Genomic DNA, 144,179 nt, shown 5'->3' with positions numbered 1-144,179 from the left:
CTGAGTTTAAGCCTTCGGAGTCTCCCTCAGCTCCTGTATGGTCTGGTAGCTATCCAGAAGTGCCTGAATGTCCTGTGGAATGAACCAGAAGGATATGGCTGAAAGTAGTCGAAGGACATGCCTGGCAACTTTGCCAAAGGGAGCTGCTTAAGGGGGATGAAGCCACCTGCTGTAGACCAAGGTCCAACTGGGAGTCACAGTTGTGTGTCAGGGAATACATGTTGTTAGTGAAAGTGGAGATGGGGGCCCAATCAGTAAAGGGAAATGGTGCCCCAGAGCAATGTTAGAGTTGAGTGAATAAAACATAAATGATAATTGCTAAAGGCACTTTCTTGGCGGTGGAGGCATCAGAATGCCCAAGGTATGGACAAGGCGCTCCTGAGATGTTACCAGTTCTGGGAGTAGGCCAAACCAGAAGAGCTTAGAGGACACCTCATGCACTCCAGAACTCCCCCTCCACCCCCAACATGGCACATAACACATTCATCCCACACATATCCAGATGTAGAGGACAGAACTCTGACAGGTATTCCCTGACTCATCTAAAGCAGAAACTGGGTTACATAAAGAGATGAATTGAATTACCAAATAAGACTGAATCAACAATTTAACTAAAATAAAACTTTTCTAAACTACTTGGTGGGTGTGAGTTTATGAAGAAAGTCTGATCAGTTAAACAGAAATAAAGAAACCCCATTTCTTTGCACATCTGAGCATAGTGTAAATATATTTATGATGCTTCTAATTTATCATTATTATTGTGTCATCGTATCTATGGGAATTAAATTTTTCTAAGTCTTTATTTGTGCCAGTCTTTGTATCATGGAGTATTTTGAATAATAACTCCTTTGATACAAATTAATAACTATCTAATTTAGATGCCTCTATCCAAAACCCCAACTGTATAACCAACCCCAAATAAGTATTAAGCAAAGCAAAAAGGGGGAAGCCAGCCTCTGGGTTTCCAAATAACATGCTGTCAAGCCTCCCTGTAACCCACAGTGCTGGGCAGGAAAATATGGTAAAATTTTGAAGCTTACAGAGGACTTTTCTGCTTTGATAGTCAGTTGAAATTCAACTGTAATTTTTGTACCTTAACCTTAGAGTTTTCCCCCTTCCTCACAATTGTAGGGGAAGGTGGTGGTGGTGGTAAAAGAGATATAAATTGTTAAAACGAAACAGGAAAAGATAGAGTAAAAGGACCTCCTATTTTCAGGGTGCTGATCTTTCCAGAGCTAGTATTCCCCCCCCCCCCCCCCGCAAACACTGTCAGGAGAAAGAGCTGATGCAGGCATGTTGACAGAAGGCAGAGCAGAGGGCTCACTGATAGCCAAGGCCGACAGACCATCATGTGGTGACGGTCAGGGCCAGGCCGGTGTGTGTCCTTGCGGCTCTTGCTTTCCAGGCCACAGGAGGCAAGATGCATCGTGGAAAGCACTGGAGTTTATTGATAATATGGGGGTTAAGACTCTCACTCTAGTTGATAAAACGGGCTCTAGCCCAGAATCACCATTTTCTAGCTGTGCGAACTTAGACAAATATCTTAATCTTCCTAAGTTTAGACTCCTGTTCTGTAAAATGGGATAAGAATTGAAGCTTCTCATAAGGCTGTTGGGATTTAAATGAGATAATTCCTGTAAAGCATGCATCTCCCCTTCTGCACTTAGAATGGGCTCATTAGAAGTTAGCCAGTCGTATTCTTTTATCCTCTTAGGCAGCTTTAGGCTTGAACTTCCCCATCTACATGAAATTCAGGAAAACATTTATGTTTTTTGAAGTTCCCTCACTTATAATGTGGAGCTAACTCACAATATATGAGAGCATTTAGAGATTATGATAAGAAATATACGTCAAGCTTGTCTCTTTCTCCCCTTCCTCCCTTTGACCCCTTTCTTCTGGTCAGTGTGTGCAAAAAGGCCAGAAAGACTTCAGAGGAGATGGAATGGCCATGTCTTCAAGCCAGTGTCTTTGTTGCATATCCAGACTGTCTTGGAGAACTAGCAGGTCTGAGATGTGAGTAGGTGGCCAAAGAGAAAGCAGAAGAGAAACTGATGGAAAGAAGGGAAATCAAAAGTTAGTGCAGAATTAGAAATGAGAATCATGCTGACCTCCAGGCCATTTGATACAACATGGTCAGAGGTATCTTTCTAAAAATTCTGATCTTGCTTAAACCAATGCGGTGGCTCACTATTGCTTCCCACAGAAAGTCTAATTGCATTGAAGGCCATCTATAATATGGTTCTGGCCTCCTCTCCAGGATTATTGCCAGCTATCCCCCTCCATGTGCCCTTCCTAGTGAGGAAGGAGGAAGGGAAATTAATGAGGAAGTTATTATTGAAATAGAGTTGGCAGGGCTTGGCAACTTGGCAAAAAATTAATTTCAGAGGAGGAAGGGGAGTGATGAAATTAGAGAAAGAAAAGTCACGAATGACATTAAGCTCTTTCTTTCTTACTAGATATTAAATTAAAATCTGGCAGCAGTGAGTTCGGAAAAATACAGCATCCCCTGATTTGTGTTTCCTAAATTCTAAGACATAACTGATTGTATCATACATGATAAATTCTACAACAGGAAAAAGGGAAACATATTATCTATATGACACATCTTGATTTTAAAAACATATGGAAAACATTCTTTTTTTTTTCTTGCTTCAGCAAATATTTATTGAGAACCTAATATATGCTAGGCCCTGTTCTAGGAACTGGGGATGCATCAAAGTAAGATAAAAGTAAAGATTCCTGCCTTCCTGAAGCTTGCTTTCTAATGGAAGGAGTCAGAAAATAAACATTATAAATTACTTAATTATGTAGATGATAAATGCAATGGATAAAAGGTAGAGCATGATAAGGGGAATCTGGATTACCAAATGGTAAAGGTAGAGGTTGACATTTTAAACAGGTTAATGAGAGTAGGTCCCACTGAGAAGATGCCATTTGAGCAAATGACTTGAAGAAAGTGAGAGAGTGAGCCCCGTCGCTCTCAAGAGGAGGCCCTTCCAAGCAGACAGAATAACCAGTGTAAATATATACCATTTATAGAAATATATATCCCAGGGTTCTACAGTCACATGAACTGGGGAAATACAGCTTTACATACCATATCCCCTTTCTTGGAGATCGGAATAAGCATTAGCAAATTATTAAGGCATTGTGAAAACAAAATAAAAAGTTTTTAACTTTATTCAACCCAGCACATCTCAAACTTGTTAGATAACATAAACTGTTGTTGATGGACATCTGTCAAGATTTCCAAGGACGTCAGTTTTCTTTGTTGAGTTAGGGGAATATGATTTCTATAGCTGGTATTATTTGCTGAGAAATAGCTACTGTAAAATCTGAGTAATCCATTGCTGAATTATGAATATCCTTTATATGTCTTTTGAGCTTTGGAATATTACTATGTGGTTATTAACTAGGCATTCAATAGCAATAATGCCATTCCATTTATTGAATTGATAATCAAAATAATAAGCCACTATATTCTTGAGTTTTATGCCTCTTACTGGAGTGGAAATATTATACGAGTGTTATTGACCCTACTATTCTGAAAATGTCTTGTAAATTAAGGCCTAAATGTTTAAATTATATCCTTGCCCCTGCACAGGTTTGAAAAGTTGGTTCTAGATGAGAACACCCTTTTACTCACCGCTGAAGCAGTGCATGCTGGCTGTAACCACACCTCGCCTAACAGCAAAAGAATGTTCAGAAGCATGCCCAGCTAATTGAAACTACAGGGGGTATTTAAGTAGGCAAAGTGTTATTACTCAGTTTAAGATGTGGCCAGGATATCAGAATTACCATTCCCTGCACCTGCAAAAGGCACTCTGGAAATGATAATGGCTGCAAGTGTTGGGTCTCCAGTTTCTTTTTATTTTTCTTATTCCAGCTGTTCTTGGCAGACTCAGAGGACCATCCACATTCACATCCACAAGAACTGGGCTTACTGCTATGAATGCAAAAGTCTGGTAGTTTCCAAACCCACGGTGTAGAGTGAAAACCCTATGCCATTGACATGAGACTATCACAAGAACTTCTCCCATGTCACTAATTTTTGAAAATTTGCCTCAAAGACTAATTTAAGTAGCAAAAGTATAGTCCCTTTCATCTAGAACCTTTAAGTCTGAGGCAAGTTACTCTCAGTTTATTCCAAGATATTCCTTTGAAAAGATCTTCCTAATGCAGTGCACTGATTATTTTAAATGAGATTATTGACTGCATTTGATCTTCTTTTCTTATTTGAAATTAAATCAGTTTCTTATAATTTCTAGAAAGTAAACAGCCTCTGTTGGCCATCTGTGAGTTTGTCTCTTATTTAGCCAGAAGCGTTTGCAAAAGTGGATCTGTGAAGAGGCCAGGGTTCAGGATCTCTGTAGGCATGTGTGGATGAGAGCTTGGAATATGCTGGTAAAGTCTAAATTGAGTGTTCTTTTAATCTTCCCGCCACCTGCTGCAATCTGGCATCTGTGCTACGTCCACGACCTGGCCTAAACAAGGAAAAACAGGATATGTGGAAAAGAAGAGATACGTATTTGGACATTGCTCACATTCTGGTTACTGGCCCAGGAAGATCAGGTTATACATATAACAAGCAACAGCAATGGTATAACACCAAAATATCATCTTCAGATTTCTACATATTTCCCCTGTAAACCCAAAGAGATGAGTTTTATAAAGTGTGTGTATGTGGGGTTCTGTGAGATTACCGACACAGTTTTCTAGATGTTAGTTTTTCCCCCTAATAAATGATACATCCTGCTTCTTTATATTCCCATGCTGGATGGGGGTAAGACCTCAAAATGTGATTGTTCGTTGGCTGATTGTATATAGTACTAGGTAGAATTAAACATTTTTTTAATTAATTAATTTATTAATTTATTTTTTCCCCCCAAAGTCCCAGTAGATAGTTGTATGTCATAGCTGCGCATCCCTCTAGTTGCTGTATGTGGGACGTGGCCTCAGCGTGGCCGGAGAAGCGGTGCGTTGGTGCGTGCCCGGGATCCGAACACGGGCCGCCAGCAGCGGAGCACGTGCACTCAACTGCTAAGCCACGGGGCCGGCCCCAGAATTAAACCTTTTGAATTGTGCTTTGTAAAGGTATTTTTTTCTCTCTTATTGCCACTCCTCTGTCTTAACTGCTACCAGTTTTCCCTGGATTACTGGTTTCTCCATTTTTTATTTCCTTCCACTAAAAGCAAAAGTGATGTTAAACTGAAAATTGGTTTACATAATTCCCCTGTTTGAGCCCCTTCAATGTCTTAACCCTTCCCTGACATGAACTGGAATACGTCCACAGAAAATTTCTTACCAGACCTGTCAGTGCCTGTGTGATCGGCCCCTGTTGATTTCTCCTCTCTCTTCTTGGGTCATGGTCCCTCTCCCTCACCCCTCACTGTTCTCCAGCCTCCTAGTCTCGTTCCTTCCACACTTCCCCTCCCCCATCTCATAACCTTTGCACAGGCTGTTCCCTCTGCCTGGAAGACTATCCCCATGATCCGCAGAGCCAGCTCATTCTCTTCTAAAAGTCTCTGTTCGGTCTTTAGTCATTGACCTGTCTAGAGCTAGTCAGCTCGGTTAGTCTCTTGCTTAGACATTGATACATTTCTTTCATAGCACTTGCTATAAACTGAAATTATTTTCTATTTATCTGTGTAAGGGAAGAAGTTGTGCCAATCTTGCTCACCATTATATCTCCAGTGTCTATTCAGTGTCTGGTGTGTGATAAGTGTTCAATACATGTTTGTTTAAAATAATTATGACAAAGACACAAAGTAAAATTTTTTCATTGTATTCTGTGTTCCTAATGTACTTTGTAAAACTGGATTACTTCTGAAAATAAAAATCAATCACCTACAATGAACAGACTGGAAAATTTTTAGGAAAAAAAAAGGTTTAAGATTCAGCCTAGTCATAAGATGTCCTAGGCATTATGGTGTACTCTGGATTTTGGAAATCTGAAATAACCTGTACAACTCCCCTTTTCTCATTTTGCAGATGAGGAATCAAAGAAGAATCAAAGAAGTTAAATGACCTGCCCGGGATCTCAAAGCCAGTTAGCAGCACAGCCATAATTAGAAATTCTAATTTAGGGTTCATTTCACTATGCCACCTGTCTGGTAGAACAATATCTACTAGATGCTTAGAGTTACCAACAATCTGTAGTTTTAGAATCTCAAAAATAAAAATACTAAGTCCTGGAGAGAGAGGTGCAAGCAGAAGTTGTTTGTGTAGCTTTTGGGGTTTGCCTTTAAAGGGAAGGATTATGCTTTTTCTTTTATCTTTTCCTTTTTCACTGTTGGAATACAGATGTAATGGCGAGAGCTAGAGCAGCCATGCTGGAGTCACGAAATGAAAACCATGTTATGTTGAGAATGGCAGAGCAAAAGCAGAGAAGCAAGGGTCCTCAAATTATCAATCTGCTATATCAGTCCTGGAATGCCTGGGGGAAACTTTTACATGAGAAGGAAATAAACATCTCATTCAGTATAGGGTTCCTTTATATAGCAACATAAACTCATAACAAATACATTATTTGGTATGTATAAGTGGCGTGCTGTCCTAAATAAAACCTTGAATGGGCATCATTGGGTGATGAGTGGCAATGATATAGATATTAATGGTGAGAAACCTGATGACTCTTCATTAGACTGTTGCAGAATATTTGGTAAAATTATTATCTGTGATATGTTGGAAGCTAGACCCGGTGCCAACATACATTGTAGCTCCAGAGCTGTCTGTCTCAGCTTTACTGTTCCTGGGGGACATTTCAGAAATATTCGGAGCTGTTTTTGGTGTTTACAATAATTAGAGGAGGGAATTTTGTGGTGGGGGCCAGGGATGGTAAATATCCTGCAAGGTATAGGAAAGTCCCACACAACAAGAACTGATCTACATCCCTCATGACTTTCAAACACTGTGCTAGACATTTCTGAAGGTGAAAAAACATGTTTATAATTATCCAAGCCTAGAGCCCAGTTCTATTCTTCATCCAACGCAAAGTTTTTTATTTTTATTTTGCACTGTTTTAACACACTTATTTATTTATTTTTTTTGCTTGAGGAAGATTTGCCCTGAGCTAACATCTGTGCAAGTCTTTCTCTATTTTGTGTGTGGGTCACCACCTCCGCATGGCTGATGAGTGGTGTAGGTCCACGCCCAGAAACTGAACCCACGAACCTGGGCTGCCAAAGCAGAGTGCACTGAACTCAACCACTAAGCCATGGGGCCAGCCCTCAATACTCTTATTTTTTTAGAAATGTGAAGACTATACAAATTGAGGGAGGCCTTCCTGCCTTCATGTTATCTTATTCCAAACCTTACTGAGTTGTATACCGTTTCAGAAAATCACCCATAATCATGCTGCCTCAGCATAACACAATGTCCTGGTATGAGGTTGCGTACGTGGCTATTATATTCACAGAGATTCTGTGTATAGGTGCAAGCATCTCACTGCTTCATTATGTCTTCTAGTGTGGTTGTGCCTGAACGTCTACAGTAAATCATCTCAGAACTTATATGTGAAAATTTCGGTTTATGCTTTCAAAAGAAAGAAGTAAGCGTTCCTCTGCCTCTTTCTCTTTTCCTGCTGGCTGGAGGTAAACATGATGGGTGGAGCTGGAGCAGCCATATTGGGTCAGGGGAGGGAAGCCATAGTTGAGGATGGCGGAGCAATTAGACAGAGGGAGCCTGTGTCCCTGACACTGTACAGATGCCATACACCGACAGTCCTGCCCGTCTAAACTGTTGTGTGAGAGAGAATAAACTTTTATCTTGGTTGAGCCTCTGTGTTTTGGAGTTTCTTTGTTATTATAGCGTAACTAGATTCATATCTAATACAGATATAAAGAGCAAAATATAAAAAATATCTAGCACAAGCCACTGAATTTCTTGCTAAATATCCAATCCTAAAAACATTTTCAATGCTAAATGAAAAAACAGCCTGAATATAAAACAAACAATTTGAAAAGGACATTTTATTTATTCATTTATTTTAATCTTTCACTGTAACCAAGAACACAGAACTGGCATAAAGAAAACTTGAAAATAGAAAAAAATATCAGGTTCACTCTTAATAAGGGTAAAATAATTTTAGTTTGAAATAGTGTTACTGTGAATTGTAATTCAAAATTGAAAAGCACAGATATATATGTTTCCAGCATAAGCATATACATATGTAAATACACAAATAAGTATACCAAGTTTCCAAATGTAAACAATGGACATATTCCACAAATTTAAAAACAGTAATTTGAAAACAGAATAAAAACAAGTCAAGGGATTTGAAATTTTTTATGTGTTTAATAAGTATTTTTCAAAAATAAAGGAGTTCTTTGTACTTAAAGTGTATAGTGATCTTTTTTTGGATAATTATTCTTAATTCATACAGTATCGGCCTACTGTGAAGTTTATATTTTCACATAATGTCAGTTGCACAATTATCTTGTGATTTAAGGACCGAATATATTGATGTAGTGCCCAGCTCAGTGCCTTGTAGAGAGTAGGTTCTCAGTAAGCATTTGGCTACACGAATGTTGATTGATTCTATTCCTGAATAGTGTATAATTGTATTGGCTCCCATTTTATCACTATATTGTGTTTATAGATCAGACCAAATAAAATATCCCAACAAAAGAGCTCAAAGAATTAGATCTGTAAGTCTGATCATGTTTGTTAAAAAAACAAAACAAGAACCAAAGGAAACAAAGAGAAAAAGGAAAAAACCAGGATCATGGTAATAAAGTGAGTTTCTAAGAGTCAGAGCAGATTTCGAAGGTGGAGATGAGAACAGAAGTCTTGGCTGCTGATTCCCCAGTTCACTGCTTTGTTTTAGCTGACCACACTTCCTCCCTCCTTAGAGAAAATCGATGCTCAATGAAATTATCTGTACTCATTTCTAGTAAATAAATAGCAGAAATCTTTTTGTTTCAAGACATCAATGTGAGACAATTGTTCACATGAAGAATTGGGTTTGTTTTTCTCAACGGCTCTTCAATTTTCCATTTTACCAATTTAAGAAAAAGTAAAACATTTTCATAAAGGGAGCAAACAGCAACTAGGGAGATGAAATGCAAAATTAAAAAATTATTTAGAGGAAATTTCACTCAAATGCATATTTGACACATTATTCAGAAACAACAAATGTTTGCATGTTTATTCAAACTTGTAATTTGGAAGGAATTAAGAATGTAAGGGAGATGAACAATAAAGATAGCAATTTTTAGGTGAATGACTATATTTAGCAGCTAAACGTATCACCCTTATATTGCACATCTGAGACCCATGTGCTTACAACTGTGTGCCTATGAAATCTGTGTAAATATGACTTTATTTATAATGTTTGTATGTGCACTTAAGAAATTTCACAAATTATGTCTGCAAGTACACTTAGAATGCCCACGATGACGTTTTTACATGTGTAGAATGTTAGGCTTTTTCTGGGTGTTTCATACCCTGCCTCTCTCATTTGTATTTAGATTTCAAACCTACTTTGCAGGAACCGTATCTAATTCAGTGTTCTTTGCACCATCGGGCATATTACTTGTTCTAAATAACTGTTTATCATCGTCGAATGCCTTAAAGTAAACACAACACAATTTCATCTGCCCAAATCCTGCTATGCATTTATATGTTGCTTTTAAAAACACACAACCCCAAGTAAATCACTTAAACATGGTCTGCTGTACCATTTTGGTCTGCTGTCTATTTCTTCCCCCTTATTATTTTCCCAGTGTTACTTTTATTTCCACATGCCCTCCATCTTTATTTCTAGATCAAACTATTTTTACTACAAATTCTGTTCTTTGAAAAGATAAGAAATTTTCGGTCTCCGATAAAACTTTACCATTCAGAGAAGAGGCTGAAAGAAAGAAAAAGAAAAGAAAAGAACTCATACACATTCTTATAGACACACAGACACACACACAATAAAGAAGGGTCATACCATTGCAGAGCAACATTCCAAAGATAGAGGCATTTAACTATGGAATGGTTAACAACAGAACTTCAATTTGAAAAAGATTGGAAACCCAAAGAGATATTTAAAATATTTTTAAATCGCTCTCACATCTTCCTTTGTTGCTTCTTTTCAGTTCTTTCAAAGAAACTTGACAGCTCTGGGAAAACAAAACTCTTCAACAATTCTTGAAGCTTAGAGTCTCAAGTCTTCAGAAAAGAACTCTTTCTACGTTGTACACACTTAGAGCAGACTTGGACTCAGTGCTAAACAACAGCTCACTAGCAAGTATTTCAATTCAGTAAGATTCACCCAGAGATGCCAAAAAGCTTAGAACCAGCAAGCCCTGATTGTGGGTTAGAAAACAGGGGCAAAAAGGAAAGAGAAAAGCTTCTTAAAGGTATGCTTTTGTCATCGAAATAAAAAATCCACAATTTTCACCCAGTATCTGAATTAATAAAGAATCTTTAAAAATAACTTGCATTTGATTCTGTAACCTTGGGAAAAAACTTTAAAGAACAGTGGCATTTTACTGCTCTTACCAGACATCAAATATTCTCAGGCGTAAACCGTGTAAAGTATCTCTAAGCTGGGACACGATTCTTAGAGTATTAGCTTTATAGAAGTGGGGTCAGTGGAGTGTAGCCAGAAACTCACCAGTTCAAGAATCAGAAGACCTTGCTAGGCATCTGCCTTAAACACTAATTAAGTCTAACTTGGATAAGCTACTTAATCTCGAGGTCTCAATTCCATTATCTGAAAAATGGGACTACTTTTATTTGTCTTGTCTTGGCTCCAAGCTGTGGTGTAGATCCAATGAGATAACGTATGTGAAAGGGCTGTGGTTCTGGTAAAGCACGCAGCAGGGAAAGGTAGTATCTTCTATTGCAGCTGTCTTCAGCAGATAAGGTAAATGAAGCCCACTGCCGTCAGGTGACACCCACATTTTAGTTGACGGCAGGACCAGAATCAGAACTTGGGTTTATCATAGTCCGTAAAAGGAGATTTTCCTTAGATTTTCATGGTGAGTCTTTGCCTGAAAAGCTCATGATCTGAAAGTGACCCCACGTGTGCCCCTCCTTTACTGAATTCACTTGATAATTTTCTCGGAGGCCAGGAGAGAGTCAAGACTCACAGAATGAGCCAAGACGTTCTGCCTGTTGACTCCGAGGTGCCTAAACCAGTGATGCCCAGTTGGTTTTCCTCAGACTCCCAGAGTGAAGTTAGGGTGGGAGGAGGGATTGAATGTGGAGTTATTTCCAGAAGAGTGTACACCAACCTCTGGGATAGAATATATTATATAGCTTATATATAGCTATATATACACACATTTGTATTGTTATGCTTCCAAAGTGTGTAGCTGCTATTAAAATTTAGATAAAATTTATCTGAAAGCAATATGGAATTCAGAGTAGTTTTTGTTGTTCTGTATTTTTTAAAATTAAAGTATACTTAAAGTATATACAAGCACTAGGAAAAGGACCTCTCAGACTTTAAACAATTGGGAGTTTTGGCCTAATCCATTTCTTCCTCTGTTGGAATGATTGATGAGTAGGTAAGGTGGGAAACAAATTCAGGGGAGTGTATTTAATGACAAAAGTATGTGAGAACACCTCCCCTTCCCCCAAAAAAGTATGTGAGAGTCCACTTTTCTTTAAAAGATGATTATGTAAGTAATAAAATTCTAATCACTCTTTAGTTGGTGATTGCTATGATACAAATTACGCTCTTCTATTTGTTGAATTTCGTGGCTCTTTGGGATTTCCAGATGGTAAGAATGACCACCAGATCATTTCCTGAGTTTGGTTTTTGTTCAGCCTGAAGAATTGCTTGGAATAACGCAGTGAGAGTGTAATCTCTGCAGGCAAACAATTATTTATAGAAGTTTAGACTTATACCCAATGGATGTTGAGATGGCAGGGATTTACAAAAAGAAACTTTTCTTCAGAATTTGGTACATAACTCTTGCAAATCAACATATCCAGAAATTCTCCTAGCGGGATAACTTGAAAAGTAAAGGAAAAGTTATGATAGTCTTATTTAATGGGCTTCTGAGGATCTATAACAAACTGTCAATTATATATAAAATTTTAAATGTAAAATGGGAAAAAGAAGGATAAGAATTGCTAGAGTAATTAGTAATAACAATAGAGCTGCAATTTACTGAACTCTTATGCACATTTAAGCTTTATCATAACCCTGAGGGTAGTTAACTAGTATGCCCATTTTGCAGATGAGGAAATTAGAGATAGTGGACCAAAGCCATGGAGCCTAAAATGGCGTAAGGGGAATTCGAACTCAGTTCTAACTCAACTCAAAGTCTAGGATGTAAACTTCGGATATCTGGGATAATGAAATGACAACAGAGAAATTCAAATAGTGTTTTGCACCAGCTGGACCTAATGTATGGCTAGTGGTTCAGAGGTGGGTCCAGGTTTTGTGGGGTCTGAAGCTTACAAAAATTTAAGAAATTAAAAAAAATTAGACATAGGGGCCCATGCAAGTGAAAGGTTCATTGATCTCCTTGATAAATCCACCTTAGAGATGGTTTCAGGAATCCAGCCAATACCTAAGCCAGGCCCTTCATTCTAAACATCATTTTAGCCCTAACTTTAAATCAAGAATACCACTATTCATTTGTGCTAGGCATTAGGACAGTGATCCTCAAACTTTTTTTCTCCTGCTCTAACTTATTAAAGGATACAACAAAGTCCCTTCCATAACAGTGGTTCATTAAGACATGGATTCCTAGCAGTAAGTGTCATTGCTCTGAGTTGAGACTCACAGATTCAGGATATGAGAGTTTAGTTTTCTTCTTAAAACCAGTAAGTTATTTATTCAACATCCTAATTATTTATTGCCTGTCCACTGTGTATTAAGTATGTTGCTAGTTTCTAGATTACAACAGAGAACCAGAGGGATAATTCCTACCCTAATGAAACTTCTAATTCTTGGAATTTCTGTCAGTTATATCACCTCCTCTCCACTATACAGGTTCAAAAACTTGGTGTAGTCCATGACTTTCTTCTTTCCTTCCCCACATATCCAATCTATTATGTTGATTTTTTCCTGTGAAATGTCTTTTGATTCATTCCTAATTCTCCTTTTCTACTAGCACAAGTCCTTTGCTCCTCAAACTTGGATTATTAGAATACCTTCTTTAAAGTCTCTTTCTTCTTTTGAGAAATATTTATTGCATACCAGGTATGCATCAGATAGAGTGCTAGGTACCTCTCCTTCTAAATTCTGTTTCTTTTTCTCCCAGTCCATCCTGTAGACTAAAAATATTACTCTCCTCACATCCCACAGAGTCTCTAGATGTTCTGTCCCAGCATAATAAGACTGAACATCACGAAGCTGAGTGTGATGAAGATCAGGAAGGTTTTTGAATTTGTGCCATCATGAAAAAGGAGCAGCTTGAATTGATGTGAAATAAAATGCATGTGTGGATGGACTTCATCCTGGGCCCATACTGGTATGAAGACAAAGCTGAAATCTGGAAAATGTAAGAGGAGGGCCCATTCATCCTGAACTTCTGGGCCTGCCACTACTGGAAAGATGATTGGGGATCAGTACGTATTAATTGATTGATTTCTATGTGTATTGAGTCACAACTCTATTCCAGGCATTCAGCCCTGTAGCCATCATCTGGTCTGGATTCACACCTTCAGCCCTCTTCCCTTTACTGCTCACCCTCATGTGACAGTCAAGCTGATCTCCCCAACTTTCTTGGGCACATTATGTTCATTCCTTTCTGTGTAGTTGCTTATGCAACTTTTCTTGTAAACCCCATCTCTCTCCTTCCTACCCTAAAACAAAATTCATGATACCAATGTGTTGTTCCTCAATAATATTTAGTCTGTTGTCATCCATTAGTGACTTCCATCCATGTAAGTCATGTACGGTATAATGGTGAATCTGTGGGCTTTGGGGTCCGACTGCTAGGATTTTATTTCTGAATCTAAAATTTACTGGCTTTGTTACATTGGGCAAGTTAATTAACCACTGTAAGACTCAGTTTCTGTGTAAGTAAATTGAGGATAATATTGTAGTACTTGCCTCATAAAGTTGTTGTGAGGATTAAATAAGACGGTCTGTTTAATGTAGCTGGTACATACTGTGTGCTCAGTGCACACCACTCTCAATATTACGTAATATTCATCTTAATCAATATCTTGAAGGTATCTATGTCATTGAATTACTTCCTCTATATTCCCCGTAGCACCTACTACAGGCTGGACAAAGAGTAAGCATTCAATAAATACTTAATGGTGCCCAATGTATATTGTTAACAAATAAAGCAATTATTCTCAGAAGAATGCCACAGGGCCCATCTGAAACACGCTGTTTGTTCTTCCTACAGTCCATTCTTACCACCAACTTCATCGTATTTTCCTGGCCTCTCGTCCTCATGCTTCATATTAAAAGTCACTAAATGTTCTAGATTCTTACTTGAGTGTTTCTCCTAAATCTGTCCCTCCCTTGTTGTTTCCACCACCCTTCACCTCTACGCCAGCTGTTCTGCTGCATCGACCTCTCCTTGTGGGGCCACAGCTCAAACTCCCTTCTTTGGATTCTATCCCCGCACCACTGCCAGGTTAACTCCCTAAAACAGCATTTTTCATCATGTCTTTCCTCCACTGCTCATTTACTTACCTAATAAAGTCCACACTGCTCTGCTTGGTTTTTAAGGCTCTTCATAAATCTCTTTTCACCTTTCCTATCAACATTTGGATTTAGCTCCATGTGCTCTTACATCTAGTCTGGAAATCTTATTTGTTGTCCTCTTAAAACACTCCTCTCATTTCCTCTCTAGTTTGACTTCTGCTCTTTTCTCCACTTATAGTATCTTTTCCTATTCTCCTCATAAATGCAGATCCTGCCCATCCTTCAAGATGGAGTTAAAATTCTACTTTATCTATAAGGTTTTCCTTCTGCATCAGCCAACAACGAACCACTGATCACTCTAATTCTGCAACCGAGGTTTACTGAGTGCTTGCTATATACTAGGCACTATGCTAGGTGTTTAGACTACCAATATGAATAAGGGTCCCTCTCTATTCTAAAAAATATGGAGCCAGCCCTGATGGCTTAGCGGTTAAAGTTCGGCATGCTCTGCTTTGGCAGTCCAGGTATGGCTCACGAGCGCGGAACCACACCACTCATCTGTCAGTAGCCATGCTGTGGCAGAAGCTCACATAGAAGAACTAGAAGGACTTACAACTAAAATATACAACTAGGTACTGGGGCTTTGGGGAGAAAAAAAAGGAAGATTGATAACAGATGTTAGCTCAGAGTGAATCTTTCCCAGGAAAAAAAATCTCATTTTGCTCCCTTTCTAATTCCTGTAGCACTCATTGGATCACTAATTTTGGCACCAAACACATATTACTTATTTTATCCCACTAACATCACTCTGAGATGAGGAAACTGAGATTTAGGGAGTCTATCTGACTTGCTGAAGTTCATACAGCTGATAAGTTATCTGCGTTGTCTTTGAAGTTCCTAAAGGGCAGATCCATGTTGACTTTTTTTTTCGTGATACTAACAGTATGTAACAGATTAAATGCTCAATTTGAATTTATTGAATAAAAACATTCTGATTTTTATATATTGATTTTATTTTTTGCATTTGCAACTTTTATAGCTAGAGGTGATTTAAAGATCATCAGCTTTTGATTTTTAATACCTCCAAAACATATCCATGAACCTGATAGCCAGAGAAATGCCATAGCCCGAGGTGTCTCAAAATGGTCAATACAACTCTTTCAAATAAAGTAAATATGTACCTTACAGTGGTATAAGGAGGTCTGCTTGTGTTAGCTCTGCCCTTGGGCAAACTTAGGCTAGAATTTTAATAACAAACAGACAAAAATATCTGATTTAATTTCTATTTCCCAAATATGGAGAGTTTGTATATTTGAAATAGACTTCCCTGTGGGTAGTACCGACACAGGTAATGGCAAGGAGGGTGTATTTACATAAGCAGGAGCTGTTTTTGAAGCAGGAAAAATACAAACACTCCAGAAAAACAAAATCTTCTCCTTCTTAAACATATATTCACTTCAGAGAAAAGCCTCAACAGAAGGGAGCCCTAATCGGGGCTCATAGAAGTTTAACACAGAACGATGTTGAACATTACATTTCTTTTTTTTACACACTCAAAGTAATTTTCCTTTGAAGACGCATATGACATTCTGTTTTTTCTTTCATCATAATTATTAAGAAAAAGTTTATTTTGTGGCCATATATCTAAATAGTTTGCTACTCATCAAGCTATAATATCTAGATGAATTTGTTGTACAAATTCCATGGGAAGGGGGGTACTTTTGTAAGGAAAATATCTATAGTACATAGTTAAAGTGCAAAATAGCTGACCAGGGGTTTTATTATCATAATTTGTATCATTTCTGGACCACTGTCACTACACATTAATTCCCATAGGGTCAAAAGTTATTATTCTGCATGCCTATGTGTTGCAAAATTGCTTTCAATTATTAATAAAACAAGCAAATATTAAATGAGATGCACTATATGATACAAGGAGACTAAATAAGCTTGCAAATCTGCTTAATTTAATTTCTTTAGTTCTTATGTAATTGTCTAAAAATGAGACAGAAAATTCTCTGTACATTTAAAATGGGAAGATACCATGAGTGGCATCTCCATGCTCTCATTCTTCTCAATGAGTGGCACTGGTCGTGCATCAAGTTGAGAATATGTTTTTAATTATTAGCACTCCACTTGCATTATGCTTCTCTTCCCTTACTACACATCTCTCATCAGCTTCACTGTCAGGTAAATATCAACCCATGTTTTAGAAAAGAATATCAAATAATTTGAAAGTCTCAGAGAAAGTCATGGTAAGAGCTAGAACATTGGAGCCAGCGCCGTGCTGGGGTATGTGTAACCACTGGCTTTGCCTTCCCCAACTCTAACAAAACCCTGATTTGTCGTGTTTGCTGATTTCCTTAAGGTAAATAATCCCACCAGAGTCGATTTCAAGCTACCAACACAATGTTGCTGAACAGAGAGCTGGGAAGACATTTTAATAATGACGTCAGAAAGTACGCTTAGAATATCCATTTTGACATTTTTCCACGCATGGAATGTCAGGCTCTTTCTGGGTGCCTTTTTTTACCCTGCCTCTCTAACTGGTATTTAGATTTCAAGCCTATTTGTTTGAAGGGACCTGACTCCAACACACCACTGAGCCATTCTCCCTTTAATTAGAAATATGTGCCTGAACCCAGTCACACTTACAGGGTATGATTGTTAGTCACAAGCTAAGGTGTTTAAAATTTGTTACATGTCAATTTATTTCTTGACTATTAAAACACTCAAAAGATTCTAATTCAAAGGATACAAAAGGTGTGAGAAGTCTATCACCCCTGTATCTTAGCCCCCAAGTTTTCTTCCCTGGACATAAACAACATTGTCAGTTTCTTGTGTATCAATACAAAATTATTCTATGCAGATGTGTATATCTCATCCCCTTATTTTTAAAACATAAGTGGTAGCATACTACACATACTGTTTTCCGTCTTGTTTTTGTTGTTGTTGTTGTTAATATGTATTGACAAATGTTTTATATTTGTACATGAAGAGCTTCCTATTCTCTTTTCTATCTGCATAAATATTACATTGTTTGGTTGTTCTGTTATACCTTTGAACTGTCTCTGACTGATGTGTCAGGTTTACACATTTAGATTATTTTCTATCTTTTGCTGTTATACACACAAAGTTCCTATGATGTCACTCTATATATGTGTGGTTTAGCACATGTATATGTATAGTCCTAAATACATTCTCAAATTAATTCCTGGAAGTGTAACTTCAGTTTCAAAGTGTTCTGTATGGTTTTTTTTGGCTTTTGCCAAACTGCCTTCCATAGAGGTGGAAGAAAGTGAGTTTCTTCACACCTTCTCCATTACAGTGTACTATCAAACTTTCAGATCTTTGCCAATCTTATACACGAAAAAAAATTTCTAGATGATTTTGATTTGTATTTCCCAGATTGAGTGAGATTGACCATCTTTTGTTTTATTGAAACATATTTGCTCTTCTATGAGATTTCTGTACATTTCCTTTACTCACATTTTATTAGATAGTTTTTTATCTTGGTATATGGTGTGGAGAGGTTATGGATCCAAATTATTTTTTTCCACATGACTATCCTACTTTTTCAATGTTTTTTATTAACTAATTAATCTTTTCTCTATGGATCTGACATGGCATCTTTACATATTAAATTCTCCTTTGTGTTTATATCTTTCTGGACTTTTTAAATTGTTCTATTTATGTTTCTACATATGTTGTGTGTTTGTGCCTTCGTGTGTGTATGGATGTGTGTGTGCCAATATTATACTGTTTTAATTATTGAAGCTTTATAAGACATTTTAATACCCGGAAGGTCCAGTTTCCTCTCATGACTTTTCCTTTTAAGACTTTTCATGGCTCTATTTGATTGTTCATATTTTCATTTGAACTTGGGCATCAGCCTATCGTGTTCCAAAAGTACTTGGATTGATATTTTATGTTAGAATCACACAATATTTACAGATGAACTTAGGATAATGGACATCTTTTTGAGGCGTGTCTTCTTATCCCAGAACATTGTATGCCTCTCTATCTGTTCAAGTAATTTCTGTTCTTCAATAGCTTTTAAAGTTCGATGAAAATAATGTTTGCTCATTTTTTTGGTTAAACTTATTCTCAGATATTTTGTTTTTTCTGTTGCTATTAAGAAGCCAAACTTTCATTTTACTTCAATTTACAGATTTTGAATGGCATAGTTGGGAAATTGAAAAGTAGGATATCTTCTCTAGAACGTATTCAGAGATGAAATTTCTACTGAAACTTTGAATGTGAATAAATTACTAGAAATGCACCATAGACTTCCTGTTGAATAAGAGTAAGTTTTGTATACTCACTTTAGTGGCCTGGAAAATGGATACAAATCAAACAAGAGTTAGCCTTACCATCCTTATAATTTAGAGGTAAAATATAGATTTTACCTATCTTATCATAAAGTGTTATTTCACTGGTTAAATCATTTTAAATGTTAAGTTTTTTCCCCTTAAAAAGTCAGCAAGCAAGCAAATACAAAAGACAGCAAAAGTACAGTGAAACTACCTACACCTATAATTTTTTAAGATATACGTCACTTACACAGCAAGACAGTCCTGGATTCTATTCCCCCTCGATATGTGCTGCAGGCCACCACTGCCACCACTTAAGAAACCTGTGCACATGCACTTACTGAACGGAGATGGAGATCACTCGAAAGGATATATTATATTTATAATGTTCCTCCAACGGTGTTTCTTCCTACCTCTACTTCAACACAACCCCTAATCATAATAACCAGCAATTCTTTCTTCCTTTTTCTCAAGTTCCTCGGTCCTTTCCATTCCACAGTTCTTAGCATTGATTTTATTAAATCAGTACATAGCTTATAGAAAAAAAACGTGTCTCACTTAGATGCCAATGACAATGTCTTCTCCACACTGCCCACAGCAGACAGAGGGTAATGCACACAGGGGAAGGACTCCTAAATCATGCTGTGTATTTTGTATACTCAACCAAAAGAAAAGAAGAATTTCATTCCTCCACATCATCTTTTCCCATGTCTCAGTAGCCTGACACCTTCCTCAATCACCTAACTAATGTGCGGAAAGAAGGAAAACTCTTTGAGAAATCAGTGACCCAGGAAGTTACAAAGCAAAAATTATGAAGCATCAAATGACATGCTATTTATCATTTTTCTTCTTCATAAAATCCACCACTTATAGACCTGCTTAGTGGCTATATATGAAAAGGCTGTGGGTTATACAATTTTAATATGGTATATATACCTCAGTGTAAGATATTTTTATTATAAAATTATCACTTGCTTATTAAAGAAGCCTTAAAAAAATAGAGAAATGTAGAACAAATCCCTGATTCATTCATGTTCCTAAATTCAAACACAATCTCTCCTTTAAATCTTTTGAAAGCATAATTTTATCCATATATGTTCTATATACAATTTTATCCTGCATAACATATTGAAAGCATTTTTCTTTTTGCAATATATTTAAATTGTGAAATAGCTTAAAGTATAGAAAGTAATATAATGGATTTTCCCCATCATTATATAGTTTAATTAGCTATAGGAGACAGTGGAATATAACAGTAAGCATACAGCTTTGGAGTCAGACAGATGTGGGTTCATCAACAGTATGTGTCTCCCTCTATATGTTCTTCACTTTTTTGGTACTGATTGAATTGCTGATTTTTAGCTGAATGTATGAACTCCCAGAAGGAAGATGACGTTTCCTTGCCTTTCTTGCAGCTAGCAGTTCTATCGAATGTGATGTGAGCAAAATGGCGTATGGAACTTCCTGGCTTTGTATGGAACTTCCAGGGCATATGCTCTTCCTTGCCCCTTCCTCCTTTCTGCTGGCCGGAATGCAGGCATGATGGTTGGAGTTCAAGCAGCCATCTTGATCACAGTGGCAAAAACACATTCTTAGGACGGAGGAACGGAAAGCTGGAAAAGTGTGGGTCTCTGATGACTTTGTGGAATTCAGTATTTGCCCCAGACTGCCTATAAAGGACTTTTATGAGAGAGATTTTTGTATGTGTTTAAATCTCAATCAGGTTGGGGAAGTTTTAAGTCATTCACAGCTTTATCAACCCTAACTAATAATTGTTCTCAGTACCAAATAATCGACGAATGGTGGTTTACGCCAAAAAGATGTGTATTGTTTCTACAAAAAAAAAAAACAACAAACCCTCAAAGGCAGGCAATCCCAGGGTGGCTTGGCAGCTCACTGCAATTGTCAGGGACCTAGATTGTTTTCCTTCTTTACCTCATCATTCTCATTATTTTGCTTCTAATCCCTTCATGCTCATCCCCAATTAGCTACTTCGGCCTCCAGCATCATCAACACACGTAAAAATGTTCAAAGGCAGTAAGAAAGGGAGCAGGAGAAAGGAAAAGAAAGGAAGCTTGGAAGAAGCCATTTTCAAGAAGCCAAGTTTACTCTTAAGCAAGTTTATTCTTAAATCTCATTGACCAGGATCATATCATATGCCCATCCCCAGCTGAACTACTTGCAAAGGAGATTAGGACGGCTCTAATCAGTTTAGACTATTCTTGATGCATCTCCTAGGGCTGTTCACCTTTCTTCTCAAACAAAATCGGCGCTCCATTAGCAGTAAAGATGCAAGACTGGCTGAAGGATGAGTCATTAGCTGTATCTGTCACTCTAGCCATATGACATTGACTTTGTGGAAATATCTAGGTAATGGGATGACAATGATGCCCAACTCTTAGGAAATCAAAAGAGATGCCACTTGAAAGGAGCTAGTAAAATGCATTGCTCACACCGGATGCTCAATGCATGGTAGTTATTATGACTATCATTATTTCATTGAGTTGATATACCTTAGTCCACATAACTGATCCTGTGCCAAGGATATTTAGGTTATTTGTTGCTTTTTTGGCTATTATATATAACTCTAAAATTAATATTATTCTTTATACAACTTTTTTTTCTCTCTGTTTAGGATTCTTTTCTTGGGTATGCTTCTAGACGTATAATTACTGGGTCATTCAATATTAGTGGAATAAATCGTGATCCTTTTGGGATAGTACAGAAATGACATAGAAATCATGAAGTCCTTAGATACTCCTTAGACCTTCCTAGGGAAGAATACCAACCGGGCTACCCATAAAGTAGACTCAGCTTTTGGGAATCATGAATACACTCAAACAGAATCGGTCCTGAGACATGTTCCTTTTGCCATGATTCCAAACAGTTTTCTTCCAAATAGAAATCAGTGTGGCACAACAGAAAGTTCATCGAACTTGTCTTCACATTTCTGGGTTTAAGTCTTTGCCTTGTCACTATCTATGTGACCTTGGGCATGTGCATAATCTCTCTCATTCCATTCACTCATCTCTGAATCGGGGATAATAAAAATGGTCTACCCACCTGAAATGAGTAAATACATAGCGGAACACTTCGGAAATTTTAAGACACATAAGATGATTAATAGTATCTAAGGAAAAGATCTGAGATAGAGCAAAATGAAAGCTTTCAACTTAATAAAGAGAATATTTCTGTGTTCCAGACACAGCTCTTAGCAAAGAAATTATATTACCTCTAATCTTCAAAGTAAAGTTAGGAGAGAAATATCATTATTACAGCCACTTTACAGACGAAGAGACTGAGGCACAGAGAGGTTAAATACCTTTCTCACTGTCATTGTGGATTTGAACCCAGGCAGTCTGGTTCCAGAAAGCCTAGACTGAACCACGATGCTATGCTACTTCTGTTGTGTTAAAAAAAAAATGTTAAGATGAATGCCTCTTTCCTAATACCCTAACATCAAATCAAAAGACTTCCACCCGGGTAGCAGCTGATGCAGTCAACACTCCTCATTCCTCTGGGCAGTGGGTCGTGAGTGTAGCCACATTGGGCTTCATATAATGTGGAGCTTGAAGCAGGATCTAGTGGGGTATCAGACACAGGTTGGGCTAGTTCTCTCTTTTGTGGGTGTGGTGTGTTGAGATGCATATCAAGATAAAGTTCTATGTGTGATCAGACATATTCACAAGTGTAGAGGACTAAAGAGAAAAGAGCAATCAAGCTATTTCGAGGACAAATTGTGAAGAAGATGACATTTGTTTTTGACGTGTTTATCTAATGTTTTCTAGCAGCTTCTACTCCCTCTGTGTCATCACGTTCCCTTCCTGTTCTTCATTTCCTTTCACCTATTTCTGTGCCTGCCTGGCTAGTGCCTGTTGCTCAGAACTGAGATCTCCATTCTCCCTAGCTAAAAACCTAGTTTCAATTAATTTCCTCTTTAAAGGGATCTAATCAATGAACTGATTGATTATCTAAAATGTTAGTAACAGAAATGATGCAACGTGCTAACTTTCTTTTCAGAGAGAAATGCATTTTAACATATAGTGGGTGGTAGCTTAATTTGCTGATGATAAAATTTTAGGCATTAACAGAAACTGGTGGGTGAGGAAGAATTATTGGGTAAGATTTGCAACACCCCTCAAATCATGTGGACTAAGCCTGCTCCGTCTCAGACAGGAAACAAGTAGGAGAAAGAGGTATGGTAAGAGAAGGGAAAAAGCCGTTGTCAGCAGGCAGATGATTACTCTGGTTTTCTTTGGGAAAGCAAGTGCCAGCTCTCCAAACCTCCCTTGCAGTGAGGGGTGGCAGTGACCAATGGGTGGTCACAGTCTGCTCTGGCTTTCTCATGTGAGTGCTTCATCTCCCTCCTGGTCACTTCCTCCTCCTTCTTTCTTGAAATGGGGACATGGGACTAGTGCAGCCACAGCAGCCATATGCTGATGGCTGAGGGAAAGGCTAAGCTAATCCCAAGCAGCTTGGTTCTGACATCCTTGAGCCACTAATCAACACCAACAAGGCCTACCTCTTGGTGTGGAATTATGTGGGAAAAAGCAAGTCCCTTATTCGTTTAAGTTACTCTTTTTCTGTTACTTGTAGCACAACTTCATCAATATGACCTCTGGCTGAAATGGGCTAAAGGCATTTAAAATGGCCTTCAGTGAGTACTTTATACTTTCTGGTCGTAACAGATCTAAAGTATCTATCATTTATTACATACCTACTGCATACAAGGTGTTTTATCAGCTCCACTGAATTCTTACATGATGGCATGAAGATGATATTACTAGCGTCTGACAGAGGACACAGAAGCTCAGACAGCTTGAGCCGTTTGCTTAAAGTCACACAGTGAGTAAATGGAGGGTTGGTGTAAATGCTGGGTCTTTTTCTAAAAGAGTATACATATTTGCCCACTTAGCTCTCCTGTGTGTCTCCTAAGCAGGGATAGAGCGACCGCATTCCTAATCACTCCATTCCTATTCACTCAACACCGACGTCACAGAGGATACTGCCTCCAAATAGAACTTGATCAATGCTGGACTTAGAATAATCTCCATGAACACCGAAAATATTTCTTACAATTAAATATTATTGTATCAAACTATCAGAGTTCACTATAAAAATGTCTGTATTCATCAAAAACACATGGGGCTCGTGAGTAGTCTTAAAATAGACCCTAGAGACCAGGTAATACTTTGGAGGAGTGAGAAGAGTCTTGAGTAAGATGCAGAAAAATAATAAAGCAGGAAGATGCATGAAGGAAATACAGGAATCTAAATATCAAGAAGCAGTCTTGGAACAATACGTGTATTTTGCCACTTTGAACTCTTCAGTCTACTTTTCTTCCAGGGCCGCCCACCCCATGCAACATCCCCAACCTTCTGGCTCTCTTGCAAAGGTGGGCGATTTGTCCTGACGAAGATCGGATGAAGTCATGGAGACAGAGCTGTACATCCATTGTCATTTTGAAAGAAAAAATGTAAAGTGCATGCTGTTTTTGTAAATATGCTTCAAAAGCCTTGACTTTTGGACATTTATCCTAAGGAAATAATTATTGACGTGGGTAAAGATTCAAAGTAAAGGTGATATTTGTAGTATTTTTTATGTAACCAATTTATTGCAACAACCTGAAAATTAAAATTCAGAATCATTAAATTTGAATGATTATATTTGAATGTTTGGATGATTAAATAGTTAATTCCAACAATGGAATACCATACCGCCATTTAAAATACAGCATAATCTTCTATTGCTCTGTATGGCTGGTGAATAAGGTAGTATGTTCTGTATGATCTCATTTTTGTAAAAAATATAATGCATGCATGTTTACATAGACAAAATACAATGGAGGGACATATATATGACAAACGTAAATGGCAGTTATCTTGGGGAAGAGGTTTCAGGAATTTTTTATTATTTTCTGGTTACATACATTTTCTTATTTTGCTACATTGAAGAATTATTTTTCTACACACATATTTTTATTCTAAGAGAAGAAACATTGAAAGTAAAAATAGTGAAAACTATAAAAGAGGCTGCACATACAAATCACACAACAAACAAAGTGAATGGCCCCTCCTTCGCTGTCTGTAGACACTGTCATAAACAAACACCAGAAGACTGTTATTTATTTTGTGCTAACAGAAAACATTTTTTTTGGTTTTGTTTTGTTTTCCTGAGGTGCTTGGCTCCTTAGAAACATTATGCCTCTCTCTGAACACATTCTGGTTGGAAGGCACCATTGTCATGCTCTAAGTAGAGGCAGAAGCACATTATAGCCATGAACAAAGGGAAGTAAGCATCTTAGACCCCCCTAAAATAGCATTAACAACAACAAATGCAGATTCTTTTATACTACTGTCCCTAAGACACAAGTGCTGCAGTTTAAATTATTTATTTTCACTCTTGCCTGTCCTCTTCCAAGTGTCGTCTGTCTGCATGGTGATGGGGAGGGAAACCACTGACCAGAAAATACATCATCGCCTGCACGCTGGAGGAGATGAAGAGCTCAGTGCCAATCAGAGACTGAATGGAGATTGTTGAAAGATAGAAGAAAATTAGATACAGGTTGTCACTGCACATATTTTTTGCATTAAATTATCAACAATATCCTGTTAATATTTAAATCAGGAAGGAGTATCAGAATAAAAAAAAATTTGAGGGGCCGGCCTGGTGGCGCAAGCGGTTAAGTGCGCGCGCTCCGCTGCGGCGGCCCGGGGTTCGCTGGTTCGGATCCCGGGCGCGCACCGACGCACTGCTTGGTAAGCCATGCTGTGGCGGCGTCCCATATAAAGTGGAGGAAGATGGGCACCGATGTTAGCCCAGGATCGTCTTCCTCAGCAAAAAAAAAAAAAAAAAGAGGAGGATTGGCGGATGTTAGCTCAGGGTGATCTCCTCACAAAAAAAAAAAAAAAAAAAAAAATTTGACCCCGTTTCTTTTCCTTGTCCCACTTTCTTCTCACCATGTCAATACCAAAAGTATCCCTATGCACTCCACATCGCTGGGAATGTCCATAGCCGCAATATCCATATCCGCAACTTGTCGAGATGGCAAGACAAATGCTTTATTAAATTTTATGCCTGATGCAGAGTTTTAAGTTTGTTGTCTTCAACCCAAATTTAATATTTTGGGGTTTTGCTACATATAAGCTTGACAAATCAACTTTCTGTTCTTGAGTTAAAGGCAAGTAAAAAGCATTCAGAAAACTCCATGAACATCAAATGTCAATTGCAACACAAGATTTTGATACGACTTTCAGTAGATCTGAAACATATGGAGTGAATTTTCCTTGCAATATTCTAGTGTTTGGAAGAAAATCTGTGCAAAAATGTGTTGTGAGTTTTTCTGAAACCCCCAAAGTTGAAGAAACATTTTGATTTATTTAGATATAGAAATGGGATAACCATTTTGCACCCCGGGAAACTTAATGGAGTACCAGATTCAGTTCAGCACCGCATGGCACTAGTGGACGGGGGCCTGAACGCCGGACTCCCCCTTTTCAGTCATATGGAACTGTTTTAATCCATTTGAGGAATAGAATCTGATCAGCGGAGGAGCCAAGAAGTTTCTTTCTGGGGCTCTAATTGCCTTGTATAATCACCATCAGCTTCCCCTCAAGTCACCTCCAATAAACATATAATAAATAAACAATAAACAAACACAATATGCAAACCCAAACAACCATACCACCTAAGTAAAAACTGGGAAGTTGTTATGCAAACGAAGCCCCAGGCATGTTTCCCGTCCTACAGAAATTCGTGTCTCCACTGAGTTAAGTACACAGAAACACAGACGGACCTCCCTGATTTTGCTTTGTTATTTTGAATTTCATCTGACACCTTTGTACTTTAGATTGATATGACTGGACTACTTCCCAGCCCTCAGTAAAGTTCCGTCAAGGAATCTCGTGTCCCAGTAATTCATATCTGCCTTTTTTTTTTTTTTTGTGAGGAAGATCAGCCCTAAGCTAACATCCATGACAATCCTCCTCTTTTTGCTGAGAAAGACCGGCCCTGAGCTAACATCTATTGCCAATCCTCCTCCTTTTTTTATTTTTTCCCCTTTTCCTCCCCAACGCGCCAGTAGATAGTTGTATGTCATAGTTGCACATCCTTCTAGCTGCTGTATGTGGGACGCGGCCTCAGCATGGCCGGACAAGCGGTGCGTTGGTGTGTGCCAGGGATCCGAACCCGGGGCCGCCAGTAGCAGAGCACGTGCACTTAACCGCTAAGCCACGAGGCCAGCCCCCTATATCTGCCTTTTATTCTGCCAGGTTATGAGGATTCACAAAAGATGACACGAAGGAGAGAAATGGGCTAAACGAACATTTAGAGGACTATCAAATCGCTACATCTCCCTCTACCCTGATCAGATTCCCATCAGTTGTGTCTATTGGGTCGTCCTTCAAAGACACTGATTTGCAGCTGCATTATAGAAACATCTCCTCTTCCAGGTTACAAGTCTTTTCCAAATTAGAGATTCAGTAAATGGAATTGGTTTAGGATTTCCTTTTCTTGCCTTTCTAAAAATGTAAAAGCATTACACATAAACACAAAAACAAAGAAGTATAAGCTTCAGGCAGTCTTTGGATTATGTTTTGGTTACTGGATGTACAAACTGGAGTAAGTACCTTAAATTCTGAAACTCATTTTCCTCCTTTGTAAATATGGAGGTACTAGTGCCGCCTTTACCATGCCATTTTAAGAATTAATGAAATACAATAAACAGTTCACCTGGCAAAGTGTTTTACACGTAGTAGAAACTCAGCTCGTGTTACTTTCTCCTCCTCATTTCTTGTAATATCCTAATAACTATATTGCTTGGTATTTTGTTTCAAATCATCAACAAATCATCAAAAACAAACAAAATAAAAATCCAACAAATCGTCAAAAACAATACCCATAGTCTATTATAAAGTTCTCTAATTTTTGATAACCAGGAATACACAGATATTTCAAAGCATCCACTCCAAAACCATGACCAATTGTCTAGGTTTGTCCTCAATAAATTGAGAAACTGTTGAGGGATAATTAGAAAATGAAAAATCTCTCTTTTTCTCAAACCAATAAGCATTAAAAAGAGAAAAATATATATAAATCCAATTAGAAAATCAGAAAATTTTAAGGAAGATAGGTATCTTAATTTTTCATACAGTATATATAAAAATAAACATTTTTTTCCAAGACTACAAAGGCATTACAAAATTTAAAGTTCATGCTTTTTTCTCTATCAGGTATCAAATGCTGGCTTGAAAGATATTTGCTATTAGCAGGCATTGGGGACTAAGTAAAAAAAAATTAGCCAAGAGAAAGCAATGATTCTGATTAAGTAAATTCCATTGAACTCTTTCTAGTAAGCATTATTCAGGTCATGAATGCTAATTTGTCCTGCAGGGGGCTGTGGGTAATTACCCAGAAAAACTATCAGCTTTATTGAGTTGCTACAAAACAGTATTACTGAATGGTACACTGTAAAGGAAGACAACCTTGGTATGTACTCACAGAAGAGAGTATTTCTTTCCCCTACTGGGAAGATTTTATAGCCTCGATAGAAATGATAATAAATGGCATTTTGCTTAGAATAATAAAGCCACATCAGTGTCACTTCCTGTTTAATAGTTGAATAAAATTCCTGACATGCAAAGACGTGAATCTGAGAAGTGCCACCAAAATACCCGACCAATTTTAGCTTTCTGCATATTTAAAATTGTGTAAAATCAGAACCATCTTAAAAAATGAAGCAAATATGGCACATTGGCTGCATTCCAGCAACTACACAGAACTGCTGACATTACTAAAATCTAGATAATTTAGTCCCATATGGGAATCCATACCACAATTATATTGTCCCTGCTCCGACACAGCCCTGATTTTGCACTTCTTTAAGCCTGGCTTTTTATAATTTTAATTCCCTTCACCAATAAAGCAATTTGCATTCACATAGTCTTCCAGGCTAAGAAAGAAAGAAGAGGAAATCTGTTACATGACCTTGGTCTCTTTACAGTTGATTACAAGGAAACAAACTCTTCAACTAACCCATTCTCTCATCTTTTTTTAATTGATGTGAAACATCACCCTATAAACCGTTGAAGTCTACGCACAGCAGGCTGGAGGCTCACATATTAAAACGTAGACGTGTTCAAAATCATTTCGTTTGCTCATTTAGCGCGATGAGGTAAAACCCATACCAAGTTCATGTAGACACACATCAGGGACAAACACCTACATATTAAAGAGATAGCATTCCTCTATCAAAAAATGGAAAAAGCTATTACAAAATGTTGTGATTTAAAAAGTTATTTTTAACAACTCCCCATCCTTTACCAAAATAATTTGAAAAATGTGCTTGCTTGATTCACTAAGGCCTATCCTGACACTCCATAAGTTTAACAAAAAATAATCATTTCCAGAACATTGTTTTCTCTATAATTTGGTCCAAAGAGTGTCAAAGTCAAATATTCACATGATGTATGTTTTTCTCTTTGACTCACCTTGCCTGCCTTAAAAGACAAAGCAGCACAGAGGAAACATGTGGAAAGTATAATCCTATCAAACAATTAAACTTTGATGGAAAAAGTGAGATTATTAATTAAAAAAATCCTTCAGCCACCTCCTTCCCCCAACACAAAGAAAATAAAGATGCAAGTTACTGATAATTATTAACAACAGTACTTTTAGAGAACTGAAATATTAAAGAAGCCAACCTAAAGCTTCCTAATTACCGTGTATTGAAAAGTCTGTGGTCTTGTTTAGTTGTGGTCTTAGTTAAAAGGGAGACAACATCCCTCAAGACAACATCTCTCAAGGTACTGGTAGCGTTCTGATTGCCTATGATTACTTATTTTAGAAGGATTTTATTCTAGTTCAAAACGGTTGAGTGACAGTATCTGACTGTAGCTAACTGAGATGTTTTCTATTGTTTTAGATACTATATAAATTTTACTTCCAGGGGAAGGGATAGAATTTACTTATTAAACAAAATTTTGTTCAAAATCAAGAAATATCTCCCTGTCGTCTTTGTTCACATTTAGCACTAAGATATAGCTAAAATGTGAAGCTTTGATTGTATTCAGAGCTAATACGATTAAGCTTGCAGGGCATGCTCTTCATTTACTTTCTTGTGAGAACTTGTGTGAACTTGTATATATACTCACATATCAAACCAGGAAAGCTATTTTTTCCTTGTCAAATAGTTTTTTAAAAGGAGCCTGAGAAAGGCACTGACTAAGAAAAAAGACAACCCAATAATGGAGAGTTCAAACTGTTCATGTGTACTAATAATGAAACACACCACTGTATTTTTCATTCTTTCTACACCTTGACAATGACAAAAAGGAGCCAACATAACTTCTCCCCGTCCGGGGATTAAAAACAGCTCTCAATTTTCACTGTAAGTATAAGTAAGTATGTATGTATGTATGTCTAATAATGGCCTTTCAGTAGAATTAAAAAAAAAAAAATCAATATTATCACCAATGCATATCTTCTCTGGTTCTAGCCTTGAGAATATAAAATTGTTTTTTATCATGGCTCATTTTAAGGGAAAATGAGTACCATATGTATTTCATATATAGTATTAAAGAGTTTGAATGAGTGTGTTTGTCAGGTTAACACTTCTGGTTCTAATAAGGAATTTTGTTTTTCAGCCTTCTTTTCATTACTCACCTAGGACCCTAATCTACCACGCTCACTCTGAAAAAATTCCCTCCAGTCTTCAGAACTGGGTCGCTGGGGTACTTGCAAGATCCTATCGACGCTGCTTTCAACTGGAGGATATGTACCTGAGAAATACGATTATGTTCAGCTTTCCCATTATCATTATCACTCCTAACACAGCTAGCCCTGTAAGTAATAATTATTAACATGAATGTTAGTTCAGTCTAATTTAGTTCATTAGCAGGATAAGTTCTTTGATTTCTAAAGAGACATTGTGACACTTTAATCAGTGGGTAGTACCAGCCTGTTTATTACCATCATTCGTTTAACTTGTTCTCCTAACACTGGTGTTTGTTGGGTGAGCAGAAACTGAATATATAACAGAGCTCCACGAACTTTCTTTTCTGGACTTGACTGTATGCAATGAAAGACTTGGAGGCTTCCTTCCTCTGTCATCCCGGAGTTCCCTCTGTTGGGTAGACTTGCAAGGATTAAGAAAGCTGTCCTGAGCGTGTATTTCACTAAATCCTCACATACCATTCAGAGTGGCTGCTGCCTGAACAAGTTCCTCCTGTTTGCACACAAGAAATGGCTGGTGCAAACAATTCAATAGAGAGCCTGCCTGGCACGGCGAGTCAGGGTGTCAGTTCAGCTTCGTGCCAGTTGTTAATCCATTTGCTTTACATAAAAGATGGAAAATAGGGCTTTGTTACTTGAACCAGTTTTCGGGCTCAGTGCAAAGGGGTCTTTTTTCATTCATGTTTTTGAACAGTTTCTAACATAATAACGCTTCTTGTTAGGAATCTGGTAATATGATTTCTACCACAATGCAGGCAGGCACCAGCTTTACAGTAAATTCATATGAACTGTCTGTCAAAATGCTGTATATTCCACATCAGTTACAAAGCATGGATCTGAATAGGGCAGAAGGTCAATAATATGTAGGATGGCAGATAGAGTGGTCAAAGGAATGTGTCAGAAAGCAGCTTTTTGTTGCTGTACTACTATAGGCAGCATCTTTTTTGCCACGTCACTTATGTATTTTTTTCCTAAGTGATTTCCCACAAAAGGAAGGCAATACACCTTGAGCGGAACAAGGGCTATGTTGTCCTCAAGAGAAGAAACAAAGGCCACCAGACCCTAAGATGCAGTTAATGGGGTGTCAGAATTACCAGCAGGCTGGTTGGCTCTGTGTGTTTTTGTGCATTGATCTCCAATTCATTGGGCAGTTGAGGTACTCCACTTCTCCAGATTTTAATCATTCTGAAGGACAGGGATTTGATACCCAAGGAATGTGGCAGTGGTTGAAAGAAAGGAAGAAGCAAAGGGCGACTTCAATCAAAATGTGATTTTAGTGTGAGAAGAGGGAAAGAGGAGCTATGATATTGCATATATTAAGAGATGGATGAACCACTCCGTCAGTGGATCAAAAGTTTCTTGAATTGAGCCTCAAGAAAAAGGGCACATGGGCTGGGAGGGTTTTGAGCTTAGCTGTTCACACTAAGTCCTGAAGCTATTTTCAAACTAATATTTAATATATATTCTGGGTGAATATTTCACTTTCTAAAGGTTATGTCAGAGGTACATCTGGAAAATAAATGAAGGAACAGAGTTTGTAACATTCCTGTGAGATGGCAATACCCTCATTTTGGTCTCCAACTGCCTGTTGTGTGCTCCATATAAAGTTGGCAGGGTCAGCTTTGTGGGGATACAACCCAGGCGCAGGATCACATGCCAGTAGGGCCTGACACTTGCTTTAATGCTATGTTGTCACAGTCTTGAAATTCCTTTTTTTTTTTTTATCATGGGCTGTGCTTTACTACGTACAGCGTAGTCAGATTGATAGAATATGGCATCAGCCAGTGAATGTCTTGTTTTGAAACACGTAGAAATAGATTATTATCTCTCTCTTTAATCCTAATTTGATGCTATTAACCAATTCCATTATTTAAATTGGCTATTAAGATTGAAATCAATTTGATTTATCAGAATGTACTTCCCATTAATAAGGCTTTCTTTTTAACCTCCTTCTGTAGCCTTCATTTTCCCCCCAGCTCTACTGAGATATAATTGACAAAGAACATTGTGTAAGTTTCAGATGTACCATGATGATTTGATACATGTATATATTGCAAAATGATTACCACAATAAGATTAGTTAACACATCCATCACCTCACATAATTATAATATTTTTTTGTGGTGAGACCTTTAAGACCTACTCTCTTAGCAACTTTTGAGTATATACTATAGTTTTGTTAACTATAGTCACCATGCTGAATATTAGATCCCTAGAACTTATTCATCTTATAAGTGGAAGTTTGTACCCTTTGGCTGACATCTCCCCATTTTCTCCACCCCCCAAACCCCTAGCAACAACCATTCTACTCTCTGTTTCTATAAGTTTGGCTTTTTTTCTAGATTCCACATATAAATGAGTTCATACAGTATTTGTCTTTCTCTGCCTGACTTATTTCACTTAGCATAATGCCCTTGAGGTCCATCCATGTTGTCACAAATGACAGGATTTCCTTCTTTTTTATGGCTAAATAATATTCCATTATATATAGACATAGGGATGAAGATATCTCTTTGAAATAGTGATTTCATTCTCTTCAGATTTATGCCCAGAAGTGGAATTGTTGGATCATATTGTAGCTCTATTTTTAACTTTTGGAGGAACCTCCATACTGCTTTCCATAGTGGCTGTACAAATTTAGATTCCCACCAACAGTGCATGATGCTTCCCTTTTCTCCATATCCTCGCCAACACTAATTATCTCTTGTTTTTTGATAACAGCCATTCTAACAGGTGTGAGGTGATGTCTCATTGTGGTTTTGACTTGCATTTCCCTGATGATTAGTGATGTTGAGCACTTTTTCATGTACTTGTTGGCCATTTGTATATCTCCTTTGGAAAAATGTCTAGTCAGGTCCTCTGCCCATTTTTTAATTATTTGTTTTATTGCTATTGAGTTGTATGTGTTCCTTATATATTTTGGATATTAACAACTTATCTGATAGATAGTTTGCAAATACTTTCCCCCATTCTGTATGCTGCCTCTTCATTCCATTAATTGTTTCTTTTGCTGTACAGAAACTTTTTAGTTTGATGTATGAAATCGTTAATACTTTTATCTTTGAACTTGTGTGAGTTAAGTCTGATGGAAGAATGGTACATGTACATAAACAGAGGAGAGACACACATTATACGTGTCTATTGTTCTTTGCTTCGCATTCACATAGAGCATTTGTGATGCCTCGTGAGTACCAAATTCTAGTGAACCCACATTGTGTGGGAGTTCAGTGAATCTCAAAGTGAGTACAAGGTAAGTGGGTTACATCTGTTATTGAGGCTGTGGTGATGATGATGACATAGAGGGGAACTAAAATATAGAGCGAGATAGCTCTTTTTCCTTTCAATGCTTTCTTACTCATGAGTAAGGTAGACAGTGACAGTAGAATGTGCATGTATCAAGAGGTGAAATTAAAACAGTTGAGTTAGTTTTGTGTAGCGTTTCCACCGTTCTGGCAAGAATAAAATGCATATACACGTCCAAGTTATGAAATATGAATTGTGTAATTTCAGTAATTCCACGTGACTGAAATGCTTTTACATCTGCATTTAAAATGGGCATTGCACAATATAAAACTGAATGGTAAAATTCATGTTAATAATTTAAAATTTTACTTTACTTGGAATGACATTAAATAGCAAATAAACCCCAACACAAGTCAAGAGAAAGTGATCATGGAGGAAAGGAAAAGAAAGCCCTATATTTTAGGCCCTTCAGCACTATTTTTTTTTTTCTCCTTTTTGAACAACAGGCTCCACATTTTTATTTTGCCCTGAACCCCACAAGCTCTGTAGCTGGCTCTGAAAGTAGGAAAAATTTCTACCAGGGAAATGGAAAATGTGATGTGTCCCCAAGTAGCATAAGGTAAACTTTCCACTTTTCTAAATTATTTTATCTCTGAAGGAGTATCGTTCAATTTCTATGACAATAATAGTAAATGGAGCCCCTTCTTGTGGTATCGAGAGTCGAATCAGGCAGCAAAAATTTCAGTCCCTTATCATTGTTCTGCTCAACACAGCTCAGCAACTTGATGGCTATCTTTCTGGTTATGACAAATGAGGTATGACCAGTTGCTCCCACATCCTGCCTCCCAAGGAGCAAGATAAATGGCTGCCATATACAGTGAAATAGAGGACTTGAAAGTAATACACTTCCATAACACGCAGTCACCAAGGAGAATGTCACTAATTAGAAGCCAAGGAGCAAACAATTTGTAAATGAATTAGTAAATGAACAATACCCTAGGGTCCCCAAAGAGTTAATTTGCTTTTAGAAGAAGAGCAATTTACCCATCCACACTGGTAAAATCAATCCCTTATTAGAACTGCTTAATGCTAGTGACCCTATGTAGAACTTTCCTATCAATGTTAAGTCTCCTGTCGGGGAGAAAGTGCTAAAGGGCTCCCTCTCTAGGGGAGTGTTATTTCTCATATTCCTCTGGGGCCTCCAGTGGTCCCCCAGCAGTTGATCAAATCAACACATCTCATCTGTGTCTCAGTGTCATCTTATCCCTGACCTTGTTCTCAAAAAAAAACAACCCTTTCCCCTTGCTATTTTTTTGAAAAAACTTTTCCCACTACACTTAACTCTTTTTTTCCCTGCCCCCCCAACACACTTAACTCTTTCTGACATGTTATACTCAGTACTTGATTTGTTTATTGTCTGTCTTTTCCTAATAATATAGTTTGCCAAGGCAAAGTCTTTGTTTTTATCACTGCTGATCCCCAGAGCCTAGAACACTGCTTGGCTGGAGTAGGCTCTCCATGAACATTTGTTACATGGATGAATGTGGGGGGCAGGGGGGAAGAAGGGGTTGAAGGTCAAACAAGTTTGGAAAAGAGTGAATTAAACCAAACTCAACTATCTTCTTTATTGCAGGACTTAACAGGGCTTTTGAGAGCTCAAAGTTCAGCGTCAATCTCCAACAGAGATATAGTGTACAAGTCAATTGGACCACGGGACTCTTTTTTCCCATTTAGAACAAATATGTTCTTTGGAACGCATTTTTGGAAACGTCATCTTAAGTGGTGATTTACTGACATCACAGATTTTAAATGAACCTTTTACCAGAGTAAATCCACCCTTTCCCTTCAAGTCCTTAACATTTTATGAGGCAGCCTTTCTTGGGCTGATTGGAAAGGTGCTAGTCCGGGGCTTACTCTTTCCAGTCTCATCATATTCTTGGATTTCACACTAAAAGAAGTTTACTCTTGACCTGTATTTGATGCAAACGCCACCGTTTTGTTTACTCTGCCCTTTTGTTCTCTGCATTTCCTATAATTCTGCGTGCTCATCAGTCTGTCTGTCTCAGAACAGGAACAGAAATTCCTCCAGGCAGAAGGAAGGGACCTAAGCTACGTGTAATAATCTTGGCGCAATATTTAGGCCCATCTTGTGCATAATGTGGTGCTTTCTAAATATTTTTAATGAAAATAGTGTAATGATATCGATCCCATTTTAAAGAACAAAAACTGAGATAGACGTAAGAAAAGAAAAACAAAAAATAAAAACTCAGGTTTTCTCGACTCTGGCTTTCAGGATCCTGCTCTTGTAATTGGTGTTAATGTCAAAACAAAGTGACCTGCTCTGTAACTTGATGGGTGAAGCGAAATACAAACATTACAAGGCATATACAGTCCACTTTCGAAACAGAGTGTGAGCTATTGCTAAACAGGATTTCAAGTTACAGCAGCACTAAGCAGAAATAACTTGCACTGCACTCTCAACACACACAGGAGCTGACCCAGAGAGCTAGTAAAATCACATAGCAGAAATATTGCAGAACAGTAACCAATAAGTTATGGGGAGGTACTTCTACACAAATCTCCAGATGTCCTTGGTAAAATCTATAAAAATTTACTCATAATTTGAGGGCTAAAATGCTACGTTGTATAGAGAAGTGAACAGAATAAATTTTAAAAATACAAATGCTTTCATACTTCTATTTCCCTAATACGGTCATCAAATCTATCCTTAAACAATGAACATTGCAGCAGCAGTGTACTCTGCCCCCGAAACTGTCATCTTGAGGGGCCTCATAGGCACCTCTGGTCTCTAGGATAAGAGGTATGAATCCAATATATAGGAATTTTTGACCTAGCTTGAACATATTACCATCTATTTGAGATCCACAACTGTGAGATTTTACCCTAATTGGAGTTTATAATTTTATATTAGTTCCCTTTTGATAGAATTAAATTATTAGTTCTGGATATCAATTACTTTTTTGGGGGAGACGCTCTATTTTTCTTTAAGAAACTTGCTTTATTTTTTTTATCATGGTTAAATATATATAATGCAAAATTTACCATTTTAGCCATTTTAAGCATACAGTTTAGTAACATTAAGTACAATCATTGTTTTGCAACCATCACCACTAACCATCTCCAGAACTCTTTCATCATCCTAAACCGAAACTCTGTACCCATTAAATAATAATTTCCCATCTGTCTCTCTCCTCAGTTTCTGGTAACCACTATTATACTTTCTGTTTTTATGAATTTGACTATTCCAGCTACCTTATATAAGTGGAATGATACAATATTTGTCCTTTTGTGTCTGGCTTATTTCACTTAGCATAGTGTCTTCAAGGTACTTCCATGTTGTAGTTTGTATCAGAATTTTATCCTTTTTGAAGGCTGAATAATACTCTATTTTATGTATATACCACATTTTGTTTATCCATTTATCTGTAGATGGACATTTGTGTTGTTTCCACCTTTTGACTATTATAGTTAATGCTACTATGAACATTGTGTACAAATATCTGTTCAAGTCCCTGCTTTCAATTCTTCTGGGTATATACTGAGAAGTAGAATTGCTGGATCATATGGTAATTCTATGTTTAATTTTTTGAGGACCACCATACTGTTTCCACACTGGCTATACCATTTTACATTCCCATCAGCAATGTATAAGGGTTCCAATTTCTCCACATCCTTGCCACCACTTGTTTTCTGTTTTTTGATAACAGCCATCCTAGTGGGAAAACTCGCTTTATCTTTGATGTCTCATAAATATTTTTTCCTCTTCATTTTGTATAAAACTCTGGTGATATGATTTCTAAATGATTGATACTGAATTGAGAATTTTTTCAGTTCAAGAATGTGTTATTCTTTCTTTCTCACCAGATCTACTAGTTTTTTTCAATCTATGTGTTTGTAATAATCTATGTGTTTGTAATTGGGGATTATGTGTATGTATATACATATATATATAATCTGCTATTATCATCCTATTTGTTTTCAGTATATTATCAATACCTACTGCCAAAAGAATAATGAAAGTGAATATAAAACTACTATCAGAATTATAAAAAAGGTAGGCCAAATTCTTTCTTTCGACACCTGATTTTGTCTGGATTTATGGAAGTGGTGGGCTTTTGTTTGGGGGCTTGCTAGTGGTGGAATCCATGTATCTCTTTTTAAAGTTCTACATTCAGGTTCACATCATGCTGCCTTGCATAAGCTTCATAAATACACATGCTTCCTGCCTGTGAGGTTCTCACAAGGGCATAGATTCCAGGATCCAATGATGAAACGTTACCTTTGTTAGAACCAACACCAGCAAGATGCTCCTAGTAAATAAGACAAAGAGGTGGCTCCATGTTTTGTGATAATTTGAACAATAGAGCTCAAGTCCCATTTCCTCTTCTAAATTAACTGCAAGGAGATCCATCACCCCAGCCAATAACTTCCATGGCAGGTTGTGCGGACGTCACCATATAGGCTCCTGTGATCATGTGTGTGAATCACAGCATTTATGCTGCCTAAGGCACCAGGATATGAAAGCGCAGCGTAGACCCAGCTGATTAAGCTGTAGCATAAAACAACACTTCAGTAGTCAGGAGCATGACAGCCCACAATGGTTTATTGGACCAAAGAGTATAACATTGTAATTTACTTCTCTAATACATGTCATGTTCTCTCTTATTGTTTCCCCTTACAGAGTGAAATATGTAGGTAAGAGATTGCTGTACAAGCTTCATGTGTTATGCCCCTCCAAAATTAGAGGGTAACAAACTGTCTTTATTATCCTGTGCCTTTGGTAAGCTGCCACAAATCACAGAAACCACTGCAGGTGAGCATCTAGTGGTTTAAAAAGTCAAGGCAAACTAAAAGACTTCATGTCTCTGCCCGAAGCTATTTTTGAACTATAGTGCAGCTAGACACAATTATACTTCCTGGCCCTTCCTTTCTATTGTACATTCCTAACCATTTTTTTCTTTCTTATTGACAGGAAACCAGGATTTATAAAGTCTGGCTCAATGCAAATATTTAAAGACTTAATTTTTTTCCTCCCCCAAAACATAACAATATAAGTTGAATAGTGCTTTGGTGAGTTTATTTTTCTTTTTAAACTGGAATTCGTGGCTGTTCTCCAGCTGAAAACGGCACTAGTCACAGATAATTTAAAGAGAATAGCTTGCTTGTTTGTCAAGCAAACGTGTAATCTGATGAAATTATTAATGTCATAGTGTTAACTCTCTTCTCATAAATACAGTTAACAGTGCTGACACTGCAATTAGACTCAAATGTTCCAGCTCTTTGCTTATTCGTTCAATCTGTCAGTCCAGTGCGGGGGAGACAAATTGTGGTGGGCACTTGACAATGCACAAAAGAGATATAAACCTCTTCTGATTAAACCTTGATGAAAGATTAAATGGTTCTGAATGCTTGCCAGATTCTTATGATATGACATTTTTAACCAGTGGTAATAAATAGTTCTATTCAGTAGAGGTTTTAAAAAAATAATTATAAAGATGACATACCTATCTATCTATCTATATACAATGTGTCCATATGCATATGTTGGTTAGAGTAAGAGGGCACAGACACCTCTTACCTTGGATTCAAACTTTATAAACAGGGTAATATCAGTCATGATACTGGCCAGATTTTTGTTGTCATTTTTTCTAACTGAGAAGAAACAATACATACTTCTACATTACCAGTATTATTGCCCTCCATCTCCCAGTGGAACAGTTGCTCACAGTATCCCATTCATAACAAGTGGCCCTTACTTTCATTTTGTAAAATTCTTATTCGAATATTGACCGTATCTATCCTGTCAGCAATCCGAAACAAGGAGAGATTCAGCGTATGTGTTAAGCTTTCCATTGTCAAGCTTAGTTCGCATCTTTTCCTTTTTGGCTTTAGATCAAACAAAGACAAACCAGTCCATAATAATGGCTAACAATTATGTAGCACTTAACTACGCCCCAGTAGTGTCTCAGGTACTTTCTATACCTTAAATCATCTTATCCTTGTGTGAAGTAACTACTAGTATTTTCCTCCTTTTGTAGACGAGGAAACTGAGATACAGAAAGGTTAAACAACTTGCTTAGAGTCACACAGCTAATAACAAGTGGAGCTAGGATTTGAATCCAGCTATATTACAATACAAACTTGTACTACACCTGGGGATTAAGAACCTCTAACTACCCTGATCTTCTTAGATTTATAGATTATTATAAAGCTTTTTTGTTCCATAAAATCAGACTTACTCCATCTCCTCAAATTTCCCACCCTGCATAGATAAAGAAATCCTTGAATGAAATTCATAACATAATTATAGCATATATTTTGAAAAATCCGTAGCATCATGGACTGGTAATTATTAGTGATCGTATTAAGAAGTACACTAAATTGAAAAATTTCTTTAAATAAAAAACAGAAAGCTCTTGCATTTCAATATTCTAGTGCCTGGAGCAAAGGCATCCATTAAATGTGAACAGATATGGGGAACCCAGCCGTGGTGAACCTGGCTACCTAGATCTTTTTGCTGACTTACTGGGAGCAGATAAATAGAAATAATAAAGAAAACTGGCAGCTTTCTACATGGTGTTATTGCTAAAATCTTGTTGCAAACTCAGAAGGAACCTAAACAGGTCATTCAGGCTCTTTTGTTCTCTTCATATTTCATTACAGAAATTGTTTAGTTATAATCTTTCTTTTCCACTATGCACAACACACTGCAAAACTTGTGTGAGAAAGATCATTTTAGGAGGATGGAGAGTTTAAATTGTTAAATTTTAACCATTTAAAAATTGTTAACAGAAGAAAAAAAATGTTTCAGGTAGAAAGGCAAGGACAAAACAAATTCACCAAAAAAAAAATCGTTTTCTTTTTTAATTGTGTTAAACAGTTGTTTCCCACTCTGAAATTCATTATATTTATTTGTCATCATGGTAATAGATCTACACTTATTGCTAAGTCTGTTGCTTGCCTTCTGATGAACGGATTCATTAAGTTCATTTCCAATCTCTGTCTTCTAAATTCAATAAGCACTATAAAATTTCTTTCCATGTATGGGAATTCTAAGGTCTTTTTTTTTTTTTTCCCCTCAGCAGCTTGAATTCCTGTATTCTGATTAAGATAGATGAAGTATTTGCATTCTATCCATATTCATAATCCTCTTTCAGAGTCAACCTAAAATACCACATTTGTTGCCCAGGCAGACACAGGCAATGTGTTCGGATTGCTCTGTAGCTTTTTGTTTAGATGGATAAGGACCTAGCCCTTTTCACATTGGACAGAAGAGGCGATCACTAGGTGAACTCAGGCAGTTAGGAACCCAGAACAATCACTGTGTCTTTTGTGTGTGACAGAAACTGTAATTAATGATTTTCCCCCCTTTTTTTGCTAAAGAAAAAAAGAGAGATGTGCAGTTGACAGACATTTTATTAATAGTTTCTGCCAACTTGCCATGCATAAAAGGTTTTATTGGTTGCAATGCCAGTGTAAGAAAAAGTTCTTTTTGATGAAATGTTCAAGATGGTTGTTTTATGGATGAAAAATGAAGGCAATCTGTCTACTGCCACTGAAAGTTTGGGTTTCAATAATAAAATTAAAACTATTGTGACATTTCCTATTGTGTTATTTAACCATCTGCCTCCTACCACTTCAATCAATGATAACATTACCTAGGTCCTCTCTATTTAACAAGAAGACCTGCCAATATTGTGTCTCATGGTTAATTTACGAGGAAGATTTATTATTGATAAGGGCGTTTGCATATTTTGTGACTGCTGTTCTTCCTATAAAGGGGAAATTCTTTAGGCTCTTTTTTGAGGGTTAAATGTTTGTATCCCCTTGATAACTAGAAATTTACAAACTGTATAAAGAAGCAATGAGAAATGACTTTAAGTAGGCATCTATTATTTTCTTGTTTAGCATTTAATTAAATCATGTCTTCCGAAATGTTTTCTCAATATTGGCATGTTAAATCCATAGTTACCTGAATTAGAATTTTCCCTTTTAAAATTGTTTCATGCAAGTTTTTCTTTAGAGTAGATATGTTGTTTCAATGATTTCTGCTTATCAATTAAGAGGGGGAAAAACACATTTTACCTCGTGGATTCACGATGAAGCAATGTAGGTGCTTCATTGTAGCCTGCTTAAGCCTCCATGATAAAGGGGTGAGAAGAAAAGAGATATTCCATATTTTAGTAAGTTTTTGGACTTTGTTGCAGCCCAAATGGAATCTAATTTAAAAAATGTGAAACCTTAGGTACTAAAGTATTCTAATCTTTGACAAACTTCCAAATATACCCGCTTTATTTTGCTTATAATAATCATCATCGTTAATTTAAACAACTCTCAGTATTTGCCCAGATCTTTTACAAGCTTCAATTTTTAAAAGTCTTAAATAACTCACATTTTGGAGAAGGCAGGCAGCTGGAAATGTGCTCTTTGCACATTGATCTTCAAGCAGTCATTCATTTTCTCTGGGAATTTTTGTGTAAGCTCCCTTATTGGGAATATGCTAATGACATCCGCCATGATTACTGATTTTCTTTGAATCGTTATTCCTCTGTGGGCAAAGCAATCAGACAGGGAGAACAGGAGATTTCCTTCTTGCTTGTGCGCCTTCTTCAACCATCTGCTCTATCCTGATTCATTTGAATAAGATCTGCAGATTTTAGCGTCTTTACTCTGACATTCTAAGGCATTTGAGAGCTTAAAAGGAGTTAATAGTTATCCATCTATGTCACCACCATGGTTTTCTGATGCGTTCTAGGTGCAAACTTGCCTACCCAGGGTTTACATGGGCAGATTAATTTTGTTAAGTAAAAAATGGTAATGCGGGTTAGCAGCTTCATTTTGTGGGATGTGTCGGTTCTGAACACTTTTGCTGTTAATGGCCTTGAGCACAGACATTGCAAAAAAAAAAAAAAAGGTAACTGATGTATTAAAACAAAGTATTCCAAGAAAAGAACTGTTGATTCTAAATCTCCTGTGGTGAAGAAAAAGTAAAACTGGAGAACTGGAGAGACAATATTTGTAACAGAGACGTGTTGATGTATACTTTTTAGAGTAACATTTGTAGGTATTCTGGCGAGAATGCTGGACTACAAATCAAGACTTCCGGGTGCCAGCCCATACCTGTCGCTCAAGTGCTGTACAGTCTTAGGAAAGTTACTTAATTTCTCTGAGCTTCTGTTTCTTCTGTGGTGACATGAAATGAATGTCATAGTGATAGTTAAGGTTTTCTCTACCAGTAAAATTGCGTGACTGTATTGTTTATCCTCATGAAACACATTGCAGATGATGGGAAAGTAATTTTATGGTTTGGTTTTAGCATGGGCATTTGATCTTGCCCCGGGGAAAAACCTTTTCAAAATAAACTATCCACCTTCAGAAGAGGGACTCAGAGCCTACACTTTTAAAAATGATGAATATAGATGAAATTTTTAAAATGGAACATCACATCTTGCTTCAGTTTACATGGAATGGATAAATTGCTAAGAATGTTGCTGATTGATAGAAATAAGTCTTCCACTTCAGTAAGTGAAAATCAGCAAGATTCTGACACCCCTAGCAAGACAAAGCTAACTTAACATGCAGAATTAGCATTTAGGAAGTTTTGCAAGAGAGTTTGCAAAACTTAGTGCTATTAGGACAGTGAATATTGTCAAAACGTGACGGAGCCTGAGTTTGGGAATGTTGATGCTCTTGCTATTCAGCTCATTTAAAAGGGAAGAGAGCTATTAATGTCAAATTGTTTCAGAAGGTGCCTAGATCTTGTTCTATCACCCAACTCCTCTTACTTTCTCCACATCAAGAATAAGATCAAGAACAATCCAGCTGCCCCATGTTTTAAACAGTTGTGGGAGCTTTGAACAAGTATATAGCATCTACTGACCCAAACTTCTGATGAGACTGCTGGCTTGTGCTGTGAATGACCACCGACCACTTCCTCCGCCTTATAAAGGTAACTCTGATTCTGTGCGTTTTCTCTGGCAACCACTACTGATTTGTGTCCTGATTTCTGTCTGATAGTTATGGCTTATTACAAACTGAGTGGCAAAGCCAAGACTTAAATAGAAATTACTTCACTGATGTATTTCAGCTGACCAGAGACAAACTCACACCCAAAATAACCTCCGCTCCCTTCCTTCCACATATCCCAACAAAGGGAAGAAACACACAGCCACTCTGTCTTTTTTGATGTATTATACAAATGGAACACTTTTGAGAAATAGGACTAAAAATAGGAGATCACAAGCATACCTTAATATTTCATGAGATAAATTTCAAGGGCCTGAAATTAAAGATAGGCAGGTAGCCAGTGATATATGGAGAGAAATATTTATTGCAACCATTGGCCTATCTTTGATGGACAGCAAATATTCTTTGCCAGGAGTTTGGCTTTTGGCTAATTGTGACATGCAGGGCAACCTAATATTGCATCTGCTCAGCTATCCTGCTATTGCATTTAGTTTTTTAGGATTTTGTGTTTTTGTTTGCTCCTGGAATATATTTCACAGATCTCCTTCAGGTTGAATGACTCTGCTTCTTGTAAAGGTTAGAGCTGTATAAGATTTAGATGGGGGTATTTCTCACCAATACTAGGATTATATATTTTTTTAAAAAAAGGATTTTTATTCATTCTTTGCAGGTTTTGTCTATCACTTATATATACTTTTATAATTATTTCTAGATTAAAAAATATACATTACGTATTTGATGTCAGAAGAGGTCATAATCCAAGTTATTTTATACTACTCACATACTCTTCTATTTCCCAAACAAATGAACATCCTGTTCTGTTTGTGGATGAGGAAGAAATCCAGAAAGGAAGCGTATTCATCAGCAAATTTCCAATCGACGTCAGTAGTCTACTCTGCATCAGTACATCAGAGCAGTATCTGGATGGCAATATTAAATGCCTCGCTTTTTAAAACGTCTTTCTGAATTCAGAATATCGAACATTATATCCACTTTTGAGAATGATTTTATTTACATGAAGTCAGTTTTTCCAAGTTTAGAAATGAAACATTCTTGGTTTAAGTTTAAATATTGCACAGTGATGATTTTCAATGATTAGATATACATTTGTAGTATAGCACATCTAGGCCCAAGTATTTCTCATTTACAACCCATTTTTTTCCTAGCAATAATCTAAGTATTTCTGTCTTATTACATTTCTCATTCCCATGTACTCTCAGTCAATAGACTGTCATTATCAGAATAATGTTCTTTACATTTAACTGAATTTTGAACTGGTGAAACATACACAAATCTACTTGAAAATTGATATTAAAAAAGTGAATAGAATTTAAAGTATTCTTCACTTCTTTGGTTATTTTACAAAGATATTTATGTAAAAATGCCTTCTTGTGTGTATATTTAACATTTACCTTTTGCTTTTCTTCTTTTTTATTAATTGAAACCACATATGCAAAGTCACGAGAGTTTTCAACATATGAAGTAATCAAAATATTAGATTGGAAAAGGATGCAAGAAACATCACTGGAAATCGGCAGTTTTATTTCCTACTAGAAACTAACAAAAAGCTTATAATTAACGAACATGCTCTTTACTAAACTATTCCACTGAATTGAATAGATATATTGCTATGTGTAGCTGAGAAATCAGCAGTTTCTAAGTATTTGTGAGGAAAATGTACTTTAGACTGATATGCACACATTTTTCTATATCTTCTCCTCAGCCTGTCTGTTTTTCAAGTAAATGAGTATTCAGATAACCTCTGCCTCAAACTCTAGAGTATAACATTGAAATGGTTATATGAGTTGACAGTGTTATTGAATATACATCTTTAGCTGCTTTATACTTCAGCAATATTCCCCATTTTCTAATCTATCTTTAAATGGGTTTATGTTGCTTGAACTTCAGGCACGATGAGGCCCCTTTCATATTTCCTTGTTCTAAATTCATGCAACAATGAGCCTGCCTACGACTTCCACCTGGAAGTCTTATCACTTCCTGCTACATTTCTAAAGTCTTAGACACTTTCAAACAGTTATGTATTTTGAAGTTACTTTGCCCCGCTGAATCAATAATCATAAACTAGAATTAGAAATGAAAGTAGTCAATCATTTGGAAATCTGCCAGACATGAGGCGGGTTTTCTAACTCATATATCCAAAGCATGAGAAATAAATCTCCATGTGCTGCCTGATTGAACAAAGGGCGTGGGGGAAGATTTCTATAACCCTGGGGGTGGGAGATAAATTCAGAATCAATACATGGCACTCTGGGAGAAAACCAGAGATAATGATGTATAACTTGATATCCATTTTAAATAATTTCCATCTACCTATTAGCACTATACATTTTATTGATGTTTTATCAATTTGTAGTAGATATTCTGCATTGATCTGTAAGTAATTGGATTTAGCTTTTCAAATCTCAGAATGTGTATTTTTTTGCTCCCAAATAGTTAACAACTTACTTATTACAAAGATGTTGATGTTTTACAATTCTCTTTTGGATTGCCTTCAGAGACAACTTATGAACCACACAGAACATCAGCTCTTTTCAACCAGTGGGCAATGTGCTAGGAGTTGAAATAGAAAGATGACAGTAACTTGGTTTTTGACCTTGAAGAGCTTGTAGTCAAGTGGGAAGATCAGCCTTATAAGTAGATGGTGTCGATAAACTACACCAAGGGCCAGAGAGAAGAATGCACATGCGTGTTTTGACCACACACGCACTGTCTGTCTTGTTTACCTATCTGATTCGCTGAACAAGGCTACAAATAACTTTTGCCTGTTTTCAAAACCAAACTCCTTTCAGGAATTACAATCTCCTCCCGTTTAGATATTCAAAGGAAAGATTTAGGCACATTTTCATAAGAAAACTAGCACTGTGGCTTGCATAGAGAAGGCATTTAAATAGCTGTTGAAGCTGCACGTGCACACGAAGCATGAGGAGGGGGCTGTCCGTAGGGCAGAGGTGTTGACTCGGTGGATGTCTAATCTCTTGTGGAGGTTAACTCTGAGTCTTTTCTTTTATGTGTCGATGGTCTTTGATCTTCAGTCCTTCACTTGATTCATCATTTATACATGATTCATTGATAGGTGAATCAGGCTGGACTGCTAATCAATGTTTGCTGGAGTGGATCTGGTTTTCTCTTTCCCAAATGTTTGTTTATTTATTGTGGGGGCAGGGACACTGTTCCTCAGCAAACTTCCTAGTGCAGAAAGGTCACAGGACTCATAGGGACTTGTTGATACCTGTGTATACTTTACAGCAGTGCTGTCTAAGAACTTATTATTTTCCTAGGAGACTAGTGTTCATTGCTCAAGGCATCCTAAAAACATTTTTTTTTAAATAAAATATTGCATTTAAACCAAGTCATAGAAATACCATTTAGAACATATAAAGCAACATTTTGATGTTCATGTTTTTATTCTGCTTCAATATCAAATACACTTCAAAGTATACCATTTTAATACGTGACAGAAAACTTTTATCATAAACATGTTGCTAAAGTCCTTTTAAATCTTAAAACAGGAGCAACATGGGGACTCCAAGCTTTTTATTTGAGTTAATTATGCCTTTGCAGGCAACCTCCCTCATAGACTTACATTTTTCCCTCTGAATTCTTCTGATCTTGAACTTCCCCTAATGATCTTGATTTCTTTTCCCAGTGTCTACTTACTGTACACCACTCAGATAGGTAACCTTATTTTCACTCTTCAAGCACAATTTTCTTTTCTTTTCAATTCCTTGCTTTTCTTTTTTAGACTCAATTTCCCAGTCTAAGGGACTGATATGTTCTATTGAGGCACATTTGAATATCACAGTTTGTCAGAGCATTCAAGGCATACTGTATATGTATTATCCTAAAGGCTTTTAGCTTTTCTTCTGAATTTGTCCTCTGAATCTGGTTTCTTGCTTAATTACTAAAGCAAAGCAACAAGAAGCAAAATGAAAACAAAACTAGATTTTCCAGACATTTTACGGGTAGAATCGGTCATTTGCTTATACTAACTTCACTCAAATTTCTCTTATGACATATGCAAACCTTCTAGTTTTAAAGAGGAACAAATAAATGATCTTTGGGCATTTCAAAATTGTTTTCTTAGTACAATGCATGGAAAGATGGAAAATCACTGTAACAGAATACATGTTCCCTCCTAAGATAGCTATTTTTCCTTTTAAAAGACTATGCTTTGTGCCAAGCAGTCTTGTTCATGAAGCAAAGAACTAAAATTCTACCTTCATTGTGCACTAGATAACCTACTACATGCAGCTCGTAACTGAAATAAACTGAACTGCATCATAGTTTAGAGAAGAAAACTAAAAGTGGATCTTCCTGCTACTGGTTTTACTCAGCAATAAAGAGAAATCCTTGCAAGTGTTGTTTACACAGCAAGAAATCCTTGTAAAGTCATAGTGGAACAAGTCTGCTATCTGACCCAGCCTTGAGGGCTCCTTAAACACCTGTGGATTTATGGAGTTCAGATGTCTACAAGGGTCTGTGTGGAAGTTCATTCAGAAACTTGGAGCCCAAATAAAATAATCTGTTGATATGGGCAAGCTGTTTTGTGCCTCAGTAGTCCAATCAGTCTTTTGAACTAGAAAAGAGATTAAAATTTAAGAATATACTCTTTAAATAACTAGATTTAACAAGAAAATGTAGATGTATTTTTTTATTGCTTTGTGTTGTTTTGATTAATTAATCTTTGAATTTTGTTCCCAAATTTAAATTTGTAAAAGCTAGATCAACAAGGGATTTATTCCCTCACATTGCATGTGTATAAGTAGCCCCAGCAAGTATACACATACATCTGGTGAAGGGAGCTGGCCCTTTTATACCAAAGACTTACACAATTTAAAACATGAAAACTTATACCCTTTAGAAACTTATACCCTTTAAAAATGATCAAATACAGCCACAAAGTTGTCTTAATTAACTCCATCACAATTGCTTTCTTTTGGGGCTTTGATTTAGTCTTTTGAAAATCAGAGACACCATGATTTAGAGAACGTTTAGTCTTATTCTAGAGAGTTTCAAATGAGCTTATCTTATAATTGTTAAACATGTGTCTTCTATTTCCATATGTCTATTAAAAGTATTATGAAAGAAAATATGCTTGAAAACACCTTGTTTAAACTCAAACATCAAGTCACATCTAATGTAAAAAATTACCTGGTCAATATCTCTCCTATTTTTGCATTCTGTGACTGCTGGTACGGTTGGAAATGTGGGTAAGACTTCCTTATGCCTGGGGCTTCTTGATTCTGTTTACACATTGCTAAATCTCTCTTTTTTTCCTTCTGAAAAAGAATATATATTCCTATGCAGTTTTGGATTGTATGTAGTTTTATCATTGAAAGAATGAATTACCTTGAAATAGAAATAGCTGTTTATTGATAATGATTGGCTCGCATATACACTGTGCTGTTCCTTTTTTTAAATTTACCCTAGGAATATTCTATTGTCAGTACACTTCTATGCCTCTAAATGCACAAAGGTGATTGAGTATTCATCTTTGTTGTTTTGTTTTCTTCTTGACTGATTTCTCTCTCCTATCTTGTTAAGACGTAGCAACCATGAATCTTTTTTAAATAGGTTAAGATTCAATATGAAAGGCACTTATCACTCCTGACTTGAACTTAGAGGTCTAAAGAGTGTCCCATCAAAGGCTTCGTAAGACAGACATAGTTTTAGGAACAGTCTTATGACATTCACATTAGGTTTGGGTTCAGGTTTCATAAAAGATCTGATGGAGAGTTGTTTTGTTGGTGGGGCCAAGTCCTGACAATGAGTTTCTTCCCCCTCATGGCATCACATAGTAGTCAATTTTCCACAGTAAGTTTGGAGACGTACAAAATAAGCAAAATAACCCCACAAACTTGGGTAAATTCGTACATAAATATATGGGAAAAAGCAGGCGGAGTCAAGGAGGAGACAACGACCAATTTAAATAAAAATAGAGTGGAATATAATAAGTTTCCATGTGCTTCATGTAAAGTGTAAGGATGTGTATCATGCAGGTGAAAGGCTTAAAATGATAAACTATAAGAAAGAATTAATTATATTACATTTACAAACAGAACCCTAGCTAACGTTTGCTGTGTTCATAAATACAAAGTAAAGATGAATTGGTTACGTTATATTTTAATGGTTTTACAATTATCATTATTTTACTAGCATAAAGCACTGATAGTGATGGAAACACAAGTTAAAAGTAAAGGAAAAATCCCTAGTGAATTCTTATGATGTGAAGTGGAAATTTATGGCAATTAGTATATGTGGCTAATTCAGGCATTTTGGCTTCAGCTTCAGAATCACAGACAAAACAAGGTAAAAATGGCTATTGCCTCATTTTCCTTATAATAATTTATATGTGTGACTTTAGGACAAGAAAAAAGATAGTTATTATATATTTTTATTGAATTTTAAAAATTTTTCTCTAATAAACTCGTATTACTTGGGTAGTAAAAGAATCATGTACGTTTTTAAGGTGATACTGAAGTGAATCCTCATTAGCACTTTTCCAAGGGAAAACAATGCAGAAACATACAACACTTTATGCAAACTTTTTTTTTTTGGCCACAAACTATATTCTGTTCTTTATGTCAGAAATAACCAGTATCTGTTTCTGCTAAAGCCCACATAATTGAATAATGCAGTCATGGCAGTGCTAAAACGTCAAACAGTCTGACATTTTAAAATAATGTAAGCAGTTGGTGAGTTGGATTTTATTTTTCAAGGCAACGTTTAACCTTGTATAGATATAGTCTCTTCAGGCTGAAACAGGGATCAGTGAGGTCTGTTTAGGAGACAAAGAACTGTGAAAAACAGAAGTTGTGGACATGGTGTGTCGGGAAACATCAGTGGAACAGAGATATGGGTGGGAAAGTCCTAAGGATTTGCTGGTAATTGGCTTGAAAAGATGGGAAGTGGATCTGGGTGAGTTGAAGGGGAAGACACAGGGAGGATTAGATACTTAGGGAGGGTGGAGATCAGGAGGAGAAGACCAGGAATCTGCATAGGTGTAGCCACACAGGAGTGGGATGTAATCTGCCGTTTTCGAAGTATTTTCTGACCCTCTTTGAAAACCAGCCTACACTGTAAATGGGGCCAAAAGTGGGTTAGGGAACATTGTAACCTCATTTCACCTTATTTAGCTATGTGCCAGAGATCTCAGCAGGTAGTTCAATTAACTCCCACTAGTTAAATGAGAAGAAAATGAGGTTACCCAGATTAACAAAACACAACTCTGGGTTCTCCTCAAATCAAGGGGAGGAAGGCTGCTGGCAGTCTAGCTGGTGTAGCCCCAGGCAATTGCCCGTTTGCCCTGGAGCTTCTGAGCCAAGGGCCACCCTGCTCCCTGCAACCTCACCCGAGACGGATGCTGAATCTTGCAGTCTCTAATTTCTTTCTCTCTCTTTATGGAATTAATGCTTAACCTCCATAGGGGAAATAGTTTCCAGGTGATTTTACATCTGAGAGAGTTTGAACAGGAAAGTTTTATTTCCCAAAGCTTGAATTTCGTGGAATTATTTCTCTCTTGACAGTTTATTGGGTTTTCTAGATTAGAGATCTCAATTACCTCCTCTATAATTGTCACCAAGAATTTTCTAATATCTGTGGTTATTTTTAATATATTTAAAATAATTGTCACTAGACACTGATAGAAATACCTGGAAAACATTTAATGAACAAATATTTTGTGTTATCCAAACTTCAAATTAAATTTCTTCATTTTGTGTCTCTTTTTCACTTTAATGAGTAGTTTTATTTTTTAACAAGTAAAGAAAAGACAAATGCTAAAAGACACATACGTTCTCATCTGGGCATACAAAAGTTCAGGCATCTCTTCACTACTGTAATCTATATATTGATAAAATTATTCTTATCAGCAGTAGTTCATTTATTTTAAGGCAGTATATTGTGATGGTTGAATGTGGACACTATCATCAGACTGGTGTAAATTCATGCACTGGATGACCTCGCCTTTTTGTACCTCAGTTTCCTCATCTGCAAAATGGGTTTAATATAAACTATACATCAGATAATTTTGTGGTGAGGATAAAATAAGTTTATAAAAAACAGTCGTTATGTAATAAATGTTAAGTATTACTATTAGTCTATTATTATTATGAATTAAGTAAAGTTTTAAAAAAGTGTTCTTCCTTTCCCCAGTACGTTTATCTATACCCTCGGCTGTTTAAAAAATATTTCCCATCTGTTTTGTACAGAGAGAGGGTAGGTTTATACTATACGTTCTGAAATAAAACTTATATTTGAAATATTACTCTGCTTTAGGACAAATTGTCAAGATGAACAACAGATAGTTCCTAACTGACCAACTGAGAATATTTCAGTTTCATCTGGTAATGCTAGTTTAGGCATCAATATTTTTGGTAGAAAAGAGAAATGAAGGTAACTAAAATTTACTATGCTAAATACTTGACATTTTACCTAATCTAGTCTTCATAATAGTCATGTGAGATTGGTATAATTTTGTCTATTTTACAAATGACAAAACTAAACTCTGAGAAGTTCAACTACTAGGCCAAAGAAACATGGTTAGAAACGTCTGAGGCCCTTACCAATGCCTAAGGCCTCCTAGTCGCCCTGGTTGGTTGTTTACTAGGCCAGAGATTCTGGTGGAAGGTAAGTAGTTCAGTCTAGAGCCGTCTAGCGGGTTTCCAGCCTTGTGCTGTGTAACAGGGACTGACCTTCCCATCTGCCAACTCTGTCATCAGCCAGGTGACCCCAGCCCACGACTTAGCTTGTCTGAATTTCAGTTGCCTTGTAAATTTCAGAATTGTTATGAGAACTAAATTCCATAATGTTCAGAAAACACTTTGCTTACAATTTAAGATATTATTATGACTTATAATGATAACTTTAAAAGGATGATCTTGAAGTTGAGAGAACAAATGAAGACATCTGGTAGATTGCTTAGAATATTATATAAAAATGAAATACTTTTAATCTGAGCTATTTCATTCCCTTTCTCCAACTCTTAGATACTTGATGCCTAGAGAGGATATAAAGGAGTTTAAGAAAAAATCAAAGAAAAGGCAAATATTTTAATCAACAATTCCAATTTTGGGCACAAAAGCCAAGAGACATACAAATTGATTATAAAATAGATAAAAATATTATTTATACAATAACTTTTAAGCACAACATAATCAAGATAATTTGTAAGGAAGTGAGTTAAATCCTGATGGTGCAATAACTGTATAGAAAAACAGAAGACCTTAAGCTCTTACATGTAGCTCACCGTGCAGTCGTGGATGTGAGCACCCGTGTTATTGAGGAAGAACTGCTCTAAAACAGAATGCATCTAGTAAGCATCCCATTTTTGTCCCATTGAAACAAGGAAAAAAACTCAAATAAATGCATGCAGATGCTGGTATTTTTCTCATAACTTCACTGATCAACAAGCACCACCAAAAAGCTAAAAGCAATCAGTGTAAACTTTGAACTGCAGAGAAACAGTGACGCCCTCGCAGAGACTTCCTGGGGCGCATATCATTAAGGAGAATCTGAACACTGCTACTATTAATAAGACTACAACTTGTAGTCGATCAAACCAGAAGGAGCCTTGAATGTATTCGCTGGGAACTGCTTAAGGCTTAAACACCAGGGACTTGAAACAAACTGTTCTTATCACCTTTTTCCAAACAGAGATTTAAATTTCCAATGAAAGTGCCAGCACCAGCTGCACTTGAAGGAAGCACCACATGTCTCCACGAGCTCCAAGAACATGGAAAGGAGCCCAGTTCAAGCTGGAGGTGTCGTCTTGCCCTAGCCAGCCGGGTGACACCAAGCTGAAAGTGATGAGGTGCTAATTAAAGTGGGTGAACAGAATCTCATTGTAGGCACCTGCCAGTGGCCTCTGCAGAATCAGCTAGAGCCGTGGGCGTATCTCCCGTCCTGCCTGGCCACAGGAACCAAGTGTGAATTCCGGCATCTCTTATCTGGTACCTCCCCTTTCAGATTCTCCCCATGACAGCTTTGGTTGGAGATGATGACACTGCTTGCCCCTTGCACCTATTTATAGTTCTCCTGAGGAATAATTACCACATGATGCAAAATGTTGAACCAGACCCTTTGTGAAAGCAGAGATTAAAATGGCAACAACAAAAACTAGATTACAGTCTACGTTAAACAAACAAACAAAAACCCAAGCTGCGTAAAACACAGATGTACTACACCTATGGGAAAAAAGCAAACATCACACCCAAACATACAAGAAATGTTCTCTTCAGTTTCACAACACAGCGTCAGATGTGCTCCATTCACACTTTTCCCTCCTCTTCCTATTGAAACCACACAAGATGATGCTATAGCCAGAACTACATTAGGGGGATGGATCATTTGGAAATGTTTGCAGCATCCATGGTAGCTGCTTTTCAAAATAGAGAACACGACCTACAGCAGCTCAACCGCTAAATTAAAAAGAAACACTTTCTCTGTATTTAAAATAACTTTACCAAAGTTTCATGACTTTAGACTGTTTAATAAACAGTACACTGATTATCCAATATGCAGGATATTTATTAAGTGTTCATGTGTATCTGTCCAGTTTTTCATAGGATTAGTCAGCAGACTACTGCATCTATCCCCCAAAGGCGGCAGTGCCAGGGAATATTACTCTGTTGTGAACTTTAGGAATTTGTGTACTCTAAATTTCTTCTTCATCTAAAAGACTTTTCTGCAACAGTCTTGAGTCTGAAGCTATTACTTTGCCAGGAAACTTGTTTCTTTGCTCCATAACTCTACTTTTTAAGACGTTCCTTGATAAATAGACTGAAATCTATATTCACATAATTTCTATTCATTGTTTCAGTTCTGTCCTCTGTAGAAACAGGATAAATGCATCTCTCCTTATACATGTTTCCTTCAGGTTGCCATGAAAATGTTATTGTCTCTTATAATAATCAGATGTGAGTAGGAATCCTGGCTCCATGACTTATTAGCCTAGTGTCCTTTCGGGCAAGTTACTTAACCTCTTAGTGCCTCCATTTCCTCATCTGTAAAATGGGCATCATAATCCATCTCGAGAGGGTTGTTGTGCATATTATATGATATGATACATATAAACCGTAGCAAAGTGCATGGTGGGTACAGAGTATTGGTTCAAGTGTAGGTTGCCAGAAATGTTTAACCTGGATTAGCAGAAGGAACAGTGGATCCATGAACAGATAAGATAAATTTTATTTTGGACAAGTTGAACTGACGTATGTGTAGGACAACCGTGGATATTTCTACCGGGCAACTGGAACAGCTGGCCAACATTCAGGTGGTCTGGACTAGGCGGGTAGACTTGGGCCAGTGATATAAAAATACCATTTAATCCATGGTTGTCACTAATATTTCTGAAGTCAAACATTTAGGATGAGAAAGCTGAGGACAGAACCTAAGAGAATATAGTCAAGTGCCACATAAGGACGTTTTGTGGCACAGACTGCATATTTCACAATGGTCCCATAAGATTAGTACCATACAGCCTAGGAGTGTAGTAGGCTATACCATCTGGGGTTGGGTAAGTACACTCTATGATGTTCACACAGTGACAAAATCACCAACAACGCATTTATCAGAACATATCCCCGTCATTAAGTGACACAACTGCACTTATAATCAGAGTAGGAGGGACCAGATGAGGAGCTTGAGAAAGATGTAGGATGACTACAAAGAAAACGTAGGCTCTCACGTTAAAGTAACACAATGTTACCTGAAAGAAGATGAAATGGAAGATGTTCAATGATGCACTGCAAACTGGACATATAGCAATTCTTTAAACAGGAACTTTGTGAGATTCCAGTGGAATGGAATGAAATCCATTGTAAGGAGTTAAGAGGTCAGTGGGAGAAGAAAAATGGAAGGTAACTAGACATACCACTCTTTTAATAAATTTGTCTAGTAGGAGAAGGAGGAAGGATCTTGGCATGAGGAGAGGGGGCGTAGGTGGAGGTTTTTACTTTGGAAAGGAGGTAGCCCATTGTTTTCATCTTTTTCTCCTCTTTTTGAGCACCAGAAAAATATTTGCCTCATACCTGGATTTCTAGCACTTTTCACACTCTCCATAAGTCTTGTAACTTTACTTAGAGTGGCCCACCAATCCTGTATTCAAGTTATCTCAGTAGTGTAGGGTATAATAATGGAAACCTCAAAGATGTGAACTAATCTGAAATAGTTCAGTTCTCCTCCTTTTTTTTTCTTCTTTTGGTTTATGTTCTTTCCAAATCATCTATTCGTTCTAAATTTAAATGGCTAGTGTGAAGAGTTTTCTTCTCAGTGGAAAAAATAAATTCAGAACTCATTCCTCAATGTTGACACGGCTAGGATTCCCTGACATTGATCGTGACTCTGGTTCCTTTGAATAGTCACTGGTTTTCCTGTTGTGGCAGAACTTTACCTTCTAGAAGAAATGGAAATACACTGCTTTTGTGACTATACTCCCCCTTCCTGCACTGTTATCATGACACTCTTTCCTACACATGTTGTAATAGCTTTAAAATTTTTCTAAACAACCTGCTCCAGGAAAGCCACTATTAACCCAAGCTGACACTGGGGTTGACAACAATTTGCTATCCTTACACTTGTTTCTTTTCAGTTACTTGATCTTGTCGCAATCTTTATCCCTCACTGTTTTTCCTCTCTTTTGTACTTCTCTGCTCACCTCCTCTCATAGAATACCCGTTCTAGTGTCACAGTTCATTGTTGTTTTCCTCCTTAAGAAAGATAAAATCATTTCCAAAATTATTGAAGTTTGCAGCATTCTTTTTCCACCATCCATGAAATGATGGAGAGTAGACTAAAATTGGCCTAATTTTTATTTCAAGAAATAGAAAATAGAGATTTCTAATTTCCTTTCATAAAATATTCTAAAATATACATAAACACTTTTAAAATATTTTGAGAAAGATTTCATCTGTATAGCTTATAGGCTAGTTGGTACCTTTGAACAAAGATGTCAGCATCAAAGAAAGAAGAGTTGTCGGGACATGGACCAAAGTCATGGAAATTGTGATGGTCAACTTGTGCTCGGAGGAGTAACTGATTATGCACACATTTTTTTAGCTAAGTTAGTATACCCAGACGAAATAATCATCACCATCTTATACTTTGAAAGACAATAATCATGAATATGCCATGAGTATACTTTTATGCCCATGGGTATATTTTTCAAAAATGCTCAGGCACCAGCAGTTTTTTTTAATTAGAAGTTGAACATTTTGTCATATCCTTATTATTGACTTTGAAGTACAAAAACTGATGTCAGTGAGTTCTAGAAAACTAAAGAAATAGAAGCAAAAGCCTTAGAAGCCCAAAGAACTAATCATGCTGGCTCTGATTGCTCTTAGCTCCTAGGTCCCCAGTGTAGTGATCCCATACCATCTAACAAGGTGTTTTGTTAGAAAAGGTTAGAAACCATATAGGTGGCAGCATATATCTTTGTCAAAGTTACAATTGTTCTCCCTGTTACTTGAATCTACATAAAATAATGATGCAAAGCGTTCATCATACTCAAAACTCAATCTCAAACAAAATGACCAGTAATTGAAAAAACAAAGGTAATTGGCCATGAATGATGGAAGAAATTTCATTCAGAGTCTTACTGACTGAAAGAGGTTCAATAACTCTAAAACACTGGAAATATTTTAAGCACCACAAGCCTTAATATGAGACTATTGGCAAGGAAAATTTAAAAGAGTTCTTGATAGTATAGCATCATGCAGGGATTTGACTCTACTCTGTAATTTCTAAAATGGACTGCATTTGCTGGACTGATCAGCAATCTCTCCCCTTGTCTGCCAGCCGCTTCATGCCCATTAAATGACACAGGCATTGCTTTTCTAACACAAATGTCGAGTTTGTTGACCATGCCAGACTCTATAGGTTCAAAAGGAAGCATTTTGTCTCCAATTACTGCCTTCAATCATATCATGTCAGATTCATTTATTCATCTATTCAACCAATATTTATTGCATACATACTATGTGCCGAGTACGATATTAGTCCCTTAGAGGATGTAAATGAAAACAAAATAAAACAGACAAAATGACCCTGCCTTCCTGGAGCTTAAATTCTAATGGAGGAAACAGACAATACATGTAATAGATCTTTTCCTGCCTCTGAACTCAGGCATATTCCATAAGTTTTCTGGTCTTTTTCATGTATTAGAAGTATCACTTTCAGCTATTAAAAAACCCAGTTCTACCCAAACCAAAATGTTCATTTCACATCCAATTCAAAGCGCCTTTCTCTGCCCCAGCTCAAGCCTGCCCATATTAGGCACCTCCAGTAGGGAGAGGGGAAGTGGTGTCTTTCTTCTGCCTCCTCACTCCTCACCTCTCCCCCTCACTAACTCCAGCTTCTGACTCTCTCCGACCGCAAGAAGCCTAGGTCAAGCTTTTCTAAGAGCTCTCTTACCACCCTCAGCTCCATGTACCAGGAGAAAAAGTCTCCTAAGAGTTTCTGCAACCTTGTGCCTATCCACATAGCATAAAGCGTCAGTCTCTGCTTTGGACCTGCATCTCGATCTGCACAAATGGTTCTCTTTTGAAGTTCCTCTTTGCTCAGAAAGCACATCCCTTGCCCAATGGAAGGAAGATGTCAGAGTGCTAGCCTTGATAGGCCTATATTTTTCCTTTACAAAGCATTCTTCACTCTCTAATTACTCTCACGATATTGAGCTGGAGGTGGGTGATAGGCTATGGGTCACAGAACCATTTTTGCTGTCTGTTAGCAAGGCCCTCCTGGATGGGACAGTACAGTGCTGTCCAATAGAAATAGAATACAAGCCACAAACATAATTTAAAATCTTCTGGTAGCCACATTTAAAACATTAAAAAAAGAGGTGAAAAGAATTTTAATAGTACATTTTATTTATCCAAATTAATCCAAAATTTTATTACTTTAACGCATAATCAATATAAAAATATTAAAGAGATATTTCATATTCTTTTTTTCATACCACGTCTTTGAAAACTGGTGTGTATTTAACACTTACAGCACATCTCAGTTCAACTGGCCGCATTCCAAGTGCTCAGTAGGCTCACGTCCCTGGTACCTATTGGGGTTGACAGCACAGGGCTAGTCAGCCCTTGAAGTTGGAGTAACAGTCACTTTTTATTCTACTTTTAGACCACATCTGAAACTTTGGGACACTTGGAAAGTCAATTCAACATTCTGAACCTACACAAATCTTTGTTGCCTATCGTACCGTCCCCTCTGTCACTTCCACACACCTTCCATCTTCATCATCTCCTCCTGCTCCTGCCCCTCGTTCACCTTCTCCCTCCCCTCCCCCTCCCCCTGCCCCACCCTCCTCCCCACTTGTCTGATTTGCCTACATTGATCCCTCTAGCTCACATAACAGACACTGGAGTCCTAACTGTGAAGAGAATTTCCATAAAATGGTTGGAAAATTAATGACTGGGTTCTCATATAGACTCCTTTGCCTTCAGCTTCCTTCTTCCCCCTTTCTTCCTAAAATATTTAATATGTTAAATTATAATCTTATGTAAATATTGCCAACTTGTGGTATGGGTGGGGAAAGGCAGGCAAAGAAAAAGGGAAACTTCCTAGTATTGTCTTAAAATTTCATTACAGTGCCATTTTGTTTAGGATTGAGGGTTAACAATGTAGGATACTACTAGGAGACATAACAAGAGATATTTAGACTAAAGATTTCTTTTAGGCTAATGGATTTTCCAAGTTGTCTTATTAGCTTTTTTGGCTAAAATGGGCAGATAGGTTATGTGATACACATCCAGAGGAAAAAAAACATGTAAAGTTGGAATTGGGAAAAAATACATCTAATAACTTCCTCAGATAAAGATAATACGATTTTGGTTTTTCTTTGTTTATTTGATTTTTATTTATGGTTTGTTTTGAGGTCCTTTTCTTTCTATTTTACATGTAAGTCTTGACATTCTAATGTCAAAGGAAAGGAGATTTGAATTACATTTCTCTATATCAGTATGGGGCTTTAAAAAATAATATTTAGTATGTTCAGGGAAAAGTTATTGAATGTAATTTGAGGGTTAAATATCGAAGAGTAAATACTCAAGCCTTTTAAAGCTGAGTTTTGACAGGAATTTAAATTATCTCTAGCCAAATCACTAATAAAATAGCCAATATCATGAAGAAAATGATTTTAGAAACATTTTAGATTATTTCTTCTCTCAGAATTACTGTTGTAATTGTGAAAAGGTAAGGCCACCTTTAAAGTGAAATATAAAATTTAGGTCTTACCCAGTTATGAATAATAAAAATCCCATTGTGCTTCTGCAAGTAAAGTACCCAGAAAAAATCCAATTAGAGCAATTACATTCTGCCTATATACATTTTTCTTAGCAATTTTAATTTGATTCAGGCTTAAAACTCTGTTTCTATTCAACAACTGTTTACACCTGGATGAGGTGAAGCATTTCATTTGTTAGTGGAGTGAATTCCATAAATATTACAGTAAAGTGTTCTGAAGCCCCTCAATATTAAAATATCTTGCAAAGGGAATACATTATTTAATCATTAAACAGGATACTAATGAGTCTTTATTAAACCTTCCAGATAAACATAGTATTGACATCTAGTGGCTATAGAGGCTGATAACAGATATACTATGTTGAAAGCACATGGAGTATCTTAACATGTTTTCCATTTAAAATTCTCTTGAATGAAAAATAGACAAAGTATACATAATACTGAATAATACCAAGGCATTGATAAAGTATAAAATCTCTTTATATTGATATGTTAAATGCCAGGGATGGATTTAGGGTGGTCTGAAAAAAGAATCATAACAGAACTGCCCAAGAAATATAGAAAAAATACCTAGATACTTGGTAATAGGTTTACTAAGGCATGTCAACAGTAATAGAGTCAAACCCCATTTACAGAGTTCCTCCTAAGTCCCAGCCCTGCAATGTGCTTAACAGATCTTATCTCATTTAGACCTCAAACATATCCTCCAAATAAGACATTTACAGCTGTATGTTACCAATGAGGAAACAGACCAGGGGAGGTTAAATTACTCGCTGAGGATTATACAGCCAGCAAAACTGCACTCAGGATTTGAAACAAATCTGTCCAATTCACAAGTCCAAACTCAGAGAAACCACTCTTCTCTCTATAAACATACAAGTAACTCTATATGTTAATGACTCCATTTAAAATTAACAAATTAAAAATAGTTGTATCAGTCTCTGTTTTTTGATGAGGAAGTTGGCACTGAGCTAACATCTCTTGCCAATCTTCCTCTTTTTGCTTGAGGAAGATTGTCGCTGAGCTAACATCTGTGCCAACCTTCCTCTATTTTGTATGTGGGACGCCTGCCACAGCATGGGTTGGTGAGCGGTGTGTAGGTCCATGCCCTGGATCCGAACCCGAAAACCTCGGGCTGCCAAAGTAGAACACATGAACTTAACCACTACACCAGCAGGCCGGCCCCAAGTCATTCTAATTCACTTTTAAAAAACTCACTTTGTGACATTTTAGCTCATTTTGTGACAACTCAATTTTGCTTTCTGATTCTTGAGCAGTTATTCTCCTTGCATGTTACTTGGAGCTTGTTTCTCCAGGACTTGACGTATATAATCATGTGACACACGTGTATTAAATAGTTTAGAAATACAATATATCCAGAAAGAAGATAAGGTTCTCTCACTGGTGTATATTTCTTTGAGTTAAAAAAAAATGTTTTGGGCCTGTCCCCGTGGCATAGCGGTTGGGTGCACGCACTCTGCTGCTGGCAGCCCGGGTTCGGATCCTGGGAGCGCAACAACGCACGGCATGTCGGGCCGCGCTGTGGTGGTGTCCCACGTGGAGTGGAGAAGGATGGGCATGGATGTTAGCTCAGGGCCTGTCTTCCTCGGCAAAAAGAGGAGGATTGGCATGGATGTTAGCTCAGGGCTGATCTTCCTCACACACACACACAAAAAATGTTTTTTGTTTCTTTTCCTCTGGAAGAATTATTTGAAAAGCTATCGTAGAAAAGAATCATGGTAAGAAGTAAATTTACAAGAAGGAGTTGAGAAAATGCAAGGTGGTGACCTGGCAAAGCAGAATATAGAACAGGAAAGAAGTTATTGGAGACCAAAAGGGAAGAGGGAAGGCAGAGAATAGGTGGGATAGAATCTTATAAGAAGGGAAATGGTGGGTGGGAGCACTGGGGGACAGAAACAGGGATAATGATGGATCTTGCAAAATTCAGTAGGAAACAGGCCCTTGAGGTGGAAGGCAAAAGAGCATCCTTTCTTTTTGTAATTTTTCAAATAAGTGTACAATTTGCATAATCCGACAAAGAATAGAACGCAGTCATAGATGTATCTAACTCTCAGTTCTGTGTCTTCCTTCCTGGCTCTTTGCATGATTCTGGCTCAGTGGTACCTCTGTGAGTCTGGATAAAATGAGTTGAGGAAAGGAAGGAGCAGAAGGGCGAGGAACAAATGTGTTTCTAAGGCCTATAGTAATTCCAGGAAATTAGAGCCTCTTGGACATCCATGTTGTGGAACAGCCCTGGGCACGCATCTCTCTGCTTCCTAAGCATTTATTAAGTATTGCCTTCAATTCCCAAGACAGACTCTCATCCAGACTATAATTCTGGGGTTAGCTTGGGACTGAAGGATCCTCTGGGAAAAGAGAATAGGGAGATGAATTGGATAGGATGTGTTTAAGAAACACACTGACAAGGTGTTCATAATGAGCAAGGGAAATGACAAGAAGTCTGACAGAAGCGTTTTGTACAGGAAAGCGATGAGTCTTTTGGGAGGAGACAGAAAACTAGAGTCTGAAACAGAGAAGTCCAATATAATGAGACAAAAAAGTCACTAAGAGTCTTAACTTAGCTCTTGAATGAAGACTGAAGAAAGCAATAGAGCCTGCCTGTGGGTTTTTGGATAAAGGGAAAGAAATAAGTAACATTGAAAAGGACGCTTTTTCACCCTTAAACTGGCAATAAAATACCAAAGATGGCTAAAGACAGGAAATTGAATAAAAGCTGAAAACTCAGAGGGATAACAGTTGATCTGTAGTAATTTAGGGGATGAAAGAGTGTAAAAGGGAAAATAAGAAAGCAGTTGAGAGCGGATGAGAGGCTGTAAGAGAGTTTGGCAGAAGCACTGGGTACGGTGGTATGATCCTTCTCAGAAAAGGCAGCAGATCAAGGAGCCAGGTGCCTGACATCAACCGCAGGATTGAGAAGCGTTTCTTTTAACTATGTGTAGGAGAGAACATTGGTGTCTTTCCAAATTAGAAAACGGAGGCAGAAAGCATATACAGCCGAGTTTCCCAAATTTTGCTGCACATTAGATTCTCCCTGAAAGCTCAGAAAAATCTCTTGATGCCTGGGTTGTACCGCACACCAAGAAAGCAGAATGTGTAGGGTGGGAGCCAAGCCTCTCAAGTTTTTAAAGATCCGCAGGTGATTCCAATTTGCAGCAAGGTGTGAGAACCACTCCTAACACATGCCTTGAAATTTTGGAGGGAAATTGAAGAGCAGATGGGTGGATTGGTCAAATGAGAATGACAGAAATTGTCTCGAGAGATGGAAGTGTAGATTGTTAGTGACCCACACAAATGTCAGCACTAGCCACCCACTGGCTGGTACTTGTTTTCGTGACCTCTGGCTTCCATTGAGGCTCTCTGACGATTTATTTTGTCATTGTGATGCATTGGATTTTCTCTCCCTATCTCAGTATATTAACATACTGAGCACAGAAATTACAGAACTTTGTATGTCAATTGAAAAATGAAAAATGCTAGGTTGATGAAAACTCGGCATAAATTAGTCACAACGTATTCAAAAATGCAGCTTGAACGATGAGCTACACACAGGATATGCATAAAAATCCAATGCAGTGATTATTTCATGCGCAGGGTATTGGATTTATGCTATTGTCCTTTAAATATTAAAACTTATGAGGTATCAGAAATGCTTCTGTTCAAATTTGTGAGGTGACTTCAAGTAACACATTTTGTTCTGCTTTGGGTTTGCTTTTTTTAAAAACATAGTTTGTGTGCATTGCTGTAGCAGAAAACCTGTTTTCCAGAAGTCAACTCTTATCAAAAAATCCTGAAAAATAATGGTGTGCATTTTATTTTTCTTCTTTGATTAAGCTTGTTTAATTCTGTATTATCTGCCTTTGCTTTGATGCCAAACAAGATTAAATTTTCAAGTATAGTATGCTAAATTTATAATGTGAATTTAAAACAAAATTACTTATAAGAAACCAACATCAGCACCTGGGGACAAGACTGAGCTATTAGCATAATTTACACCAGTGGAGATATTCTACCCTAATTATTTGTGGCCAATTATCAATTACTGGTCAACTCTAGAATCATTCACCATAATTATTTTCCTAAGGAATCTTCTCTGGATATAATGGTGAGCTTCATCATATTTCTTTTCTTAGAAAAACAACACTTTCTTTCCTAGAAGATTTTTAATCTATGAGAAAATCAAAGCTAAACATTTACTGCTGAGGATTTCGCTAAGATTTTAAATCTTCACATCTTCAGATCTTCAGTATCTAAAGCAAAGAGCTGACTATATCCCTGGCCGACACGAGAAATTTCTAGAAAGACCTCCTGAAATATTGCTATTTCATCTTCTTCTTATTTTTGATTAATTTCAATTCTGAAAAAAATTTTTGAAATTGAAAAGATTAATTTATACTTCCTAAGTTAACCTTTTAAACATTAATGCCTTTCCTTGCATATCTAGCTCCTTTCTGTTAAAATCAGTGGCACTGCCTGCAAACACTAACCTTATATTTGAATTCCTAATGACTCCTCCCATTGTCTCATTTCTGTTTGAACCTGTCAATCAATGGTGAAAAGTGCTAATCACTCCCAGAAACCCCAATCTTGCTCACAAAAGTACCAGTCACTGGAAAAATAATACCGATTGGTCATGGATGGGCAGGAAATCTCACTAGGGATCTAACCGCACAATAGAGTTATTAAGTCCATTTTGCTCAAGTCTAGCTCTCCCTGCATGCGAGTGTATGGAACTTTAATTTCAAAGTCAGCTAAAACCGGCAAAGGTAACTTATATTCATTAGCTCAGCTCTGACTGAAGTGCTGTGAAATCCCTTGGTTAGTGCTTTTGGCTCTCGATAATAGCAGCAGTATTTATTTTTACTCTTTATTTTTCTCCCTTTCTTTTTAAAGAGGGGAAAGGGATTTAGTTGGATGCTAGTTGTTTTAAATTCTTAATTGGCCCATGTTCTTTTTCAGCTGCTTACTATTTTCAAACTTTGTTCTATTAAGTGACTAAACATCCGCAAGAAAGATATTTCCCATTAATTCTCCCCATGCAGCAGTGCCCCTCTCAACGCCGTGGCCACATTTATTACTGACAGCAGCTATGATGTGTATGTACAGCATGGGCCATAAAGTATGGTAGCCTCAGGTCACAGAAAGCGATGAAGTTTAGCAATGCTATTGTCCACATTATGCAGAACACCAACTTTCTTCTAGTCTTTTTTTTTTTTTTTTAATTGAAGCTGATTTGCTTTCTGTGAGGTGGCAGCTGCAGGGGGCTGGTGTAAAGGAAGAAGAGGGGGACGGTCCTATCATTAAAGAATAAACAGTAATTACCTTGTAGGACTCTCTAGAGTGATTGATTACCTCTCCAGCTCATTAAGAACAGGCCTGGGAATATACAATAATTGATTTCTATTACTTATGTGTGTTTTCCTTTTAACTTTCCAAAGAAGCAACATAGTTTAATTGACTTTAATTTCAGATTATGTATTTTTACAACTTCTTCTGGAGTTGGCAAGGACTTAGAACGGACTGAGTTGCCAGCCCCATGAACCATATTATCAATTGAAAGTAGGGAGATATGGCGTGTGTGTGTGCGTGAGCGTACTTGTGTGTGAGAACATATGTTATATGTCATCATGTATCTTGCACTTATCACTGAATTGCTTTTTATCTTTTAATGTAGGTAGTCACTAGGTTTAGATTGGTTTAGAGGAATTCCAGGGTTTATCAAAATGAGCAGAGGTTTTAGCAAGGTCTGGCATAGGCATAATGGAGATGAAACCTCTTCAAGGCAAGCCTGACAGATATGTGTGGGACAGTCCCTTAAGCAGGGTCAAGCTGGGCACCATCAGACATCAGATTGTGCTGTCCCTGCTGTGATGCCCGGGGTCCAGTCTTGTTCCTGTGAACTTGCAGGAAACTGAATTTATTTAACCTACACCTTCAATTTACTTCTACATCGTGAAAACCAGACATGATTTAGAGTAACTGTGTGCCTTTTGCTGGCTGGGAAATTGAGGCGTGGATTGCTACATAATGCATCCATGAGAAAAGGAATCAAATTTTAACCAGACCCTTGCACTTCACGACACTGGCAGTGGCTTGCGCTCAGTAATATTTTGCCATTAGACAAAGCAGAGAGGATGGTATTCTCTGAAGCATTGTGTCTCCTGGCTTCCCGAAAATTACTTTTGGAATGCTTCTCTGATACTTTTATTCCTTTTTGGACACTGTATATTCCTATACATAGATGTATAGTACCTTTTCACATCAAGTTATAAATACTGGTTAATTGACCTTTCTCCTCCTTTATGAAAATGATTGTTCCCTTTTCGAATTTTTATTTCCATTGCCTTACATTATTTCCAGTGTCTTACACATTTTAGGTGACTGAAAATGTGTTAGGAGTCTAGAATGACTGATCCCTGAAGGACTGATTATATCGTTCAGGCAGATGGTGAGATGTTCGTTTTTCTTTGTTTGGCCGAAAGTGATTAGGACACTGTGTACTCTTTGATATATAAACAAAGCAATGTTACAAAATAACAAAAGATAGCAGAGTTAAGCAATGACTACAACACTTCTCTAATTTCAAAGATACAAAGAAACTGCAGATGCGACATGGGGATCTAAAACTCCCTAGGAGCTGGTGCACCAATATTTGGGGGACCTAGAAAAGTTTTTCAGTTCTTAACATTACTATGAACTATGATTCTATTAATGAAAAATCTACTAGATTAGCAAGAATCATGTTATTAGCATCTGCAGCTTAAAAGATTTAGGATTTTTCTGACTGGAGAACTTTTATTTCCTCTTTCTAAACATGAAGCAAAATTAATTATTTTAATGTAACAGATATACAAAATATGAGTTAATTTCTGTATCTTATTTATACATTGCCTTATAGAAATAAAATCATGTGCCAAATATCCAAAATACTAATTAATTTCTATCTACTTTATACATTTCCCTGAAAACAATATTGAAGCATTTTCAAAATTCAAATCTAAAGATCCCAGCTCAGTAAATTCTCAATGAGTCGACACTGTTGAATAGCTTTCTGTTGAAAGAATTATTGCTTTTATGTTGTGTAAAATATTTGTAACCCTAGGAAATCAGGCTGTAGTATTTGAAGATGTCACCTTAATAGTGAATGATTTCACAAACAATACAGTGGATCTAAACAACGTAGCTGAAATATGTGACCACAGACATCAGGGTATCACTAGGACAATGGCACCAATAGCATGAGTGACACTTGATGGTGGGACAGTGGGAGACTGGTACTCAGTGGTCTTGTGCTTTGTCAAGTATTCCTTTTTCTTTTCTCTCCCTGGTGGCTATTTGTCATTCTCGGAAGACTACAGACTTCCCTTCCCCTGGACCTTTTTGAACTCTGCTGTCTTTGAGCATCATGGATATTGAAAAAGAAACTATTTACTAGGCAGTAATTATATGCCACCCCTCATGTAAAGGTAAATGATAATGAGACAGCCCTGTCAAAGGGAAAATAGCGGCTTTTAAAACTTCGAGCCATACAAAATGCCTTATAGACTTGTTCTGGAGTAACTGTATCAATTAACCACGCTAAAAGCTCTGACTCAGATGGGTACTGCACACAGCATGTCTACTAGTGCTTTATTATCAAGTCCATTATGATGAGTTCTTGTCTTAGACAAAGGGAGAACAGAAAAAGAATTCAGGCTGACAAATTAGACTTGAAATCAGTTTCATTTACATAACGACTGGAAGTTCATTAATAACAGAGTTTTAATTATTCATGCTCTTGTTTCACTAGATACAGCAGTTTTCCCCCTGCTGTGCGGGATGTCTGGATTAGCTAAAATGAACCTTAGCAAATGGATCGGCTGCCCAGATACTCCCATGCTTTTCTACTTTCACACCACTAGAGATGGGGGTGGGGTGGGGTGGGGGAGGATGGAGTGTGTGTACAAATTGGGGCTGGGGAATGAAGAGAGGTGGGGAGACGAAGAGAAAGGCATTGAATAGAGAGAAGGAAAGCCAGCTAGCAGGATTCTTTGGTGTTTGTGTTACTTGTTTGCGGAAAAGAAAGAAAAGGAAAAAGATGCAACTTTGTACATTTGTCTTGATGGGAACTTCCACCTGAGAAGATAACACTTGAAATATCAATCATTTCAAGGTCTCCTGATGGGGCATACTACTAAAATGATTGTGTGTGTGTGTGTGTGTGTGTGTGTGTGTGTGTGTGTGATTCTTTTCCTTTGGGTATAAGAGCACTAATAGGGTTTATTTTGGTTTGCTTGCATTTTAGGAAAACAAAAAGAAAGACAGAAGGAAAGAAGAAAAGAAACTTATTTTTTCCCTTCCATATTATCTGGATAAATCTGAGAAACAGGTTTAAAGTCGGCTTCAATACAATTTTCTTTAATGAGAGCTGCGGTGATATTTTCATTCTTGCTAGTAATAAATAATGACACTAAGGATACTTTTCTGCAAAGAATTTAAACTGTTTTCATGCACATCAATCTCCTGACGTAGCCTCAGCACCACCTCATGAAGTAAGTAGTTCAGGGCTGATTGGGCAGGGGAATATTGCATTTCTGGCTCATTTGCTGTCTATATATTTTACTGACTAATTTAGGGAACTATCTCACAACAAGAGAATCCGTGACAAACAAAAACAAGACTCAATTGTTCCCAACACCTCTGGAGTTCAGTGAGATGCGGAAAGAGGCCAGGGGAGAAGCTCTCCTTGTTTTGAAATCAGACAACAGCTGCAGGTTCGGGATTCCAGGGCTGTCTTTGGAATAGCTTTGTAACCAAAGTTCTTAATTTGGGGAACCATCAATTACAACAAACAGTAGAAATGTTTCGAACAAAAAAAAAATTTTAGGAAGAGGCCATGGCATTTAACAAGAGCTGACCAAGTACCAAATGCTTGGTCTACACTCTCCTGCTTGCTTTAAACTTCACAAAAATTATTATATCCGTTTTACCGAGGAGGAAATTGAGACTCAGAGAGACCAAGAGTGCAGCTAGTAAAGGAGGGGTCAGAATTCAATCCATGTCTGACACCAACTCTCCCTCTGCTGCATTCACATTAGAAGACAATGATTATTTATGTTTTATACAAAGTTTATACAACTCGCTTTATTTTCTATGTTAATTTTCTTTACCCTCCCACCAACAAATGATTTTCTGCAAAATAAATACAACGGCCTGCTTTTTCAGAATACGGATAGCTTTCTAGATCTTGACTAGCCAGAAAGTCATCCAAGCCAAATACTTAAACAGTTAATAATACAGGAGCAAGGTGCTAATATGAACAAGGCCTATTTCTAGTAACAGAATAATTGAGTGAGAATTAGACAGACTGCTCTACCTGATAACTTTGAGACACATGCCATATTTGTAGATCACATAGGAAAAAAATTAATCACCAGAAGCTGCCATCACTCATTACTTTAAGTTTGCTTCTAAGTGGGAATTTTGAGAAGGATAACATAGACTAGTAAAGCTAACTTTGTCTTTCTTTCTCTGTCTTTCTCTCTCTTCTTTTCTCTCTTCCTTTCTCTCTCTCTCTTTCTTTCCTCCTTTCCTCCCTCCTATCTTCCTCCTTCTTTTGTTTTTTGTAGGGCTATCAGCTATTCATTTCTGCTTTGAAGAATTCATGTTTACTGTCTAGTTTTAAGTTTTATTTCATTTTTTCATTCCTGGGCAGGTCCCTCCCCCAACCCTGTTTTGGCCTGTTTTATAATGCTATTTTTATATGGGAAATTTTGACAGATTAATTACTGCTTCAGAGTGACCAGAAGCTCTCAACACATTTATAACATTGTATCTTTTTATCTCTCTGAAGTATGTATATAGATAGCAAAGTATGAAGAGGTTACATAACACGCCTAAGGAAAAAAAGTGTTTTGAAAAGATAAAACAAGATCCTTTACTACTGAGCTACCCCATGCAACACCATTAGATTTCAGTGTAAAATGCAATCAACGGACAGTTAGCACTGTGTAAACGTCAGGATCAGTGCAGGTGGCTGGGATGTTATTGACATGCTGTGGCGTCTGACATGGCGCTTTCTCAAAAATTGCCTTAGCCAATCCGAAAATTAAGCTAAGAAGGATACTCTTCTTCTAAATCTTTGACTAAGAATTACTACAAAAATCTGATGAGTTTTTGGAAAACAAAACCTTTTAAAAGACTAAAACAAACTAATTTTTCAAAAAAAACTTCAACTGCTCAATGGGTGATGTGTTTGCTCTGCTTTAAAAACACATTTTGTTCTATTTTATGGCTCTTCTACTACTTTGAAAACTTAGAAATATTGCCAAAGGACAAAAAAAAACAAAAACAAAAACAAAAAAACAATGGAAAGCTCTATGGGGAAGAGGAGGAGACAGAGGAGACATCTGGACTGCGTTTGATCTGGCAGCTTGCTCCCTGTCCCGCTAGGTGGATGCCACCCTGGGAAAGTAGGAGGGCTTTGCCTGTGCTGATATTTGATTTCCAGGTGCAAGTATTCGCTCATCTAAATCCCGACAATAAGCTGTCGTACATCTGCATAAGTACTGCTATTTCCTTTTGAGCTGGATATAAAACGTACACCTGACCGAGGCATGGAAGATAGATGGTCCTGAAGCAGCGAAACCTCCAGCAATTTTGCAGGAAAGATTTAGGCTGTGGAAATGTTTCTTATAGCTTGTGTCCTGACATGTCTTTGCCCGTTAGAATCGGCAGTTAGAGGCAAGTTGGTAGGAGCCAGGAGATCAAAAATTTCTGGCCCTGTTTCTGACCATTTTGTTCATCGTTTATGAAGTAAAAGGGGTCACTCTTCAAACTCCTAAACGCATACCCAATCTGTGGGGGCAGACAAATTCTGCTGCCTGTTTCAGTTATGCAAGAGGAATACCTTCGAAAGATCTGCTGTGCAACATTGTGCCTATAGTCAGCCATATTGTACTGTACACTTAAAAATATGTTAAGAGGCTAGATCTCATGTTAAATGTTCTCACCATGATGAATAAGACAAAATCAAACAAAAACATTTGCTAACCATGGGCAAACTGCTATTTTGCAGGACATTGCTATTTGCCAAATAGAACAGAAAGTGTATGTGGAATAATTATTGATTTTGTGCATTTGGGCAACTTTGGTTTATTTATCTGATTCTCAGTTCTCTCATCTGTAAAATGAAGATGATAATATTTCTCATATCAGGTCTTTGTAAGAATTCAAGATAATACAAGTAAAAGCATCATAGTTGCTTAAAACATGGCAGTTATTGTTATTATTTAGGATGATTTAGGACTGAAAGTTAGGATGCTAGTTTTGTCCACTGGGCATTCAATGTATAATCTGAAGTTACATAAATTCCACAGTGGCAAATTGAAAGGCATGTGTGACTTGCTGTCAAGAATGGGATCAATAATGATTGCAAAGGTGGCTCCTGCTGTGGAATGATGTGAGGCCTCCATTTGGAGACTGTAACAGGTACGGAGCTGTGATCAAAACGAGAAAGCCCTGAAAAGGGAAAGCTTTGAAAATGTCAAACTTTCATATTTCATCTCTGGGCCATTCTATATACAAACCTGATTTTTTTAAAAAATTCGTTTTGTTGGAAATCTCTGTTAACTCTCACTTTTGTAGTTTTTGCAATTATTAAAGAGCAATTTAATAAAAAGGAAAAAATTTTTAAATGTATTTTTCTTAGTAGAATTTTACTATATTCCAATCTTTTGATTATTGGTCAATAATCAAATACTGTTAATAGTATTACTGTACTAATAAGTAAAACAATTTCCTGACAAGGGTAAAGAATAGATAATAATATTAAAAGAAGAGAAAAATGTTTTCAGAAACAATAAGCTGGTTAGTATTGAATGTCTAACTTTTTTCTAGTATATTAAGAGTAGAGGGGCCGGCCCGGCGGTATAGCGGTTAAGTTTGCACGTTCCCAGGGTTCTCCAGTTCAGATCCTGGGTGTGGAACTATTCACCACTCATCAAGCCATGCTGAGGCAGTGTCCCACATAGAAGAACTAGAAGGATGTACAACTATGACATACAGCTATCTACTGGGGCTTTGGGGAGAAAAAAGGAAAAAAGGAGGAAGATTTGCAACAGATCTTAGCTCAGGGCCAAACTTCCTTAGAAAAAAACAAGAGTAGAGACCTATATTTTCTTTTTATAATATTTTGAAGTTTTTAAAAATAGAAAATGAAAAATTAACGTTCCTATTTCATATTAACTTACTATTGAGCAGAAGTATTTTTTCTATATTGAGGACTACAAAGACTTTTAATAGTTTCTGTTACACTGCAGAAGAAAAAGGTAAAGGTTAAGGAAAAAGGAAATTTCTCAGCACTCGGAAAACTATCCTCACTGCACTTTGTTGTGCCTGATTCTGGTAGAATTTTTGCTCCCTTTCATGTCATAATCCTTTCTTGTAACAGATGGAAAATGAATTTAGCCCCCTACTAGGGGACTCCTTAGATTGTTATTTAATGTACCTATAGGATAAATAAAATTTGAATCAAACTTACAATTCTCTGCATTGGGTTTCAGTTCAGGTAATAACATGATAAGGGAAAAAGGAAAGGAGGAGGGGAGAAGAGACAGGGAAGTGAAGCGGAGGGAAAGCAGTAGAAACTTAGGAAAAGAACCAAGGGTGTCAAAGAAGGAAAGTGGAGGAAGAAAGCAAAGGGGGAAGAAAATAAAAGGCAAAAGGCCTAGGCAGGGAAATAGGGTGACGAATTCTTTGAGAAACTGTAAAATCAGGAACTATTTTGTAGGAAGGCAGCTCAAAAGACAGATACACAATGATGAAGTAAAAACACTATAATGAAACCACTTGAAGATGTTTTGCTCTCCTAAGTTGAAAGCTGTAGCCTGTTTAGGAAAGAAGATGCCATAAACGTACAAACTGAATTTCATCGACAAATGAGCATTTGTGGACCAGAGACGTGACTAAATTCTGTGAAGCAAATAGCTATGCAGAAGGAATAATGACTTGAATAGAAAAATAATTTGTATAATGTGAGTGTTTGCCATTTCTTTAAATATCATATCCTAGGTAAATTATTTGAAATCCACACGTATTGTAAGTGTAACACTTTGAAGATATTCTTAGCAATAAATTCTAATAGTGCATTGATTCTTAAATTGATTACATAGACCTTTACATATTTATTATTTTGTTTGAGATTATTACATCTCATTTTTAAAATGAGAAACTTTGAAATTTGCAACTATAATTTCTGGCGATTTAAAAATTATTTGAATCCCAAGATTCAAGTACCTAAATGCTAAACATCAAAATCTCACCATGACCTTTGTAATATCTCACTATGGCCTCCATCCTTGATTCATCCTTTTATCTTTCCAGTCTTTCTAAAGCCTTCACTCTAACATCAAATGTCTTAAATATTCCAGATTCTCCTCAGTGCTTGATACTACATCTATATTGCTTAATTAGCGTATGTGTTTAGCTCTTTGTTCTAAATTCTGTCAAAAATCCAGAATATATACAATTTTTTTTTATTGCTGCCCCTTTCCACCTTCTTTTAAATGACTTATTCAACTCCAGTAGGGAGGGGGAAAAAATCCACATGGCTTCCTCCTTTATGGTCCTCTAATAGGAAATGTGCCTCTGGGGTGCATGGATAACATGCCCAATACTCAGCATTGCACACATCGCCACATTTTAATCTCATGAGAAAGAAGCTTTTAACTGTTGCCATTTTTCAGGGAGGCAGCAATCTACCAAGCGCCACACAGCACAATGTTGGAGGTGGAATAGAATTCAGGTTTGGCCAATTCCAAACCCCACATTCTGCCCTCTCGGTAGTTATTGAATACATCTCAGTCTCTTTTCCACCTTCCACCCATAGGCTGCTGAGAGAAAGGCTCTGGAGGGCAGGTACCAGGCTGTACTCATCTGTGCTTTGAAACAGTGACTGGCACAGAGCAGGTTCACAAAAAATTTTTGGAAAGCACACAATAAGTCTAAGTTTCAACTTTATAATCAAGTTACCCTTAAGCTTTGCAGAAAGTACCTGCTTCTCCCTTTTGGTTAGGTTTCCCCACCTAGATCTGGATGCTCCCTGACTGGGGTCCTAGAAAGAAGGAAGTTAGAGAGTGATATGCTAGGTCGTGTCCTGAGTCTCCAGACTTGATAGCCCCACACCAGCAGTCCAAAATTTGTTGTTTAAAGTCATTTACACAAACAGGATGTTCACTCTGAGTTTCTGTAGAGAAATCCCTTCTATTGCTAAATTGGGAAATTATCAATCCCAGGGTGGCCCATGCTTTAGAATTATGGGGCCTTTTTTTGACATTTGTGGTTCTAAAACATATAAGCAAGCCTGGCTCAGTGGAGCCGGAGGAAAAGGAAAGCAAGGAGCATTCCAGGTATGGAGGCCCCAGATAAAAGGATTGCTGTTAATTTCTGAATGTTTGTTAAGTGACATTTTCAAGTTCATAGTCCATTTATTGCCATGATCTTGCATGCTCTCACCAGGTGTTTTTTCAATGAAGCACTAAACGCCCCTCCTTGACTCCAAGAGGAAACCTTCAGGTAGGTTTAATGCAGAAGATTAAGACTGCATTAAGATTAAGTCTGAAATGTTCTGCTACCAATTAGCCCTCTAGTATTTCTGTAAGCCTTGAATTTTTGATGCGATCAATGACACCAGTGGAGCCATCTTCTGTGGAGTGGTTATTAAAGATATAAAAATCAATACAAAGATGATACTTGGAAATCTATATCACAAGATAATGAATCACCATGAGAGCCAACTAAGAAGAATGTCAGCAAACCAAACAGATGTTTTGTGCATAACAAAGTATTTCATGCCAGTAAAATTTAAGCTAAATTTTGCATGAGGCAGAAGTCTTCAGGCTACACTTATGATACATTTGCATGACAAGGTTTTAATAAGATGAAGACACAAGCCCAACCCGGCAAAGGAAAAAAAGAGAGTGAGGTGAGGATTGAGATGTTCACCACTGAGCCAATAATGGCATGATTTAACTTTAACTAATGACAAAATAGCATCAAAACTTTCTCTGTCAGTAATCCTCATTCAATTTCTTTTAAATGAAACATTATTTGCTTGCACCTTGAGTCCGTAAGTACTGATTGGTATTGGAGCTGTGTATTGGAGCTTCACAGAATAGTCCAAATTTAATTTGAACTGGGGATTGATTTCGTTTCCTTCAAAGGAAGATTTTTTTTTTCCTTCCTTGATTGAGCAGTGCATGACTTTGCAAGTTCATTTTGGTTTTCTCCTTGACACAATTGTAAGTGACAGGAGAACATTTATGTGTTTTGCCCTTAAGGGACATCACGACATTGCTAATGATGCCACAAACGACTGGCAGCACTTCTTTGGCTTTAGTGATACGGATTCCTATGATTTCATATCATTCCCTACCAGAAAAAGCAAAAATAAGCAAGCCTGCCACAGTCACCAGTCCACTAAAACACTGTATATTTAAGAGACATAGAGTTTTATGCTTGGGATTTCCCAATTTACAACTATATAAATAAAATTTTATAGACAGGGATTAGGTGAGGGTGTGTTTTTGTGTACATTGGGTGGTGCAAAAGTGATAAATGTTTCTACTTCCTTCTTGTTCTAGGCACATGTGTGAGTTCCTCCTTGGAACTCTTAAGTGGCGGCTGTTATGGAGGGACATGCTCATAATCACTGCACATCAAATCCTTAACAGCAAGTCTGACTCTTCATTAATCAGTAAACTTACCGACTTAAAGAGAGATGTCTTTGTTTTTCTTGGAGTTTTTTCATCTACTTCTCATCCTGGTGCCAACACAATTTCCAGAAAATGAAACAATGATTAGCTTATGCTATTGCATATTAAGTTTGGTTTTCTCTCTGTTTTCATTGCGTGTTTCAAAGGTTGACTTAATCAGCTGTGAGTTGTTATGGAGTTAGTCAGGGTGGAATTCCCACAGATTTTTTTTTCTCCCAACATATCATATAACAAGAAGAGAGCTAGACACACCTTGTGTAGTTTTAACAAGTCTTTGCAGTTTTGACTTAATTTGTTTCCCTCCCCTTTACCCCCTGAGGGTTCCAAAGCAAATGAACCATTCAGTAGCATAAAATAAGGGGAATTAGTTTAAACTTCAATAAAACACAGACCTCTTGCTGGCAGTATCTGCCCCGATGCAGAGTGTCTGCAGTTTAAAATACTGTGGTGTCTTAATTGTCTTGACACCTCACGATTTTCCTCTTGAACCCCCATTGCCTGGGAAACCTCAACACTCACAACTGTTCAGTTCTCAGGCTCACCCTCAATGGTGCAGATACTTCAGCTCCTTTATCTTAGTCTATGAAATCTACACTACAGATCCATGAATATACTTTGCAGTTGCCCGAGTTCTAGACTCAGAGTTAAACCTGGATAGTCTCTGATATCTCTTTTAGGTGATGTGAGAAAAAAAAATAAGGTGCGAGAAATGCTATTCTCATAGGCTAGAGGTTCATAGGTAGCATTTAAGGAAACATTTCTGTTGAATAAAAACTTTTTGGATCTCATCCAAGCTATGAAATCCTTTAGCCTTCATAAGTCAGTAGTCCTGCTTGCTTGGGGATGGGTTTTGATGCCTTGAAGGATATTATTTATTCATTTACAGATAGCTGATAATGACATGTTATGTGCTGGGTGCTGACGACACATTCTGTATCAGGAGATTTGTGAGAAAGGTGTTCACTAAGACTGCAAAGTTGTTTTTACTATAAGGTCACATTTTAATGCTTTTTTGGAAAAAGTTGGTTAGTGTCTTTAAAAGTTTAGTTAGCAAACAAATCCAAACGATATTGTCTAAGCCGGGGTGGAATAATCAAACATTCCATTTTTTTTCTTTTTTTTTTGCTTGAGGAAGATTCACCCTGAGCTAACATCTGTGCCAATCTTCCTCTATTTTGTATGTGGGTTGCTACCACAGCATGGCTGCAACGAATGGTGTAGGTCCATGCTGGAGAACTGAACCGGGGCTGCTGAAGCAGAGCACACCAAACTTAACTACTAGGCCACAGGGCCAGCCCTCAAACACTATTCTTAATAGGTGGAAGAAATGAGGTGCATAGCAATTATCTAAGAGTGAAGTCCTTTCTACTGGACTAAATGATAAAAAATTTGAACCCAGAAATTGGGCAGGTAAGTCACATGGAGAAAGTTATGTTTTCAGACAATGAATGTTCACCAGATAAAAACTGATGTGGTCTTGATAAAATAAGCTAATGGGATAAAAAGTCTAGATATCTAAAAGGTGCAAGCTGAACAAGAAAATTTTGTCTTCCGTACAGTTAAGATGAGCCCACAGACAGGGCAGAAAACCCACAGAGGGCATTTACAACATTACATGAAAACAAAACAGTTTTTTAGCTCTATAATTTAATTTAGAAATCAAGAAGACAGATGTATTATTTTATAATGCCTTGTCACATAGAATCTAATATTAATATATTTTTCTAGCTTCTATGAAATAAAAGAGTGGTTTTAATGAACAGGAAATTAGGACGTGATGGAAACAAAGACAAGAATTACCCGGGAGTTGCACACAAGACCGTATAGGAGTTATATCTTTGTAAACAAGCCCAGAAATGGGAATACTTTTAGACTTCTATGAGTCAATGCTTCACCAGGTCTCTTAATGGTCTACTCTCATAATGGTTGCTTGGTTTTTATGAATTCAGGGAACTGAGTGATTCCAAATCTTAGAGGGTCTAACGTTAGGAGGAACAAACCAGGAAAAAAATATATTACATCAGGGATGGTTTAAGCTAAAACACAAGCAAATGTGTTAAAAAAAAAAAGACTAGAAAAAGGTATAACAAAATGTTAACAATGCTTTTCTTGGGGGGTTGGCATAAACAATGGCTTTTATTTTCTTCCTGCTATGTTTTGATATTTATAAATTTTCCATAATAGCATTTCTACTCTAACCAGAAAAAATAGATCAATGAAAAGTACAATCTAACGGTTGAAATTACTGTTAGATACAAAATGAATACATTTTACCACTGGTAATGCCTTTGGCTTTAGAGGAAAGATGATTTCCATAGAAGGGTTACAATATTTTATATATAATTAATTGGGAAAGCTTTGGGCAGCATCAGAACTACAGATCCCGGAAACTGAATACAGTGAAGATTTGACACACACAAGGAAGAAAAGGTAAGATCAATGGAAGATCTTCCAGACAGTGAGAATAGTCTTAGAGGGTGTGCAAGAACATGAAGAATGTGAAAACAAGGCAAAGTGAGCATTATACGAAAGTGAATAATAAATGAGAAGATATTAGGAAGTAAACTGGCCTTGACTCTGAAAGTAAAGAGCCGTGTCAGGATTCTCTATTTTGAATGTCAAAATTAAGAAACTCCATTGGGAAATAAGTTTATGGAATGAGAAAAATCAACCTTAGATTGATTTCTACTTTGGGGGGGCCCTAAGTCATTAGTGTTGGGTCTGTTTTATTAACACTATAGCTTTCCCTTTACTTCCAAGAAAAAGCACATATAATGCTTTTACTCTTCATAATTCACTTGCTTAGTCAAATATTCATTGATTTTTCTGAATCTGTAGCCCATCTGCTTGCAAAACATTCATTGACTTCATGGGACTAAATAATAAGTATTGGTTGATGTTAATGTACATACATGCAATAAAACTGCCAACTCAGTCATCTTCCTGGTATACCTGAGTATACAAGAAAAGCATCATTAGACAGTGAGGCAGCACTGTCTGAAAGGCAGTGTACATGATGGTAAGAGCATGGCCTTTGGCCTCAGAAAGACATGAGCTCAAATCCCGGCTCTGCCACTTACTACTTGTTAAATTTGATCAAATTAAATTTTTGAGGCTCATTTCTTCATCTTTAAACTGGGGACAATAGCTTCTTCCTAATATAAATTTTATGAGGATTAAATGAGATATACAAAAATTAAAGCATATAACAGAGTGCCAGGCATACAATAAACTCTCAATGAATGGTAGCTATATCATTGTCATCAACATACTCACAGTTTACTTTCTCAACACAGTGCAACTTAGAGTTTCAAGAACAATATCTAATTTTAGTTTTCTTTGCGTTAAATCAAGTTTTGGATTATTAACATGAGAATGATCTCATTTTTTCCCTAGATGGCAAATGGTTCATTCATAGAAGTAGATGTGAAATGGACTCATCTTCTACATTCTCAAATCTTTCTCTGTCAAAGTCAATGGTACTAGCTTTCTCTTTCTCAACTGGTTCACTCTGGGGCTGGTCAGAAACCCAAAGAAAGCAGCTGTTGGGCCAACAGGGAGACCTAAGGAGACTGAGTCCTCAGGGAGAGAATGTTTATGCTTGATGAGCCTCAGAGCCTCTGGGTTTCTATTCCAGATAGATAGGGTTACTCAGTCAGCTTTGTACCCAAGCCCAACATTTCGGTCTTAAAGATTTGAACTCAGCTACGAGGAGTGAAGTCTTTCCACCCATCCTGGAATCTTCACTGTTGCATTCTGAGCAGAGAGCCTCACATTCCAGCTTAAGCTTGGGATTTTTGTGAGGTGTCTATTCGTGCTTTTACTGAGCATGGAGGAGTGAACGACTTGTTTGCTGGGATTTACCTAGCTTTCATGGTGAATTAACCAGCCCCTTCAACTACTCCTTTGCTTTGCTTTTAGTGGTCAAAGAGCTTATTACATAGACCCTGGATAATATAAACATAGGACCACTGGTTATTTAGCCCAAAGAAGCCCTACGTACCCAAACTCTATTCATTCTTAAAACCTCATCTTGGATCCCACTTCTTCCATCAGAACTCGTACAAAATTAATAATTTTTAATACTGAGATGAGCACATACATATATTTTTTTCTGATGTTAATATTTGTTTTGTATATGTTGATTTTACTTCTATAAATAAACTGCAGAGAGCAGGGCCCACACTTTACACTTTTTTAATACTTTTTTTGTGTGGAACTCTTTTGGACATATTATAGAGCTCCAATAAGATTAGTTAAATGACTTTAAAAAAAGGTCTCCAAACATCTATTCGGTGAGACTAAACAGTAAATTTAACTCCTACCTTATTGTGATTTTAAAGATTCCAGTGTATATGAAGAGGATCCATTTTAAACTAACCCTTTCATTCTTGCAATGATGGGATCAGTGGGGCAAGAGGAGTGGGCAGAGGGATGTGAGGAAAGATTGACAGCAGAATGTGGATTTGGTGAGTGTTAGAATCTGCTAAGCATTTTTGTTGCTTGAAAGATTTTCCTGAAAATCAGCCTTCATTTTTGAGGCTTCTTTATTTCTTCAAATTGTATATCAAAAATTTTAGTCAGACAGATGCGAATTGCTCAAGATCACTCAGAAAGTTCAGATGCAGACTTGGGGCTAGAACTCAAATTGCCATCCCAGGCATGCATTTTTTTAACAATGACACTTTCCTGAAATGCTGGTTACAGGGAATAGATATTATCCATTCATGTTTCTCACATTACCATAGCAATCAAAATTTATTTATAGTAAAAATGCCCCATAAAAATTATGCTGGAATATTTTAACATAAAACAATTTAAAATTTCTGAAGTATTACACTAAAGCATTGTCTTAATAGCCAACATTATCCCTTCCACCATAACTATGAGGATATCCCTTCCACCATAACTAACTTTCAGTATTATAGTGGTGTGATATTAGTCAAGATTATATTAAGATCTACTATATTTACTGGATGTATTTTGAAAATAGGAAAATGAAATAAATATTCACACTGAAATTTGAGTAAGAATCATGATGGGAAATGGTATCTATTATTTTTATGAAAAATTTTCTCTTCCAAAAAATAACCTATTATTAACACCTGTTCTTTTTTTTTTAATAATTTTATTTATTTATTTATTTTTTCCCCCAAAGCCCCAGTAGATAGTTGCATGTCATAGCTGCACATCCTTCTAGCTGCTGAACGTGGGATGCAGCCTCAGCATGGCCGGAGAAGCGGTGCTGCGTCGGTGCACGCCCGGGATCCGAACCCGGGCCGCCAGGAGCGGAGCACGAGCACTTAACCGCTAAGCCACAGGCCGGCCCTGTTAACACCTGTTCTTTAGAAGATATGCCATTATTTCTACCTAGCCAACTTTTGCCCCTTTCACTGATTCTAACACTAAGTATCACTGTTGACTAAATAGTATCCTAATGCGGTTAATTCAAAAAGGATTTTAACTTCAGTTTAGGTCTTACTTTTTATTCGAATTGATAGTCTTTAAATGGCTTAGTAGATAACTCGTTTAAACCTTATAATACCATTTTCTGCATTCGGGTTATTAAAATAAAAAATAGCCATAAGCAATGATAGCATTTGTAACAAATATCTAAATTAAGTAAAATGAACCATACCCCTACATGTGCTAAAAGATCAATTTCACATATTTTTATCTTTAAAGTTATCTTTGGAAGTAGGTTAGTGACCAACTACATTTTGGAGAGGACAGAGAGCTCTTAGGTCAGAGAGCTCTTAATGACCACTTTTGGATTGAACCCAGGTGTTCCGGGGTTCTATAAACCATACACTGGTGTTATTTTCTTTTCTCTGATCTGTTACCTCCAGTCCTGAAGGGAAATTAGGCGATGGTAGATTTGAGAAATATGTTTCTGTTAATGGAGGAGGAGGAAATCCAATGAAGTATTCTGATCAACTAGCACAATGGTTATACTTTTTAGAAGAAAAAGATGGATGTGAGTGGAAACATGGACTCTTGGCAAATCTACTGGAGAGATGAAGTCATTAGCCATATAGAGGCTCATTAAGCTCTAATGGTGATCATAATCATCCATCCATGATTTGGAAGAATGGTGCCTCCATCCCCTTGAAAGGCTTTTTGTTTTGTAGGTTCCTTTTTATTCTGCTTCCTGAAACTCTATGCTAGTTGATGTTTGCATGTTTCTGAAATGGGCGACGAGCCTTCTAACTGATTTTCCCACTATCCTGTGCACTGAGCTGGCAGGCACCTCACTTTCAGGTCACTTTACATGTCACACCACCTGGGGCTAGCCAGGAACACAATCAAAGGGCAATGGGATGCCAATTATTTTCCTTCCTGGCATTTACATGAAAGGTATAATATATCTCCTTTAGGAGGAGGCTGCTAAAGGGAATTGGGAGTTTTGTTCCCTTAATAATTCCCACAACCGCCGAGTTTCTAGACTAAAGGAAAATTGAGAAACTGAAACAGAGTAAGGAGATAGAATAAAAGAGCTTTAGTTAATCAGTAAATCTAGTGTTTACTAGGTGCCAGGCAATATTTTAAGTGCTTTACATCTACTCATTCATTTCTCCTCTGCCACATCTCTTGTAAGTGAGCAGTATTATTTCTCCCACTCTGTAGATGAGAACGTTGAAGCCCACAGTCTCAGAGCTAGTAAATGGCAGAAACACAATTTGAATTTAGGTTGGCTCTGAAGCCTAGGCTTTTAGTCATTTTGCCATAGGTGATATCAAAGATTCTGTATGAGTCAACGTTAATATAGAATCGATGGCTTCTAGGAATACACAATTATTTAACAAGCAGGAAAGCAAACGATGACTATGATTCAGAGAAATAGAAATATGAGGCCATCCTCTGTAAATCCTTTTATCCTATACATCCTCATCTGACACCACCTGTGGTAGGAGTAGCCTTAATGGGACGCTTAGTACCTCCTCCTACTTCTACAAAGGAATTCATCCTAATAATCTCAGGCTTCTTTTATGAAAATGATAGATCTAATCGCTCTTCACTTGCCTATATGATTTTGATGTCCTGGCCTACTCCAGGACAGGAGCCTCCTGAGATCACAAGAATACTTTTGTAAGAAATCGAGGTAGGTAGCCAGCTTTTAAGCAATATACGACGGATAACCCAACTCTGAAGGCAGGGAACCCACAGATGTAGTTTATTCTTCTCTCAGTGCTACCCGGGGTCATGATCTACCCTCTACAAAAGATTGCCCAGTATCATAACTTAGAAAGTCGCCAATAGATAAATCGAGGACAAGACATTTGCACAATGCTGGAATTCATACTATAGTTGAATCCTGATGTCTTATTTTGAAATTAATCATTTACCTTATGAATCTATGTAGGCTCCATACTCCTCAGAACTAGTTGTGAGGTCTAGAGTAAGTGCTCTGCGACCTAGAAGGAAGACAAACAAACCCATGGTTCAAATGCAGTATGAAAAGAACATCAATGGGATTGAAGATACATCTGCATGTGTGTTAAATATTGTTTTCAGTTAGATTCAAATGATAAAGTCGTTTACTAGTTTGGAGGCCCAGAAAGGATAGGATTTAGAGGACACAGAATGTCAGTGTTTGTGCTCCTGTGCTTTAAGTATCAGCTCAGACAAAAAAGAGAGAGGGTCTAAAATGATTCCTGGAATTGAACAATGTAACTGAACCCAGGAGGAGGAGCGGGCTGCCACCCACCTGGGGAAATGGGTTAATAAAAAGATCAATTGCACTCTTATCTTGTTAGTCATTAGACAGCCCATTGATGCCACCTGCTTACTTTAAACTTAAAAGTACAGGCCAGCCATTGGAAAGCTGCCACAGCGCTTCAGAACCCCTCTCTTTCTGCTCTAGTGATAGGAGGGAAGAGGCCAAACTCTGACCCTTCGAAGCTGAGCATCTGTTCCTCCGGTAAACGCAGATGTGAGGGCAAATCAGAAAGCAAGTCTTTCCCCGGGGAAAGGGAGGGTGCGGGGTTTCCTCTTCAATGAATACACCAGAATATGAGGAGTTTATGAAGTTAATATTAATGTGAACTCAAGAAACATTTTAAATGTAAAAAATAAAATGGCTCATAGGATTTTCTTTCTACAGGTAATTATATCCCTCAGATCTGAAGTGGCTCTATATTAAAAATATACAGATTATGCAAACTTTGTGTTCGATTTAACGGTCTTTGAGAACTATTGTCTCTCTTTTGGTTGTCAATTATTCTTTTCCAAAAGCATAAGGAAAGGTTTACCTGTCTTTCTTTAGTATCAGTCGCTAATGATTAAAGGTTCAAAAGAAACATATTTCCTAATGCAAAGCAAGTGCCTGCTCACCATTGGTAGACAGAGAGGAAACTTTATTTTTTTTATATCGGTAATGGTAATAGGATCTTTTTCCTCCGCAGCTATGGGCTACTTCTCTCGGCTTCTGCAAACTCCAGCTATAAATGGGCCTCCCCAATTTTTTCTCATCCCCAAAACTACACTTAGCCAGGTATCAGATGTGTGATGGGAGGACTCCAGACCACCCACCTTTATAGCAGACAAGTATCCATTTCTCTTTTAATAAAATGAATATATTTAATTTGCCTTGTATAATTTTGATGGTATGCATATTTATTATTAATTGATTATTACTATTCAAGCAGTTAGTATTTATTTGACTACCAAGTAATAGCTTTCTCTCTATGTTGAACATTCCTATTCCAGTCAAAAACATTTGCAAGCAGTAAAATGCTAACTTATGAGAGGAATGGTGAGATGTAGTAGTAAGTTACCATTTCTCAAAGAAGTGAGATGGTAAAGCAAATTTGTGGCCTGTTTATTACTGTTCTCTCTCCTGCTCATTTTAGTCTCAAAAGTCAAAATATTATATGTAGGTTCTGAATACTTAAAATTGACTCCTAATTAATCAGTATGTAGATGGATGGACTTTCCACCACGTGAGTCTTAGACTTGCAAAGGAAAACAAGCCCTGTCTCAAGCCTACAACGGACATAGGTTAATCAGAAGAGTTGACCAGGAAATGACCGCCTATTAAAAAAGTATTATTTAGCAAATTTTTAAACAATAGAATTCCAAGATGGGCTAACCATTTATACATTTTGAAGGCCAGATTTGTTACTGTTTCTTGAATTTAAAGGGGCTTGTGAATATCACTCAGATCCCTGATTGAAGTATGTTGTGAAGAATACAGTTCTCTCACATGTGTAAATTACAGTGAGAGAGCAAGAGAGCATGTTTTTGGAGACCAGAAATTTTTAATTTTCCAACCTACTATAAGTTTAACATCAAATGGAGCAGGATAAAAAAAAAAAAGTGCTTTATGAATACAAAGGCTATGACCAGATTGCTGAGTGAGGCTGCAAAACGTGACCTTAAAATAGTAGCTGAGGAATGGACGTATGTCCTTCTTCCATATGACCTTGGGTGAAGTCCAAGAAAATCTAATATTGAATTTTGCTCCCTAGCATCCTGTTTGATGCTGAGGGTTCAACATAGTTATCAAGATTCTACAATGAGTAACAATGGAAAATTTGCTAGATAAATTCATCTCCAGGCTGCACACTGCCCTTGGTTAAATACAGTTTCAGATGGGGATAATATCGTAGACTATGGTTGAAAATGCTAAAGGAATAAAGTAGCACTTAAGGTTTTTTTCTTGCCAATTTCTTCATTTCATGGTTAGCTAATAGACAGGAGATTAACATAGAAATGATGGACATTTGATTGTGTAATTTTGTGAAAAAGGGATATTTTCATCTGTAATTTAAAAGAATCTCATTTTTGTGGGATGAATTAACATTGGCTATCAAACTATGCCATCTTTAAGAGGACAAAGGTAATTGAGTAATTGTTGATATTTGCAGTATTGAGTATAGCTTTTGGATGATAGCCAGACTTCTATTTTTTAAATAGAAATTTACATTTGAGGGGCTAGTCCCATGGGATAGTGCTTAAGTTCAGCATGCTCCAGTTCGGCAGCCTGGGTTTGTGGGTTTGGATCCTGGATGTGGACCTATACCCCTCATCAGCCATGCTGTGGAGGTGACCCATATACAAATTAGAGGAAGATTGGCAAAGATGTTAGCTCAGGGCTAATCTTCCTCAAGCGAAAAAAAGAGGAAGATTGGTAACAGATGTTAGCTCAGGGCCAATCTTCCTCAGCAAAAAAAAAGCATGAGAAATTTATATTTGAAAATGCAGGGTTCAAGAAATTTTCAATATTTTCTTGAGAGTTTAGGCACATGATAATAGATTCAATGAAACCATATTGGATAATTTAGATGTTACAGAAATAGAATTAATTCCTACATGTGTCTTTTACATACAGAACATACGTATTAACTTGGTGAGTAAACTTAATGAGGGCAGCATTAACTAAGTGTAGTCAAATGTACAAAAGAAGTTATTTTTGCTAAAGTTTGAGAATGTCTTATTTATTAGAATGGGATGCCCTAGTCACCTTTGAATACTACCCTTATTACAGATGTTGAATTAAAAAAAATCTCTCTATTCTTGAAGAGAGTTGCTCTTTGTGTAATTTCTTCAAATTTTGAAGTCAGTTTCTCTAGAAAAATTTCCAAGTTCAAAACAATAGATTCTAAGTAAATGGGTCAGATGTTGGAGTAACTCTTATTCTTTATGTGGTGATGGTATCAGTATTAAAAAATATAACATCAGGACTTTAAAAACCAATTAAGAAAGAGTATTCTTTAAATTGTAATTCAGGGGAAAAAATCCATGAGATTCAAGATAAAATAAGTTCCAAGTAATATGAAAGCAACATTTTAATCATCAAGATGCAAATGAAGAAATTATAATTATGACTACATACTGAGGAAAGAGTATGTAATACAATATGAAAACAGCTCAAGAATGAAAAGAAGCGAGTTTAGAGAAAATGTGCAGCCAGTATCTCATCTAGACAAAAGGTGAAATGGAACGAATTTAAGTAACATAGAAGAAAATTCCAGTGTCATCTTATATTGTCTTTTACATCTAAAAAAGAAAAATTTATTTTGAAAAGTTCTGAGGAAACTCCACAGCCTTAATATTTTCATTTTTTAAAGATGTGCATCTCTTTTCCCTGACTAGTGTCCTCATGCCGGGACAGGATTGGAAATTTCTAACTAACCACACCTTCTGTTTTAGAAGCAAGCGTAATTGATAAGGAAATCTACTGCTTTCTCTATTGTCCTGTATGATATAGGCTGAGGAAGGTTTTGAAATCACAACTAATATTGTTATTTCGCTAATAAAACAACAACAACTCTTTGAATATTCTGAGTGGAACGGAGCTTTCATGGAGCCAAGTCTGGCCTTTTAATTGGAGCCTCATATTCCAGGATGGGGACATTAGACAGTAGGCAATCAATTGGGAAGGGCTGATGATGTTTGAGCAGTGGAGTGAATTAACCAGAAATCCAATTCAAGTAGATGAAGTGTGTGTACTATAAATCAGAGCAACGACGGAAAGCGGATTTATTCAATAACTAACCCAACAAATACTTTTAGCAATATTCAACATTTAATAGTACTACTTTAATAACAGTATACTATATTAATAATATACTATGTTAATACTATAATAATATTTGATAATAGTACTAAATTTAATAGTAAATAGTTCTTTTTAGGACTATTAGGTACTGAGGATACGGAGGTGAACTATTTGGTCAAGGTTTCCACTTTCAGGGATGGAAGACGGTCATAAAACATCACATAATTGAGAGAGAGAGAGAAAGAGAAAGGGAGGGAGAGAAACGTGTTATGAGAGTGTCTAACTCTAAAAGAATGCTTCTTGTTATGTTAAACTGAGTCTAAAGCTGTGATGATTGGATAGTAGGCTATTGTTATAGTCCAGACAAGAAAGAGATTAATGAGAACCTAGACTAGGTGGCAGCAGTGGGAATTAAAAGGAAGAAAAAGATGCAAGAGGTATTTCAGAGACAATCAGTAGGAATTGGCAACTGCTGAGATGTGCAGTAAAGGAAAGGGAAGAGACATAGATGAATTAGAAGCTCGGAGCCTCACCGGAGAAATTGGGACGCCATTAACAGAAATACAGATGTCAAAAGAATGAACTAGTTTGATGGGGTAATGATGAATTTGGGTGTGGTATACTGTGTTTGATGTGTCAAAAAGTCTCACAGAGATGACAGTAAGTAGCTGGAACTGTAAGATTATAAATTAGGGGAGAAACTAGAGCCAGAGACTTGGGTGTTCTTCTGATGGACGAGATAGTTGAAGCTGTGGGATTGTCTATAATTGTCAATGGTAAGGGAGGATGCGAGTCTCCGTAGAGGTAGGGATTCTGGGAAACGATATAATTAGATGAAAGCACAACTGGAATTAAGGCAAGTAGAGATCATATCAAACAGTTAAATCCTGATTCTTACGGGATCAACCCTGCTCTAAGCTCTTTACAGGGGTTCACTTACCTCATTTTCACATCCACCCCTAGGAAGTAGATTTTGTTATTAAACCTGCTTTATAAATTAGGAAATAGAGATTCAGAGAGGTTGTTAAGTAGAATCAAGATGCAAACCTAGAGAGCTAGTTTCCGAGTCCCTGTCCGTAACCCCTGTGCTGTAGATCCTCTTAGGTACAATGAGTGATTTTGAGAAGATGGATGCTCTTATGAAAACAGATATCCTACAAATTAAGTGATTAGGTCGGCAAAGCGGACATCCATGGGCGTAGGGCATAGTGACAGCAACATGCATGAGAAACACAGGCAAAAGAGGGAGTTTTGATATTAAGCAAATGACTACATGCAAAATAATTGTGTTACACTTTTGACAAGTGCTATGAAGGGAAGGATTCTATGGAAGTCTATATTAAGGGGTCCTAACTTATTATATGGGAGGTATAGGGGGTTGCTATCAGGGAAGTCTACCTTAAGACGGTGACGTTTAAACTGAGCCCTAAATCATGGGTAGGAGGTAGCAAGACAAAGAGGGAAAAGAAGAGCCCTCTGGATTCCAGGGCCCTTAGGCAGGAGGAACTTACAGGATTCAAGGAGTAAAGAAATCTGGGGCCAAGATAAGGGAGAAAAGACTAAGGATTTTAGACTTTATGCTAAGAGGAATGGAAAGACATTGAAGCGTACCAAGCAGGCGAGTGACAAATTAAGGCTCAGAGACTTTCAGTAAACTGCCCAAGATCATACAGCTACTAATCGAGCCAAAAGGAAACCCAGGTCATCCCAGCTCCAGGGTCTTTCCTTTTATAAAACTATATTGCTCTCCAGGGCTGGGCTGCAAAATGTGTAAGAACCAGCTTTCCGAGGGGAAAGTGATGATTTGTAGCATTTTCTTGTATCAATGGTGTAAATACCATTGCTAATTTCAAGCGACTAATATGAAGTTACTGAATGCAGAGGTGGGAAGAGATGCTCCATATGGCACCACTATATGGTATTTCTAACATTCAGATACAATAGACAAAAATAGCCTCAAGAATACAGAAAATAATACAATGTACTACAATAATTAGGAAGTGATGAGTTCTGTGTATTTATTAGCTTTTTTTTACTATAATGTATTTAATTTGAAATTTATATGATTAATTTTTGATAGTGGCTCTCTAGGGGAAGAAACAGCTTGCTAAGTTCCTGAAAACGTAATAATAAGATCTCCTGAGCAGAGACGAGTTGTGTCAGCACACCACTGTTACCACCTCAGAGAACCATTTCTTGAGTGCACGTTTCTATTTTCCTGCTTTTGTTTTGGGAGATGGTTCCTTGACTCAGATAAGAGCTCACTCATGTCCTTGCACTTATCTCATTGTGTGGATCATTGAGCATATTCCATGAGAAGAATGCAATTTTTTCCCAAACAGGCCAAGAGTAGAGGGAGAGGGAGCCTCCTGGGTGGCAGGGCTGTGCAATGTCCTCCACGGGGACACCCCATGACTAATAGCAAACTTTTCTGGCTGACTCCTCACTTTTGCTTTCAAACAGTCAAGAGAGCAAGTTTCTGGTTTCAAATACAAATTTATAAATGTTGAATTGAAGCTGAGCTTATATTCTCTGTATCCCTTATCATTCAGTCCTATTATTGTCAGGCAACTTCTTCTTTAGGAAAACCATTGGATCCTCAAATAAAATGTTCAGAAACATGTAAATGAAAATAGCTTAAGCTCTCAGACTTTGGCAGTGTTACTTGAGTGGCTGTGGCCTCAGAAGGGACAATCATAATATTTTTCTGGCTGTCTTGTCTTGATTTATAATTTGAATCCCCATAAATGATAATAGAGAGGGCAATTATCAAAGAAACAGAAAGGGCAATTATCATTAAACTGAAAACACATCACACATCCAACAGGATGAATGACTGAGCTAAAAACAGATTTTGTGGATCTTGCAACTGTTCCAAAAGAACTTAATGGAAGCAACTTCATCTCCCTACCTCCTCCAATTAACCAGATGACTTTGGATATATTTTCCTTTTTTTCTTTGGATAACACAAAGCCTGTTAATCTAATCTGCCTGAATACTGACACTATTTAGGATATGTAAATTTATGAGACTAAACCAGTTGCTGTTTGCCTAGTGTGAAAAAAAGTTTTCCTTTTTTTTGTAAAAACAGTAGAGAAAAATTAGGTCTCTTGTTTGTACATTTGTGACTCCAGGAGGCTGTAGACATCAGTCTCATCTGTTCTTAACCTTTGCAATGAATCTTTTTAAGCGAGGCAACGTGGTGTTCTTGTTCATGAGGTTAAATAATAGACTGGACATTGAAATTCCCCTAAAGGGCTTTTGTCTTGGTTGGATAAAATGAACAAATTATACTCCAACTATAGGCATTAGTTATCATTAGTACAAATATGGAAGTAACAGGTAAATGTTTATGAATGTCTTTTGTGGAGAATTCTTACCATCTGGATTCACTATTATAAGGAGTAGAATCATACACATTCTCTGGAAGGGTTAAGGTGTGGAAGGAGGAAAAAAACCAAAAAATTACTTTTTTCAGCACATGTGTATAGTGAAAAGAGTGATGGTATGAATGTCAATATGACTATATGGAGCTTTATGCAATCTGATCCAATCAGATGCTGAGAGGGAATAACAGGGTTTCCCCCTTTCATGTTAAGTAGAGTTCACAGAGCAGAAAAACTCTGGCATGCTAATCTTCCTAATATATGGATCACGAAGAAACTAAATATGGAATGATGGAAGTGCTCAGACGAATTTAATTTGTATTTATTTTATCTGGCCTCTGCTTTCCCCATAGGGATCCTGGACAGAACTGATCACCTGCCATTGGTTAATGCTTAACCAGATTGGGTTTGTTTACTTGAGAACAAAGAACCATAGGGTGATCCCAGCACACATGTCTATGCTCTTAGTTACTGAGCTTAGACATTAAGATAATGGACAAAAAAGCAGGAAAAAAATAGTTCGAAGGAAAGAAAGCTAATATTTACTAATCGTCTATTATTTGTCAGGTACGTTAAATATATGTAGTTTTAACGTTGCCACTGTCTGATATTAAACCTGTTAGTGAGTCCTGTATTTGTACATCCTCCAACCCCCAAACAAAAACAAATCAATTCAATTTTACTCTGCTGTACTGTGAATTCTGCAAGAACATTCTCTTTCACGTTGGACAGCTGAGCTGTGCCTGCCATGTGCCTGTTCTGGTGTTTTGTTTTTCAGAGAACAGAGCATACGCTCTCCTGTCCAGCTGCCAGCAATATACAATATTAGTGCTGAATATTTTCCTTTTAAAGACTTATGATTCGCTACTGCATCATCCTTTTTTCCAGCTTTCATCTTCTACACATTCTAGAGCAGTCTTTCAATGTAAGAAATATTTGACAGCTTTTCCAAAACAAGAAAATAGACAAAATTTCTGTCCACTTTGAATTTATATAAATATATGCGTGTCCCTATAAATTGCCCATCTTGAATTGATTTTATATATATATATATGTGTGTGTGTGTGTTGAGGAAAAATCCCCCACAGTTCTGATTGCTTTGAATTTGTAGGACTCTCCAGAAACACCATCTGTTGATTAAGCAATTTACTTTTGGACATCCTCACGAAGTGGGCTGGGGGTGGTGGGGAATTCCCGGTGAATTCTAGGAAGTGTTCTCTGGATATGATATTTACTTCCTTTGATGTCACAATTTTTCTTGATATATGTAAACGTTTATTTTTAAAACAGTTGTTAAAACTTATTCAATACTCTGTTTCAATTCCTGTCAAATACGGGTGGAGTAGAAAGGTCAATTTATGGATCAATATACTCACAGATTGAATGTTGGGTTAGTAAAAAGTGAACTTAATATTATTTTAATATTTTTAATGCGTTTGGAAACATAAGAGGAGTTTTTGAAAAATAAAAATTGAAAAGCCATCCACTCTAATAGAAAGTATAATAAAATTCATGTCAATAAAGTTTCCTTATCATCAATATTTTTGGGGATTGGTACATTTTTATCAATTGTGTCCAGTACTTTTATTGAAACACTTTGTCAGCTGTATTTAATTCTCACAGGAATCCCACGAGGTATGCTTCATTGTCTGATTTTACAGATTTTACAACTCAGAGAATTTAAAAAACCATTTCATGTCAGCCAGCAAGCAAAGAGCCGAGCAGGGACTTTTACCCAGACCTGTCAGATTCTAAGGCCTGTGGGTGGCAAAACACAGTTTCTAATTGTGCCAATTGTGGTCAGCTATTCTGGAGGCAAAGTAGGACTTGTTCATGTATTTCATGCTTCTTATGACAGTTTCAGTTAAAAACTGCTCCGGGTAAGAGATGATATTGATTCTAATTTTTAATACATTTAAATAAATCAGAATGTCAACCTCTCTGCTCATAATCCTCCCCCAACCTAAAACACACTCCCATTTTCCACAACCAAACATCCAAAATGTTTGTTTCCTTCTGTTGTGTGTTCACTAGGGGTTCTTTCACTCATCATTCATTCACTCAACAAATATTTATGGTACTCTCACTATATACCCCTGTCTGTTGGCTGTCATGCTGTGGCGGCTGCATGTTGCTGTGATGCTGAAAGCTATGCCACTGGTGTTTCAAATCCCAGCAGGGTCACCCATGGTGGGCAGGTTTCAGCGGAGCTTCCAGACTGACAGACTAGGAAGAAGGACCTGGCCACCCACTTCCAAAAAAATTGGCCATGAAAACCCTGTGAATAGCAGTGGAGCGTTGTCTGATACAGCGCCGGAAGGTGAGAGGATGGCGCAGAAAGACCAGGCAGGGCTCCGCTCCGCTGTACACAGGGTCGATAGGAATTGGAATCAACTCGACGGCACTAACAACGTTACATACCAGGCAATTTTCTAGGCTCTGAAAAAAACAGAAGTCCCTATGGTTGTGAAGTTTATATTTGGATGGGAGAGAGAGAAAATAAACACATAAATACGTATACACAAACATAATTACAAGTAAGGTCAAATAGTGATAAATGCAAAGAAGAAAAAATGGGGTAAAAGGACCTAGAAAATAATAATAATTAATTTTTATTCAAAATGTATTACAAGTGCCAGACACTGGTCTATTACATAGATTAATTCATTTAATTCTCACAAAACTCTCCATGGTGGATATTGTATTTGTGGTGGATTGAGGATGGCAGCAAATTATTAACTAGTCCTCAAATTGAGAGAAGGAGTTTAATTCCTCTCCCTTTTAATCTGAGCTGGCCTTGGTGACTCGTTTGATAAATAGAATTGAGCGGAAGAGACAATAGACTAGGTCTGGGCCGACCCTTTAAGTTGACTGGCAGCTTCTGCCTTGTTCTCTTGGAGGCCTGATCTGCCACATAGGAAATCAGATAAAGGCTTCTCTGCTGTGAGAAAGCCCAAACCACACAGAAGAGTCAGGTGTAAATTGAGCCCCCAGTGAGCTCCCAGCCTACAATCAGTGTGTGAATGAACCCTGGTGGATGGCCAGCCCCCTCAAGCTTTCCAATGACCCCACCTGCTATGTGACTGCCCCAGAATGACAGACCCAAGTGAGAAACACCCAGTGGAGCCTAGTCAATCCACAGAAAAGTAAGAGATAATAATAAATAGTTGTTTTAAACCACTAAGTTTTGGAGTATTTTGTTATGCGGCAATGAATAATTGGAACAATTATAATCTCCCTTTTATAGAGAGAAACCAAGGGAAAGAAGGGTTAAGTAATTTGCTCACCAAATGGTAGAATCTGGATTCCAACCCTGGCAGGCTGACCCCCAAGCACCATTTTAAATTCTATCCTACGCAGCTTTACCCTAGAGTGAAGTCAGCATTCCCAGGGCGCCCCTGACTGAACTTAGTAGTTGCAGACTGTATGCATTTCATTTTCTCCACTGAATCACAGTGGTTAAAACTCAGGGCACACTGCCATTGGAATATGATTGCCCAGTGGGGTGGGGTGGGAGGGCGGCTTTTGCAAAGGGACCTTGTGGTGTCCTTGGCCCGGAAGTATTGTGTTGTCCGTGACCTTTTGTGGATTGGAATCTTAAGCAAAATAAGGAGGATATGGAAGACATTGACCTGTGCTAATCTATAATCCTTTCATTGTGTTGTAAAATTATGAGGATTATTCAAGTGAAATAAGAAATTGCATGGCATTTTGATTAAAGAAAAGGAGCACGAAGTAATTTTGTTAAATTAAAGGGCAAATAATTGTCACCAAATCAAATTTCTTGGCATACAAATATGTTACATCCCTCGTCTAATCCACAGAACTGAGACTCGGATGGGAAAGGAGTAAGCGGATGTCTGTAGCATGATAGCAGCAACCGGCAAGTCGCTGAGCCAGATGTTCCTTCCTCAGCAAGGAAGGACAGATAAAAGTACAATGTGCCAAGCAAGCCCACGGACATATTTCCAAAGACGTTTTTCCTTAGCGTATTTACAGTTTAGCTTAGCTGTTTCCATTCTGAAGACTTCGTATAGATGACAATAGAACAGCTCATGATAGCTCAAAGGAAAGAACTTGATAGATGCTGCACACCTCCCCCTCCCCCACCCAAGCCTTCTAGGGGAAACTCCTGGTCCTCTCGAAACTTTCCTGTCAGACCATATACAATCCAGTGCCTTTTCCAAGCAGGAAATATGATGTTCCAAAGACAACTTGACCTCCTGTTTGAAAATGGGAGTTGGGAGGTGAGGTGGGGAGACAAAACAGGCATGTCTAAGTATCTTAATTCACAGACCCACTCACAAATACAAACAAGTTAATTTTGTTAAGAACACATGCGAACATTTCACTTAAGACAAAATCCCAATCATTTACTCTCCTCCGGAGTACTTCTTACGCATCCTTGAGTTTTCAAAAGTTCAAGTGTTGCATAGAAAATCAACGTAATTACAGAAAGCAGTCCTTAAACAAGAATATCCTGTTTTGTTTCCTGCGTACTCACTGGGGTGGCTCATCTGAATCCTTGACAACATCCAACTCCAAGAAGAACACATCAGGACTGCTTGCTGATCCTGGTTTTTACACACAGCTCCTCAGCAGTAGGGTTGTTGGCCCCCATTGTAAGCCGACAATCGCCCTATTGTTTACTTTCCAGTCAGAAAAGCGAGGCTGCTTTTCTTCACTGGGTATGGTCTCCATAATCCTAACAGTCATGTTCACTCAGCAGTAAACCCAAATATATGTTTCCCAGGGGAGTTTCAAATACATGCAATAGATTAGCATCTCTGTGGCTTGATGCAATCGGTGACAGATTCAACAGTAATAAACATTTTAAAGTGTGGTCAGTACTAAAGAACTAAAGCTAAAGAACAATTTCTTTTCTGAGGTAGAAAAATATTAGCAATAACTTCTGGGTAGTAAATACACTGGCTGAGGGATACATCCCGAACCTCCTGCCCTCTCGGCATTTCATTCTGCATAAAGGGAAGAAAAAAGCCCAATTGTGTGCTGATGAATTAGAAAACTTCGTGAACATTCAAGAAATACACATGCCACTACAAATTAACCATTAGCAGGGCAAGGTATTCATCCTTTCTGTCAGATTCTGTGGGAAGTATGCCTTATTAGCATTGAAGCCCAAAGAAGTAATATATCAGTCCATATTCACTTATCCTACAAAAAAAGAACAGGCAATCTCAGTTCTGGAAAAATAAATCGCCTCGTTCTGCTTGTCCCCATCTCAATCCTAAAATTGAAAATCACCAAACGAAATCCTATTTCCTCACGGCTTCCAGTTTGTCTCCGTGTTTACAATGGAATGTGGTTTTGCATTTTAAATCAGTTCCATCATACCCCTGAAAGTGATCACAGGGCTGCTAATTCTGTCCCCAGTTTCCATCCCTCCCCCACTGTGCAACTTTGAATTTGAATGGGACCAGAAGATTCTTTGGGGGCCACATTTGCGGCCCTTCAAGAAGCAGCCTCTCAACCGCTTTCAGCTGGTTTCTTGGCATGTTTCTTGGGGATTTGTGGTGAGTGGCGGCTCTGGAATCACTTTTCATTCTGTCAGGTTGTGGTTGGGCTTAGTGGGGTTTCTTTGTTATACTGGCCACTACTAGTCAATCCCCTTAAAAATATCTGGTTTTCTCTTTTCCCCTTAAAGGAAAAAAAAAAAAAAAGCAACTCCAGACTCCCCAACCTACCCCCAAATACAAACACAAAACAAACACGGATATCCCTTGGAAATCCTGGGGGGAGGCAGGGAAGGGAGAGAGGCCCAGATGTTCTCAACATCCCAATTTAATTTTGATGTCGGGCTATAAAAGATCCTGGGAGGGCCCCGTTTTCCGTACCTGTTCTGCTGACCTGCTGTTTTATGAAAGAATCAGGGATAAATTTTACTACCGCTTTTTCATGTTAAAGCAAAATAAAATAAATCAAACATATAAAATGTGCATTTTTGGAGTGCAGGGTTTCTTTTTTTTTTTTTCAGAATAAACCTAGAAAGGAAGAAGGAGTTACCAAAATTAGTAAAACCAAACAAACCATCACTTGGGAGTGGGTTAAGATGGAGTTTTCCACAGACACGGAGGGAGATTTGGTGTTTTCAACACACGTGGTCTTAAGCCAGCGCTTAACAGAGTTTTGTATTTCATGAATTAGTTTTGGGGGGGGAGGAGAGAGAACAACATAAGGTTGCCAACATTTTATATTGCCAAGTTACGCTATTACAAAAAAAAAAAAACAACTCAGCTAGCATTGAAATCTGACATCATTTCTTAAAAGAAAGGACACGTTAACATCGGTGAGGGGTGAGAGGAGAGGAAAGCCATCATCTCAGCATGTAAGACAGCCTTTGCAGGAATGAAGACTTGGCAACCTCTGCACCAACATGCCACAAAGGCCTTCAGAAACAGCCAGTTCCTGAAACCCGCCAAGCCCCTTCCCACCCCACTGCCTTTGCACCAGCCATTCCTCTGACTGGAAATCTATTCCCTGGGACATTGGCAGAGTTCTCCACTCAGATCTAACCACAAGAGGCAGGGCTTCACTAACCACAAGAGGCAGGGCTTCACTAACCACACTGTTTAAAGCTCGTCTCCACAGACCCCATGCCAACCAACCCTCCCTCTCCCCACTCCCATTCTTTTCCATTATTTCCTTACCTCCCTTTATTTTTCATCAAAAAATGTAGTAACATGTCCTTGTTACTACCTGGTTATATATTATTCGTTTGCTAATTATCTATCTCCTCCATTACAATATAAAGTCCATGAGGTCAAGGGCTTCATAGCCTTTGTTTACCTCTTTTCCTCCACTACCCAAAATATTGCCTGGCATGTAGGAAGTCCTCAATACATATTTGTTCCATTTATACATGTGTAATTACATAGTCCTTATTTTTCTCATTTTATTGTGCACTGTTTGGTACTTGGAAACCATTGTTTCGAGAAAGAGACTGAAGAGTCCCTCAGGCGTAGATCGGGGCACAACTGAAGGGGGGACACATTCGGTGCATGTATTCTTGACTGCAACTGATTTCCAAGAGCAGGAGTGAGAGTCTTGTTTCTTAGGACTGGCAACAAACTGAGAGTAGGCTGAAATCTGCCGGACTACTGATTTAGGGATAAGAAATACTTCTAAGACAGAGTTAGGTTATATTTACACCGTCTTCCTCCCCCCCCCCCCAAATTACTGAATTATGTAGATTACGCATGGCGTCTTAGCCTCTTGGCTCTTTACACTTCTTGAATTGACTATGCAATTTTTTTAAACAACAAGAGAATGTTTATCTACTATTAGATTGCAAATAGCTATTGGAGAAAAAAAAAGTAACAACAGCCTCCAGGTGACAGCATGGTTAACTATTATCTCTCACAATTATTCACTGGAAAGTGGTAGAACCGGGCAGCCAGGTTTTCAGACAGGCCTTAGGACCAAGAGTGAGTTGTAGAAAAAGCTGTTTTTGAATTCCTGCTGGATAGTTCACAAATATAGATAGTAGGTTTCAAAAGTGTATATTCCAAATTTTTGTGCCGTCTGAGGTTCTGGATAGGTGGTCAGATTTTTTCCTGAAAAATATCACTTCTAGGCATGTATAACTCATTTTGGTATGGACTTTTTTTCCCCTGAAAAATAGAGAATGAGCCAAAGTGTATCTAATGCAAGTTTTCCACAGATTTACTTTTGTTTTTTAATTTGGGTCCAATATCTGCCCTTGCTGCCACACTTCTGTGTAATAGTAACATGTAGTAACAAGATGGTATACAACTAAGTGAGATCTGGCAAATAGGTGAAGAAAATGAGAGTTTAGAGTACATAGGTGCATGTGTGTGCATGTTTGTTGTGGATACACATGATAGAGTTAACATGTACTGGTTACTATAATAAGGATGATGAAATTTCAAATGGAAAGTGTAAAAGTGTAGATCTTTTCAAGCTCCCTTCATTCTCTCTCTCTCTCTCTCTATCTCTCATTACTTTATGCTATGGAAGGGAATGGAGCTAGGGGATTTAGAAAGCCTCTGCTGATTAATCCATCATATTCTGACAACTAAATTCCCAGAAACAGAGTGTTCGACTTTCAACAAAGTGACGTTTTGACTGGAATCTTTCAAGTCCAAGCCTATGAAGTACTGGGGCCCCATAGTGGGTCGTCAAATCATGGAAGCTTCTGGTGTTGTTATTAATTGCCCCCATTAAGAAACAAATATTTTCCACGTCAGACCAGCCAATTCCACTGTCTGAGTACCATCTCAACTGCTGTGTCAGAGAATGTTTTGTATAAGGTATAGACTGACAGCAATTGGGCAGACTTTTACACAGAGGCATAAGCATGAAAACGTTAAGTGCTTTTAAAAAAATCAGGAAAGTGAGATTTGGGGCCATCCCCCAGCCCATGAACTTGTCTTACTTTAGGATTGTATATCACGAAGATTAAAAATAAAGCCAAAGCTTAACTTCATTGACATTTGAAATAAAAATGTTCATTTACTTTTCAAAACTGCCCCCACACAATGATAGCGGCAGTTATTTTTGGTAAAAGTGGATTGTGGACAGAGGAGCTGGCGAAAATGCTCTTAAGTATTCACGTAGGACAAAAACCTTCCTGGCACTAAGTCGTCTCAATTGGTTTTTCAGAGGCGCTGTGGTTTATTGTGTGCTTTAAATCAGCTCTAAGACTATGCTACATTCCATTGTGTCTGTTAGAAAATCATTATGGTGCAATTAAAAGCAATGTTGTTTCACAGACGAACATGGAATTTTCCTCCGTGTCTGACGGCTGCGCACTTCCTCCGTGCCTCTCGTGGTTATCTACACTTGCGATGGTCAAGAGATACAGCTGTCAGGAAAACACTCAACAGATGGCAGTTGCGGGGTGATGCTTCGTCCTTTTTTGGATGCTCTCTGACACCCGAGCTCGGGACTTCCATAAATGCTGGTGTGCAACTGACTCCTTTCAAGCAACACGGGTCTGGAATGTTTGGTGACAAAATTCATCTTCCTCCAGAAATGAAGAGAAATTGAAGTGTCCTTACAAAATGAGATGTGCAATATAATACTAAAATGTACTGTCCTTGGAAACTTTTTAGCTATTATAGATAAGAACGATTAACTATACAGAGAGCCTGATACATCGGTAGATCACTTTTTCTTCAGGAGGAGAGTCAGGCGAGATCAATCAGTTCTTTCATTTTTCGTAAAGCTCTTTAAAGATTGGCTTTATATTTTTTAAAAAGAGCAATTTACGCTTGGCTTCAGTAATGACATGACTTGTTGAATGACATAATCTCTGATGAAATTAGTCTAAGTGGTTTAAGAATTAATTAAGTGGTTTATTTTAACATTTCAGGTAGCATTTTAACGTGAAACACTTAAGCTCCTATCTTCGTTATTTATACAGTACATATATGTGTATAACATTATTATAGGAATAAGAAAATAAGAGGAAGTTGATCGACAAAGATGCAGAACAATGCACCGGACAAAGCTTGTAACTGTGCTAGATTATTCAGTATTCAGAACCAGAGTTACAGATTCCGCATGACTGATTTATTTCTTCCTCTCAGTTACACAAACCCTTTCAGGTTCTAGAGCCTCAGTTCTGTCCAGTGAGCATTCTGGGCTGTCTGGATGTATATATCTTAACACAATGACAAGACAGTACTGAATAATAGGTGTATGTCCTGCTTCTGTGCTCTAGACAGTGTCCTGGGCACGCTTACCTGCCAGCTCAATCCACCCGCCAGAGCTGCTAAATAATATTCAATTATCTTTAGTCTGGCCTGAATATGAGCACAGGCCTAGAAAATCTTCAAAGCAGCCAACAGGGGGCCAACCATGTCCCAGAGGGTTACATTTAATTTTGTCAAAATTATTGTCTTTCCTTTTACGTGTTAGCAAAATCATGTCCAGCAGTTCACAAAGATTTATATTTCTTCTAAAACATGAAACCCTGACATTCTCTGTTTGTCTATTCATGTCCCAGAAGAGGTAACCACATGCTATATATGTTTTCCGTTAATATATTTGAACTTGGCCTCACCGGTTGGTCTCTGAAAGATTTCCAGTGGATAAAACACGTGGAATGAGAAGCTATAAAAAGGAGTCTTTTTAGTAAATGCAGAGCAGGGCAGGGAACAGCTTTAGGAGAGAGAGGCTTTAGGAAACGTGATAAACTACATGGGAGAGTTTGGAAACATGTTATACGTGTTTTGGAACAAAAACAGCATTTCACTTATGCTAAGAGCTTAATATCTGCCAGGTATTATGATAAGTACTTTACATATTTTATTCTTACACATATGTGAGATTGGCATTATTATTCCCATTATACTAATGAGAAAATGGTGGCACAAAGCTGATAAATAATTTGCCTAAGGTCACACAATAAGATAGTCTTCCACGTCCTTACAGTTTCTTACAAGAGTATAATCATTTCTTCCTTAAACAACATATGACTTTGTGCATATAAGATATTCCACGATATTCCTACTGGATGTAGGTGCTAAATTAATAAACCAATAGAAAATGTTTTATAATGAAATACTTCTTTATAGCTTTTAAAATAATACAATTTCTATAAAAAAAAGAGGTTTGATGCATATAAAAATGTGCGTTCTTTTGAAGGATTCGGCTATTTTAACAATAAGTAGAGTGTTAGTAAACAATTTTTTCCTCAAAATTTCATTTGTTTTGTGATTGATATAAAAATAATTTTATGATATCCTTTAATGGAGATTAAAGGATGGGGCCGGCCCCGGGGCTTAGCAGTTAAGTGTGTGCACTCCGCTACTGGTGGCCGGGGTTTGGATCCTGGGCGCGCACCGACGCACCACTTCTCTGGCCATGCTGAGGCCGCGTCCCACGTACAGCAACTGGAAGGATGTGCAACTATGACATACAACTATCTACTGGGGCTTTGGGGGGAAAAAAAAAGGAGGAGGATTGGCAATAGATGTTAGCTCAGAGCAGGTCTTCCTCAGCAAAAAGAGGAGGATTAGCATGGATGTTAGCTCAGGGCTGATCTTCCTCACACAAAAACAAAAACAAAAACAAACAAAAAAAAGAAATTAAAAGAAAATTTTTCCTTTCATCTGTTGAGTGAAATGAGTCTGTAAGTAAAACTATTAAGAAAATTTTAGAGACCCTCTTTCTATTGTCTATAGAAGGTAATATGTTCCCAGCTGAGACAAGTGTGGGAATGACATGACAGCATACATTCTCAAAATAAGCATAGCATAAAAATGATTGGTAGAATATATTCTATGCAATTAAACTTTATGTTTTCTCCCCAAATTTTGAAAGTAGCAACCAATGAAGTCTGTCTTACACCAAAGAGAGATGACTAATTGAAAACCTAAAAGTGAATCCTAGATTTTCATTTGCTTTTTATCCCAGGACTATATATTCAGGAGAAGGGAAAAGAATATGTAGTTGAGACGCTCCGTAGTTACCTCCAGTATCTTGCCACGATACCCGCATCTAACGTGACACCGTAATGACAGCTCAAACACATATGTGGACAAGACAAATCCACAGTGGAGCAAAACACCATGAGAGCACATGCAGCATGAAGATAAAGAAAGACCATTGTCTTATGGTAACTGCTGGCACTTGTGTGTATATTACTATAAATCGAAGCCATGCAGGGAGTGGGAGATTAGAGCTATAATTGCCATTTGAGATTATTCTCCTGCCTAATTCAAGTAGATGAGAAAGGTCTAATTTTTGTAGCAGTCCTGAAGGCTTACTTTATGGCATCCATGATTGTACAATTTTAGTTTTGAATCAGTGTGAGCTTCATCTCTAGTTATGATATTCACATCCCCATAAGTAAGAGGAGGATCAATAGTAAAAGGAAAGCAGCAAATTGTAGGCTTTGCAATAAATCTAAGGTATTAGGTGGACATAATTTAAACAGTTGTTTTTCTTTTCCTGAAGAATAAACACATAATAGGAGGAAAAAATGAGGCTCTAAAGGGATTATGCCTTCCTAAATATTTTATAGCTGTGTTAAATGCAGTGTTGTGCTTTAGTTCCACAGCCGCGTATGTGCTGATGATCATTTACTCACCAACTGAAAACCCAAAAGATGCTATTTGAGGTTTTTTGTGTGGTTTCAGCCTTGGCCCCTCTGTCAGTGTTTCACTGCATGATTGTAAAGAGCAACTCTTTGCATGTGAGAAGACAGATGCTTGTGATTTAAGCAGGGAAATGCACCACAGTGCTTTTACTCAGCTGATATTTAATGATTTACCATTTAATGTAGTTCATCTCTCATAACCCTGAGTTCAAACAGAACAGCTGCTATTAGGGATGCAATAATATTGAACTTCCCACCAACGACCTAGGAGAGCTTCTTTCGTAGTTTTAGCTACTGGACCCATCTGGCCTTTCCCCTAAGCACGACAACTGAGGGAGAGAAACAGTTTACTTCCCGTCAGTGGAGTCCTGGACAGAATGTATAATTATGCCAGATAAAGATTTTCACATCAAAACTCCTTGTGTTAACATCACTCTGCAATGTTGGAGGACAAAACAATGTACTTTATCTCATTATCAAAAAAATACTGAGAAAACTCAGAAAACATGGAAAATCATGCTGAGCTGAAATCAATTAAAAGGGTAGAGGTGTCCCTGTTTTCAAAGCTGGAAGATAAACTCATTTTCTTATAATTTCTATTTGCTTTTATTAGTGTGGGAGCTTTTTGATAAGATATTCGAAAAGGCTTCTTTCTTCTGATTTTAGAAGATCTCTAGATAGATAAAAATATAGAGATATAGATATTTAGATAGACGGATGGACTGTGAGATAGATAGACAGACAGATAGATAGATAGGTAGATACATAGATAGACAGATAGATACATAGATAGACAGATAGATAATAAAGTACTTAAAACAAAAAAAAATCTTTCAAAAACTAAAGCATAAAAGATAGACATCTAATGAGATTGAAATCTTTTGGAGGAAGAATGATATTCAATATGCTGATGTGAATTATGGTATTAATGTTATCAAATAGAATGCTTTAAACACGTTTTTCCTATCCAAAGCATCACCTAATTTAATAATCGATGTTCACTTGGGCACTATTGGTAAGCGATTGAAAAGCAGATTAATACGCTAGGTTGCCTCTCTTTTTTGCTGTTTTTCTTCCCTTGTTTGTGTAAAATTTTACACAGGATTTACAAGGAAAAAAGAAGATTATGAATTTTCATTACAATTACAGGCCTACCAGACAAGAACTCTTGCCTCGTTATGGCTATATCTAATCCCTTGACTGCTTACGGTAGACCGAGTATATCTTCCTTTTCCAACAATATATTTCTAAAAGACAATGAAGGCAATTAGACACTCACTGTGAGGTGTTTTCACTGTGAGAAACATCCTTTTGTGTGCCCCTCTGGTGGGATTAGATGGACTAAAACTACTGTATGGGTTCCCTCTACCCACTGCAGCATTTTTCATTCATAAAGCCAGAGTCAAGGCTTTCCTCAAGGGATTTTTCTATTTAAAGATTTCTTTTTTTAAGCTTTGCCCATGGTTCAAAAGCATTTATATTTACCTCTAAGCATCATTTGAAAATACTGTCCTAGATATATTTAAGCATTTTCCAGAGTTTGATGATGCTTAGTATTTTGGATTTGTCATTTGGCAAGTAGATAGATAATTTGCATAACATTTGTAATTATGCAATTATGACATTTCAAAAGATAAAGAAGACTTTCTCTATGAGGTTGTTGAAAAGGAAACAGTCAAAAGTGTAAATGTGCTTTACCATTATAAAGTTGTTGATAGAAAGTTTCTTTGCCTATTTTTGAGGCTGAGTTCCATGTCCTGGTTCACTACTGGTCCAGTGCATAGGATTCCTGGATTCTCAGCCTCAGCATCACTTGTGGAGAAAACTTTTCAAATGTTATTTATTTGTAGCATCTTACAGAATTCCTCGTGGGGAAATGGATACATTAATGTAGGGAATTGGGCCAGAATTATCATGATTTCGTTTTAAAGGGAAAGATCCAAGCATACATTCTATTTTAACATGTAACTGTTAAGTTGCCACAAATTGGAAAGCAGGTATAAATGTATCAACCTCAACAATTTAAAAAGTTTGATTCAGAATCCTATCCAAATTCTTTCTGTGAAAGACGACATGAGTGGAGCCATATTAAAATAGAGCTAGAGCAGCCACTTCAGAGGAAGTGCCTGGTGTGTCTTGTTATCTTCCAAAGAGGACCGAATTGCTAATACTCCAAGAAGTCAGTAAGAATGAGAATATCCTGTTTGTGAGGACTGATGAAATGGGGCTTTGCCAATGATGGAATCACTAACCAATCAGTGAAGTACATGTCTAGCCTTTTGCCTGATGACCGAATCTCAAGCCAATCTGTGAAGTACTAAACCTAGCCTCACCTCATCTAGCATCAGTGAACTCTTCTTTAACGCAGCTGACCTCATCTTCTTCCCTTTTTCCCATAAAAACCTTGAGTCCCTCTCCTGTAGGGGGGACACTATTTGGGTTTCTATCTGAATCTGTGCTCCCCAAATTGCAATTCTTTGATCACAAATAAACGCTTTGCCTCTTTGAACTGGTTTCTGATTTTTATAGGTTGACAATTCTTTCAGTCTGAATACAGACAGATATATTATGAGACTTTTATTTCCCTATTTGCTCAATTCCAAGATTTACAGGAGTCCTAATTTAAACCATGGCAGAAATGCCACCACAAAAACAGTGGGGGGTTTTCCCCACAAAATTTTATTATAATTGTTTCCAGGCCCCAGGGCTTATTATCATGTGGAAGTATATATTTTAAAATGTTGTTTCAAATTTATTTAGCCTTTTAAACTTTCAAAATAAAAATCTATTCTTTTTTTGTTTGTTTTTAGAGGAGGAAATTTCTGGTTCATTCTATTTTTATTAGCCCTAGCATATTTGTTGGGTAGTTATTGTTGGACACTGTGTTTTCACAAATAGCTAGACTAGATTTCAGTCTTTAGTGAGCTGGATTATTTAGGGGAATGTGGTCAGGGCACTCAATGAAAGTGAACATTTCACAGTTGCCTACTACTATGAGCTATTCCCAAGTGAGCCTCTTAAAATAAATTCTTAAACAGGACAGAAAAAAATAAAGGTAAATGTGATATTGTCATGCAAAGAAAGTGTCTAAATGGTGCCACATTTGATTGGAGGTGGCTGTTAGGGTTAATACCAACTGAAATCTAATGCAGTGTGTGGACTATTGTCTTATCTAAAAAAAAATCACCAGATCACAGATGACGGTATTCAAATTAGAAAAGGTTAGAAATATATCAGATCTTCCTAAAGAAATGAGCTATCCACCTTAGAAGTAAGAAAACCACGTCTGGAACTCAAATTATGAAATAACAAGCCGACATTTCTGTGGGAGAAGGGCAGACCCTAATACAACAAGTAGAGGCTAGTCACAGATTTTCTATTTCCCCGACCTTAAATAATGTCACTGTGTTCACAGCCCATGACATGATGCCATATTACTATAGGACTTGTGGAGAGAAATAATCCATGTAAAGAAGTTGAAGTAAGGTATTACTGATATAGGAAGGAAAATAGAGCTCACTTTTTTTTTTTTTTTTTTTGCTGAGGAAGATTTGCCCTGAGCTAACATCTATTGCCAGTCTTCCTCTTTTTTGCTGAGGAAGATTCGCTCTGGGCTAACATCTATTGCCAATCTTCCTCTATTTTGTATGTGAGCCACCGCCAGAGCATGGCTACTGACAGACGAGTGTCATATGTCTGCGCCTGGGAACCGAAGTGGAGCACCCTGAACTTAACCATTAGACCACCAGGGCTGGCCCTAGATCTCGTTTCTCTTACTCCCTTCTAAAGTCATAAGAAAAATTCATATTGAGACCTAACAGAATATTTTAAGGGAAACTTACAAAAGAAAGCATTAAGGAAGAGCACCTAGCGGAAACTTCTGAAAATTATTTTGTAAAATGATAGTCAAAGTTAACACCCAAAAGTCCATGATTGTCATCATAATGAATTACCAAATTAGAATAGAATAATGGTAATTGAAGTATTTTTCTTACCATCAAAATGAGAGAGTTTAAAAAATCGCATTTAATACTCCTCATTTATCTCTACCCCTTTCAGAGTGACAAAAAAAATCCTAGAGTACTCCTCACAGGTTACAACAGATTCTGTTGTAATTATAAAATGCAATTCTAGAAAATTTAAATTGTATTTTATAGAAAAAAATAATGAGGAAGTACATGAAGATGTTTGTTGTACCTAGAATAAAGCATTGCACGAAAAGAAAAATCTCTTTGATTCTTAAGGCAGTGATTCTTAATGCATGTTCTGAGGACCACTTGCCTGAGAATTCCCTGGGAAGCTTGTTAGAAATGCTGCCTATTCCTGGGCTCTATGCCAGATCTACTGAGCCTGATTCCAGGGGAATGAAATTCAGAACCTGTTTTACTGCATACCCAGTCACAGATGCTTCTTAAGCATGGACCACTTTCAGAATCACTGTTTTAAAGGCAAATCTTTAGCCTATGTGATCGCTTAGGATCACTGGCCCAACTGATGTAAACCAGTGGGATTAGGTTAACTCTGAAATATGTGGAATAAAGAGAAGTTGAATATTTTCTGTTGCATCTTTGTATTTGGTAGATTACCTTGCACATGATAGGCACTCAACCAACATAAGTTAAATGAATGTTTAAATGGAATTTTATCCATTACACAAAGATAAATATCATTTGGATACAAAATATACACGTTAGAACAGGAAATCACCATTAGGAATTTTCAAAGGAAACTGATTACTTTAACTTCTACATGTATATAATAATATTTGGAACACAGAAGATAAATAATTTAAGTCACAGAGGAGGTAACAAGAGAGAACAAGGGGACAAGCTTAAGAATCATCATAAACTCTTTAGCAAGTCCTTGCTAACATAAGAGAGAGAGATGTTGAATTTACCACCCATTACTTTTTTGTTTTTAACTTTTAATATTTCTAAGCAGTAAGGTTGTTTAGGGTAAGCACAGTACAGTTCCGGTGTTTACAGATAAAATTATTACACTAACAAAAGTCAAGAACATGACTGTTCTTACCCTTACATATTTGCTGAAAGTAAGATTACTTCCATTTCAGCAATGAGAAAAATGAGAAACTTGTTTTTACATGTTTATTCATTTATCCACTCATTCAGCAAATACTTGTTGATTGCCTACTCTGTTCATAGTTAAATAAGATATGGTCCCTGGCTGTGAAAAGCTCATAGCTCAAAATATGGAGAGAAATGGCTACATAACATTACAAAGGGATAAGGGTAAACATAGGTCTATAAACATTTTGTGTCATATTTTATAGATGATCAGTAACATATCAGGGACTACACTTTTCTTCCTACACCTCTGCCATGAATCAGCTTGGCGACCACGTAATTTAACAGGTAAATACATACTTGAAGTACTTGAAGCTGAAGTCAAGGACTAGCTGCAGGAAGGCTGCCTCCATTGCTGGTTCAGTGCTAGCCCAGAAGGAAACATTCTCCTTTTTATCACAGATGGTTACCCACTGAAGTCAGATGCTCTGATTTGGGTCATACTCATTGGGAGTATTTGTGAGCAAAAGGCATTAGCATTTACATCTAATTCTTTCTTTGTGGAAGTGAGCTGTCATGAGCTTAATAAACATGCGCTCAAGTGTTTACAGGCCATCATTAAGAGCAGCAGTAATATTTCCCTTTCCTCTTTTCACATCTTTGTTAGGGACACCTCCTTCCCCACTATTGTTAAACTGGGTGTGTCTACATCTGTTTCTTTTGTAATAATCTGTTTCACCTCTTCAGTAGTTTTGTCTACTTAATTAATGGACTAGCCTCTAATTGCTGAGGCCACGATGGCGTAATTTTAACAAAGAGATTATATAAACACACACACTGGTATCTGTTAAAATTAAGAGTGTGACAGGTAGATGAAGGTATTTGGCAATACTTGAAATCAGCAAGTCATTAAAAATTCTTCCATGATGTTACTAATTTGTTTGTAATAGCCTTCTAATTGCAGCATATAAACAAAGACAAATGTGGGTTGGACTACGTGTAAAAAGTATCAGTTTTGTCTTTTCTGGTTTAAACAATGATAATTACTACTTCTGGTACAGTTGAAATAAGGATAGAAAGCTATATCTCTGCTTTTGGTTGACGAGTTTTTAATGTTCAGGTGCCTTTTCTGAAAGGGGCTCTTCCTTTATAAAATGTTTGTTGTCAGTTGGTGGCATTGTGTAGTCTAGGAGAAATCACAGAGACGCAGGTGCCTTATGAATAACCAGATGGGAAGTGGAAGATGATCAAACTTCCTCCTAGACCCTATGAGTCAAATAGGAATGACAAAAGATTTTCCTTTGAAATGGTAAGGAGAATGAAACTGAATTTTAAAATGTCTTGTATACAAATGACGATAATGCCTTACATAAGCCTCTTTCTAAAAGACATGAAACCTGTTTTCTAGAGCTTTTCCCATCACCAAAAAACAGCCAGAGTCTGCGATTAGACTCAGCAGCTGTTTAACAGTGCCAGAAACACTTATGAACTTCCAAAACGTTTCCTTCAAACAAAATAATATCCTCCAAAAAGCACACTCCACATTCATTCACCACTGACTCAGAAGGAAGAGTGCCACCTATTGAATCACGGCCTGAGTATTCACAGCACCTGATGGTCCTTCCCAGTCTCCCTTCCACCCACCCACTCGCACATCCTGTTTCCCTCAGAGGGCTGGATATAATAATAACGCTCAGAGGTGGGCTGAAGTTCACGTGTAAGCGTGCTCATATCACGCTCTATAATTTGAGGAAAACGCATGCATTTTAATCAGTTTTTGAAACAACCAGGCCTCTCTTCGCATTTACTAGAATGGAAAAAATTCACTTTTATTACCTTAAAGATGCCAAACAGTGCCATTTTATTACTGTGGGAAGCTGGAAGTCATTTCCGAACTCTTTTGGCAAGGACGCTATGTAGAGCATCCAATTCGGTTCTTTAAGTGTCTTCTGAGAACCACCACACAAACCGTGATTTACTGTCTCCAGGAGTTAAAGGGACCCTTTCTACCCTGAAACTGAGGAAAGAAAGGTGAAGTGTATTTAAGAAGCATCCCATGAGACTTGCAAGAATATGAGAGCACAGAGCGAGCTAGATGTAGAGTGTTTTGATAACCCACAAATATTTTCCAACTTGTAATTTTTAATTTGGTTTAAAAGATTATGTTGGTAGCCTTTAAAAGTTGTGACGTCTTCTGTATATTGATGTATCGGTCTTTAGACCACTTTCACAAACTTCTAATACTTCTTGGTTATGTGGCTCCGTTTTTTTTCTGCCCTTGCTATGTTTGCATCCTAAATAGATTTTGGTACACTTCCACAGTGAATACAGTGTCATAGTTAAAAAAATATATATATGAACATATATTTACACGCATATATATAAATACATAAATATCACACACACACACATTCACACCCACACATACTTTCATACTGTGGCAGTACCTAAATTTTATGAACACATATTTGACAGCTTAAGAAAAATTAAAATTAGAATCAAATGGAGATAATGCATATTTTCGAATTTACATAACCAGAAGATGACAAGATTTCAGCCACCCTTCTTGCCATTCAGTAGCAACCAACAACAATAATGTTAAATCTAGTATTTAGCATTATGTAAGCTGGGGGACTACTATTGCTATTAATTAAAATGTGCTCACACACGCGTATATTTTTCTCCAATGTAATTTTGTTTGGACATTTTGCCTGGCTAGCTTGTGTAGTCATAAACACTAGGTCATTGGAGTCAAAAACACAGTAAGAGAGAAGCAAGATATTTAACCACTAGTCAGAAAATGTATGACACTGTAGTGCCTGACAAATGATGAGCTCCCTATAAATATCTGATGAAATAATGAATGAATTAATTATACCACTGTGGAAAATAATTAGTCTATCACATCAAAATGAGAAGCTGTTTGATAGTATAAAAGGAAATCCAGTAAACTCTTTTTCTTGACAAAAATTAGTGGACTACGGTCTGGAAGTAAAAGGCCACTCTTTACTTGCCGTTATATTTTTAAATTTTGAGTAGTAATTGTCCAATGCAACTTGCAAAGCAAGGGATAATTTTCCTCTGTTTATAAACAACACCAAATCTTTCACAGAGAAATGTCTCTCTAGTAATTACATTCTTAACAGAGCATTATATTCATAAACTGTATCATAAAGGCATTCATGATGGTAGCCTGCAGTTTCCATGTCATTTTTTCAGGTGAAATTAATGTTTTCTTACAATGTTTGCTATAAATGAAGAAAACATTATCGTTTTTTTTGTTCTGCCAGGTCGGTAAATATTATTTGACACTTTGGAGTGGCATAATATTAAAATATTGGAAATATTATGTGGTCTGTTCCTTGTTAGGACCAGGATCATATATCTATTCTGAAGTAGAGGATCCATACTTGGCAGTGGGTTTAGGATTTCATGCTGCTTCCATTGCTAAATCTAGTAAGGGTAACAGAGGCCAAATCTTCAAGTAGCACCTGGCAGGCAAATGGTGGAAGGGAGTGGAGGCTTCAGCCAGAGGGCCAGGGAGTGCAATGCAGTTCCTCTATCTAGAGGTATCTAGCATGTCTGACTTAAGAGGAGTGAAATTACAAAGCTCAAAAGCTTTGACATATACATAACAAAAAAGTGGAGAAAATTTCCATCAGCAAATTTATCACTAACTTGCTGAGTCATCATTAATGGCTATTAAAAGAAAGCAATAGAAGATAGAATGGTATTTAAAGATAAGGTAGGAAAATGCATCAGTTAAAAAAATGTTTTTTCTTTTTAGAAATATGTCCAAGAAGCTCTGTCCATTTAAAGATGACACATACATTGTATCGACTCATACATTTCCTGTATGTGTATGTCACTTATTCTTTTATATTTCCATCCATCCATCCATCATCCATCCTTCATCCGATCATCCATCCATTCCAACAAAGTATGTAAACATCATTTTATTCTTAGACGGCTTGGCCATGCTGACTTCTGAACATCATTTTATTCTTTCATCCATTTGTAAACTCAACCTGGTTTGGGTGGCTTCTACATGACAAGCACTATTACTAGTGATGTAGAGACATGGAAGATGGAGTCCCTTCCCTGAAGGAGCTTGGAGTCCAGTTGGAGAGCGAGTGAAGTGTATTGGTACTACACAGTGTAATAGACGCTATGATAGCACCACCCTGTGAGGGCAGAAGAGCTTGTAAATCAAACTGGTGGATCTGGGAAGGCTAACACTACAGCCGAATTTTAAAAGGTAAGTAAGAAGAATTAGGGGATGGTGAAGAGGGAAGGTAATTCTAGACAAAAGGCATGGTATATGCAAAACGTGTTCTTAATAATTGATATTCGTTTATGTGCACAACATCATCATCTAACAAAACTCCATTCCTTTCCACATAGCAGGATATAATGATTAAATTAACAATGACTTGCGGGAGGTGATAGAGCTTTGTGGTTATAGGTACCGACTCTAGAACCAGACTTCCTGGGTGTAAATCCTGGCTCTTCTCCTTTCTCCCTGATAACTTGGGGACTACTCAACACCTCTCTGACTCAATTTCCCTTTCTTCAAATTGGGGATAATAATATTATATCTCTTATAGTGAGTATTAATTTATACACGAAAAGCTTATGTATACCTGGCATGAAATAATCTTTCAATATATGTTAGCTAGGATAATATTTCTGCTGTTAAAATTAACTTATTGATAAGAATAATGATGATAATAGTTTGAAGGGATGTCTGAGAACTCTCACAAACTGAGATTTACTACATTCAGAAGCCAGAGAGATTTCATCTTTTCTAAAACTTAAAACTTCTGGCAGCAAGATGGAGAAACTGCTAGAGCTTCATTGATGCCCTGAGTTCAGATTTTGTCTCTGCCACCTTCCAACTCTGAGAGCTTGGGCAAGTTGCTTAATGCTTGTGCCTCAGTTTCTTATCTCACATGGGGACGCTAATGACACCAATATCTCCCTCATGGGGCATCTGGGAGGATTAAATGGGATGACGTGTGAATGTGACTAGCATCACTCAAAGATTTGTTTCATCATCCAAAAGCCCTTTAACATGCTTAGAAAATACATAATGGCTAATCTAAGGCTTGTGAAAAATATCTTTCCCAAAATACTTCCTATAGTTTGAGAGATCACATATAAACATTCTCATCTGCATTCACTAACTCTGGAAAACACTCTGGAGTGTTACTGCGACTGTGATTGGCTGCCTTTGCGTCTTTGCCAGAACTTGCTCTGGGTTACAGCTATTCATAGAATGCCCTTGGATAATGTGATAGGTTGAATTCGAATTACTCATCCAATCATTTCAGAGGTGGTAATAATGGCAACTAAAATGGTCATCTGGAGAATGAACTAAGCATGGACATCTCATAAAATCTCTCTTTTTTTTTGTCCTTAGAATAACCCAAAGGAAGATAATATAGTGAGATATGAATAAATAAGCATTAAACATGCTAACATAAAATGAATTTCGTGTAGACAGATAATACATGCTTTAAAAGACCACAATCTCAGGTGAAATACAACTACAAAATACCTTTTTAAAAAAACTTAAATTACAGGAAAACAGATATTGCACTAGATCTTTCCTGGAATTATTATTATTATTATTATTTTTTGTGAGGAAGATCAGCCCTGAGCTAACATCCATGCTAATCCTCCTCTTTTTGCTGAGGAAGACCGGCTCTGAGCTAACATATATTGCCAATCCTCCTCCTTTTGTTTTTTCCCCAAAGACCTAGTAGATAGTTGTATGTCATAGTTGCACATCCTTCTAGTTGCTGTATGTGGGAAGCGGCCTCAGCATGGCCGGAGAAGCGCTGTGTTGGTGCGCGCCCAGGATCCGAACCCCGGGCCGCCCGTAGCGGAGTGCGCACACTTAACCACTAAGCCATGGGGCCGGCCCCCGTGGAATTATTTTTAATGGCAAATGTTGTTTTAAGGCTGAGAACCCAGCCTACCCAAGAAGCATATACAGGCTAGCTTTAAATAAATTTGACATATCCTCATGTTGCTAATCCTATTAAAATCTTTGGTCTCTCAAACATCTTTTCTGCTTTTTTCCCCGCATATCAATTACTTAACACTGTTACATCTAAGGCCAGGGCTCCTTAGTCGGCCTGAAGGAGTATGGAAGTTCCAGGGTGGCATAGCTTCTATTTTATTAAAAAATTTTTTTCTTGCCTGCAACCTGATTTCTTCTGGGTCTGACCTAATTCCTTTGATGCCTGGGGCTGGGAGGCCTGTGCTAATCTTTGTCATGGATGTGTGGAGGAAAAGAGACAATTGAGAGAAAGGTAAACGAAGGAAAGAATGACACCTGGGTGCAAGTACGCTTCAAAATCAAAATAAGCATTTGGAAAGCAGCACGTTTTTGTTCTAATCTGTCCTTTACAGAGGAACCTAAACTCAATGCCTGGCCTCAAATACAAATTTCTCCCCTCTAATTCTTGACTTTTTTTTAGTTGGCTAGTAAAACATTTTATGGCTAGGACAAAAAAGGCAATGAGAGAATGCTAATTGTTAGCTTCATGCAATGAATTCCAATGTAAGAGAAATCTCTGTTTATGAAACATAAGTCATGCACTAGAAGTCACAATGAAAATGTTAGTGCTGACTCTGATGTAGAGATCACACAATAGTTTAAGCTTAGTTCCTTAGCTTTGCAATGTGCTGATATTCAGAGCTTTTTAGACCTGTCCTCTAACAGTTCCTCTGGGTCTGTTTCCAGTTTCTTTTTCCCTTTGGGAAGCAGGTTCTTCTTACCGCTCAAATGTGCATTCAACATCTTGTAGTCATTAATATACTAAAGGCAGGGGGTAAAGGGGCAGATTTTCAAAGTGTCTCTGCTCACTTGATTTTGGATTACTATGAATCTTGGAGAAGCGAGAAGGTGAAATTTATCCTTCCTTGGTAACACATCACAGGCTTCCTTCTTTGCGATTTTAAAACGTTATGATTTTGTTTGCATGGGGGGGGAGGCGTCCATTTGTGATTTGATTAATGATGATTCAAAAACCATCAGTTTACCTGCTCCCATCGGCAGAGAGGTACTTTATCTAAAGCAAGAAAATGATCAGTAACAGTATTTGTTTTCCACACAGTAGCAAGCCTTGGTTCAGTAGTGTTTTCACTTCACAGATGTTTAAAGTCACTTGGCACTTAGCCTTCAAACTTGTTATTCATTTGGCATCCAAATTCCTGTTTCATAGCCATTTGACTATCCAGTGTACCATAAATAGAAACGATCTTCTGAATTTCAGAGCTATGCCCTGGGCCTGCCCTAGCTGCCTAACCTACACAGCCTCTGTGTTTCAGGATACATTTGCAGATTCAAAATGCTTATTTTGATCAGTTGTTTAAAACCATTGATTCATCAGATACTTAGAGCTACTAGTCAGTATAAATCTGTATGCTTTCTATGTTCCTCTCCAGGGTGGTGGGTGTCTTCTTTATGTTCTCCTTTTATTTGTACTTGTATTTTAGTGGTGGATACACTAGTGAGGAGGAGAATGATACTACCCGGGAGGAAAGGGAAAGAACATGAATTTGGAATCCAGATAATTCACAACCTGAAAAAATAACATAGCCATAGTCAATAATGAATAGAATATTAGAGAATATCACTTTAAGTAGTTAGGAATGACCACTTGTGTGTTATGTGTGTGTGCACGCTACTGCTAATTTTAACACAAGCCCATGGAATCAGCATTTTTCACACTGATGAAAAATTTTTGCAGTTCAATCTGAACATTGTTCCTAACAGAGCCAGAAATGCCATTTCAAAACAGCGTAAGCCTCCACATCATTTCCTATTTGACTGAAAGAGCTAGAAAGTCATATAGTGGTATAAGATGTTGCTACTTTATTTCATTGGCCCCTTCCACAAAAACCAATGAACATCTAATGGCAGAAAATCCAGCTATAATTTAGGACCCCAAACCATGCATTTAGTTTTCCTTTGGCAGAGCTATCTAAAACAATCTCATATTTAGTGGTTTATATTGTTCAATTTTGAAATACGTTATAGTTTGAGCATTGGGCAGGTAAGAGATTAATTTGCCTTTGTAAAATTGCACACCCTTGGGGCCGGTTGTATTTTATGCACAGGTGGACAAGAACTTTTTAGCAGCAAATCTGTGAAACTGACATTTTTATGCCTTCTACCTTTTTTTATTTTAAAGCACAAGCTTAAGCACATGCACAGCAGATTACCAATTTTAAACTGCTTGTTGAACTCATCTCTTGGTTTAATGTTATAATTTATGTGGGTCATAAACCAACATTAGATGCAAACTTTATACATGCTTTAATACATATGCTTTCCTCAGACACAAAAATTTTTATTATCTAGTAAAGGAGTGGTTTATTTCTGCTTTAATTAATACATATGACCCATTTCATAAAGGATGTTACCTGTTATACTGAAATAAGAAGAAAACATTCAAAAGTGAGCATTGTCATCATAGAGTGCATCTGGGAGAGACTGCCTATTTTTTTTGCAAAAATGAAAAATTATGATGAATATCGATTAGGCTGGCTTTGTATAAGGTTTAATCTGTCAAAATTCCCTTGCATACAACTTTATTTTTACAAGATTTTGATGAGCAATGTGTGGTGAGGAATTCTTCAAGCAAGCTACCCCGAATGCTCATGATAGTGATCACAGCAATTACAAACACAATAGATGTACATCGCCCCAAGTGAGATCTGAACTCCTGATAAAAGGAAGACTAGGCCTCTTCCTTTTTCCTGTGTGTGTCTTGTGTAATAGCTTCATTGCCTATAACGAATAGATCGAAATGCAAAGAGGTTATTCTGTAACACAACATATAGTGAAACAGAAACCAAATTGCTTGCATTTCTACTTGCTATGCTAACCCTTTTCTCAGATGATCTTGGCAGCTTTGCCTTTCTCTAATTTTGCTAACATCTCACGGATATAAAATTGTGTACCCCCAACCCTCTGGTTCCTCCCCTCCCTTCTTATCTCCTTCCCGCTGTTTCATTACATTTTCTTATGTGCATACCATCAAGTCCTCTTGGACACATAATAAGATTTGTGCCAGACTATGTTCCTTGGCTTTAATAGTTAGTTAGCTTTCCAGAATACACATGCTGCTTTATACATGCTTTTATTACTGACATCATGAGAATGCATCTCTCCTATGTTTACAATTGGGTGTTCACCCTTAAATAAAAGCAATGAGATCAGGTTGTTTAAAAGAATCTTTGAAAAGCAGAATAAAAACAGCTGTTATCTGCTTGAACCATTTCATTTTCCTTCATGATCTGAATGATAATGATGTGTAGCAGTGGGCAGTCTCCAGCTCTCATTATACGCCATACATCAGAGCCTCTTTCAGGTTGGAATTGGGTCTCTGTCCCGGAGTTCCAACAGGATCGTTTCAACCTCACTTCTAACAGGTGTTGGTGTTTGCCGGAGGGGGGAGGGGAGGATAAAACACCTTTGCTTGTTCCCCGCTGACCTCCGGACTCAGGAGGCTGGTTTTCATTGGCAATGTGGGTTTGAAAGTCAAACCAGGTCCCTAGTGAAATCTCTCTCACCAGGAACAGATTACAAATATTTCCACATGTCAAACAAATGAACAATAGGGTGGTCCTTATTAATCAAAGCTCTCCTAAACCAAGTACAGATGGTAGCAATGAACTTCTCTTCCTTGAAGATTTTTTGAAACGGGAGGAAAGACATCTCACAGAAGTGCACACTTCTTCAAGTGATGCCAGACAAGAAATCAAGAGCTAAAACCAGTGTAACCAACAACAAAACATAACAGAATAATAAATAAATACATTTTTAAAAATCCCAGTGTAATGTTCCAACTCGGAAGTTTGATTGGGCTTATTTCCATTCAACACTCCCTCATCACAAGCTGTTTCTAAAGATTCTGTGGCATTTGCCTAGAGACTGACAAGCTTAAATTGGTTTTAACCTCTAGAGTCCCCTTTTCATATGGCAGATGTTGCTGATTGGGGAGCAGAGTTCTGCTTTCCCCAAAGTCAGTCGTTTTCAGCCTCTGGTGGCATCTACCTCGGAGAACATAACTCCTCTCAGACAACAACGTCGTTTGTTATTTTTAATTAACGGAAAAATATCGATAGGAATAGTTGGAATTGCATTGTATTCAAAATTTGAGAGTGAGGAGAGTCAGAGAAACAATTCTATTTCGAGAACAGCCCAGAGGCTGGACCATGGCTGCGTTTCTCTGACCTGCGCTGTATTACCTAAGCCTCTCCCGTAGCGGGAAACTGGGTTGGGGAATCTCCTGGGAACAAAGACTCCATGGGACTTTCTGTATGACCAGGTGTTACTATTTAGGAACAGTATATTTCAGATGTTTTAGCAAAATCCGTTCCACTTCTCCGCTCAAGATTGGTGCTATTATGATCCCGTGTAGTCCTTCAAGGTGAGGGATCAAAAGATGCCAAAATGTCACTCAGTTCACACCTTATCTCAAAACAGTATTAAACCTAAATTATATCTGAAAGGTGAAAATTCTATTGTGAAGCCCTTAACACAGAGGGTCTGTGATTTCCACTGATTAAAAAAACATTCCATGATGTAAAAACTACCAGAGGCCACTTCTCTCTTTAGCCTAAGTCTTTTATACTGCAGCTAAGAGTGTACTTTCTCCTGGTCTGTTCTCAGTCAAAGAGAACAAAATTTAAAATTGTTTAATGTATGGGTAAAGATTTTTTAAAGTCTCATTTCAAACTTTTTTGAGATAATTACAGCAGAGATGGGAAATTTTTCTACTAATAGATTAAATATGTGTCTGAAACCTCAGATTAATTATAATCTTTTTCAAGAGGACTAAATTTTATAACTTTTCATGAGGAGATAACATTTTATTGGATTTTCAATGGAAATGAAATAAAAGTATTATATATAAGAACAATTCTCTTACATGCCATAACCATTATTCCCCAATGACGTTTTTGGGGAGGGGAGGAGATTACCCAACTGATTTTTTAACTTATTGGAAAGTTGCAAAAAGCCTTATGAAAACAACCTCTATTATTATTTGGAGAATGTGAGATATTTTATTTAAGGTATGAAACAGTATATTTTAATATTCCAAATAGTTCCCTGAATGTGGAGAAGTAGATTTGAATCCAGGTCTTATCTTATCCAAAATAGATCATCCAATTTTGAGTTAACACAGAATCATTGGCAAATGCCAAAAGAAGATTTCATTCTTCCAATTTTCTTGTGGTGTTGAGTAAGTGATGATGTCTCAGTGAAATTTAGTTTTGAGCATGCTCCTCCTCACAGACTGGGCCTTCCTTAGAAAATACTTGCATATGCTTTCAAGGTTGTTACTGAACCATCATAAAATTCAGTTCAATTTGTGTGCTCTGTGGCATAAAGTAACACAGCAATTTCTACGTTGAGAAGACGATGAATGATTAGAACAGGTATTGAAATTTCAACACTATTGAGGAATGCCTGAAAATTGTCTTAGAATGTAAACATGGGCTTTTAGAATCTTTGCTAAAAGCCCATGTTTACATTCAGCTCAGAGATTACACAAGTCTATAAATATTTTATAGTAATTTTGATTTTTCTACTAGTCTATTATAATAAAATCAAAAATAAGGAGATGTCACATATCTGTCCCTAAGAGAGAATTAACAAGAATGCACACGAGAGAGAGAATGATAATTTCGATGGAAGGGCACGAGGAAGGAATAAAAGAATGGAAGAGGAGATCTAACTCTCCACCTAGAAAATAGTACTAATCTGGGGAAAGTTGGAATGACTGCTCATCAGAACACGGATATGGAGATAGCTGAACAGAACAGTAAGGAACGTTTTTAAATGCTTACAACATTGCAGGCATTTCTTCCAGTGCTTTATGTGTATTCAGAGCCTCTGAGTGAAGTGGCTGAGAACATAAGTTCTGGGTTTGAATCATACTAGTTGTATGACCTTGGCCAGGTCATGTGTAAAATGTGATGAAAAGTCATAATAGAACCTCCCTTATAGGTTTGTTACAAGGGTTAACTGAGTAAATATTGGGAAAGTTCTTGGAGTAGTATCTGGTACATACTAACCACTATATAAATGTTTATTAAAACATATTCTCATGTAATTCTCACAAGAACTCTCTTTGATAAAAAAACATTATTTCATTTTAAAGCAAAGACAACTAACTTAGGTCCCAAAAGTTGATGTGATTTGCCTAGGATCATATATCTAGTAGGTAGTGGCAAAGGAGCTGGTATTCTGTACATTCAGTACGTCTAATTCCAGAGGCAGAAGCTTCACTGTGCTGTAGAGTGAGCTAACAGGGCATGGGCTAATATCCATGAACAACTGCCGAATAAGATACCCTAATGAGATCTTCTGATAAAAAACAAAGATGCTGACCTTCTCTATTTAAATCTCTGTCATCTTAGGAAGGAGTGGTAGATAACTGACCAAAATACAGACACACATAAGCTGCAAACATGTATGTAAATGTTTTTTTTTTTTTCCTGGCAATTTTTATTTTTAAACCCATTTTTCCTTTCCAATAGTACTTGCTTATTGAATTCTTTGACCATAACACTCCTTTTGCTATGGGAACTAGAGGCATTATCATTAAAGAAAAGTGTCATGCAAATTCCAATAGATATTCTATTTTTTACTGTTACTCTTCTCGAATTAATTGCCAAGGTCAATTACCAAGGTCAAATTACCAAGGTCATCTCATCAAGAACATCTTCCTAGATGCCTCTGAGAAGATCAGATCTGTAGGTTAGATCTTCTCTCAACTGAGTGAAACTTTCTATCTTATAGATGTCACAATTTTTATTAAACATTTTAAACAATGATTGTTTGAGGGGCCGGCCCTGTGGCACAGCAGTTAAGTGTGTGTGCTCTGCTGCGGTGGCCCGGGGTTTGTAGATTCGGATCCCAGGCGCATATTGATGCACCGCTTGTCAGGCCATGTATGGCATGTCCCATATAAAGTGGAGGAAGATGGGCATGGATGTTAGCCCAGGGCCAGTCTTCCTCAGCAAAAAGAGGAGAATTGGCATGGATGTTAGCTCAGGGCTAGTCTTCCTCACAGAAAAAAAAAAAGATTGTTTGAAAGATAAGTGTCTTCTCCACTGCACTGAAAGCTCCATGAATGTAAGAATTATTTCTGATTTGCTCATTCTTTTATCTCTGGCACCTAGAATGGTATCCAGCATAGAGTGAGATAACTCAATGTTTGCCAAATGAATAAATGAAAGACACTGGTCTCTGAAGAGGCTGTTTGGGGGTGGTGGTGAGTAGTTCAAACAAAGTCTGGTTGCAAATGGATGATATGGTGGAGGGCGTGTGAATAAGAATGCTCTGTGGACAAAGCCACTTCATGGTTGTTTCAAGTAGTACATATGGAAAGATAATACTAAGAAAATAGAGAAAACAAGATCAACTTAAAAGGAAAAACGTGTTATCATTTTGTTTCAGGGGAAGATAGGGAGATTAAAAGGAAATTTTTTTATTTTTCACAGTATTTTTTGCAGTTTCGAGTTGAGTCCCTTTCTGTAATCTTATTCAAAGAAGCTAGCTGTGGTTAGAGCCTATAGGTTAGAACAATGTATACCAGGAGGGTTGATGGCAGCAGTAATATCCCCTTTATGTGGTGAATTCTCTTGCTGAGTATCAAGGAGTCATCAGCCAGTGACCCCTGGGGGCAGGAACCTGTATGTGATTAATCAAGGAAACACTTTCTTTGTTGAACTCTGGAGAGAAGTTTCTGTACCCAGCAGGTGAAATAACATACTAGGGAGCCTGGCAGGCAGAGTGGCATATTCCCTCCTGACCTCAATTTCCCAAAGACACTGTGTAGTCTGTTTGTGGATGATGCACTCAATGGGAAAAGCACCAGGCTAAGAAAACCAGCGAGGATCCCATCATAACCCTGTGGTATAGGCAGGAAGAGCTTCTCATTTAGTCAAGAAAAGAGGCTGGATTTTCCCAGTATTAGAGAAAAAAGAAAGGTAGACTACCTTGATTACCTGTTTTGAAAGAAACTGTGTTATCTACTAAGTTTCTTGTTGCCAACTCATATCCATTTAGTTTACTACTCTTGGAATTGTAAAAAAAAAAAATATTTCTGCTTTTAATCCTTTAGAGAGAAAGCCTGGTTATCATATTATTTGTTCTCTGTGGTTGAATGAGTTTTTATCTTCAAGGGGAGGATGTTTCTAGAGATTTAAGCATAAAATATATGTGGGTTTATTTTATTTTAAATTTAAAAGTTAAAAATGGGACACAATTACGGGTTTTTATTCCCCTAAATAGACAGTCCACTGAGAGCACAGTGAGTTCAAGCAGGTAGCTGAAAATGATGCTGCTTGATTACCTCATGGATGACTAAGATGTTTCTTGAAGTTGATTAGAAGAAATTTCTCAGAAATCAAGTACTCTCATCTTATAAACACTCTCAAAATGAGCAGCACAGTTGTATAGCATAATAGGTGCTAAATCATTAATTGGTTGTTTGATGTATATCCATTATATGGGGTAGATTCCCTATGTATTATCCTCATGCATCCATTTGGCACAGCCTTCCTTAATATTAAACTTTGGCTAGGATACTGTATAAGGATTTTACATGATGGAGGTGGGTAACAGCATCTTCCTACCTCTTGAATCACATAGGCCTCCCATTGGTGTTTCTGCCTCACTGCAAAATTAAAACAGACAATAACCCTGAAGTAATTAAAAAAGGAGAGGTAATTTGTAGAATCTGCTTTTCTAACCAAAAGTTAAGCTGGCATAGACTTCATTTAGAGAGCGATAGGAAGAGGAACTGGTTAGCTCTCGAGGGACTCCCTTGTGAAATAATCGTGCTTACTTGATAAATGTTCTTGAACTTCAAGAGAATGCCTTTCATGAAATTCTACATGTGTATAATGATTTTTCTGGGGAATGAAGTTTTATGTTTTATCTGAACTCTCTGCATACCCAGGTTGTAATCACTGTTCTCCTCTCCACCCCAAAATGATAAGGACAACAGGGAATATTTAAATATTACTTGCTGAGAATTTCTAATTTGTTAAAAATATAATTGCTAATAGAATTTTTACCACACAATTTATCTCCTCAGTCATGAAAGACTAGGCAACTAGCTATATATATTTTTTCTTCTTCTTTTCCTTTGTAATGTTAGATCTCCACTGGAGAGAAAAGGACTAACAGCTGGAACTTATAACTATTTGGAAACATCAACAATGTTGAAATTTACACTCCCATGTGCAGATGTTATCAGACAATCAAAAAAATGTGTACAAACAGTGAAAGAGGAAAGCAATTTTTTCGAAGTGTGATTCGGTTGGATGGTGCACAAAAATTTACACTTGTCTCTTTTCAGAAAAACATTGTGAATCAATAAGATGAGATAGATTATATTAGAGCAAGATTTTGCAAAAGATTTTCTAACTCAGTGATAGGTATGGTCTATACTAGATGATTGACTTTATGAAACACAAATGGTTTTACCCCCACATTACATAAACAAGAGAGGCTGAACTAAGAAGAAGAAACTGTGCCAGTTGGCACTCTTTCCCACCGAAGTCAAGATTTTAGTCAAACACGTATCTCCCTAATACTATTGGGTATGGTCTCTTAATAATATGCTTCCAGCAGAGAGGTTAGGCCAAGTCTTCCATTGCTAATTTATATCCTGCTTATCTAAGAGAGATTGGTTAGTCCAAGTATGGCATTTTGGGATGTGAGATTAGACTAATACTACTCTAAAATGGATAATTTTTTTTTGGCTTCCTTGGGGCTTTATCTGTCAAGCTAGCTTCTTTGTTAGCATTAGCTTGCTCCTCCAGCATAATTTAGTGGAAAACGGTAAAAATAGATGAGACTTTAGTATCCATCAAGACTTTAAGGCAGTAAAGTTACATGGAAAGGTGGGTCTAAAACTTAAATATCTCAAATATATTCAAAACCTTCCTTCTAAAATAAACTTTATTTTTATTCCTTGCATCCAGGCAGGGAGTTTCTTCTTAAGTCCACGAAATGTTGCTTTCTTTGTGTGAGAGTGGGTTGGGTGAAGGGCGAAAGGTGTGTATTTGGTGCTTTTACACATGGTTTAGTGATGTCAGTACCATCCGGATTTGGAAACAACCTTTAATTGTGGGACATATTGTGCAGTGGTTGAAAGTATGCACAATGGAATCGGACAGACTTGGATTTAAATCTTGGCTCTGTAGTTTGCAGATTGTATGACTTTGTGATTTACCTTCTCCCATGCTTCATGCTTCTCATGAGTAAATCGGAAATAATGATTGCTATGGAAACGAAATAAGATGATATATGTAAAATGCTTAGTACAGTAAGTAAAGCTCTTATCACAGTGGCAAGAGTATAATAAATGGTAGCTGCTATTATTTATATTATTATTATTTTAGATGCATTCCAAAGCTTCATTGACCACGGTAAAATGCTTGTTCCTAGATAGTCCCAAATTCTTTCCAAAAAAGGAATCCAAATAGGGAACTTCTGATCAGAGAAAACACACATGATAGCATTCAGTGTGGCAGAGGTTTGGCTAGAGAGTGAAGTTTAAGTGGCTAAATTGTCAAGTGTTAGTCTGAATTGACCATAGACAGACTTCTGTAAGGGTAAACCTCTGCTGCATTCAAAGGGCACATAAAGATAAATAAAGGAGCAGAGAACTTGCTAGAGAGGTGAGAGTAGAAAGATAAATTCTTCCTTATTTTAGAGGAAAAATTATGTGAGCCACAGATAGGAAATGATTGCGAAGTACATGAAAACTGAAGTTTGTTTGCCAAATTCTGTTTTTTTTTTTTTCCTTCTGCAGAAAACATTGAACAGTTACTGAAAATGCCTGAAGAATGACTGCATACATACATTGGTAGAGAGAGCAGCAGCTCGAGTTAATCATTTTCAGTGTTTACGTTAAAACAGCAAAAGCACAGGGCATCTCTTCAGTGTGGCACTTGCTACAATGTATTGCAATTTGTGTTAACATGACTGTCTCTCCCATAAGGGTTACGAGCACAGGACCATATCTTGTTTGTGTATCACCAATTGTGAGCACAGAATAAGTGCTCAAAAAAACGAGTTTGCTGCATCAATGAGTCAATTTCAGTGAGTCCCAGATAGGGCATTCATTTATCTCATTTGTTAACAAACTTGACTGCCTGTTATATTTCAAAACAGCATACGCTAAACTAAAGCTTAAAATGAATTTTTAACGTGGTAGTTACCAACCAATTTTAGCATGAGGATCTCCTCTAAGTGTCAAAAATTTTCATGAGTAGTTGTACTTGAATTATCTCTTGATTGAGAAAATACAAGACACACAGCAGCTGCCAAAGCAGCTCCCGCATCTTTTCAAAACTGGTAACATAAAGGGTGTTTGTGGCAGCATCTTTGTAATAGCAAAACAACTGAAGACAGTTTATGAAAACGTAATAAGTGTCCACTCATAGTGGATTGGTTAAATAAATTATGCTACATTCATATAACGAAATACTTCGCATACTAAAAAAGAAGGCAGTAGATCAATATGTACTGAGATAGAAAAATGTCCAAGATATATTAAGAGAGAACATCAAATTGCAGCAGGGAATGTACAGTACAATTCTCTTTGTGTATGGAAAACTAAACAAATCTGTTGGAAAGAGTATGGAAAAATTCTGGAAGAATATACAATAAATTGAAATGAGTGTGATAGGAAGAGGGCATTTACTTTTCACAGTATAACCTATTATACTGTTTGAATTTTCCCCTCATGAGCATGAATTATTTATATGTTAAAACTCAAAATAGCATATCCATGTATGTACTATCTCACTTTCTCTCTATTATATGTATACATATAAATATATCATACATACATGATATATAATTCTTTTTTCACTCTTCACTTAAGACCTGTATGTTCTGCCAATGGCTGATGTTTGGTACGTGCCTCTGTGTGAAAATCCTTTGCAATAATTCTGCAGCTCCCCCGCAGTTCCTTCATCGCCAGAATGAAAACCAGTCCAATACAGTTTTCATAACTCTTTTACCTTTTTCAATAAACAAACAAATATATCAACAAACAAACCAGCAGATTTTAAAATGTTTGCTAGCTGCGCCATTCTTTGTTCTCGCTCAGGAAATATTATAGGAAAGCCCAGTATTAGAATGGATAAAAGTAGAACTCTTCGGACTGATTTCAGAATGAAGCTCCAGAACTCCCCTCTGCCGTTGTTCTGGGGCAGCTTAAAGTGGGAGTGAGGGGTCGAAGGGTGGAAGGGGGAATCCAGAGAGCACTTAATATTCCAGGGAGCCCAGTGTGAAAACCACCGCCTCAATCTGCACGATGTGATCACGTGGTTGACTCGAGGTCAAGCAAACTACAGAGTTGAGATTAGAATTCAGATTAGCAGACGTGAAATTTTATACATACAATTTCTTTCTAGGCTTATATTAGCTCCATATTGCAGAAAGTGCAGGAACTATGCTTTGCTGACCTTCATATTCACTTTCTCTGACCACTCCCATCCAGGGCCGAGCAGGGTGCCTTACATTTATAGATAACCAAAAACTGTGCAGTTCATTGGTGGTTGAATTAGATTGAATAGGTCAGGTGGCTTTCCCAAGATCTTGCGGCAGGTAAATGACACATGTGATCAATCCCTGAAACCCCATTCGCAATCCAAGCCTCTTACCTTGTAACCTGAATCATACTTTGCCCAGGTAATTTGTCACAAGGCATTTAATTTAACTTTTATATAATCTTAAATTCCTTTCTAGGTTATTGTTGATTCTTCAATTTCCTTTAAATTTAGGAAAAATTGTGAGCTATTGTGCAATATCCCCCTCCCCTGCCTCCCTCCATTAATATCGATCTCAGCTCATTGCCTATTTTCCTCACAGTTCTTATCCTAACACAGAATCACTTTATTTATCTTTTCACCTACTTCTTTTTGGTATTATTCTCTGACTAGAATGCAATCTATATTAGGAGAAAGATCTTGTCCCCGTTATTTATGGGCCTCTCTTTTCAATAATGGCTACATCATTGAAAGTTGCAAGGTTTAATAAAGATTACATTATTCAGAGAAATTTTGATGAAAACAACAACAAATCTATATTAAAAAGGTTTTCTTAAAAGCATCCAAGATGTGACAAGATAGCAAGTTCCACAGGACAAAACTGAAGAAAAAGTGAGGATCTAGAGGAATAAGTTTGGCCTGGAATACTGAAGTTGCTTTTGCCCCAAGGGTGTGTCTATATTCTGTGAAACTGGAGCTATAGTTTCGGCAGACTCTTCAATGGTCTCTGATAAGGGAGTGTAAAAGGACATCCTACTTATACTCAGCTGAGGCCCCAAAAGCCCCCAGTCCTCAAAGGACAAGGGAACCAGCAGTAACCATGCCTCTACCCTTCCATCCTCTGCTCCTACGGGATTTCAGTGAGGGTTGATTTGGCACATCACAGAGCTGGCGAGAAAAGGAAAGAGAAAAACAACCTGTCCTAGAGAAGTTGTTGCCAATATTTTTACAGATTCGTAGGCTACACCATGCACTGCTTTGGTGGTCCAGAGATCTTCAGTCTGGGACCGTGGTTTGAGATGGTTCCAGACAATTAGTGCCTCTAGGTGTCCGGCAGATATCAACATATATTCAGCTGGAGCAAGGCACCTCCATGCTGGACCTCAAGGAATCCCCAGGACTACACACACAAGGAAACAAGGCGCTATGAGGGAGTACCAGGAGAACTATCAGTCAGAAGGGACAGGTCTACAGACTTGAAAATAGCTGCAAGGAACAGGACCTATGAAAAGTGACATAGAAGATTTGAAAAAGCATCACCTTAAAAATTTTTAGAAAAGAAAACTTCAAAAACCAAGATTAATATGCAACGGACAGATTTAACAAGATATAAAACACCGATGATGTAGATCATAAAAATTATTCAGGACAAAGCAAAGAGAAATAAAATGATGGAAAATATAGAGGAAAAGATAGAAAATATAAGATGGAAAATATAGCATAGGATGAAGGATTCTAGTATATGTTAGAATCCCAGAGGAGTTGAGAGAGGATGAAACAGGCATTATTTGGAGAGAAAAGGACTGAGACTTTTTCTTAGTTAAAGAAAGATACTAATCCACAGGCTCAAGAGACACCCTCTATTCCCAGGCAGGATAAATAGAAAGAAAGGCATACTACCTACATCATTGTGACACTGCAGACTGCAAAAAACACAGTGCCTGGAATATAGCAGTTGGTTAACAAGTATCTTTGGATAAATGAACTAATTTGTACTTAAGACTGAGGGCTTTGAGGTTAGACTGCCTTGTTCAGTCACATGTCATAGCCCAAGTTACTTTATCTCTCCAAACTTTAGGTTCCTCTTCTGTAAAAGAGGATAATAATAGTATTTACTTCATATGATTATAGAAAGGATTAAACACATTTAAAGTATGTGAAATTGTGCCTTACGTGGAAAATATATAATAAATGTAAATTATCTTTGTTGTTATAATACAAAAAATAACTATTTGCATGATTTAGTATTTATGTATGAAAAATTTCTTAATTTTTTTCTTATTTTCTAAAAGTTTATCTCTACAACAGACACACTTTGCTGGTATTATCTGCTTGTCTGTGATTTTGAATTATTTTAGGAGAATATTGGTAAATGAAATATTCTACAACGTTTGGCACAGACTCACAAAAGCAATAATGATAATAATTAATATTGGTGTATTATTTTGCAAGTTCAAAGTGCTTTAACATATACATTTCATAACTGACTTTGCCAACACTATCAGCTTCTGAAGAATGGATAACTTTCTGTGGAATCTTAAGTCACAAGCTATACCAGCTGAAGTTATATCTGAAAATAAGGATCAACTTCCATTAAAGTTAGGACTTTATTAAAATCAATTAAAAAAAAGCCATGACCGTCTAATATTGTGACATATGGCCTAAACACTCCTCAAAGTAATGGCAAAACATTGGTCTCAGCCGTCCTCATGCAATATAGATTGAATATTGATAGCCAACAGAGTAGAGAAGGACAGTAGAGATGACAGATTTAACAGGGTGCAATTTGAAAGTGTGCTTCTACTCATGAGAGTGGTAGCAATAGCCGTATTTCACAACGACCATTGATACAACGAACACTTGTTGAGCACTAATTGTTGGCACCAAATTGGTCAAGGATCTTTTAAATTTAGTGTATACCTATCACATCATTTCTTTTAACGTGTTTTCATTAGCCCGGAATATATATATTTTTCTAAGATTTGGCCACCAGCACAAAGACAATATATGTTTCTAGGTTGTTGCAGAAAAAATCATGGCGAGCAGCAGTACATTCATTTGGTCTTGGTTGGGGATCTGTTATCATGTGATTACCAAATAGGAGAAGAGAAAGAAATACCTTGAAGATGTTCTGGTACACAATACAAAAAAACACTGTGAGAGAAGGCATTATGGAGGCCAGGAAATAAAACAGTTGAACTACCACCTTACCACACACCAAGGATTGCTGGTCACCTTTGAAACCAAGGCCAAATCAACTAAGCTAAATGAAATGGTTTCCTGCTTACTAGGTTTATTCTATTAGGTCCTCTGTAAAAGAGCCTGTGTCTGCTTCATTTCATTTAGATAAAAGAATAGTCAGACATGTCATTAGATTACCTTTGAATTTGACCTTGTACTTGTCATTTTTTATGGTAAAGAATAAGACTTTTTTCAGGAAAAAGAAATAAAATTCTTTGAAGTTAGAGACATTGAAACCTAATAGATTGTGCTATTTAAACACAAAACAAATTAAGATTGCTCTAGAGCCTTCTTTTTTTTTTTGTAATTAGCCACAAGTTCCTAAAGGACATTAGACAATTATAGAAACATCCTGCGCTATGTGGTCTCAGACTTCAAGTTAACGCTTTTTTTCCTGGTTTCTGAAGACCTTTCATTTTCCTCAGCCATTATTTCGGGGGCCATTCCCTTTTACTTCCGAGCAAATCTTTATGTTTACTAAGCAGCAACTCCAGATGAGAAAAGTAGAATTATCTCCTTAGTCTTCTTCAAGGAAACCATCTTGATATAAATATTGCAAATGCTCTTTAGTTTTTATTTTAGTTATTAATGAAATATAGCATATATTTCATTATTAACACATTATTAACTCATTTTCCAATTATCCTAATTACCATAACTTTCTCTAATTCTGGGGCAGGCATTCCAGTTTCATTGAGTAATACCCAAGGATGTTTTTCCTTGCCACCTCTTTGCATTTTAAATTAATCTTTAAATAATAAATTTCCATATGTTTTATCTCAATCACTTTTGTGTTTATTCTTTCTCATTGATATGACACTTCATCTGCCTTTCTCCTTTGATTTAATTTACTTGATATCAACTAGTTATTGTGAATAGATCAAATTTTCACATTTCACAAATGTAGTGACATGACATCTTTCTAGCTCTCATTTGATGTAGCCTTTGGCGTGTATTTCAACTCAGAAAAATAAAGCCTGTTTGAAAACTATGTTTTCATGCTAGGCTTATATTCATATGGCTTTATGATTTTCCAGCACTCACCCAAGCCCCAAAAGCTGTATCTCACTAAAGAAAAATAGTGGGTTTTAAATAAATTTATAGGACCATCACTTTTATATGGCCATATAATAAAAGAATGTTGGTGGAAAGAGTATTGATAAAATTTAAGTATTCTCTTCAGGTGTAGCAGAAGAACAAAGGAAGGGAATACTATGTCCCCTTTTTATATATTTATCAAAGACTATCTGACTGCAGGCAACATATGTAGAACTGACCCCAACTTGATACCTCGTTGGACAACTGTGGAGGTCATGGTAACAACTGGGTTATGATGTTTAAAGTAAATAGGAGGAAGATAAAATCATTTTTTCATAAGCATTAACAATCAGTAGAGAAGATAATATATACCTGAAAACTATTTTTAAAACCTTCTGCATTTAATGTGAAGGGATAAAATTCATAACTACGCTGCTTCTTTTACCCTAATCTATTACTAGTTTTTATTTTTGAAATAGCTTTTCTAAGCCATATTTTCAAGCATATTAGTTATCATCAGTACATTGTCACTTATAGTGTTCTAAATGTTCAGAAGGTGTGTGGACTGAATTATGTTCCCCTCAGATTCATATGTTGAAGCCCTACTCCTCAATGTAACTGTATTTGGAGACAGGACCTTTAAGGAGGTGATTAAGTTTAAATGAAGTCATAAGGGTGGGGCCTTGCTCCATGAGGACTGATGTCCTTGTAAGAAGAGGAGGAGACACCAGAGATCTCTCTCTTCTTGTCACACAGAGGAAAGACCATGTGAGGACACAGTGAGAAGGCCGCCATCTTCGAGTGAGGAGGAGAAGTCTCCCCAGAAACCAACCCTGCTGGTGCCTTGATTTTGAACTTCTGGCTTCCAGAACTGTGAGGAAATGAACGTCTATTGTTTAAGATGCCTGGTCTGCGGTATTTTGTTAGCACAGCCAGAGCAGGTGAATACAGAACGTATTCGAATATTTCAGATCACATATCAGTTAAATTTCTTAAAAAACACATAATGTATGGAATTATAGTGACAGTGGTAGAAACCGTATGTTCTGATTTCACATCTGTTATAAATTTGTTATTTTATATGGCTCAAAAAGAGAAACGAATGATTTATTATTTAAAGATTAATTTAAAATGCAAAAAACATGAAACAATAAAAAGAGGTACAAAGTGAAAAGTAAAAGTCTCCTTCCTCACCTCCTCAGACCTGCCCACTGTCTCTAGCTGGTAACACATTTTAAGAGTTTCTTAAATATCTTTCTGGTAACTTTCTAGTCATACACGTACACACACACACCACACACGTAGATGCACACAAACACACCTTTTTTATGCAAATGAAATTGCTCTATACGTTAGCGACCTCTTTTTTTTTTTTTTTTCCTGGGGAAGATCAGCCCTGAGCTAACATCTGTGGGCATCTTCCTCTGTTTTGTATACAGGATGCCACCACAGCATAGCTTGATGGGCATGGCTTGATGAGCGGTGTGTAGGTCCGCGCCTGGGATCCAAACCGGCAAACCCTGGGCCACCAAAGCAGAGTGTGCAAACTTAACCACTACACCACCTGCTGGCCCCGTTCAGCAACCTATTTTTAATCACATAAAACGTGAACAGACCTTTCTCATTTTTAAGGGCTGCACAACATGTCATAGTATGAGTAACCCTAATTTATCCCCCATCCCCAACTGATAGGCATCCTGATTGTACCTAATTGTTTTCTATGATAAACAAAGCCACAATACACATTGTTGCATATATCTTTGCACATTTATATGAGAATTTTCATGGAAAAAAATTCTTAGAAATAAAAATACTAGGCGAAAGTGTTTGTATATTTTTAGTTTATTTTTGGTGTTGATAGACATTGTTCAATTTCCCTCCAAAAATAATGTACGAAGTTGCTTTCCCACAAAAAAGAGTTTGCAAAAAGTCTGCTTTCCTATGTCTTGATCCAGATTGAGTAATGTAAAGGTTTTAGATTTTTATAAAGTGTATCTTACAGTTGTTTTAATTTGGATTTCTTTAATTATCGGAGAAGTTGAGCACCTTTGACAAACACTTCTCTGGAGGACTTTTTGTTGCTAAATAATGAAGAACATATGATCACTGGTGGTGGCTCGAATAACCACACACACACACACACACACACACACACACTCCCTGTCTCCTCTTTCTCTTTCTCACCCATGGTTACAGAACACTCACAACCTAAAGGCCTTTTTTTAGCTCTTGAATCTTTAAGTGAGATGTTTAAATGGTACGGGATCAGGTCAATTACTTTGAAATACAACTAAAATCAACTTAAAAGAAATATTAAAAGCGTTACATTTTCAATTTAAAATAACTCTGGAGGAATAAGCTTTTCCTATTTATCTAAGCTTTCCTCCAAGATAGTTCAATAGAGACAGTTGGAGTGGTGGATGGAGGAGGGGATGATTTGTGAATGAAAAAAATACTGGAAACTTGAGTGCCTCTCTTCCCTGGTATGTGCTCAAAGTCTAGGACAGTGCCTGATTTGTATGTGCTCAAGACAGGCTGAATGAATGCATTGACAATTGTAAATGCTAAACACGTAAGTAAAGTAATAAGGAAGTTATCTTGGAGGAAGGATCCTGGAAATTTTCTTTGATAAATAGAATCATCCCAGAATACATGCTAGTTGGAATCCCTATGGAAACATTCAAGTTTTGTAATCACCAGACTCACAGAATGGGGTCTCCCTATTTTAATAAAAATTTTCATATTCCCTATTCCTCCCGGAAATTCTATGATCTTAAGATAAGAACAATTATATCAATCCAATTTTTTCTTGATTTTTCACTGTTTATTTTTGGCAGACTTTCAGCTTGGACAATGGAACCAGGGTGTTTAAATGCAATTTTGTCTTTGTTCAAATTCATTTTCTAGTTTATGTCCTTTATTTACCTTTGTTTTTTTTCAGTGCTTCATAATTTCTCTCAATTTTAAAATAAATATTAAAATTGCTTTTTAAAAAGCAAATAATCTAGACAATGACATGCAACTGAAAATAGTTCATTTTTATCTCAGGCATGTGTGGGTCACCAGGCACATAATATGCCTGACAAGTGGATAGTTCACAACGGCTTCCCCTATTGTGTGTTGGTCCTTAATGGACATTCAGATTGTTATTATTTTAAACTCAAATAGCAATAGTAGTCTCAATAATAATGGGATATTGAAAAATCCCATATGTTGAATGTGGCTGATTTAAAAATTTTAATCAGGCAAAGGAGAACAAAACTTGCTTTATGGCATGAATGTCGATGTGATTTGGGGTGAGAGCTGAGGGATTGCTAGCTGATGGTGGGCAGCAGAACAACTCCCCTGGGAAAATACTATTTAATGATGATTATATAATATATGCCACGCTATGCTGAGACTTACTTAGAACTTAAAGCACAAAAGGTCTCAGTTAGGCCAATGCATGGGAAGAATATCTACAAGATTCTTTTATGTCAAAAATTAGTGAAACATAGGAACAAATGTTAAAGGAGAAAAACTAAACCACTGTTGCGCAAAGGAATCATAACCAATGAAGGGCAGGACCTTCCTCAGCGCAAATCAGGCCAGACAAGCTTAATTGTCTTTTTTTTAAAATAAGATTATAAAATTGGTGCATAAAGGAAGGCAAGTAGGGTTATAAGAGCAGGACTTTAGGGAAATGTTTGATACAACAATTATTATTTGTTTAAATTATTGAGTTATAACTCCATTATTGGAGTGTTGTGAAAAATAGTTTGCCACAGCCACATGAGGTTTAACCTCAGGAGAGGAAGCATGGTTCAGTATTATAAAATCTATTCAAGGAGAATAGCAAATCGATATATTAAAAGGAAATGGTATATTTATGTCAAAAGGTACTGAAAATGTCTACAGAAATTTTTCATGAAAACACTAAAAGGAATAGATTATTTCTTGAACATGATAGAGGCCCTCTTTTAAACTAACAGCCAGTGTTTACTTAATGGTGAAACCTAGGAATAAGATAAGGATCGCCATTACCATCATTAATTTTTATTATTATTTGGAGACTTCTGATTAACCAGTATAATGTAAGCCAAATATGGAGCATAAATATTGGGCAGTTATAATCTCCAAAGAGTTATATGAAATAAAAGATTATGAATATGACTTAAATATAATTGTGTTTAATATAAAGATAGAAATATAATTAAAGAAGAAATCACAGTCAAAACATCAATAAAAGATAGGAGTAACCCAGGATAATCTTAAAAAGAAATCTCTAAATTACATATAAAGAAAATTACATATATAGCTGCAGTCTATACAAGTAAAACATATAACGAAAATTAAAAACTTTATTGAGAGGTTTAAGGGTAAAACACGACTTTGGAAGAGATGATTGAACCTCATTTATTTATATGTGTAATATAATTCCCACATTTATTTATATGTTTCATGTAAATAAAATAAAATGGGAGCTTTGGGGGAAATTTAAAACATTTTTTTCTAAGATAACATTCATTTAGAAAGAATAAACAGACAAGACTATCAAAGTAAATTAGAAACAACCACCACTGCCACGACTACAAAACACATTATAAACTTAAGTAAATATATGGTTTTGATATAAAAATAGACAGCTGAGTAGAATAGAATAAATAGCCTAGAAATAATTGTTATTATTTGCACAAATGTCATGTAAAATAAAGTCATTGTAAATCAACAAAATTGTGAGGAGAAGGCTTAGTCAAAGTAGTAGAGGATAAATAGTTAGCAATTTGGAAAAAAACATGTATTCCTTTACCTCACATTTTATTCCAAAATGAATTTGAGATGGATTAAAATGTTAAAATGAAAAAATCAAACCATTGTTAAGGTAGAAAAAATAGAAATAAATAGATTTTTGGATAGAAGACTATGAATTTACAAACGATTAAAAGTAATCATAAAGAAAAAAATGCCACTAAATTTAGTTTTATAAATATAAAAATCCTTACTTCATAAAGAATACCCTAGTCTATTTTTGATAAAGGGTTAATAACTTTACAATGTTAAAAAACAAGCCCATACAAATTCATAAGTCCTGGGCACAGGACATGAACAGACAATTCACCAAACAGGAAGTAGAACAAGTAAACAAACAGATGGGGAAATGCTCACTTCATTAGTAGTCAAAGAAATGTAAATTCAACTTAGATTGGAAAAAAAGTTGCAGTTTGTTATTGTAGCTCAGGCTTCTGAAAAAAGGAGAGGAGTAGAAGCAGTTTGAGTCTTGGGATTTCTGTATGTTCCAGAACGTGTGAGATGTGGGCTAACAGGAGACAATCGTGTCATAGTGACCTGCTAAATCCTACAGTTCTCTCCCTGAAGTTGTCCTGGGCACAGGGGGCTGGGTGGTGGGGAAAGGAGTGGGGGAGGGGAGCGCGGATGGAAAAGAAATCTGGCAAGCATGATATTATTTCCTTTTGTTACACTGAAGTGAAAATTTTAATAAACAGCTAAAGTGGTATTAACAAATATGAAATATGACATCATCTTTCAATGATCACAGCACAAAACTTAAAAAAAATATTCATTGATAGCAAGGGTATTGTGAACCTGGAATTTTGCTACCTATAACATCGTTTATAACATGGCATTAGCGGTTGTTAACAATCAGTTAGAGATGGTTAAAAGATTAGGGACTGCTCTCAACCATTAAAACGCATAACATTTATTGAGTACTATGTTCTAGGCGTTGCAGGAAGCGCTTTACATGGATTCTCTGATTCAGTTCTCACAGTGAGATATATGTTGTTATCATTACCTCATTTTTATGTAAGGAGAAATTGAGTCTCAGGGAGGTTAAGAGACTTGTAAAGATTACATTGCTAATAGACAACAGAGCTACAATTTAAACCTGTACATTCTGATAACAAAATTTACTCAATCATTATGGTATATGTAATATGAAGCAGCATGTTATGATATCATATGCACATTACTATTATGACTCTAAAAAGTGCACGAAAATTCAAAATGAAATACATAAAAATGCTGAGCGATGTGGTATTAAGGTGCTGGGATAGATAATACATCATTTTTCTCTTTTTGAAGTATTTAAAAATTAAGGCATACACTTTAAAGTAAGATTTTTTTTAAATTATTTTATTGAGGTCATATTGTCTTATAACATTGTGTAAATTTCAGGTGTATATTATTCTATTTCAGTTTCTGTGTAAAATGCATCCTGTTCACCACCAATAGCCTAGTTTTTATCCGTCACCATACATACGTGCTCCTTTACCCATTTTGTCCTCCCACCACCCGCTTCCCCTCTGGTAACCGCTAGTTTGTTCTCCTTATCTATGTGTTTGTTTGTTTATCTTCCACATATGAGTGAAATTATATGGTATTTGTCTCTCTCTGTCTGACTTATTTCGCTTAGCATAATACCCTCAAGTCCGTCCATGTTGTCGCAAAAGGCGCGATTTTGTTCAAGTAAGGTATTTTTTAAATGAAGAACAACTATCAGGCAATTAAAAATATTTGCAAATATTTTCCCATCATAAATTTGTCACACCAACAGGACACCTAGCAATCAACCTGGATTTAGGCTGATGATGAGTGTAACGTGGTCCCTTCAGGAATCTAAGAGCTAGTATAAGCCTCGATGAATTGGAGGGTTTCAACCTAAAATGCTTATGGGATAAAACCTTTCCTGCTGTCTTAGTATGAGTATATACCAAACAATATCCAGCTAATATCTGGATATGATTTTACCAAAATAGGTCCTAATTTAAGATTTTGCTATTTTGATACTGACAATAACTAAAGCATGAGGAAGGTGACAATGATGATGATAATACCACTTACTGAGCATTTATTAAATGCCAGACAATGCACTGAATACTTTTCTTGCATTTTTTTGTGCATTCAGCTCTCAGAGTAACCTCACAATATTATTATCTCTATTTCATATATTTGCCAATGAGTGATATTTTTTCCTGAAAATACCATTATCTCTTTTCTCCAGTTTGGTTGTTTCTGATAAATATAAAAAGTCATGTATTTATCTTCGTGACCAAGCACTGTGCTATTAGTGTTGGCAACCCCTGCCTGAATGCACTATACCTCCAACAGTCACAGATCATATTCAGTCTGGTTGGGTTTTAATGAAGAGACTGGCCAATTCCTGGGGTGCTCATTCTCTTCTGTCATGCATGAGCAAAATGGACCTCATGCCAAATTGCAAAATATTGAGGAGGTGGACAATTGACAGGAGATATGGAAGGGAGAGAATGAGGGAAGAAGGAGGAGAGGAAGGTAGGGAGAGAAAGAAGGAAGAAAGGAAGGAAAGAAAGAAGGAAGGGAGGAGGGAAGAAAAGAAAGGACGTGGTGTGAACAAAGTTAAAGCACACAATTATTAACAAGGTTATAGCATACAATTGTGTGAGAGTACTACAGGATTAGTCAACCCAGTCAGGCATTTTGGGAACACTATGATGTTTGGGCTGCCTCCACAAGGCAGGCTGGAAAAATTCCCAGATTACCAAGCCACTAGGCAATGTTTTCTTGGTTGGCAGTATTCTGCTGTTCCCTTCTCAGTGCTGGAGAAGTGTGAAAAGTAGAAGTTACCCCACAGGCAGCTGGGTGAAGGCCTAATGGTTCTCTGGAACAGGTTAGCAATAAACGAGTATGTCCAGCTTTGGATTTCACAGTTTTGAACAGAACAAAATGGAATTTTTTAAAGTTTTTAAATTGACTTGTGAAGAAAGGCAAAGGGTATCTATGTTGTTCAGCCTAGTAAAAGGAAGAGAGAACAGGGCCAATGCTAGGAGTAGCAGGGGCCAATCCACTGGAGAGTGGAAGCTGATCCTTATTGCTATCTGGGTTATGATGTTGTTGTTGTAGTATTAAAAAAAATTGAATTCTTTTATTTTATTGAATATAGTAAGCGTAGGACACAATATAGATCTCTTTGTTCTAATTAACAGAATGTCAAAGGATGTATTCTTGCTTTTAAAAATAGCATCAAGGATAGCATTTTGAAAAAAAAAATCATTAAGCCCAAGTGATGAAGTAGAGCTGAATTTATCCCTGAGGCCACCACCACATTATAGCGTGAATCTAGTGCAAGGCTCCACAGAAGGGGGTCCAGAAATTCCATTTACTAAGGGACTACTTTTAAACATAGTTAAGGAGTCATCCAAGATAGGATGCTGAATAAATAGTGTGAAATCATTCTCATCCTTTAATTTCAAGCTTTAATGATACCTCCTATATGAAGACTTCTGTGGTTCCCCAAGCTAGACTTAAGTGGTCAATGTTGCTGCCATTTTGCATAACTTATAAAGACATATATCAAACTAAATATCAAACTGATATCCTTGCAACATTCCACTTCAACATCCCGTAATCCTAGAAACAGTAGCAGAATGGTAGAATCATCTAAAAATGGTCATCTTTCTAACATGTTTATAAGCAGTAACATGTTCTTTCCATTTGTATAAATGTTTCTGAAAACACAAATGTTCAACTGATACTTCCTGCTACAGTTAGTCCATTCATAGCTTCCTATTTGATAAAATTTCTCTCTTTGTTTATACTCATATATTATTATAGATGATCAATTCTTGCTGCTGTTTTTTATCTTAAATACTTTTGAATAAAAATTAAAGGCCCTTCATAATCCAGTCCTGTAAATCGCCCAGCTCCATACTTTGGATTTTCAATAGCAAAACCTGATCATTTATTTTCTAACAAACACCTACTCATCCTTTAATTTCAAGCTTTAATGATACCTCCTATATGAAGACTTCTGTGGTTCCCCAAGCTAGACTTAAGTGGTCAGCGTTGCTGCCATTTTGCGTAACTTATAAAGACATATATCAAACTAAATCTGCTGAGGACAGAGATAATATCTTGTTATCTTTGTGGGCTGGGTACCTAGCATGTTGTCTGGAACAAAACTCCATGACAACTGGCCTCCCATGGAAGTCCTAAAGCAGACAGAGCATGATTGGTGCTGAGAATGGTCTTCCACCCACTCTTGCTCTCAAATGAGGGCCGACTGGAGAAAGGAAGAGTAGTCCTCACTCAGGAAGTGGGGAGGCAAAGGATGGATCTCCATGTCTTCATTGCTCTCTTGTCTCTCATCTCATCTTCCTCCACGGGGACCAATGAAATGAGTATCAGCTAATCAGGAAATGCCTGAAATTGCTGTCGCTGTGCTGGAATTGTCAATACATCCCAGCATCCTACATGGATATGTTAGCCACTGTGGACAACAGAGCGGGTATGTAAGCTAAGGTGGGCAATTGCTCCCACAGCTGGGACCTGCACTTGTTTGACTTGCATGCCAGGGGCCCCAGAATTGCCAGTGGATTAGCTGGGCAGGTTTGCCCTAGTCATTTCATCAGTCTCCTAGCAAGGCAACTTTGCATTTTATGGGATTAAACATTTTTACCTCACTCACCGTGTTAAGTTGGCGCTTTGTTATGTGTTTTAAGAAATGTTTTTGAATCAATAATTGGATACAAGGATGGGGTTAAGTACTCTGATTAGTCTAATTAATCTCAGTACCTTAAAGAAGGGACCTGTCATTCAACTCATTCTGATACTACACTATCTCTCTCTCTCTCTGAATATGTATATGTAATATATATATTATAGATGTCTGTGTATATGCATAACTATATATATTTGTATGTATATTCATATTTACATACATTTAAAGGTAGTCACAACATATTGTTGACTCCTGTTGAACTTATTGCCGATTTTCAGCCTTTCTCATGCATGGCACACTGCCAGATTTACATTCTGTCTCCTAAAGCACTGCTTTTTTTTCCCCCAGCTTTGAATCATCTGCACTTTTGGTGGCCTGCTCTCATGTCATCATTCAAACTCTTGATGAAAACAAGCATTCGAAGTTAAGTAATGAGGTGCCACACCACTAGAAGTCATCTTTCAGGCTGACATCAGTACATTCATCTAGGTCTTTATTAATTAATCTAATTTTTTTGGCGTATAACTTGTCTCTTTCCATGTTGTGCACCAGAAGCAAGGCCTTTTTGTTGTTCCAGATACCTTATGCCTATTGTATTTCCCTGATGTTCTCTGTAAATAATATTGCTCAGGAAAAGATGCTGCCAGTCAGCCTTTGTTCTTGATGAACCCTTCCTTTTCTGCGTTTTCACAACACATCCATTTAGAAATATGTTTTGAATCTTGCCGAGGGTTTATGTGGAGCTCATTTGTCTATCACTGAGGAGGCTGAAGACCGAAATGCCATTTGACATTTCCAGCCCTGGGTTTTCAGCTCTCACTTTGGTCTTGCCCCCAGGCTCATCCTACTTAGGGTTTTTCAAAGGCCAACATTTTGAGAAGTGGGATCAGAAGCTATTTATTCTTTCTTCCTTGGAGAACTAAACCAGGTACAATTATTCATTCATTTATTCAATGTTTTCAACATCTATTGAGCACTTTCTAAAAGTTTCTGTACAGAGGTAAAACTTAGTAACTATCATTTAGGTATTTTCCAGGTACACGGACAGGACAATGGTTCTCAAAGTATGATCCCCACATTAGCAGTATCAGCATCATGTGGAAATTGTTAGAAAGGTAAATTTTGAGGTTACACCCCAGACATACTTAATCAGAAACTCTTGGAAGCTATGTATTAACAAGCCCCATCCACTTGTATAACTATGGTGATGCACATTAAAAGTTTGAGAACTATTGGAATAAGACACATATGTAAGAAAATAATTATAGTGTTATATTGCTGTTGTTGTCAACATGCTTTGGGAGAATAGAGGAGTGACTAACCAAGAAAATGTAGGAGTGCATCATAAATCTGTGTGTCTTAGTCATACCTACAGGCGGACAAGTATAGTTAGATTTCACGGTTTCCCTTATGGAAAGAAAATCTCTCTCCACTTGCCTGTTGATGTACATTATTTAAATGAGACAAAGTTTATTATTAAACCATCAGAAAATTAGTCACCTCAAAAAAGTTTTTGGAATGAGCTGGGGTAACAAAACAACAAACTGATCAACTAATCAGTTAATCAAAGAATAGGAAGCGAAAATCTGATGAGATAACCTACTGAAAGTTAAGCTAAATTATAACCCATCAGTCAGCAACAGTAAGCTTTGCAGGCTGTCCAGTTGCTAGCAAACGGAGGCAAGTAGGGTACAAATGAGAAAAGCAAACTCGACTGCATGGATATTTCTTTCTTGTGTTTGTCCTCTTTGACCTCCTTACATAAGGTAGGAGTCATTGACTTTGCCCATCACCTTTATATCTTAGAGGGACATTGTTCCTGAGCTCTGTGATGCACTCGCATTCCTTGAATAATTTATGAAGACTTTTGTCCACTTTTTATTTCTAAACGGAGTCTGACTTTATTCATCTTTATTCTCAGATGATTCATTAATTGAAGTCTAGCTGTAATAGTCTTCCAGTTTTTTTTAATTGGTTGATGCAGAGTGTATAAGGTCTTACTGGCTTTCAGATTAAAGAATGACCTAACGTTTCACATGAACTATGGACAGGTTGCTTGTTTCACATTGGTGCGTGGTATCTAAGATCTTCATGCTCCAGCTTACTATTGGGGGGAGACAGAGGCCTCAGTGTTCTATGCTTCCTACACAGACCCTTCTCATATGATTGCTCTTGAGCTGTACCTACAACAGACCTCCATTTCAGCACTTATTCTTTCGTTTTTTGTTTATCTGTTTATATACCGGTCACCTCCATTGGAATTTGAGCGTGCTGGGTTTTCTGTCCATTTCTCTGTGCCCAGCAATTAATACAATGCTCGACAGATGATTTGTTCCATAAGTATTTATTGAATAAATGAATGAAGGGTTGGATGATGAAGTGCATGATTTTTCTTGTTCAAAATCATGGCATACTTTCTGAAAAGTAGCCTCTGTATTTCCTAATAAACAATTACAGTAGAAATTACCACAGAGATTCAAGGCTATACTTTTACATCGTACTTCAGGTTACTTCTTGCATATGACAGAATATTTCATTTATAAAGAACAAAGTGATTAGTTATGGAATACATACCCTGTGCTGTGCTAAATGCTTTACATTTCTTATCTCACTTTATATTCAAAACAAGCAAGAGTTTACAAGTCAGAATATCAATAGACATGTTCAATATTTTTAGTGAAACATTAGTTTTGGAAATCCAGGCTTAATTCCACAAACTCATCTTCTCATTTATTCCTTTCCTTCATCACTATCTTACTCTCCATCTTTTAATTACCTTTCTCAAGCTCTAGTTTATTTCTCTACCTTAAGTTATTTCGACCTAACTTGGTAGATAAAAGTAGAATTTGAAGAAATAGCTACCCCAACTTGTGCAGAACACTAAGGTTTTATCCCTATGGCTGTGGTCCAAACTGGCAAAAAAGGAGAAGGGGTTGGTGCTAGTGTCCTTGGTTCATTTAATGGTTCTGTGGGTGGTGGAGACCCTAAAGATGCTGCCTTTCCACTCAAGGCCAATTATTAATGAACTACGGAAAATGAGAACTTATTCCACTTTTCAGTAACATTTGCCTCACTTGGGTACACATGACCCAAATAGATAGATTTTTAAAAGCATTTTATTAGCATACTGAAAATTCCCATTAAATGCTAGACTAGAGAACTCACTAAGTCACACACTATATTGAAAACTGTCCTGCGTGAGACTTCAAAGGATAGGCCTAATACATTTTTCTCATCTCCAATATCAATGATTCTATTATACTTAGTGTAACTTAATTCTTTTGGTATTTCCAAATGAAAATTTATTTCATGCAGTGAAGTTTTTTAAAAGCACAAGGGGGTAAAATCACATTTAATGAAGGATGAGATTTTAAGTGCTACCGTGTGTTCCTAAAAGGAGTGGAATCATTCAAAATTTCTGAAGTACTCTGCCCTAAGCATTCTGATGATATAAGTTTTAACTGTCTTCAGAACCTAATATCTGAAAACTTTTTTTGGCAGGGAGGGTCTTCTGAGGATGAAACACACAAGTATCTTTAAGACGCCTATATTTAGTTGCACAAATAAATTGTACACGTTGTGAATGTAATCATTTTCATGTGGAAACAACAACAATTATTTCAGTTTCTTTGGCACACAATATGGTTTTCATGAATCACCTTGTTTAGAATTTTGTCTCATATAAAACAGAAAAATGCATTACCTCAGATAAAATTAAGATTATTTTCTGTTAACAACAAGCATCGTGCTTTTTTGTGAAGCACACATACACAGACAAAAAAATCCCTCCTGCAATGATTTAATAGTTTTGGATTTTATAAAGTTTTATATCTTTTCTTTAACATTCTGGGTCAATGCCAAAGTTCAATTTCTACCATACCAGTTGTATTCCATAAAAAAGGTAAAAATCAATTGAAGTCATATATTTTAGAAGAGCATCTAAATGTATGGAAACATTATTAAACTAAAGCCTTTTTTTCTTTTTTCTGGCAGTTCTCCTCCAAATTGTGTCCAAACCACTTTGTTTCACTGTAGAATAAAGGAAGCTGTGTGTTTTCTTTTCTTGGCAGGTGAAGGTAGAACTAATACTGAGAGGAACTTCTTTGGTAGTGTATGGGGCTCTACGGAAACTGGCTAACTGATGACATCACCCTGAAAGGAAGAAACTCTCAAGGCCATTCCACTGGCATTGGAAATCCACACAAGCTGCTGTCCAGTTTGCAATTCCTCAG

The sequence above is a fragment of the Diceros bicornis genome, chromosome 4 (assembly GCF_020826845.1).
Source record: "Diceros bicornis minor isolate mBicDic1 chromosome 4, mDicBic1.mat.cur, whole genome shotgun sequence".
Classification (NCBI taxonomy): domain Eukaryota; kingdom Metazoa; phylum Chordata; class Mammalia; order Perissodactyla; family Rhinocerotidae; genus Diceros; species Diceros bicornis.
The sequence above is the reverse complement of the archived record's forward strand: the minus strand, read 5'-3'. Positions refer to the sequence as shown.